The following is a 112,443-nucleotide window of genomic DNA, read 5'->3' as shown; positions in this document are numbered from 1 at the left end:
CATTCAATGGAATTCGCCTACAACAACAGCTTCTAGGCAACTATTGGCATGACACCGTATAAGGCTTTGTATGGAAAACTGTATAGGACTCCATTGTGCTAGGATGAAGTAGTGGAATGTGAATTTTTGGGTCCTAAATTAGTCCAAGTCACCAATGAGGCGGTGCAAAAGATCAAGGCAAGAATGTTCACTACTCAGAGTAGACATGAGTCTAGAATTTGAAGTGGACGACATGGTATTCTTGAAGGTGACCCCAATGAAAGGTGTTCTAAGATTTGGACGCAAACGAAAGTTCAATCCACCTTTTATAGGACCCTTCAAGGTCTTAAATCGGATTGGACCCGTTGCGTATAGATTAACCCTACCACCGCCCCTCTCAGCTGTACATAACGTGTTTCATGTGTCCATACTCCGTAAGTATATGACCAAACCCACACATGTGATAGATTATGAGCCCTTGGAAGTGGCAAAGGATTGAAGTTATGAAGTAAAAACCATGAGGATCTTAGCACTAGAAATAAAAACTCTACGCACCAGAGATATTGCTTTTGTCAAGGTGTTGGGGAAAAATCAGCAAATAGAGAAAGCCACGTGGGAATGAGAGGATGGAACGAGGGAGAAATACCTAGAGCTATTTCTGAATATAAGAATTTTCGAGGACGAAAGACCTTTTTAGAAGTATAATGTAACAAAATATATATATATATATATATATATATATATATATATGTATATTCAAAATTTGCCAAAGATCAGCGTTAATATTGCGAGGATAACCGCCCCACCACCCCCTTAAAGCGTCTCCACTCTCATGCTCTCTATCACCAACTCAGACATTTCTTTCTTTTGTAATATACACACATAGCCGAAAGAATACCATGTGTGACCGCTTCAATCTTGGTGGGATCTACTGAAATTTCATCTTTCGACATCAGGTGTCCTAAAAACGATACTTGTTGTAGTCAAAATTCGCACTTGAAGAATTTGGCGTACAACTTATTCTCTCTCAAAGTGGTTAGGACTTTCGAAGGTGTCGTTGGTGTTTTTGATCCATCTTTTGAGTATACTAGGATGTTGTTTATAAACATGATGACATATGCGTCGTGACACTTTTTGAATACCCGGTTCATTAGCTCTATGAATACCATTGGGGTATTAGTGAGACCAACAACATCACCACAAACTCGTAGTGGTCGTACCTCATTATGAATTTTGTCTTTGGCGCATCCTCTTCTTTAATCTTAATCTGGTGATATTTAACTGAAGATCTATCTTGGAGAATACTGTCGTTTCTCTGAGTTGGTCGAAAAAATCTTCAACACGAGGGAGTGAGGACGTATTCTTTACCTTCCTCTTATTTAACTCTCTACAGTCGATGCACAGACGCATCGAGCCATCCTTCTTCTTAACAAATAGCACCAACAGACCCCAAGGAGATACGCTAGGCGAATGAAGCTGTTGTTCAGTAGATCTTGTAATTGCACATTGAGTTCTTTTAATTCTATTGACACTCTACGGTAAGGGGATTTAGAAATAGGTCCAGTACCCGGCTCAAGTTCTATACCAAAATCCACAGCTCAAAAAGGGGTATCCCTAGTAGATCTTTCGAGAAGACATCTGAAAATTCGTCCACTATGGGTACCATATCCAAGGTCTTCTATTTTCCTTTTACATCTATTGCATTTGCTAATATGGTCCAACCTTCTTGTTGGGTCAGTCTCTTGGCCTTCATTATCGAGACTACTTTAGGGGCAACTCCATTGCATGTACCCTGAGTTTAAAACTAGATCTAGACAACGGTGAGAATACCACCTTCTTGTAACAATGTATATTGGCATGGTTCTCAGCTAACCAATTCACCCTAGTATTACGTTGAAATCTGTGATACTAACAACTATCAAGTTTATGTTCAAGGTTTGTCCCGCTACTATCACATGTCCATCTTTTACTTTATTCTTAACAACTAGGTCTACCCGCAGGGGAACTAAGAGTTAATACATGCAACAAGAATTCTAGTTCAAACCCTACTTGACAAACAAATGGGACATATATAAAGGAATGTGTAGAGCCTGGATTTAAAAAAAAAAAAAAAAAAAGTTAAAGCATAGTGTCCCAAGACTTATAGTGTACCTGTCATCACTGTGTTGGACTTCCCGACGTCCCTATTGGTGGATGCATATGCTCTTGCTTCAGAGCGAGTTTGCATAGGTCTCTCAGCTCCACCTGGTTCTCTTGGTGGATTAACTAGGTTTTCAGTTCCTGGCTATGCAGGAGTATTGAGGTCCCCGTTGATAGTTGGATCAATGTGGAAAGCATCGCTGGAGACAAAGGAATACGAAAAGTTTCATTTTCAGTCTTCAGTTACGGGTGACCCACGCCGCTGCAGCGTCTGCGGCCCAGAAGTGCACGGCCTAACACACGTAGTCCAGCCGGCAAGTACACTCCAAAACATGTCGGCCCAGTCACGCTCGACACAACCTGTACACCCGCGGTTTGACCCGAGTGACGACCCGCCTCATTCCAGTGTCGACTTGGTTCAGCGATGCAATTGGCTCGGCTTGACAGCTCAATTTCGGCTTGACTTGTCGCTTAGACGAGTCGGTATATAAACTTTATACCGTTTCCTAAATTTTTGACCATTCTGAAGCCATTTTTGAACTTATTAGTAATTGAGGTCAACAAGACTCTCGTTTACTCATTTTTAGATAGTTTATTGTTAGGATCGCACAACAACGCACACACTCGATCTAGATGAACACAAAGAAAAGAATGGAGAAAATTGCAAGGAGAATAGAGAGTACATATTCAAAGCTCTACCGGACCAGATATATATATGGTATAGTTTACTATATATAGCTTTACCAGATTTAACCATCTACTATATATAGCTATTTACCATATATAGCTTTACCGGATATAGCTTTACCATATATAGCTTTACTATATATAACTTTACCAAATATAGCTTTACCGGATATAACCGTTGACCAAGCTATAAATAAGTATCAGGCTCCATAGCCTAACAATTCTCTCACTTTGAGACTGATCTAGTCAACCAAGAATTTCACTCTCAAACGACCATGAGCATCTTCACTGCACCATCCCAATTGAGGTTTTGCACAACCTCAATATTCCAACATCAACACATTTTGTCAACATATTTGCTGGATTCTTTGCATCCTCTATCTTCTCAAAACACATCACCATCTTCAACTAACCTCCGAGTGAAATGGCATCGCCTTCTGTGTTTTTAATGATAGACCGGGTTCCTCGCTAACAGCATGAGTCTCAGGAGTTTCTTGAGTATCTGCTACAGCATCACTATGTGAATCTTTTAGCAACTCAACCTCAACTCCCACTTGCTTCACCTCTGGTTTCTCAGCAAGAGTCTCAGGAGTTTCATGAGTATCCGCTACAACATCACTCAGTGAATCTTTGAGCAACTCAACATCAACTCCCACTTGCTTCACCTCTGGTTTCTCAGCAAGAGTCTCAGGAGTTTCATGAGTATCCGCTACAACATCACTCAGTGAATCTTTGAGCAACTCAACATCAACTCCCACTTGCTTCACCTCTGGTTTCTCAGTAAGAGTCTCAGGAGTTTCATGAGTATCCGCTACAACATCACTCTGTGAATCTTTGAGCAACTCAACATCAACTCCCACTTGCTTCACCTCAGGTGTTTCAGCAAGAGTCTTCCGACCCATGCAACCTCCTCTGGAGTTTCAGCGACGCTTCCAGCCGACGCAACCTCCTTTGGAGTTTCAGCGACGCTTCCGGCCGACGCAACCCCCTCTGGAGTTTCAGCGACGCTTCCGGCCGACACAACTCCCTCTGGAGTTTCAGCGACGCTTCCGGGCGACACAACCCCCTTTGGAGTTTCAGCGACGCTTCCGGCCGACACAACCCCCTCTGGAGTTTCAGCGACGCTTCCGGCCGACACAACCCCCTCTGAAGTTTCAGCGACGCTTCCGGCCGACACAACCCCCTCTGGAGTTTCAGCGACGCTTCCGGCCGACACAACCCCCTCTGGAGTTTCAGCGACGCTTCCGGCCAACCCAACCCCCTCTGGAGTTTTAGCGACGCTCCGGCCGACGCAACTTCCTTTGGAGTTTCGCGACGCTTCCAGCCGACACAACCCCCTCTGGAGTTTCAGCGACGCTTCCGGCCAACACAACCCCCTCTGGAGTTTCAGCGACGCTTCCGGCCAACCCAACCCCCTCTGGAGTTTTAGCGACGCTTCTGGCCGACACAACCCCCTCTGGAGTTTCAGCGACGCTTCCGGCCGACCCAACCCCCTCTGGAGTTTCAGCGACGCTTCCGGTCGACACAACCCCCTCTGGAGTTTCAGCGACGCTTCCGGCCGACACAACCCCCTTTGGAGTTTCAGCGACGCTTCCGGCCGACACAACCCCCTCTGGAGTTTCAGCGACGCTTCCGGCCGACCCAACCCCCTCTGGAGTTTTAGCGACGCTTCCGGCCGACGCAACTTCCTCTGGAGTTTCGCGACGCTTCCAACCGACACAACCCCCTCTGGAGTTTCAGCGACGCTTCCGGCCGATGCAACTTCCTCTGGAGTTTCAGCGATGCTTTCGGTACTTTTCTTCAATTCTCTATAGTCTTTGTGAAGCTAACTCGTTTATGTTTGCTCATAACGCAATTCTCACAAGGACTCATAACAATCTCCGCATCAAATACACCTTGTTCATAGCCGACGATTTTTCGTACATATTCGACAGTGTCTTCAACAGACCTGACGTTGTCTTCTCCTTGATAATGTTGAACGCCACGTTTCTGGATAGCGTCAACCGGATCAGCCCCAAGGCTTGTCGATCCTTGAGCTTCCACTGTTCCGTGGTTATGGTATCCGGCTTCACCCCCAACAGAGGTTCGTGAAGATCTTTCTGGTACAGATAATCTTCAATCTGCATTTTTCAGAAACCGAAATCGGATCCATCGAACTTCTCAATTCCAATCTTTGAACTTTCCATCTTCACAGATCGTGGTGAATTTTGCCTTGCTCTAACTTCCGCCTGGCTCTGACTTCCGCCTGGCTTTGACACCGCCTGGCTTTGACACCGCCTGGCTCTGACTTCCGCCTGGCTCTGACACCGCCTGGCTCTGACACCGCCTGGCTCTGACACCGCCTGGCTCTGACTTCCGCCTGGCTCTGACACCGCCTGGCTCTGACTTCCGCCTGGCTCTGACTTCCGCCTGGCTCTGACTTCCGCCTGGCTCTGACTTATGCCTGGCTCTGACTTCCACCTGGCTTTGACTTCCGCCTGGCTCCAACTAGTATCAGAGCTAACGACTGATATCGATCCTAACATTTATGACTTATATTGGAAAGTAATTCTCACGTTTAGCTACACTAAGATATTGATATGTCCTAAGTACGTAGTATGGGTTGATATAGGTGACAGTGAATGTTGAAACATAGCTTTTGAAGTAATTACAGAATAATTACTAACTTCGGCCAAAGGCAACCAAGTGACCTTGTTGTTGAAGTTAGATAATTGGATGACTTAGGATGCTATAGGCTTTGTGACCCTGCATGCACCATCTTATTTTATGTTATGCGTATGTGCTCTATGTATTACATGTGATGCTATGCTATGTATGCATGTGATATCCATTACACTATGTTATGAATAAATTGAAATGCTATGTATGCCATGTAAAGTTTGTGATGGATTATATGATGATTTCCATGTATACATAATGCATATATGTAATATGTCATGGATGAAAGGAAAAAGGGAATGATGTTATTGTTATGCTATGAAGGTAAATCATGGGGATCTCATGCATGTATATGTCATGTGCATCGGGATAATTCTCCATTATGTTATGTTAGTACGGACACGTAACTTCGATATTCATGTTCGTCATGATATCATGGGGCCTTTCCTTTTCTGTGTCGTTTAACGACATGTAACATGTTGTGCACGACATGTCAGGTCAGGAGTACGTCTATGAGCCCGCCTGGTGGATCCATATGTGCGTGCGTGGACCGTGTGTGGGGAAGTATCATACATTCAACCCGGCCCATAACTGGAAAAAGTCCAAGGCCATGTTAAGGTTTTAGAGGATAGGTCTCAATCATGTTATGCATGTGATTGCATTGCTAACCTCAATAGTGGAATGACTTACTGAATATTTCTTAAAATACTTAAGTCACATGCTACTCTTATATTTTTTAGGTAAAGGTATAACGCTAAGTCACATGCTACTCTTATATTTTTGAGGTAAAGGTAAAACGCCTCTACACGAATAGCCGTGAATGCTGAAAATGCCATTAAAGTCAAGATAGGGCAATAACATGCATGGATTTACATTTAATAGTCGATAGGTGGTTTATTTCATTTTTTTATGTTAATAGACTATTATTTCCAATTTCTTGTACAAATTAAATGTGTAAGACTATGACTCCATTTTTAGAGTGTTATTATAAATTTCACATATACTATTTAGAGGTCATAATGTTGTGTTGGGTGTTGTAAGTTCTTATGCGCTTAATTGGCGGAGTTTGGTGTTGTAAGTTCTTATGCGCTTAATTGGCGGAGTTTTAGGTAGCAAAAGACTGGTGGGCTTGTTGGAGGTTTTGGGCATAACGTCGGATCAAGGTAGCTTGCGTGCCAAGCCAATAGGCAAAGGGCCGAAGGAAGCGTGCGCAAAGTCAATCAGGCACCTATCATGTGACCGGTTAGTCCTAAGCAATGTCTTGCACAAAGCGACCCACCTAGAAAAGCTCGCCTTTATGTTAGGAGAAACTAAAATGGACCTTCGATCAGACGCGGGTATTCAATCCCTCCGCCGAGATGTTAAGTGAATTCCTAGGCATTGATGAATGACTGGCCACCTTTTACGTTAAAAGAGCATAAAGTTCGAGTCATAGCTACATGAACCAATACGAATGAGGAATGAGTGTAAGCTTATCTAAAAGATAATAATGGCTGCAAAGCTCAATTAGTAAAGCATGGGCCACTAAACCAATGATTTATACACAGATGTAACTAATTTCCACTAAACCAATGGTCAGTTTCATAGTCGTTTGTTCCAACAGTAGCTACTAACAAAACCATTTAACATTCTGCTTATTTTAAACAAATACAATTAACCCAATTTACAATAAACATATTTTTCACCGTACGGTATAAAAATTTTGCTGATCAAAATCTAAGAGCTGCCAGATCTGTGGAAAAGAGCAAGCCAAAGCCTCTGCATATGATACAAGCCGCACTAACAAACAGCTGCTAGCTTCATTATTCTTATCTCAAGTTTTGTCCAAGAATTGGATTTGAAACCATTAATGCTTGTAGTTCTCTGTTCCTATGTGCACCAGTGTACAAAAGTAATGCTCAAAAGGTGAAGGGGTGCCATTTTTTATGACAAATGAAGCAGTGTGTGTAACGTAACACATATCCACAGACTTCCCCTATGGTCGTATTCTCCAGCCGCGCTTGGCTAATTCATCCCGCACCCGAGTAGCTGCTTCTGCTGTGTCGTTCAGTGGAGGGTAACTCCAGCTCTCCGAGATCTGAAATGTTAAACAGAATATATAAAAGGGGCATCAAACATCCATTAGTCAACATCAGAAGGAATATGAAGCTTTGTCTTAACTAGTTAACTTTTATTTCGCATCAAATAGAAAAGCCACCACATCCAAGATATTCTTTTCAACTTTGTCGCCAAGCAGAGAAGAATGGCCAAATGCTATCAATTATATTGAAAAAGACAAAATCTGTGAGATCTCACATCAACAGATGGGGAACGAAGCATTTCTTATAAGGTTGTAGAAACCTCTCCCTAGTAGACACGTTTAAAAACCGTGAGACTGACGGTGATACGTAACGGACAGAAGCAGACAATATCTACTAACGGTAAGCTTGGGCTATTACAGAATTATACTAGACAAAAGTATCCATCGCTTTCTAGCTCTACAGTGAAAGGAATCTAAAAAAGATATCAAAATTAGGAACTGATACTGAAACATCTTAAGTTTTCCATGGTCCAAGCCTCCAAGGAAAAAGACTGACTCAAACTGAAGAAAATCAAAGTTCTATCCGGGGTATGATAACAAGACAACTGACCTGCCTCAAAAATAGGGAATCTGGAACACTAAAACGTGTAAATGCAAATAGAATCTGATGATAAATTTTCCCAAGTACTGGATAATATAATTAAAGTAGAGACACGTTCGTGTATTAAAAATAGTTCTGCAATCAAGGGGTTTTTAATGAGATTTCTTCATTTATTTCTATGTTCATCTATTATTGTCAATTAAAAAACAGGAAACAGATTAATGTGATCATGGTCTTGATCAAACACGTGGGAATCTAATTAGGTGAGCAGCCCAAGTTGAGCTCAAGAAGAACTTCCAAAGTTGAGCTCAAGAAGAACTTCCAAATAACTAGCCCAACTGCTTGACCTATGGCCCATCGACCCATGCTCGTGTGGCACCCATTAGCTTGGCCAACAAGCCCATCTACACACACACCATATCTACCAAGCATTTAGCCTAGCCCTGCGTGCACACAAGGTCCACCAGGTTGCGTGCATATGTTGGCTCACGAGGTCATCCAATGTCATGGTTATGCTTGTTCAAGGCGTGTTGTTGAGCTAGCTAGAGCCGGAAGACTACACAGTTATGGGTTGAGGGGACCTTTTGCTGACAAAAGGAAACCGATGGCGTGTCCCAAGAGCGAGAGAGCTATGGAAAAAACTAAGACAAGACTGTCACGATACCTTATATAAAACCTTACTTGTTTGTCGTACGGAGAATCAAGGAAAGTTGTTTAACTGCTTGGCTATATAAACCCATAGGAGGCTCCATTCTACCCCTATGCAAGCCTTGTGTTTAGGTTGCATGTTTTGAAGCATTAGATTGATTGGTCACCAAACTTGTGAAGTGTTTTAACTTTGAGATATGAACTAGTTCTCTTATCTCTTTGTCTTTGACCAAAGGTGAATCCGTTAGAACCTTCACCTAGTGTTGATCTAAGCTGATGCAAAGGCGTTGAGGCTTGGGTCTTGTGGATTCAAGGCAAGTTCCTAGTGAACAGTATAACAGATTGTTGGGGAAGTCAATGAGGTGTCAACATGTTTGTCAATGATATCACGTCTTTTAACATCTGCTACTTCTCCCTAATTCTCTCAAAAAATAGAAGAAGACAAAAAAAATATAAGAAGACAAAGACAGTGAAAGAAGGTTCAGGATTATTCTCTTCTCAGCCAGAGCCCTATTTACTCAGGGGCATGAAGGAGTCTTAAAGCAAAGCTAAGGAGCGAAGCAACCGAGTTTACAGTTAGACCAATAGAATAGGTGAAGGAGAGAAGCCCATTTACCTCGTTCCATAAATAAGGCAAGGGAACAGAGGAAAAGAAGAAAGAAGACGACGAAGACAGAGAAGCAATGCAATTGTGAGACTGTAAAGTAAGGGAAAGGAATAACTTGTTTTCCCATGCTAACTTTATGTTCCAAGAATGTGCTTTAAGATTAAGATTAACACTGTTATTGAAATCAATTTCCCTCAGTCATGTGATTACTTACGTTTAAAAATAAATGTAATAAGAACATCAGATTGTGAATTTAATTAAGCAAGACTTAAAAGTTTTATTTAATAACTCAACCAATTATACAAGACCTTTTGATTCCTATTATGTATCTTAAGACATCAGTGTTCCATATTCATAAATCTAGGTTATCAACATCAGCATCAATATATTCCTCGATTTGTCTTAACTGTAAATAGTTTCTTAAAAAAAATCGTTAAGTAGTCCCCCAAAAGATATATCGGTACACCATTTAGAAATGAATAAGCCGTCAACAATATTATATATAACAGAGTATACTTGGATCAACTTACGTAATATGATCTTATATATAACAAGACAAGTCGTAATGAAGTAATATTATACGGCTGACAACTACTCAGTTGAATTGAAGAAGGTGTCTGTAATAGTAGCACAAGACAAACTTTAAGCCAAACAAGATGTAACTGCCCAGGTCCACCCCTAGCAGAACGGTTCTCTTTGGACTTTTCTTTTCGGGTTCCCTCTCAAGATTTTTAAAACGCGTCTGCTAGGGAGAGGTTCTCACACCCTTATAAAGGGTGTTTTGTTCTCTTCCCCAACTAATGTGGGATCTAAGAATCCACCCCCTTCAAGGCCCAGCGTCCTCGCTGGCACTCATTCCTTTCTCCAATCGATGTGGGACCCCCACCAAATCCACCCCTTTCGGGGCCCAACATCCTTGCTGGCACACCGCCTCGTGTCTACCCCCTTCGGGGAACAATCTCCTCGTGGGCACATCGCCCCGTGTCTAATACCATTTGTCATGGCCCAGGCCCACCGCTAGCAAATATCGTCCTCTTTGGGCTTTCCCTTTCGGGCTTCCCCTCAAGGTTTTTAAAACACGTCAGTTAGGGAGAGGTTTCCACACCCTTACAAAGGGTGTTTCGTTCTCCTCCCAACCGATGTGGGATCTAACACAAGAACACTAAGATGAGATAATTTCAGAATATTCGTTCCGTTCTCCATGCTAGCATTTAATTTTGTAACAATGAGTTAATTAGATCACGCATTCAAAGAAGGAAAAAACATCGAGAGACATGTATCAGCGTGGTCACTAAGTATGTGAAGCATCATGGAATTAAAAAAACACTTACATCCTCAGTGCCTGTGAATGGGCGGATGACTCCTCTCTCCTTCAAAGATTTGTGGAACGCTGAATACTTCCACTTACAGCGCTCAGTTCCAATGACATAGACAGGCTTCCTGCAATTATAACACAGGAATTATCAACACACCAAGGTATAAACTGTGACTAAAACACTGAAAAAATGAAAGCAGGGGGATTAATCGTGAGATGGACAATCATACCCAGTACTGCAAACCTCACTTATCATGCTAACCGAATCTGCGGTTACAACAAATGCATCTGCCCAAGCTAAGTGGCCCAAGTGTGGATTTGGCTCTGACGAATATTAATATTGAATTACTGAATTAAATTTGCAAAAATGGCAACAATACTTCAAAACTACAGACGAACTCAATAAACTCATTTCATAGAAAACGAACCTTGTCCGTCCCAGATGTAAACTTTTGGATTATCCCCAAGTTCTTTCACAACAACGTTATATACCTGTCAAGAAAAGAATAACGTATAAGAAAGGTCACAGATGGATATTACTAAGATTTTTGTTCTCAACACTACCTTCTCAGGAGTTCTGTCTGAGAAGGATATTCTGACGCTTCCACAGCTTGCAAGAACACTCAGCAAACCGGTTACCAGCTGCTTTGCAAGATCCACACCATATCGACAGCTACCTGCAGAAATCATATTATAATTCAAAAGCATGTTATCTATTTATTCTCTATTCACATGATCTCACCAACAAAAATGCAGTGAAAATTCTGAGACTTATGACTTGTGTATACAAATTGTAAATTAATTCAAACCCGTGGTTCTACTATTGATCTGGATTGAAATTTGAGAACGTCAATATATCTCCTCTTCTACACTTAGACACTAGAAACTATCGTACTCCTATTTCATTACTTGTATCCAGTAAGCAAAATGAAGAGAAAATAAAGAAAAGAGGGCACAAGGCGCCAGTATAACCCCCTAGGCAATTTTCCCTCGCATATTTAATGAACAAAACGAGAAAAAAAAAAAAAAAACAAAAACAAAATAAACAGATATAAGGCATATGGAAAAAGAAGATAATAGCTATAAATCATGGATGATAAATGTTTCCCGACATTGCCTAAGCAGCACAATTAGAAAGACCACCCTAAATTCTGCATTGACTTCAGCTATTGTTCTGCTTTGTAAACAAATCCCTCAAGATTCCCTACTACCATTCCTAACATTCACAGCCTTGACAAAGCAGGTTAAATGCCAGCACTGTGACTCCCTCCAAAATTACAAACACAAACAGCAAAGCAATGAAGGTTTCTCAACAGTATATGACTTTATTTATTATTATTATTATTATGATCGAAATGAAAGGAGCAAAAGCTCCCAACACCAACTGGTGGATTACATGAGAGATGTAACGCCCCAAATTTTCTTATCCTAATTAGTGACGTCATCCATACACGGCTAGCTATGCCATCTCTGGGTAGTGTTGGATGTGTGGTACTTCTCCACACACGGCCCATGTACGCGCACATAGACTCACCAGGCGGGCCTAGCTTGGTCGGGCACAATGTATTACACGTCAACGGACACCACCGAACAGAAAAGACCCGCATGATATCATGGTGAACATAAATATCAAATTCATACTTTTATGATATAAAGAGGAAGTATCCCGATGAAAATGACATACAAATATACATGAGATCCCATAACTTACATTACATGGCATATTACGTAATATGAAAATACGTTCCAATTCCATAAGCATTTCATAACATAACTCAATCATGCTACATGTACACATGGCAACATTCATCACTATCATGGCAAATAATATTAGCATATCAACCATAATTTTTTATAACATCAACAATCAACATAATCCATGCATCACATAGTCATATCACATAAAATATGGTGCATGCAGGGGCCACAGGGCATGCATCATCATACAACACATAATAAGCTAACTCCAACCGTAAAGTCACTTGCTTGATGGCCTTGGCCGAAGTTACTCACAACAAGCTAATTCCAACGGCTAACTACATCCTATAAGAACCACATAATATATTTAGGAACTTTTCATAACGTATCCTAGTTAAACCGTTAATTATCAAGGTGAACCCCTAACACAATCTTTTTTTTACTATTAAGAGCCATACTGACCTCAGAGGCAAGAACGGCTTTGGAAGGGCCGAAAACCAAGACACTTCCTTACTTCCACTCGATTCTTCCACCGAAATAGAAACCCTAACGTTCCAAGAAACCCTCAAAATACTCGGTGAACCAACCCACTCGATTTCCTTTTAAAAGCTCTCAATTTTCCGTTCTCTCAAACACACTCAGCCAAATTCGGGACAAAAAAATTTCAAGACTGCTGAAAGATCGTGCATAGAGATATAAAAGAGTCTAAAATGTTTTTCATTAAGACAATAATTGTCTTGCCGAAATCACACATATTTTCTGGCGAGAATAAATGTTACAGCATAATATCCTGTCATTTTTTAAATAAAAAATAAAATCTTAAAAATAAAGAAAAATCTAAACCTCCTAAAAAAGACTTTCGTCCTCGAAAGTCTCTATAGCAAGAAAACTCTGGATACTTCTCTCTTATCTCATTGTCTCGTTCCCATGTAGCCTCCTCCATTAGTTGGTTTCTCCACCACACCTTGACAAATGCAATGTTTTTGGTGCGTAGAGTCTTTACCTTGCAAGCCAAAATTCCCAACGATTTTTCCTCATAGCATAAGTCTTCTGCCACACCCAAGGCCTCATAATCTATCACATTGTGTACAGTTGAGAGTAATGGTGGTAGGGCTAACCTATACGCAACGGGTCCATTCCTCTCCAAAATTTCAAAAGGTCCTCTAAATCAAGGACTCAGCTTGCCTTTGCGTCCAAACCTTAAGACACTTTTCATCAGGGCCACTTTCAAGAATACCATGTCGCCCACTTCAAACTCTAGATTCCTCCGTCTTGAGTCCGCATAGCTTTTTTGTCTACTCTGAGCAGTGCACATCCTTTCTCTGATCTTTTGCATCGTCTTATTCGTAACTTGGACCAATTCGGAACCCACAAACTCACACTCCCCTACCTCATCCCAGCACAATGGTGTTCTACACCGTTTTCCATATAACGTGTCGTCTGATAACTATTATTATAAGCAAAATGCAGCTTCGAATCCCAACTACCAACGAAGTCAAGCACACAAGCACGTAACATATCCTCTAAAATTCCAAGTAAAATTCCATGAGATGCACGTAACTTGATTTTTAAGATTTTATTTTTATTTCCAAAAATGACAGGATATTATGCTGTAGCATTTATTCTGGGCGGAAAATATGCGTGATTTCCGGCAAGACAATTATTGCCTCGATGGAAAACGTTTTAAACGCACAACCTTTCAGCAGCCTTGAAACAATTTTCTCCCAAATTTGTCTGAGTGTGTTTGAGAGAACGGAAAATCGAGAGCTTTCGACAGGAAATCGAGTGAATTGGTTCACTGGGTATTTTGAGGGTTTCTCGGAATGTTAGGGTTGCTATTTCGGAGGAAGAATCGAGTGGAAGCAAGGAAGTGACATTGAAACCGTTGTGTGTTCGTCAGAATAGGTGGAGGGTGTTGTGCGTCGGCGGAATCGAGGAGGCAGATCGATTAGGGTTTCGCTGTCTTTCGGGTTAGGAAGACGAAACGTTTGGATTGGGTCAAATACCCACAAACACAGCCTCACGCTCTGCCTCCGATCTCAGCTCAAAGCTCGGACAAAGAATCAGGCCACGTTTCATTGGCAGCCCAATACTCAGCCTACAGACGCGCACCCAACATTCGGCTCCGCACACGTACACAATTCGGCTCGGCTCACACGTGCACGAAGTCGGCTCGACACAATATATTGTATCTAGGTTTTTGGCCCTTCCGAAGCCGTTTCTGCCCTTGTTTTTGCCTCTGAGGTCAGTATGGCTCTTAATAGTCAAAAACAGATTGTGTTAGGGGTTTACCTTGATAATTAACATGAGGTTTAACTAGGATACATTACGAAAAGTTCCTAAATATATTATGTGGTTCTTATAGGACATAGTTAGCCGTTAGAATTAGCTTGTTGTGAGTAGCTTCGGCCAAGTCCATCAAGGCAAGTGACTTTACTGTTGGAGTTAGCTTATTATGTGTTGTATGATGGTGCGTGCCCTGTGGCCCCTGCATGCACCATATTTTATGTGATATGACTGTGTGATGCATGGATTATGTTGACTGTTAGATGTTATGAAAAGTTATGGTTGATATGCTAGTATTATATGCCATGAAAGTGATCAATGTTGCCATGTGTACACGTAGCATGATTGAATTATGTTATGAAATGCCTATGGAATTGGAACGTATTTTCATATTACGTAATATGCCATGTAATGTAAGTTATAGGACCTCATGCATATTTGTATGTCATTTGCATCGAGATACTTCCCCTTTATGTCATAAAAGTATGAATTCGATATTTATGTTCGTCATGATATCATGCGGGCTTTTTCTGTTCTGTGGTGTTCAGCAACGTGTAATATGTTGTGCCCGACCAAGATCGGCCCAAGGGGTACGTATACGAGCCCGTCTGGTGGGTCTATGTGCGCGTACATGGACTGTGTGTAGAGAAGTACTACACATCCAACCCTACCCAGAAAGAAAAGTACCCAAGGTCATGTAAAGTTTACCAAAGTTAGGCCCCACTCATATGTTGCATGTGTTTGCATATCTAACCCCAACAATGGGGTGACTTACTGAGTATTTCATAAAATACTCAAGCCACGTGCTACTTACATTTTTCAGGTAAAGGCAAGGCACCAATGTACGGTTGACGGTGGAGCTAAGGTTACCATGGAAGTTAATGAGATGGCATAGCTAGCAGTTTATGTTTTTATTTGGGTTTTACGTTAAATCGTTGAATATTTATTTTATCTCAATTTTCAGGATTCAGTTACTGGATGTCTTCGTTTCGGAGTTATGTTTAGTTCGGATTTTGAACCTTTATGTAAGACTGGTATTGTTTTCAAGACTATTTATGTTGTATTTTCCGCTTAAAGATTTATGCATGTATAGATGACTTCACTAATTAGGTTAAGAAAATTAGGGCGTTACATGAGGACTTTCAAATTAGAAAAATCAGAGGAAGGAGGATAACGCTGACACAAATACAAAAGAATGAAAAATAAACAAATCCATAAACCTACAAAAAAAGAAGTAAAGGAATCTCTGAAAAGTCTTCATTCCTCTCCCCCAAAGAAACCAAAGGAAAACTTTGTTGAGAACATCAAAAGTGGAGGCAACGAAATCACAGATGCAATCTCGTAAAGCCAAAGACCAACCAAAAGCTTGTAGGATGATGGCTCAATAAGTGGAAGAAAAAGAGCAATGTAGAAAAGGTGACCCAGATATTGAGACTGAGAAACACACATAATACACCAAGAAGGGGAGAGATTCATAGAAGGCATACGCCATTGAAGGTGATCAGCTGATTAATAGCTCCAAGATTGAGCTTCCAAATAAAATTTTAATAATCTTCCTTGGATAAAAATCTGATCAAATCACCCTTTAAAGACTACTCAAATGAGGAACAAGAGAATCCAACAAATGTGTTGGATGGATCAAAATCATTTACGCCCATGCAGCTGTTTCCAAATCATTTACGTTTCGACAAATATATAGATTCCAGGTACTTTTTTAGACTATCCAATGATCACTGACTGTAATTTGAGGTTGAGCAGTTAAGCGAAGGGAGCGAAAACCAAGGAGAGAATCCCACAACTGAGTCGGGATTCATGCCAAAAAGAGGTAGATAAACAATTGTGAGGTAGATAAACAATTGTGAGGTAGATAAACAATTGTCCAAACATCTAGCAACTCTGCTATAAATAAGGTCAGAAGTAGAGCTAATGAAATTGCCCAATCATCTTGTTTTGTCCATACACGTTTAGAGGAAGATTCATCACTTCAATCCTCCTCCATAAGTCAAAGCATCTTGTTGAAGGGTGATTGTCATCAATGGGAGAAAACACATTCATCGTTTACCGATGAAAATCCAATATGATTTGCCATAGAGGGAACATGCAATTGTTGATGATAAACATGAAGCATGGTCTTGTTATTCTTAAAATGATTGATAGTACAACATGTGGTTTAGAGAGGCAAAGATTGATTGACGTATACGAGGTTGATCGTCATGTTGATTGCAACACCGGAGAATGATGAACCTCTTTCATTCCTCCCGACCTTGAGGCTCTTGTAATGGTGGCGTGTGGGGAGGAGGTTCAACAAGGATTGATTGATGTAAACTTGTTTTGTCCATATGTTTACTGGAAGATTCATCAGTTCAATCCATCCTCTCCATAAGAAGTCATAGCATTTATTTTTTTAGTAAGAGATAATTTCATTGATGATTAAAACTCACAAAAGGAATGTAATATCCATGATGTTTACAAAAGACCTTCCCACTCTACAATGAGGGAGGTATAACTCTAGGAAGAAAAAATATTAGACAATTTACACCAAGAGATAGCTTGATAAACAAAATTGTCGAAGAGCTTTGTATAAATCTGTTTTTTCCATAGATATTCTTTGATTTCTTTCTTTCCATTGATTCTAAAAGAAAGTCATGATGAGTTTTTTCCATAGACTTTTTCATTCTTGAAGGATGGTACGATAAGGCCATGTCCAATAAATCCTTTGCCTCCTTAGGAAATGTGATGTCATCCGAAAATATTGAGAATCATTATCTAGAAAGTTTGAGCGTATGTGCATCACATAAATAAGTGCTTTTGTGATTCGCTTTCTTTCTTGTATAATGGACACCAATTTGGAAATAGAGTCATGTCGAGCATTCTTTGTTGAAGATTTTCACTTGTGCTAATGGTTTTATACACTATTTTCCAAAGAAAGAACTTCACTTTTTTAGGTTAATCATAAACATGAAGCATGGCCTTGTTATCCATAAAAGGATTGATAGTACAACGCATGGTTGGAGAGGCAAAGATTTATTGACATATACTAGGCCAATCGTCATGTTGATTGCAACATTGGAGAATGATGAACCCCTTCTATTTCTCCCAACCTTGAGGTTCTTGTAATGTTCGCGTGTGGGGAGGTTCAACAAGGGAATCCATCTTTGATGTATTTCTTTGGAGGTGGTACTTTGTGTGGGAGGAGAGTGGCGACGAGCCTGAGTTAGGTAATCAGAGATCAATCAATAAAAAGAAAACCAACTTTGCTTATTGGATTTTGGTGGAATAAGGCTTCATTGGCAGCAGCCGAAGTGCTGCAGTTGATTTAATTCCACAAAATAGTCATTCTTGTTATTAAGCTTTTCCAACTAGAGGACAATCTTCGGATCTGAATTCTCTCAAGAATTTGTAGGTGCATGGGTCATTGCCTAGGGTGTGGAAGGATGAGGCTAGCCAATTGAGGGGCAAAGAGTGGAACGAAACTCTGGTATGCCAAGTATCTTAGCTCAGCTCCAAATGGTAATGATCATCAAAAGCAATGGCAAAGGTTTTCCTATCAATGGTGATGGACCAGGTGGAGTGATTCCAAGGGAGTGATTTAGTGGTGGAAGTCATGGTGACCGAAAATGTTTAGGTATGGGAGGAAAGGGAAAGAGGGAGAGAGGTGGTATACGAATTATTTGTTTATTTATATCCTTTATTCATGAGTAATATAGGTGTTAAATTTAAAGCATTAGTTGTTCACATAGTGTGAAAAATTATGTTTCTGCAAAATGCAAACTTACCTTTTTGACTCTAGTCTGTTTTTCACACCAGTCGGTGTTAGAGCGAAAAGAAAACCTACCAACACAATTCAGGATTGCATGCTAGTATAAACACTTCAATAAAAGTTCTTATTTTGTTTGATGTTAGACCCTCGGTGCATCTTTTTGTCCAATGCTCTTTCTCCTATGCACAGTGTCTCTGTACTCTCCAGCATGCCAAAAGGTTTTCTCCTTTCAAAACCGTAGTACACAAACTGGTCCAGCGCAAAGAATGACAACAATTTGTCTGCGCGTTTGCACCATCCAAATAAGCTTGCATCATTATCAACCATCCATATTTGAACTGCACGACTATTGGAGGATTCACCGTGCCTTGTCTGAGCAGTCCAGTGGTGTCCTTGTTTGCCACTGATCACATCTGGTCAAAACCATACATCTAACCTAAATGCAACAATGTTTTGGAGTAACATCTGAATTAACTTTCTTTACTGTAGTTGAGATTTCTCAAAATGGGACCATTAATCCCTACAAGCATTCTATCCAAAGAATCGCCATTCAATTAAATGGATGCAACTTTCATGGTAAAATGTTGTATATTCATGGACCATTAGTTCTTCTCTTACTTGTAGTTGATCTTCGCCCCTTTAATGTTTTATTACTTTCAAAATATTGAATACAAGAAGTTCGAAGATTCTGATTTGGAATCCAAAGTTAGTTTGCATAGAATTGGCTCGGATTTATGTTTTTGATGATATCATTGTGGAAGATTCTTTTGATGAGACTCTTCATTTGGGGTACTCAATGAGGAAATATGGTTGTTTCTTCAAGCAACAAGACTATTCTGACAAAATATACAGGGAATGCTTCTCCATTGGGTTTAAAAGATTCTCTGCTCCTCAATAATTGTTATCTTCAGCTTCAGAAAATTCCACCATTTTCAAAAGGTTAAGCTTGTTTGGCAGCTCAGCCAACTAGTAATTTCATTGGGGCAGAAATTGCATAGGACAAAGCTTCTATAGTTTCTTTTTGGTTTTTCCTGATTATTGTGTGGGTTTTTTCCTTTGCCGCCAAATGAAGTTACAAAAAACTTCTCCAAACGGAAATAAGATAGATTAAAGATTAATCCTTGAAATTTGATCTAGTTTTACACCAATAGAAATTCAAAATAAATAATATGCTTGATGATGGTATGGATCTTCCTTGTAGTTGAAAGTTCTAGCATTCCGCTCATTCCAAATTATCCAAATAAGCACCCTGTTGATTTGTAGCTAGATATTCTTCTTGTCCTTCAAACAGGACAGTAATAGACCAACTGAAAACAATGAGGAAACGGGACCAGATACCTGTAACAAAGGGGAAATCGTTGAAGCTAAAGTGTTGAGAAGCTTACTGGTTCCATCAAGGTTAATCATGGTTTTACGAAAGCTTTAGAGCTTCTTGGCCTAAGCATGGATAGGGTATCATTTGGTTTGTGCTTCACATAATAGTTTCGAATTCGCAGAAAGCTTCTTCTTCCAGTTGAATTTCAAAGCTTCAAAGGAGAAACTAGGTTTATTTCCTAGAGATGGTAGCAGCCCTCTTTGCTGATTCCTTCCAGTTACTTTGAGCATTTTCTGCTGTTTGTTGGATACATTTTTAGATGTTTATTTCGTTGTTCTTCAAATGCTTAATTCTCATGTATTTTTTGGGCTTTTCAATTTTGGGTTGATTTTGTCTTTCTTTGTTCCCAATTAGGAACTGGTATCCTTGAACATTTTTTTTCCTTTTAATTCATCAACCAAATTTGTTTCTGTTCAAACATATACATATAATATTTCTCAAACCTAGTTAGTCTTTGAAATGTTTTCCAAAAAAATGCATAATTAATATAATGTCAATGACCGACCAAAATTCAGTCAAAGACATACCAACTGCTGAATCTACTCATGCAGCATAATACAAAAACAATCATTCAGCCTGCTATATAGACACTCGTACACTAGGGCTAATAATATAACTTTCGCAATAGCAAATAAACAAGGAATAATAATTTTTATAGGAAAGTAATAATTGTAAACAAGGTATAGTTGATGTTTTAAAAACAAAGAGAATGAGGAATAACGGAAAATTTGATTGAACAAGTATGACGGCCCAATATTAAGAAAAACTCACTTGTAGGCCCTCCAATGTTGACCACCAATAAGGGTTTTGGAAGAGGAGCAAATGCATCATGCCATGCACTAGCTGCACTACGTAATGTAGCAAAATCAATCCGATGCAGGGCTCCAACAGTCAAGACCTAATTTTTGAAAATTTTAGAACAGACTGATTTTGTTAATGGAGAGAAGGGAGCATGACATTATAAGCCTAAACATTGATTTTGAAAAAAAATAAGAGATATTTATGGTCAGCACACTTACCACATGCTGATCTGGAGGTTCGCGTGGAGTTATCCACTTCCTTATAAATCGAGGAACTTGCTCTTGTGCTTGAGGAGTTAAAGGATAATAATCATGATGAGGGGTAATGACCATGTCAAACCGATTCAAATGCAACCTTGGATGTTGAATCTGACCCCAAAAGAAAAAATATAAAAAATATATATAAGAACTCAAAACTTAATTCTGGCCTTACAAAGATATCCATGAATAAAAATACACAAAAATAATAAAAGAGAAACTTGTGCACTACATTAAAAACTATGCAAACTTTGAAGTTTTTTCAATCTGGACATATTCAATAATGCGAGAGTGTGCTTCTACAAATTTGTAATAGCACAAAGCACAACTTTTATTATGATACAAATAGGAAGCGATGCAAAAAAAAAAAAAAAAAAAAAAAAAAAAAAAAAAAAAAAAAAACCCATAAGAGATAATGAAACTCAATAAACCAAGAAGTCGTGTTGTGTCAAAAAACTGAATTATAAAAGAAAATTGAATTAAAAGAACACCAAGAAATCGTGTTGTGTCAAAAGTACAAAAAAAATTGAAATCTAAAAGACTTATATCTTCAAAAGTTTATCATTCTTTGGGCTTGGAAGAAGGTCATTGCTAGCATTTATGGAGTGTCCCCCAAGGTTGGATGACTATTGACTTCAAGAAGAAGAAAGGAGATACACTGTGAGCTGATATTGCAAATAAGTACCTCCTCCTTTGAGCATTTTGCATGATTTTTAAAGCTGGTTGTGGTAAAAACTATTGATTCTGAGACGACATTTGGATTGAGATCTCCCTATGAAGACTTGCTTCCCGAGTATTTAAGTTGTCTCTTGCAAAATGTAAGCTTTAGTTGCTGACTGTTGAGATGATAGTAACCAAACCTAGAATTGGGGCTTGAGAAGAGGGCTCTTTGGAGAATTACATAGTAAGGTGGCCCTAGTGGAAAAGTTGAGCTCAGTGCAGATGGGAGAGGCATAAAATCGTATTTTGTGGCACTTGAAGGCTCCAGTATACTCTTGTAAGTCTGCTTTTTAGAGTCTTGCGTCTGAAACCTCTAAGGTCAATTTATCCCTGACTGGGACAGTTTAAAAGCATACAAACCCCACTTTTGGTCTTTGGCCCGTAGGAGTTTAAATACCGATGACAGAATCCAAAGGAAATTAGAAGGTGGTCTTTGTCACCTGCAAGTTGTAGAATGTGCTTGAAAGAGGCAGAAGACATTGATCACCTCTTCCTCCATTGCAATTTTGCTTATAGGTCATAGAACTTCTCAGCTGAAAGTTTAGGATTATCGTTTTGTATACCTAAGAAAATTGATGACTGTTCAATGAAAGGTTTTCTTGTGTGGAATTTGAAAAGGAAAGCTAAGGCGATGGGTAGTTGCATCTTTAGAGCTATTTTGTGGCACATTTGGAAGAATAGGAACGGTAGATACTTTGACGATAAGTCTTCTAACTCTTATAGTTTTATGACTTTTTGTAATCTTGTACAAAATATGGTGTCTTGGTAGGTATCTGTACACAAGAAATTCTTTTGTAAATGACCTCTTGACAATTATTAGCGATTGGAAGACTCACTCTATAGCTTTGTTTGGGGGGTTCCCTCTACCCCACCCTTAGGTTGTTTATGTTCTTTTGGAATATAATCTTTTGAATATTATTATCGAAAAAAAAAATTATCTTTCTTGTCCTTCCAGAATGTGCCACAAAAGTGCTCTGGTTGCAGGGTTCCACAAAACCTTTGCTTTGCCCCTAAAAATCCATGCATTTAAGTCTTTTATAAGCCAGTCATCCATTTTCCAAGACAGGTACGCGATACCCCCATTTTACCACAAATAAAGTGTCAAAGTTTTAGGCGTAAATGGGCAGTGTAAAAACAGATGACCTAGTGATTCTTTGTCTCTTAAACACGATCTACAGGTAGACATGAAAAGAGCCCAAGAGAAAACTTCCATTACAGCTTATCATCAGTATTGAAGCTTCTGTAAGCCATAGACCAGAGAAACATTTTACATTCTTTGGGCTTCTGCCGTTCCAAATCAACTTTATCAGCAAAATACGGTCAGTTAAATAGGTTAAAGAAAGCTGATTTTTCTGTATAAATGCCTGATCCCAAAATCTGATGTTAAAACCATTGCCAACTTGAAAATTGAGAGCCTCATTAATGACATCTTACATTTTACTATGCTTTCCAACATTTCCTGTTATTATGTTCAGTTTCCTTCCAATTGTCTCCATTCAATTCAAGCCCACAATTGATCTTCCATCGAGCTTCTTCCTTTTTCACAAGCGCTGGCAATCCATCCCAAATAAACATTCCATACAAACAGTTCAAATGGTTGCTTCTTGTGGGTCCTCCTTGCTCAAGGCTCGTTCCACTAGAGACTTGAATATTAATAACTGAGGCTTGATCGAGTAACACCTACCCACCGGAGGTCACGTATTCAAATCTTTGTGTGAGCTTGATAGAAAAAACCCTTCATATCTCCAAAGTTTGGGCCTAAAGGCTGGCACAAACTTTGGTAACTTAGGCTCGGTCCAACTTCTCATTAGTTTCTTTTTGCCAGTTCACAAGTAACAAATGAACTCCACGAAACACTCCAACACAAGTGCTCCCACCTCCCCAGAAAAACATATGCATGCGTATGCATGTGAAAAACATTTGTTCAGTCTTTGGAGAACCAAATATCTAGTTTTGTTCCAATAAAATCCAAAAGCTCCGAGCATTCACAAGCTGTTTGACCATTTCTCTATCTTCAACCATCGCACCTACAATCATCTTATATACTAATAAAGCCGCCCTTTTTTCAGACACAAGTCTCTTCAGTTATGCCCATTGGCGTCTTTTTTCTTCTTTCTTTCTTTCTTTCTTTCTTTCTTTCTTTCTTTCTTTCTTCTTCTTTTTTTTTTTTTTTTTTTTCCCTTCTGGCTCCTAAGATTTTTGAGGGAAGACCCTTATTCACCTCAAACTAAATTTTAATACAAGCTTTGCTCCTCGCCAAAAGGTAAGAAAATGAAGGAACAATACTAAATTACAGGCAACAATATTCACCAAGAATCAAGAGTATAAATACCTAGAGGACTAAGTCACATTTCTCTAGTGACTGTAATGTACATCTTGGGAAAAGCATTCTACTAGCTAACTGAGTTTTTTAGGCGGGTCCCACTTGGTTATATGTTTTCAAGAAGAAGTTGAAATAAAGGCTTTGTATGATTAAGACTCCTTGCACTAACAGAGGGGGCGACAAAAAGCTCCTTTCAAACTTCTAAAGCCATCAAACAAAGACCAAAAAAAAAAAAAACATGTAGAAAAAAGAGTCATTGACTTAACCCATGCTAACAATAACAAACGTCATACAAAAGATTTAAGAGCAGAAAGGCCTTAACCTAGAAAGGGAAAAACTTAAAATAGTTATTGTTCAACTTCACCATGATACATGGCTCCATGTTGTGGAGCTTACTTCAAAGCCACTTGCCAAAAGACCCACACCTATCTCTAACAAATGTGAAGCAATCCAAAGTTGTGGAGGTTCCTAGTCCTAATGTATCTTCATAAACATACATAACAAGGCCTTCTGATGTTTAGACCACACCTCCACTTGAACTTCCACAAGAAACAAAGAGTAAATGCCAACTCTTCTTCACAATCAATACTCAATAACCTAGCTTCATACTTGTCAACACAATTAGGCATCGCCCTAACGGCTAGAAAATTATCCACACTCTCACATAACTAAAGAGCAAGAACTTTGTACCAATCATCATGGAAATATCTCCTAACAATCCTATCAAGACTCTCAACAAATATAATGTCATACAAAGTTCAGCCTTCAATTACATGCACAAACTCCTCGATAATAGAATAATCTTAACTACCAACCTCCAAAGCATGAGAACATGAAACAAGAGCAAGGGGTGATTGACAAAAAAAAGGGGGCAAAATTTCAAATAAAGAAGAAACTTGATTCCCCCTTTAAAGACACACAGAGAGAGAGAATAATAGGTTTTTCCTCATGTGAAAAAACTTTTAACACAATTACAGTACTTTCAAGTTTACTTAATAAGCTCTTTCTCTAATGTTCCAATGCAAGGGCAATGTACATAATTTCACACAAAAAGAATAAACTCCTCCTCTAAGAAGGTTAGTCAAAAGTCTTCTCTCCCTCTCACTTAAGGCTACTGTTGCTAAAAAGCCTAAAATGGTTAAGTTGAAGGATTGCCAAGAAAACTGTCCGGCATCTCATGCCAAGAAACTTTTCATCCCAATCAATTCACCCCTACTAGGATGACATTCCCCTTATTGCCATTATCATCCATCTTCATAATTTATTGTTTTTAATGGAGAATCCAACTTCAGATAAGATAAATAAAAGAAACAACATGAGATTTACACACAATAGAGCCCAGATTAAGAAAGCTGGAAAATACTGACAAAAATAATCTCAAAAAGATGGGGAAAAAAAGGATAATTATGAAAGGTTTTAGTCAAAAACATCCAAAGGGAGCAATTGAAACGTGTCAAACTCCAAACCTCCTTGCAGGACTCCTCTAGAAACCCTGTTTCTCCTCTCCAACTAAATACTCGATAGAATTGCAAAAAGAAGTAGCTTGTGAAAGAACTTTTCAACTTCCATAATGGTCATCAAACATATCCCTTAGCCAAATACAAGTAACATATGAAATAGAACAAAGAAAGATAGTTATCATACTTGCACCACAAAAACATTCTCTTTTGCCATGCGTCTGATGGAACTTGCAATAGTTATGGTATCCCTACCAGATGCAACCACCAATAACGGTCCATCCCTGGAAATATACAAGCACACATCATAAATCAAGTCCAATAATCAAATTTCCCATAAAAATATTCCGGAAACGAATTTACTTTTCATAAGTCTCCTTAGCCATCGATACAATATGCTTCAAGTCAGCTTCTAAAATGCAGGACAAGCCCATGCTTCCACCATTTTCTGAAGATAGAGGCACAAGTTTTGTCCTTTTGGATCGCAACAAAATCCGAGTGTAAACACCTATCTGGATCATGATATAATCTAATCGTTTGTGAAGAGAAACGGGAAGCCAGTGGAGCCATTCATTTATTCCTCCTCTAGGCCTCGTAACCCGCTGCATTTGAGGGGAACACGTATAAGATAAGAATTGTTAGTCTCGGGATTTCACTATACAAGCCTTCAAATACTTCAAAAAAAAGGTCATGAGCAGTTCTAGTTTTAGGATTTACTAAGGATATCAAACCTGGAAATACAGAAGTTGTTTCTTACTATTAGATTAACATAACAACCAGTCCCATATGCAAAGTAACGCAGTGCACTTAACAACAACAAAAAAGAAAAAACGACGCATTCCACAAGCAATACATAGAGCTTCAATTAAACAGTTAACTTCAATAACTTCAATTACAAAAACAACTAGACCACTTCCAACCCTCGAAAAAGATGAATTCGCAGAACTTACATAGAGCACATGCTTGTCAGCCAGGCCAAGCGCCTGAACCAAACCGATACACTGATTCTCAGAACCGGAAGACCCATTACCGATGACAATCGCCCGCCTAATAACGCCATAAACCCCGCCTTCAAATATATCTGCCTTAACCATGGTAGGGCTCGGTGGCTCCGGCAGCCGTATCGGCCTCATCGATCACAATAGGATTATTTCAATGAATCCACAAAATCTTGCAAGCAAATATCAACTTTGGAAGAACAAATGTAAAGAGGAAATCGAAATTGAGATGAAATTCGGAAGGAAGAGAAGAAAAAAACTTGCGCAATACTTCAGAACAACGACGGCGAGAGTTCTCCCTTCGACTAGGCTTGCGTGTGTCTTACTTTTCTTCCCGCATTAGGATTTTTTTTTTTTTTTTTTTTTTCCTTTGTTTCTTGAAAAATTACACTTCTGGCCCAAATAGTTTTTATGTTTAGAAAATTGACCCACATTTTACAATTAATTTTAAACATGCCCGTTATTGGAATGGGATAGAAGATTATATTGACTTTCATTATTTTATTTATTCATTAATTATTAAGTTGTTTTTTCCTTTTATTAATTACTTAAAAATTTTAATTACTTTTTTTTTTCTTTTGCTGTTTTTCTTAAATTTAAAAATTACTTCAGCAAATTTTATGTTCTCCATTAATTTTATATTTTGTTTTTTTATTGTATATTGAAATAATTTTATCAACCAATAATAATTTACAATAAAATCGTGAATTAAATTATAGAAAATGTTTCTGGTATCTTCAAATGATAAAATATCGTTAATACTCTCGACCTTTAAACAAAGACGACCGAGTTTTAGATTAATATCATTTACTAATCTCCTGCCACTTGAACATTCTTTCGCCGTAATTGTTTGGGGTATTCACGTGTTGGGGTGGGTTAGAAAAATATTTTGGACCGAGAATTTTGGTTAGTTGAGTTGACTACTTAAATAACCCAAATAGATTTTAGGGCCCAACACAATTTAATTAAAATTATACTTATCCCTGATAAAAATTATATTAATAACTAAAATTTCATGAAGTTCAAATATCAAATATTTAAATGTGACAACCTAACACTAGCACATTGATTACAAATTATTGTGTGATGTCCCACATTGGTGGGGAGGAGAACAAAACATCTTTATAAGGGTGTGGAAACCTTTTCCTAGCATATGGCGTTTTAAAGCCTTGAGGGGAAACCCAAAACGGAAAACCCATAGAGAACAATATCTGCTAGCTGTGGATCTGGGGGCATCACAAATGGTATCAGAGCCAGAAATCGGACGATGTGTCAGCCTTCTCGCTGTTCCCCGAAGGGTGGTAGACACAAGGCGGTGTGCCAGTAAGGACACTGCGCCCCAAAGAGAGGTGGATTTGGTGGCGGTCCCACATTGATTGGAGAAAGGAACGAGTGCCAGTGAGGACGGTGGGTCACGAAAGAGGGTGGATTGTGATGTCCCACATTGGTTGGGGAGGAGAACAAAAGACCCTTTATAAGGGTGTGGAAACCTTCCCAACGTCCTCGAAGTGGGGTAGATTGTGATGTCCCACATTGAACAAAACACCTTTTTAACCAGGGGTGGATTGTGATATCCCACATTGGTTGGGGAGGAGAACAAAACACCTTTGGTTGGGGAGGAGAACAAAACACCATTTATAAAGGTTTGGGGAGGAGAACAAAACACTCTTTATATGAGTGTGAAAACCTTCCCAGCGTCCTCGAAGTGGGGTAGATTGTGATGTCCTACATTGAACAAAACACCTTTTTAACCTTCCCCCAGTGGGGAAGCCCGAAAGGGCCCAAAGAGGACAATATCGGCTAGCGGTGGATCTGGGACGTTACACATCAAATATTTCTAATGTTTTTAAAAGTATGATGTGGTTGGAAAAACGAATTTTCAATTTTATCAAAACTTAACTTAACCAAAAAAATATATATATATATAATCCAACCAAACTTTGTGTGGTTTTGGTTGGGTACTCTAGATTAGCTAGACGAGTCAAATGAACATCCCAAATAAAAATGAATAAGAGCCAATGCAGAAAGAATGTTGTATGTATCTAATGCAAGACCCATCGAAAAGCTAAGACTACGACATGAAGGAAGACAAATCAGTGCATTCAATTTTTGTTTCGTCATCGCCCTCTCGTGCACCCACGACTAAGATACTCACACAGCAGCTTCTCGTTTTTAGGTCGGGATCCACAGAAGAGACTAATTCTAAAGGTTCTCGAAAACAATTGGACGAAAGAGGGTGACGTATTCATTGATCACAAAGCTTGGAGGGCAAGATTAGCCATCATTTTAGCAAGAGGAAGAGGGCATTTAGTAAGAATATCAAGCTTAGACATAGGAGAAGCATGTCCAAAGAGTAACAATCCCAACATACCCAACTCCCTAATAGACAACCTTGAAGACAAAAAGCCCTCCCAATAAAACCCTTCCAAATCAAAAAACGCATCAAAAAACCTCCTCAACCCATCCAAATCAAGCCGCACCAACGTCTCCATCCCAAAGCAATAAAACTCCCTCACACGTCTCCTCTCCGCCGGCCACACCCCCTCCCAAACCCTCCCCTGCAGCGCCCTCCCTCTGATCATCCTCCCGCCGCTGCCTAGCCCCTCCGCCGCCCTTCTCGCAACCCCTGGCGCCGCTGCCATTCCCAAAACCACCGAGTACCCACTTGCCGGATGCACCATCCCTGCAACCCCACCTGCCGCCACCACCGCCTGAGGCATCTTCGGTAGAGAACCCCCCATCGGAATCACGCACTTCTCCTCTTCTAAGATTCTCTTCACCTTTATCCCTAAGTGCCGCAGTCTGGCTGCCATCCTCCTCTTCACCACCGCGTACGGCAGCGCTGGGCGGCCGACGAGGGAGGTCTCTTCCAGGAAGATTAGATTGGAATCGAATGGCATTGCGTAGAGGAATGTTGGGGATTTTTTGTTGTCTTGTCTCAGGTATGGCTCGTTCCCTAAATGGGTGTCTCTCCAATCCATTAGAACCATCTTGTTTAGATCGAATGGGTGCTGTTCGACTTCCGCTAGAATTCCATGGGCGATTTGAAAGCCGCAGTTTCTTGGCTTCGAATTTGAATACTCTGTGAATCTGCTTGCGAACCCACTTGCGTCGATCACCAGATTTGCTTTGATTTCAGTTCCATCGTCGCAAGCCACTGATGATTCGAATTCTTGATGCTTAATTTCCCACACTTTGGCCTTATGGAACTTTACTCCTTTTGTTGCGCATTCTTCCATTAATTTCATCTTAAGTTTCTTCCTGCTCACCTGCGTTGAAAACCAATGAATAAAAGGGTATATATTGTGGAGGATAATTTAGGGAATGAGTAAAGATTACATTTACACAAAGTCACGAGAGCTAATATTATACTATGTGAAGGGTCGTGATTTCTAATATGGTATCTGAGTCATGGCTAAAAATATGGTATCTGAGTCATGCCTTTTTAGCCATGTCAGAATTCTCAAGTGTTGAACAAAAGGTGTACTTTGTTCGAAGACTACAGAGAAGAAGTCGAGTCTTGATTAAGAAGAGGCTATTTGAGGGCTCTATAGGCCTTAGGGGAGTCTCAACAAAGGGTGTACTTTGTTCGAGGACTCTAGAGAAGTAGTCGAGCCTCGAGGACTCGAAAGGAGGAGTCGAGCCTCGGTTAAAGGGAGGTTGTTCGAGGGCTCCATAGGTCTTTGTTCGAGAACTCCAGGAAATGAGTCAAACCTCGATTAAGGGGAGGCTATTCGTGAGCTCCACAGGCCTCAGGGGAGGCTCAACAAAGGGTGTACTTTGTTCGAGGACTCTAAAGAAGGAGTCGAGCCTTGAGGACTCGAAAGGAGGAGTCGAGCCTTGATTAAGGGGAGGCTATTCGAGGGCTCCATAAGCCTCAGGGGAGGCTCAACAAAGGGTGTAATTTGTTCGAGGACTCTGGAGAAGGAGTCGAGCCTTGATTTAGGGAAGGTTGTTCGAGGGCTCCGCTCTGTAATGTACTTTGTTTGAAGAGATGATTGTAGGGAGGGGGTCCTATATCGGCCAAATTAAGAAATGGTCATGGGAAGAAAACTCAAATCAAAGTCACGAGAGCTTATACCCAAATTAAGTCGAGAATATTAAGCTTAAATCATCGGGTTGAAGGGTAAGCACCTGAGCGTAGGGGCGGTCCAGAAACTTGACTTTCTCGTCATTTAAATACACGGAAGCCATGGGCCAAGTCTTGTGGAAGCAATCCTGGAAACCCAAAGCCTGAAACTCATCCACCCAAACGCCGTAGTTATTGGGCCAAGGAGAAAGCGGGGAAGGGTCAACGCAGCAGACCTTGATTCCGTAGGCGGAGAGCTGCTCAGCGAGGCGGAGGCCGGCGGGGCCGGCGCCAACGACCACCACATCAAAGCGGCGGGGGCGATCGGAGTAGGGATGAAACAGGGGAAGATCGAACTTGAGGGGCTGGGGTTTGGACTCGGGTTTAAGGTCAAGAAAGTTGCCGAATTTGCGGAGGGTGCAGTGGGGTTGGAAGTGGGTTCTGAATGGCGAGTGAATTGGGGAAGAGGGTATGTGGGGAAGGGAGAATGGTGAAAGAAGGGCTTGGGAAATCGCCATTGAAATGGAATTTGGAAGCTTTGGGAAGCTTTTCAGGGTATTATAATGGCGGAAATTTGTAGACAAATGGAATCCAGAAGTGGCACAACGGAAAAGATCCCCTTTCGTATAATGTGTTTTTTTTAACCTTAAAATATATAATGAAAATTTTAAACTAAAAAAAGTTAAGATAATTTTTATCTCTATTAACAGTAAATTTTTTTTTTTTAATTTTTTTTAAATAAAAGTTAAGGATAATAATGCTATTTTAAAATTTTTCATGGGTATTATTTTAAATATGGTACTAATTATAAGAGCTAAGGGTAAAAAAAATACCTAAAAAAAATTAGGGTAAGAACATTTTTTAATTTTTTTTGAAGTGGTATTTTGATATGGAAATCAACCCAATGGAAAGTATAGAGCGGATTACTTTGATGATCAATATCAAGAGTAAAGAAAATTCGTTTTTAAACTAGGTTTGATCAATACTCGTTTTTAAACTATATTTGATCAATACCACTTGAATGACTCTAGCATGCAAGTTCTAAACACGAGGATTTGCAAAGAAAAAATTTAGCCTAAAATAGAAATTTTATTTTTAATTCCAAAATCTGATGTCTAATCCGAGGAAAAAAAAAAGTTTTATATAGCATTTACAAACTTAACCTATGTGATACATAACTCCCAAATTAAATGGGCTACTAACCGAGAAATACACATAACCTCCATATTAAAATGGCTAGTTAAGGGTGAAATATGGTAACCTATTGGATTACCATATAACCTTACCTCCTATATTTAAAACTAGACAAACAAATAGTTAAACTATAATTAAATAATGCAATTAATAAAATGTGCTTATTAGTCATCCTTGGACTAGTTTCCTAAATTTAGTTGAGTTTATTAAATGCAACTTAAAGTTCATTTAATTCATCTCTTTTTTGAAGTTCAATTTTGCACAACATATAAGGGAAGTCTCCAACGTCTTCTAGAATTTCCTTTGATGAGCTCACCATTGCTTGAATATAACTGTATAAGGTTTATTGTAGCTCCTTAACTCTCGTCCTTGTAATTGGACCTTGAGGTATGGAAATTCCTTGGTCGTGGTTCATATCATATTTTTAGATAAAATACGAAGTGTTTAATATTCTTTAACTTAAAAAAAAAAAAAAAAAAAAAAAAAAAAAGTAAGTTTAGTATAGAGATGAAATCATTAATTTTTGTCATTTCTTTTTTTAGTATAACATTTATATCTCGGTGTCTTATTATTTTTGTATGCATGTACTATTGTTCAATCTAGGCACATAATAGTGGTAGCAAGAACATGAAAAAATTGCACATTTAAGGCACTTGATGGATTTAATTAAGCACTTGTCTACCAAATTTCCTTTTCAAATTCTCTAACTCTAGTTCTTTTACTAACTAGAGTTTTGCTAACTAGGGTTACTTAACCAACAACGATAGTAAATATAGGTTAAGAGTTAGATAGAGTAGTTAACTGTGGAAAGTGTTAGGATCGCTCAACAATGCACACAATCGATCTAGATGAACACAAAGAACATGATAGAGAAAATGCAAGGAGAACACTGACTAAAGGATTTTAGATGAACACAAAGAAAGAGAAAATGGAAGGAGAACTTTAGCTAAATGATTTGTATTGATGACTTCAAATATGTATACTAAGAGAGAATATATAGAATATAAAAAGTACTGTTCAACTTACTATAGATTTACTAGATATAACCATCTACTATATATAACTATCTATTTACAATTTATGACAATTTACCTTATATCATTTTACTATGTATAATCGACTAAGCTATAAATAACAAACAGACTCAACAGAAGCTATTATATGGTTGGTTTTTATTGTTAATAGCTCGGTTGTTTATCCTTATCGACCTCTAACTTATATGCACAAACTTCTAAGAGCTATTTGTATGATCCGATAATCTGATTAACTCATATCATCCAATCAAACTATAAAAGTTGGGTTGAGTTGGGTTACATTTATTATGATTTGGGTTAGATTGAATTTTTAAAAAATTAAAAGATTTGGGCCTGTTCGCGAGTTAACATTTTTTATTCTGTCCAAAATCCAACCATCTAAAAATAGGGTTATAAACCAATCTAACCTTACATTACTTTTGATGAATATTGAGGATATTTGACATTTATGATGCGTTGTGACTAATAAATATTTGATATTCGAATTTTATGAGATTTTAGTTATTAATATAATGTATCGTCGATGAATACAAGTTTTAAATAATTAAAAAAAAAAAAACAATAAAGGTTGTTTTTTACTTACAAGTCATCTTAAAAAACATTCGGAGTCTCGTTATGTCCCATAACTCAATAATAAAGTTTATTTAATGATTTTTTGAAAAAACATGAATAACTCTAAAATCTCGATCAATAATTCAAAAATTTCAACTACAATTCATGAGTTTTGATAAAAAAAAATTGGTCGAGATTCATGAGTTTTGGCTGAAATTTTGGTCGAAATTCATCGAAACTCACTGAAATTGATCGGGATTCAAATATTTTTTTTCAATTTTAAATCCTTACCTCTCAAAACCTAAATCACACTGATTAATCAAAAATAAAAAATAAAAAATAAAAAATAAAAATCAACAAAATAACTCCCAAACAATAAAAATTTATTGTTTTTTTGAGTTAAATATCAATTTGTATGATAATAAGGGTGAAAACGTAATTTCACATAAAGAGAGTCATTTTTACAATAACCCGTCTTTTCTTCAACATTTGAGGCAAAGTTACAGTTAACCTAGTGTACTGAGTACTTGGAAACCAAAAATGGAGGCCATAGAAGAGGACCAGAGCGCCAAAATGGATCCTCCTTGTTCCCCTTCCGGCTGCAATCCTCCAGAGCCCCCCCTCTCGAAGAATGCAAGGAAGAAGCTACTGAAACAACAGCGTTACGAAGCGAAGAAAGCGGAGAAGAAAGCTCAGGAAAAAGAGCAGAAGAAGAAAGATATTGAGCGCAAACGGAAGGAATGGGAGGAGACACTGGCGAGTGTTACGGAGGAGGAGAGAGCCAAGCTGATCGAGTCTAGGAAAAGCCTGAGGAAGGAGAGGATGGGGAAGAGGTCGGAGGAGAAGGAGAAGAAGATTGAGAGGCTCAACAGGGCTAAAGATTGTGGTCAGAAGATTGTCATCGACCTTGAATTTTCTGACCTCATGACCCCCTCGGAGATTCACAGTCTTGTTCAGCAGGTTTGTTCTCTTGTTACTCACTTCATTTGGTTGATTACCTATTATTTGTGGTGGTGCGAATACTGGATTGTTTTCTTATATTTTAGAGGTTTGGTAAATGTTTCTTCTAGTAGATGGAATGTAGAGCATCTTAGAGATGAAATTGATTGTTTCTTAGAAGACCATACATTTGAGATGAAGGGCTTCTTCTATGAGGTCCCTTAAGAAGTGAAATTGAATGTGTTCTAGGAATACCATAGATTTGGGAGGTGCTTGAAACGTAGTTTCTAAACCAAATAGTTTGAGAAGGAAAGCGTTGGCAGACTCAAATCTAGTTTTAGTAGTTGATCAAGTGACGATTGATTGTTTCTTGGAAGACAATCAAATGCCGCCTGAGTCAACACAAACGCATGACTTGAAGTGCTCCTCTACCTTTTCTTTATTTTTCTTTCCCACTTTTTTAGAACAATTGATCATTTTTGGTTTCTTGCAAGTAGCAAAAGATCCTTTCAGTATCCAAAAAAGATGCAGCTACATTGGATTCTCCCTAAATCTCTTGTGTTGCAGTTAAGTGCATCAAACTACCCACCATTTGGTTATAAAGTGTGTCGTTCACCTTCTTTCTTCTTTCCTTCACGGTCTTGATTTAGTTCCAAGCCAGACTCAGTTCGAGTATGCATAGGATTGTACTTTGTTTGAAAAGCATTTAAAATTTCTTGCAACAAACCTTTGAAACTGTAAAGATTTTTTTGTACTATTTGGGAGGAAAAGAAAAGGCCTGTGGCTGTTTGTAATATTTCAATACCAAGGAAATAATACATACTTCAAGATCACATCATTTCTAGTATTCGTAAGATCATCTACGTACTAACAAACAATGAGTTCATTGCCTCCATCTCCAGGTTTGTGAAAAGGTTATGCTCATAGTGATATTTCCTGAAAGCTTTCTTTAAGAAATAAATACCAACAATACTACACGAAAGCTCTTGGAGGATTTTTTAGTCTATTACTTCTTAGAAACTTATATGCAATAGCTCATCTCCAATTTTTTAACGTAGTGTGATGATTTCACCTGGTTTGAAAGTTGGTATGCTCATCTCCAATCTTTTAACATAGTGATGATTTCAGTTGGTTAATGTCTTTTATCCTTAAATATGCATTCCACCTAGTGAAGCTCCCGCAAAATTTCCTTAGTGTTGGATAAATTTCCCACACATTTTGACAATGAATGAAAGTTGTGTATGTAACATCTATCACGTGGGATATTGCATATTTTGATTTGAAAAATACTTGGCTTGCCTACACACCAGCTGCTGACGGTAGGATACCCTACTGCCTTTCTATTATGGTGTATTTTTAGTGGCTCAAAAAAGTTTAGTGGAGTCTACTTATCTATTAAATGCAATAGAAAGAGACAATAAAAATGATCTATATTAGAAATTAGTTGGATATTTTAATGACTAGTATGTAGGCAGTATTGTTCTTTCAATCCATCTCCCACAAGGAGGAGTAGCTTGAGCTTCTACCATGGGATCCTTATCCTTCATTTCCAACATTAGAATTTATATATATATATACAAACAACACTTTCTTCATGTCATTGATAAGATGTAATTACAAAAGAAGGCAAACTATGTGCCGAAGAGGGTATAATTTACACCAAGAGAAAGCAATAGGTATAATTTACACTAGTACAACTTCTTAACCTTGTTTCACCTTTGTTTTCTTCAAGCCTTACAAATGATGAAAATGAGGTTTGAGTCTCTTTTCCCCAAAACTGAATTCTCCAAAAAAATTTAATGAATTTTATGAGTGAATATTACTCATCCTTGATATATTTTTTTAAACAAAGTCCGCTCTCGCTCCAAGACCCAGAATTTGCTCACATAAAGAACTTTTCTTTGTAAGCTCACCTGTAGATTTGAAAACGTGATCTTTGGGTAGGTGTTATTCATCCTTGATGTCGACTTATCCCCTGGTCTAGTAATGTCACATTTTTCCAGCTGAAGGAGATTGACGTGTGAGATTTTTGATATGTACCCCTCTATTGGTATTGTGATTTTCCTTCACTTCCTCTAATTGAACCAAATGACCTGGTTTGTAGGACTTGCTGTCTACACTGCTTTCCTTGGGTAACCCTTTATGATATAATGGAAGGGCTCCCAACCTTCCCTCCCCCTCCTACAAGAATCAAGAGTGTATTTTTCCATTGCCATCATTTTTTAAGAATTCATGCTGAAGCATCCTGTCAGATATATTCTCCACTCAACAAAATAATCATTACTCGAAATTCTTAGAATAATTTGGAATTAGATTGTACTGAATCTATAGCGGTAGCTTTGGAACAATAACTCAACAACTATATGGATACCTGGTTGATAGAGAGTGACAAGAACCATTGTTTTCTCATTCAAGCCTTGGATAGCACTCTCCATACCTACTGGCCACCACGATCTTAAATCAATCAAATGCTTGACTAATCCCACCCTCTCGAAACTCAAAACCATAGAGAACCATTGGAAAGGGGGGACAAGATAATGAAAAAGAACAGGGGAGTGCATCATAGGAGTCGCTCTTTTCAAAATTTAACTTTCCACGTGTTTAATAAAATCATTAGTTTGTAGGTTTAAATTTTGCTTTGAATCATATGATTATACAAGATTCCTGTTGGGAGACAATGACTTTATATTGCACCTAAATACTCGGTACTTCTACTAATGTCTGGGATGAGCTCTATTTAATTAGATTAGACTAAGATGCCACATTTTTTGATACTCTTATTTACTCATATATAATTCAAGATTCAGAAATAGAAACTGTCAAAGCATGACACATATTACTTAGCTTTTCCTACGTTAATTGTCATGCTAAGACATTTTTGAAACACTTCATCATCCCTATTCTACATCATTCCAAAGCTGGTTTATTTTCTTCACATTAAGTTATGGTTAGGATCCTGCCAAATAATAGTATCTTTTTTTCAATTTACAAATGATTCACACTTCTGACCAATTACTGAGCATGTTTTATCCTCATGCAGTCGTTCTTTATTTTGATTTTTAATGCACGATTAATTTTGCAAGAATGATTCTATAATCTCCTGGAAACTGCAAGGTTTTTGAGTATCTTTATTGGGTAAAAACCTGCAGATAATGTATTGTTATGCAGTGAATGGAAGATGTCCTTCTCCTGGTCATCTCTGGTTGACTGGGTGTAATGGAGAAATGGAAACCCAACTGCAAAGGCTTCCAGGATTTGACAAATGGATCATTGAGAAGGAACATAGATCATACATAGATGCTTTGCAAGACCAGAAGGAAAATTTGGTCTATCTCACAGCTGATTCAGAAACTGTGCTTGATGACCTCGATCTAAAGAAAATATATATCATTGGTGGGTTAGTTGATCGCAACAGATGGAAAGGGATTACCATGAAGAAAGCACAAGAACAGGGAATTCAAACAGCAAAACTTCCAATAGGAAGTTACTTGAAGATGTCTAGCTCTCAGGTATACTTTGGTCTTCACATGCATATCGTTTTTATCCGCATTTCATAGACTAAATTCTTTCATGCTAGACTTATAAAATGGCAGATTTAGAATACATGTGTGCTCCCTACTTTCTTCTAATTTTTATATTTTTATTATGAGAAATTGAGCTTCTATTGAGAAAATGAAATAATATAATGGGCATATAAGAAAAAGAATATACTCATGTCAGTCATGCGTTCCGAACGTGTTCGACATTGGTTCTCCTCCTATATTAGTGTAGCCTGCTTCATATACTCCAACCAAATAAAACAAGACCTAGCTGATCATTACAAAAAACCCTAACGATGGAAGCCCACAAAGAGACATTGAATCTAGCAACATTCCAAATCTCTTCCCAAGATCTTTTAACATCTTTGAAACTTTTGCCATTCCTCTTTGACCAAATACCCCATGAAATAGGAAAAAAACATAAAACTAGCTAGTCAAAGGACATCATAAAACAACAATCATGGGTACGTGCCAATTATATAGTAAATGACTCCAAAAACAGATCCGAATAGACTAAGCAAATCGACTATTCCAAAGAACATGGTTGTGATTCTCGGACGCTTAACACAAGATGCAAAGATGGTAAAGATGTGGGAACATGACGTAAAGAGGCTTATCTCTCGTGATCCCAACCAACAATTAATGAGAGTACTACCAAGGGATGTATTGGGAAAATTAGTGGGATGGTATTTTAGTGGTCTCTTGGTTATAAATATGGGGAGTTGGGCATGTTATAGAGGGCAATGATTTTAGGTATTGTCCTGTGTGTGACTTTGGGAGGGAGGGACACAGTGTAATAGCCTAAGCCCACCGTTAGCAGATATTATCATTTTTGGATTTTTCCTTCTAGGCTCCCCGTCAAAGTTTTAAAACGCATTTGCTAGGGAGAGTTATACACACCACCTTTATAAGAAATGCTCCGTTCCCCTCTCCAATGGAATGAAAAACAAATGGGAGATGAGACATCAACCCGTCACAATGATGAAGAAGTCCCAACCAAATCTATAAGCATAGGTTTTTGAGATTACCTACTTACAAAATCACGAACTGGCCTCGTATAATTTAGTAATTGTTCTCTTACAATATGTTGGACGTTTTCAATTTCATTTCCAGGTCCTTACTGTGAATCAAGTCCTAGAGATTCTACTCAAGTACATAGAAACGAGAGATTGGAAGGCTTCTTTCTTCCAAGTCGTTCCTCAAAGAAAAAGATGTGAAGCTGAATGTAACAGTGACCATGCAGTAGATGGGGAAGAAAATGGAGATAGAGATGATGAGCAAGAGACTAAGAAGACCAAGTGCGATGAAGGTATCTTCCAGTAACCATACTACTCTGTAATGGCTTTAACCAATTGTGAGACTTCCTACCTACCTATATTTTTGGTACTCTTATTTCTAAGTTAAAAGGATTCTGATTTTTCATTGTTTACCATTTTCAGTTTATGATTGAGAAGGAAGCAGTACAAATAAAATTTTGGAAAAAAAAAAAAAAAAAAAAAAAACGCATTTATACCCGTAAACTTTGTTCAGCTTCAAATCAATAATTTAGTTATAAACTATCAACTTTCATAAATGAATCAATTTATTTCATTCGACGGTAGTTTATAATTATTTTTTCTTGATTCTACTTCAAATAAACTCAAAATTAATTAATAAAATTATTTTTGCCTTGAAAACTTATGAGATAAGCCTATTATTTAGCATAATAGAAGAATGGGAGAAAAATGGAGAACTTTATATATTAATGATATTACGTTAATTTACGCATAGAATAACATATTCACGATTTAAAATAGAACATTAATTACCGGTGTGTCTGAATTGATTTAGAAAAACAAACAAATATACGAAGAAATAAAAACTTAATTGAGCGATGTCAATAGCTGCTTCCATAGCATAGTGGTATTGCGTTCGCTTCGTAAGCGAAAGGTCGCGAGTTCGATCCTCGCTGGGAGCTTTTTTTTCTTTAATCAAATATTTGAGAAATTTCAAAAAAATAAATAAATAAAAAGAAAATGTAGCTATTATTGATATGGACAGTCGCTTCCATAGCATAGTGGTATTGCGTTCGCTTCGTAAGCGAAAGGCCGCGAGTTCGATCCTCGCTGGGAGCTTTTTCTTTAATCAAATATTTTCCGAGAAATTTATGACACAAAAAAATAAATAAAGAAAGAAATAATCAATAGCCAATATTAGCATCAACAGCTGCTTCCGTAGCATAGTGGTATTGCGTTCGCTTCGTAAGCGAAAGGTCGCGAGTTCGATCCTCGCTGGGAGCTTGAGCTATTTTCTTTCATCCAATATTTTCCGAGAAATTTATGACAAAAAGATAAATAAATAAAGAGAGAAGTAGTATCAATTATTAATATCAGCAGCCGCTTCCATAGCATAGTGGTATTGCGTTCGCTTCGTAAGTGAAAGGTCGCGAGTTCGATCCTCGCTGGGAGCTTTCTTCCTTTATCAAATATTTGCGAAATTTATGACACAAAAAAAAAGAACAAATAAATAAAGAGGGAATTGCTAGTCATTATTTTAATATCAACAGACGCGCTTCCATAGCATAGTGGCATTGCGTTCGCTTCGTAAGCGAAAGGTCGCGAGTTCGATCCTCGCTGGGAGCTTTTTCCATTTTCAAATACTTGCGAAATTACACAAAATAAATAAATAATAAATAAACAGAGAGTTGGTAGCCATTATTAATATCAACAGCCGCTTCCATAGCATAGTGGTATTGCATTCGCTTCGTAAGCGAAAGGTCGCGAGTTCGATCCTCGCTGGGAGCATTTTTCATTATCAAATATTTGCGAAATTACACAAAAAAATAAAAAATAAATAAACAGAGAGTTGGTAGCCATTATTAATATCCGCAGCCGCTTCCATAGCATAGTGGTATTGCGTTCGCTTCGTAAGCGAAAGGTCGTGAGTTCAATCCTCGCTGGGAGCATTTTTTATTATCAATTCGAAATTTATGACACAAAAAAATAAATAAATAAAAACAGAAGTAGTAGTCATTATTGCCATCAACAGTCGCTTCCATAGCATAGCGGTATTGCGTTCGCTTCATAAGCGAAAGGTCGCGAGTTCGATCCTCTCTTGGAGCTTTTTCCATTTTCAAATATTTGCGAAATTACACAAAAAAAATAAAAAGAAATAAACAGAGAATTGGTAGCCATTATTATTATCAACAGCCGCTTCCATAGCATAGTGGTATTGCGTTCGCTTCGTAAGCGAAAGGTCGCGAGTTCGATCCTCGCTGGGAGCATTTTTCATTATCAAATATTTTCGAAATTTATGACACAAAAAATAAAAGTAATTTGTTAACCATTATTGATTTCAAGTGCTGCTTCCATAGCATAGTGGTATTGCGTTCGCTTCGTAAGCGAAAGGCCGCGAGTTCGATCCTCGCTGGGAGCTTATTTTTTAATAAACGATGAAAGTTGATGTCATAATTGTTGTGTAAAAATTAGAATATAAATATAATTATACAGAATATTAAAATGATCCTTACTATTTATTTATATATTAATCCTATAGAAGTATAATCATACCATAAATTTTAGTAAAAATAAATAAATGTATTTTTTTAATAAATATTTAGTATAATTAGATTTCAGAAATCAAACGTGTATACGGTGGAATAATTATATTAAATAAGATAGTATACTATAAAATTATATAAAATTTCTTTGATTTAATTTTTATTCATTAATACGTATTTATAAAAAATATGCCTTAAATTTTAAAGTATGTTTTAATTTAAAGTTTTTGAGTTTACTTAAAGGATCAATATTAATAATTATTATCAAATAAATAATTTTGATAAAATTATAAATAATTATTACGATAATTAAATTGAAAAATTAATTATAAATATAATTTTTTTTAAAATTAAATATAATTAATTTATTTCCCTCCTTCCCTGATAAAAAAAAAATTATTAAATTTATTAGAGTGTTTTACATTTTTTAATAGAAATTATTCATTAATTTTTTTTGAAATATATATATATATATATATATATATATATATAAGATAAAAAAAAAAATGACTACAAAAATCTAATGGGCACGAAAATAAATGAAAATTTTTGTAGGGATAGAAATTGAAATAGAAGCTCATATTTTTCAATTTGTGTTTATGTCTCAAGCAATTTCTATAACCGAGCCTTAAACGTCTAACGATAAGTTCACTAACCAATAAGTTTAATTCTACTCTTTCTGTGATCCTTGTAGTTAACCGTAACTTAGGTTCAACCCTAGTAGAGTCATATTTTACCAATAACCTTCCAAACATATAAGAATTGATGTTAGATTCATTAATTACATTACGAACACTCGATTAACCCTAAAACTAACTCCAAATAGTAAGAAAAACTCTTGAACGAGTTAAGACAAAAATTAAGAAGGCACGAGGTCTCATGGTGAATGCTTTTGTAGTGAACCCTACATGCCACAATGATTGAAAAAAAAAAAAACAACGAATACCCGACCAATGAATTGTGAGACTGTGCTCCCACACCCTCACGGACACGATGACAGTGAAGATCTGTAACCATGAAAATGAAAGAAAAAGAAATCACTACATATGTCACTGCATATGCTGAAATATAGCTATTGAAATCGATCGTGTTTGACAGTGTTTCGATGAAGAAACCACCTCGAGAATGAAGTGAAAACTTCAATTAATCGAAAAAAATGGACGATTGTTTGATTTTAAATTATTAAAAGTAACATTATCTTAAAATCTTTAAAAGATACTAATAAAAAATTTAACTAGTTTCAATAAATGGAATAAAAGAAGAACAAGAAAACAGTATAAGAATTAAACGGTTCTTAAATTGATCATAATAGATACTCTCTGAATTTCATCGTTTTGGGTTTAATCAGAAGGTTTCAGAATTCCGCTGTTTATTTTTCCATTTCAATCACGAACGCACGCTTCTTTTATCCGCACCCCCTAAAAAACCCATCCAATTTGCTCATTTTTTTACTGAAATTTCCAGTTTCTTCTTCAAGCGGGATCCCTAATCAATGGTGCCCTTCAGCTGGGGCACTTAATTTCAGCCATATATGCCAGTCTCTGTTGAATAAACACTTGCCCAGTAGTTCGGAATCTTCGTTTGATTTCCGAAATCAAATGGGTCGCTCTCGGGGAAATTTTCAGTCCGACGAGGATCCGTCTCAGAGGTTAACAATTTTTCTCCCTTTCTCTGTGTATTTTCTTCCTCTCAATCAGAACGTTTGCTGATTCGAGGTTTTACTGAAGTTTATGAAGATACCCTTTGTGTGTTCGATTGAGTCTTGCAATTTTCATAATGGGGGAAGACATTTGAGTGCATAATCAGGGTGGCATACCAGTTTTGTTGGCTTACTTTAGTGGTTTTCTACTGTACTAACTACAATTTGGGTGGTTTGTTCAATTTTTGGAAGTTGGTTTCTCATTAATGTCAATGTCTGCTACTTATTTGCTGTGAAATTTTGATGCCAGACTTGTTATTTTTGGTAATTATAGATTCATTATATGTCGTGTTCTGTTCTTTGGTTCAACATTTTGGTGATGTCTTTATCAGTTTTTGACTGGAAGATGTCTTAAATCCGATCATCTGTTCGCGTTATTGTGTAATATTTCATGTGTTTATGCTTCAAAGATACCTATGTTCATTTTTTTAATTTGAACATTCATTCTTGATGCTGCAGATCTAGGAGAAAAAGGAATTCTTCTAGTGGAGATAATTTGGAATCTACAACACCAGGTTGTTTTCTACTTTGATTAATTGTTTTCGAAACTAGTTGTTATGCTCATTCTTCCTGAACCGTTCTACGTTCCGTTCGAGATCTACAAGTCGAGAGCTGTTATTTAAATATATCGTGTGCTCTTGTTTTGAACTACTTATTTGTCTCACATTTTTTTCTCTCCTTAACTTATTTGGGAGAAAGGTCAAGGGCCAGCTGAAGGCAAAAAAGCCTTATACCACTGCAATTATTGCATTAAAGACATTACAGGGAAAATTCGCATCAAATGTGCCATGTGCCCTGACTTCGACCTTTGTATAGAATGTTTTTCGGTTGGAGCTGAGGTGAAACCTCATAAAAGCAATCACCCATACAAGGTTATGGTTAGTAGCGCCCCCAATGGATTGTATTTTCTCTTAGATCTGATTTTCTTTTAAAGCGAGGTAGTTCAATTCGAGACGAATATTTTTGGATGTCTTCTCTATTTCATAAGTACCTCTGGTTTTCCCTCCGGATAGAATTACGTCTCAAGTGGAAATGAATGATTCATTAAAGCGTTACAGTTTCTGCTGAATTCGATTTGAACCCGATATGCATATTCTTTCGTTGAACGTGTCTTCATCTTGACAGGATAATTTATTTTTTCCACTCATTTGCCCAGACTGGAATGCAGATGACGAAATATTACTTTTAGAGGTATGTTATTTTCTACCAATGTCCTTTCGCCTGTATGTTCTTCTTTTGCCCTGAATATTCACATTTCATAATGTAGGGGATTGAGATGTATGGCTTCTGGAATTGGACAGAAGTTGCTGAGCATGTGGGAACGAAGAGTAAAGAACAATGCATAGAACATTATTCAAGTGTATATATGAACTCCCCGTATTTTCCTCTACCGGTACGATATTCTCAACAATTTTGATTCTCCTAGAACCTTGGTTCTTCCAAGTAACTTTTGGATTGTTCTCAGGACATGTCGCATGTCGTTGGAAAAAATAGAAAGGAGCTCCTTGCTATGGCTAAAGGGCATGGTGAAGACAAGAAAGGTTAGTGAGACATTCATCTTTATGTTACGAGGTACATCGGCAATCCACTTGGCGAGGGACATCCTGTCACACTATGACATGTAGATAAATCTTGCAAGAACTATAATTTTGTCAAAAAAAAAAAAAAAAGAAAAAGAGAAGTATTCATTAGGTCTTATTATGTAACAGCTCAAGCCCACCGCTAGCAAATATTGTCCTCTTTGGGCTTTTTCTTTTAGGCTTCCCTTTAAGGTTTTTTTAAAACGTGTCTGCTAGGGAGAGGTTTTCACACCCTTATAATGAATTCTTCATTCTCCTCCCCAACCAATGTGGGATCTCACAATCCACCCTCTTCGGGGTCCAGCATCCTTGCTGGCATTCGTTCCCTTCTCCAATCGATGTGGGACTCTCCAATCCACCCTCTTTCGGGACCCAGCATCCTTGTTGGCACACCGCCTTGTGTCCACCCCCGTTCGGTGCTCAATCTCCTCACTGACACATCGCCCGGTGTCTGGCTCTGATACTATTTGTAACAACCCAAGCCCACTGCTAGCAAATATTGTTCTCTTTGGGTTTCCCTCAAAGTTTTAAAACGCGTCTGCTAGAGAGAGGTTTCTACACCCTTATAAAGAATGCTTCGTTATTCTCCCCAACCGATGCGGGATCTCACATATTATCTAGAGATGCTGTGACATATAAATTTGTCTTGGATGATAAGTTAATTTTGTGGGAAACGGTTTATTTAATAGATTGTGTTAGGTCGTGAGTTTTCCTAGGAAAAACTGACCAATGTTTCTTTTGCTTCTCGAGAAACAAGCTCTAGCCTCACGAGTTGAAGGAATAATTGTTAACTAATGCAAAATTTCTTATATCTCTATTATTATGCTTTATTCCAGATGATTCTGGTATTGCTTTGATGATGCAGCTTATGATTAATGTGTTATAATGCTGCAGGATTTTCAACGCTTGGAGAGCTTAATTTGAAGGAAGAGCCCCCGTATTCGCCTTCAAGAGTAAAGTATATCAACCTTGCCATTGAATGACTTTTCTCTTTTTTCTTCATTTCCCTACCTTCGCATTAATATTTCCTTTTATTCTCAGAGTTGAAGATATACATAAAGTAGATCCTTCTGGCCGTTTATCATCAAGCTCTACATCAGGTGAGGTGTACATGTCTATTGTTGTTGATCGACTGTGAATGAATATCGTGTTTAATGGACAAGGTGATCATTGGATACTTTGCATGTTCATTTTATTGTAGAAGAAGGTAGCTTCAATACGGCCGCTGCCATTGCCAACAAGAAAGCATCATCTGCAAATCAAGTTAAAGATAGCCTCGTTAAAGTGGAAGGTGGTGCAGATAAATTCTTGAGATTGCAATTGTGTATCTTTCTAATCGATCTTAAACCTTATCCTTTTACTGGAAGCTTGTGTAGCTATTCATAATCGATTTTCATTTTAGTGCATACGAGCTCTCGAAATCTCCAGCCAAGGCTTTCTTTCTATATTGTTCTTTTAGATGGGAGTCATAAGAATACTATTAGGAATCACGGATCTTCACAATAGTATGATATTGTCCACTTTGAGCATAAGCTCTCATGGCTTTACTTTGGGCTTCCCCAAAAGACCTCATGCCAATGGAGATGTATTCCTTACTTATAAACCCATGATTATTCCCTAAATTAGCCAATGTGGGACTCCCTCCCAACGATCGTCAACAAATACGTTGTTCATACACGAAGGGATGGACAACGTAGATTATTTAGTCTTTCTTTTTGCTCGACATTGTGTGTTCTCTGGGTTGTGTTGTCTAGTTAAAGTTTCACAGGTTTCATATTGTGTGCCCCCTGGAGCCTTATTATTGTTTCTGGATAACAACCTTTAGCCAGAGTATGTCATTATGAATCTTAGTTTGATTAGAGGACATATTCTTCCCTTCCCGACTCTCTCTTTCAGCGGACGATCATATGGATTCAATGGGAAGGCGATAATATAGTCACACCCTTATTTTATATTTCTTCAAATACTTGCATGCTCTTTTTAGAGGACCTGGATGTTGAAGCTAAATTTGTATGATGATATAATGGCAGATTCTCAAACAGACCGGGGCTTTAATGGGAAGAAACCTAATGTTCCAGCAACTAAGGGTCCTTTATTAGAGCTGAGTGGTTACAATGAAAAGAGACAGGAGTTTGATCCAGAATATGATAATGACGCTGAGCAGCTGCTAGCGGAGATGGAATTTAAGGATGCTGACGGTGAGGACGAGCGTGAGCTGAAAATGAGAGTGTTGCGTTTATACTCAAAAAGGTAAAAATTTGTAACCTTTTTGTTGGCTTTACATGTTAGCAAAAACATCCATCAAAACTTCTTTACCTTTCCATTGTTTCTTTGGTTTTTACTCTCTAAATCTTACATAGTGATATAACTATCCTGCAGGCTGGATGAGAGGAAGCGGAGAAAAGATTTTATATTACAAAGAAATTTACTTTATCCAAGTTCTTTTGAAAAGGAATTATCAGCTGAAGAGAGGGCGATATGTCGTCAATATGATGTCTTCATGCGCTTCCATTCAAAGGAAGAACACGAGGAATTGCTTCAAACAATTGTTGCAGAGCATCGGACCTTGAAACGAATTCAAGAACTTAAGGTTTTAAAACTCGATTTTCATCATGCAGATTTACGTTAGATTCTTGTTTTCTTATTCTTTTTACCAATGTTGTATGCTGCCAATATCGTGTAACTCGTCTGATAATTCATTCAGTTCTCTGCATACTTTTGATGTGCTATATTTACAAATGATTATACAGGAAGCTAGAGTGGCTGGATGTCGTACACCGAGCGAGGCAGAGATCTTTCTCAATAAGAAAAGGAAAAGAGAATCTGAAGGAGCTGATCATAGAGTGAAAGAAAGTAATCTTACAGGCGCTGGAAGTCGGGGCAATTCAATCATGTTCACTCCATCCGAGTCTGCTGGGAAGGATTCAAATTCACGACCAGCAGTGCAGGCTCTTTCTGGCTCTGTCAACGACTTCGATATGTTTGGTGCAGATTTTCTTTCTGAAGCTGTAAGTGCAATCTCCCACTTACTAAACGAACATCTTAGAGCTTTTTTTATTCACATTTTTCTTGATTTGAGATCCCAATTACTGTGAAAACCATTCTTTAAGAAACAACCCTGTAGGCATTAGTGTAAATGCACCATTAGTCTTTTCATTGGTCTTATGAGAACAACAATCTCAACTATCTACTTGAGTCTATCCCAGGGAAATCTCAGTGCCTTCCCTTGGAACTAAGCTGCTACACTGCTTTATTTCTGTAGCTCCACAACCAAGTCTTCACTAGATTAAGAGAACTCTTTGGTAATCAAATGGAACTAGAAACCTTGGTGAATAAGAGTGTAATCTCAACTAAGCTGCCAATTCTATTCAATTTTGGACAGCTTTCAGCTTTTATTAGCCAGCTCCCTTTTGACAGCTTTTTCGAACTAATGTTTGTGAGATGTACTGTTATTATCATATTCATCGACTCTGAACCTTTGTTTAGAACTCAAAGATATCGATGTACAACCTATAGAACAGATCCTATTCAAGTACAGTTGTATCAACTACTCTGAATCATTCACGTACGTTTGTATACCACAAACTGAAAGATTCATGTATTAGCATAAAGAAATGCACAATTTTCTTTTTCCTTTAACAGAAATTGTAACAGCTCAAGTTCACCGCTAGCAGATACTGTCCTCTTTGGGCTTTCCTTTTCGAGCTTCCCCTCAAGGCTTTTAAAACGCGTCTGTTAGGGAGAGGTTTCCACACCCTTATAAAGAATGCTTCGTTCCCCTCTCCAATCGATGCGGGATCTCACAATCCACCTCTCTTCGGGGCTAAGCGTCCTCGCTGGCGGCGTGCCAGCAAGGATGCTAAGCACCGAAGGGGGGTGAATTGTGGATCCCACATCGATTAGAGAGAGAGAAACAAAACATTCTTTGTAAGGGTGTGGAAACCTCTCCCTAGCAGACGTGTTTCAAAAACCTTGAGGGGAAGCCCCAAAGGAAAAAGCCCAAAAAGGACAATATTTGCTAGCGGTGGGCTTGGACTATTACAAAAACTCACCAAAACAGTAATCCATCTTAGAAAACAGCAGACTTGTCGTACTTTATGTCTTCTTGGTGTTTCGATGAAGTGTTTTACTGTTGGATTGGCAGGAAAAAAGCCTATGCAGTGAAATCAGAGTAACTCCACCCCTTTACCTAAAGATGGAAGAAGTTCTATCAGTAGAGATTTTCAATGGGAATGTAACCAAGAAATCTGATGCCCATCGCTTATTCAAGATTGATCCAACCAAAATCGACAGGATCTATGAGATGCTCATCAAAAAGGGTATTGCTCATCCTTGATATTCTTCATTTTCTTCTTGTAGCTTAATTCTTACCCCTCGATGAAATGGAAGAACAGTTAGAAGTAGGAGCAACTCACCACTATTTATACCGTAATATCAATAACTTGTGTTATATATATTAAAGCTTTAAACTCTTTATTACTCATTCAACACCCATTTGAATAAACTCCACAAACAAATGGCCAAGAATGTATGTCCAAATTAACATTATTAGCATGGATAAATCTCTCTTATCATTTTGTGGAATTCAATGAAGCCATTATAAGGCTCTGCTGCTTTTATAATCATTACTAACTATTGACAAGTGTCAAGAAATTTCATCTAAGTCTTGAGGAAACAGACACCATAGAGGGACCAAATCATACTTCCATCTCAAATTTCTATATGTTACATATTTTTGTTGCCCTCTTCTCCTCAACAATTTGTGAGATGAAAATTAGATATTTATGGAAGGTTTGTCCTAGGGTTCCAAAAATTGAGTTCTAGAGTTGTATTAGATTGGCCTTCAGGTTCCTCGGGTTGGAGGTATGTATTTAACATGCCTCGTTTGTCAAAGTAGTAGTCGAGGACGAGCATGGTTGTAGCTTGGCCTCAGGTTTTAGCCACTTTCTAGTATGATAGTCCCCAAATTTACCCAATCTCGAATATGCTCGTTTGGTCCAAAATGACTCTATAACATTATCTCACTCTTCAATTTGGGTTCATGGCTGAACTTGGCTCAACTTGGGAGTATTTCCCTTTACTATACTTTCTTACATGTGTGTTTTTTAGTAACCAAAATTTGCACTCTTATAGCCCATCGCAAGATCCATCTCGAACAACCAACTTTCGAGCGTGCTTTCTTTATCCTTATATGAACTATATGTTGTGTAGTCACTTTTTGCAACGAGTATAAACATATCAAATTTTGTCCATCTATGATTTAAGGTGAGCCCTAAACATAAGCCACACCGAAAATATTAAACAGAATTTTTTGAGGTCTAACTAGGTTTCACGTGCACATCGAGCATAAGAGCATAATTAAACAATGTTTAGTGCAAAATTTAAGTCGTAATCATCTTTGACAATGAGGTCTTTTGTTATTTGGGGTTGGGGTGGGTCCTTTACCATGAGCTCTACTACAAAATATTGGCTAAGTTGTCCTTGTGTTCAACCTATTTTTATGTTTTCATCCTCTAGACTTGAAGAAAGGTTAGCATGCTTGCTATGGACTTGGACATGTTGCCTATCTTTTGCTATGGACTTGACATGTGACTTTGGTCTAACTTCGGGTGGTGCCTAAATTTGGAAATTTTGTCTTTTGCTAACCAATTCGATCCATGATTTGACCATTTAATCTTCATATATGTGTTGTTTCAAACATTATTATCATAGAATTATATAGGGGATTTTTGTTTGAGATCAGAGTTATGATAATACATTTTTAGGTATTATATGTCACGGTCATGTTTGTCGAAGGCGTATTACCTGTAATCGCATGTTGGATGTCCTGACCATACTTATACAGGACATGTTAATTATGACCACATGCCTGTTCTAAACCCTTTTACCTGCTCTCATGTTAGATAGACTTTTACTAGTTTATGTTGTGTTAATACAAGGGGTATGACCGGTCAACAAAATCATGTCTACACCCGCCAAGGCTAAAATGCCCCAAAATGTACTAAAGAGGGATGTGACTAGTTGTCAATTCTTCCTACACTGGTTATATGTTATCGAACCTATTGTTGTTGCTACTCGCTTTTAGCTTATAACATTACTTTTTTTTCTCAAACGTGACCCGAGGCTCAAGCATACATCGATATTGTCCGTGAAGTTCGAATTTCACACGTCTGACTTGTTTGCTAAATTAAAAAAAATGTCGCACAATTGTTATTCTACTGCAAGAATGCAATGGTAATGCATTCCATGGATGAGAGAGTGTCTTTCCTTCCTGATGGGTAGAATTACTCTAGTAACTTGATATAGACCTTACCACATTGGCTTAAGCACTCCTATAGTCAAATCTCGAGCATTCCAACAACATACAAAAGGAAAGAACAGACACACCAACAGGTACGCTCACAAATCGTAACTCTTGCTACACTTACGAAACATCTTAATTGATTCAAGCATTAGAGTGTGCATCACAAGTTCTTACATTGATACTTCAGTCATTCGTTTTGCAGGTAGCTTCATCTCTTTTCTTCACTGAATTCACGCAGAATCACCGTACTTAAAAAGGTAGTTTATCTTTACTGAACCGTTACAAAAGTCGAGGATTAATTTTCATTTCCAAAAAGAAAAAGATGAAGGAAAGGAAATGATTGATTTCGGCAATCAAATAAAGCAAGGATTGTGACGTTTAGAGTGAGGCAATAATGGTAAGGTCTTTCATGGGATCCGACGAGAAGAAAAGGATGGAACACTTTGAGCCTCAAAACCAAATAATAACCCTAATCTCCATTTCTTCATAACTCCACGTGTCCCCTTCTCCTTTATCCCTCCATCCCTTAATTTCATCACTTTCATGGACAAACCCCAGAACCTTCCACCCTCCATTTCCCCCTCTCTCTCTCTCCTCCTTTTTGTCTCAACTCCCTCATCACTTTCTCTCTCCCCCAAAATACCCTTCTCTTCTCATGCCCTCCCTCATGTCCTCAAGGTCATTTCAGTCATTTCCCCACTTGAAATCAGCTCGTTTTCATGGGCATGGAAGAGCTACAAGGACCACTATAAAAGAAACAGAACATGGCAGCTCTGTGTACTTACTTAACCCAAATCCCCCAAAAATCTCTCGTTTTCAAGAGAAAAGCTCTCATTTTTGTGATTCCCTTTCAAAATGGAGAAAAGGGTTGATGCCATAAACATGGATTCATATGAAAGTTTGGATCTTGATAGAACATCATCAACAAGCAATAATGTTGAGAGGTTGAAAAGGATGGTGAAGTTCATAGTGTCAATTTGTGTGTTTTCTTTGGTTTTGGCATTCTTTTTTTCCTTCTTCTCTCTCTTCCCTCATTCATTTACTGTCTATTTCTCCACTTTCCTCTTCTCTCTCCTCAACCATGGCATGGAGAGAAAGTTCATGTTCTTGATCTGTAATGGAATCCTGTTTCTTCTTGCCACTTCCTCTGTTCTTCAAGATTCTTCTCCTTCTTCTTCTTCCTCCTCTTTTGGGTATTATTCATTTTCCCATTCTGTTGATCATGATCAATTTGAACATGATCTTGTGGCTGATGCCTCTGATGGGTATGATTCTGATGAATCAGAAGAACAAGAACATGAAGAAGAACATGAAGAAGAACATGAACAAGAAGATGAAGAAGATGATGAAGATGATGAAGATGAAGGGTGTTTTACAGAGGAGGTTGAAGAAGAAGAAGAAGAAGAAGAGGAGGAAGAAGAAGGAAAAAGGAGGGATTTAGAGGTGGTGGTGAGTACAGAAGAATTGAACAAGAAAATAGAAGAGTTTATAAGGAAAATGAAGGAGGAAATGAGGATTGAAGCAGCTCAAACTCAGCAGCTCATTGCAGTGTAATCGATAATGTTTTTATAACAGAAGCTTTTTGATGTTTTTAATGTTTGTGTGTTTTGTGTTTTTAATAAAAATGTTTAGATTCTGGAATTATTGAACAAATTTGGAGTGAATTTACTGCTCAAACAATCATAAAACATACTTAATCATCACCGTCTCGACGGTGCAACAGCGCCTCGATATGATTATCTCTTGTTGACCGATTATAACAAGATCCCAACTCTAATAGAAACGAGTAGTAAGCTCTCTTTTATTCTATTGCTTGTAATACTATACCTATCGAAGTTGACGAACATTTTTCTAACTTTAGACTCGGTATGCTGTTTGATTGAACTCGTCGGTTTCGCATCTATTGAAAGTAGGTTATCGTTGTTACAATTAAGATAATTAATCCGATGCCGAGTAAAATTAGGGAGGTGTTAATCAATTGTTAGTTGAATAAACACACTACCTTTTGTATTTTGTTCTTATTAAGAGGTATATTTATCATTTTATGTGATATTTTTTATTTTAACGAGACGAAAAAATGGAATTAGATGTGAAACTCTATTTTTTATCGAAAAAAATTGTCTATAAAGTATAAAAGTCGTCATAGTAAAATAAACTTTCAACCATTGAGAAAATAGAGACACTACAAACCGACAACATTGGCGATAGTTTATTTATTTATTTTCCCTAAAAATGACTATAAATATAAATTTTTTTTCAGGAATATTCCACATAAATATTTCATTGATGTAATACTAAATAGTTTATTTATTTATTTATTTTTAATTTTTTTTTTAAGGAAATAAAAAAAATTAAGTATTAATTAATGAATGGTGAATATTTTTCTAAAAAATTTAGGATCCATTTGTTGTGCAAATTTAGATTATATGTGTTTCTTACTTTAAATTCAATAAATAAAATTAATTTAATGAAATCTAGCTGAAGGATTTTTTTTTTTTTTTTTTTTTTTTTTTTTTTTTAATTTAATTTGGAAAATATCATTCTTTATGTTTTTAGTATTTTAATATTCCAAATGTATTTTTTAAAATTAAAATAAATTCAAATTTGTTTAATTCAATTCAATTTAGTTTTTTTTTTTTTTTTTTTTGGGAGAACTCATAACTAAACCAATTTATAAAATTTTCATATATTTGAATTTAATCCGATTCGAATAAGTTCATAATTCAATCTATAAGAGTTCGGTTCGTCGGGTCATTGAGATTTTTTGAACCTTCCTAATTGATCGAGACCTATGCTTTCATAAAAATTAGATGTTTGAATATCCGTTAATAAGAAAAAAAAAAAAAAACAACTTAACTTAAAAAGACTAATTGAGTTGGGTTAATGGGTCGTCAAATTTTTCAAACATCCCTAATGGATCCACACTTTTTTTTTTTAATAAAAAATTAGATGTTTGTGTTGAATGATAAAAGTCCCACCTCCGCTAGTTTAGGGAATGATCATGGGTTTATAATCGAGGAATACTCTCTCTATTGGAACGAGGTCTTTTGGGGAAGCCAAAAGGAAAGCCATGAGAGCTTATGCTCAAAGTGGACAATATCATACTGAGGGGGGACGTGTTGGATGATGAAAGTCTCACGTCCCCTAATTTAGAGAATGATCTTTCTTTTGGGGAAGCCCAAAATAAAACTACGAGAGCTTATACTCAAAGTGGACAATATCATACCGTTGTGGAGAGTCGTGTTCAAAACTTATACTCAAAGTGGACAATATCATACCATTGTGGAAGAAAGCCCAAAACAAAACCACGAGAGCTTATACTCAAAGTGGACAATATCATACCATTGTGGAGAGTCGTGTTCAGAGCTTATACTCAAAGTGGACAATATCATATCATTGTGGAGAGTCGTGTTTAGAGCTTATACTCAAAGTGGACAATATCATATCATTGTGGAGAGTCGTGTTTAGAGCTTATACTCAAAGTGGACAATAACTACCATTGTGGGAGTCGTATTCATCTTACCATTCGAATATACACCGGTAATGAATGGTCAAGAAAGATAACTTTAATCAACATTGGAAAAGCAAAATGAAGTACTTAAAGGATTGTACTTTAAACAGCATCAATAAAGGGGAAGAACACACAGTAAACCCAGCGAGCGAAATTGTTGGGATCTTTTGGTTCGACAATTACAACACAAATTACTATGATTCCTTCTTCCATTATCATTCATTCATCCGACAATTACTTTTCCCGATTTGTCTTCTTCCACTTCCTTCAATCCCCTAAACCCTAAAAATCCACCTCTCAAATCCCATCGTGTGGCTGCAAATCCGCGCCTGTTTTTGTCCTTCTTTTCTTCCGTGCATTTCCGGATTCAAATCATGTGCATCTTCTTGATCTCTCTCTTTAATGGGTCCCCTGTTCGATTCTGTAATGCAATCATGGAATTTCTTGAAGATTAGTGTTCTTCGCTTTGATCCTTCCAGTTCTCCCCGAAGTGATCGTTCATGCAGCGGATTGATGTCGTGTAAGTTTTCTGATGCTTTGTGCTAATAGCTACTGTTTCTTGTTTGTAATCGGACTTGGCCTTATTATTGTGATGTGTCGTTGTCAACTAGTGGGGGTTGCGGGGAAATGGTGGCTTGTTCATGGCGAGTGGTAAGGATTTAGGCATGTGGAAGGCAGAGAGTGACTGTTCAGTTTCTTGACTCTTAATTTGTTCTGCTCTGAATAAAGGATGAAAGACAATTTTTCTGGTCTAAATTGTTGCTGTGCTTATCATGGAGTAAACTCTTCTCTTACCTTAGTGATTCAACAGGTTAAACAATTATGTTTATCATGATTTTGCATGAACTTTTGCTAATTTTCAGGGGAAAATCATTAAGTTAACTGGGAATTCCATGTTACTGTGTATACAAATTCATCAGCCTTCTCAATCATTATCTTGTTGTTGTTGTTGGAACTCTTATCTTGACCGTGGTTGAGATGTGTCACGGTCATGCTTGTTCAAGGTTGTTGCCCATGGTCGCATCCTTGTTACGTGCCACAACCCTTACCTTGTATCACTTTATCGCTTTCCTTTACTGCTTTCGTGATGTATAATTTCCTTCTTGTCTTTTCTAAGTGTACGACGTTTCAGCAGAATCATGTCTACGTCGGGTAGACATGAAATTGCTACAGGGAGATACGACCGGTCGTCAACTCCTCCCACCTAATTGAAATCACTTACCTCACATACTCACATCTTGAAGTAGCAGAGCTTGATAATGAATAAGTGAGTAGTAAGGTAAAGCCTGATTTCCCTTCATATTTCTCTTATCCATGAATTCTACTGGACTTCTTTCCCATTACCCTTGTCTTAACAATGACTAATACTGCTTTGATTCAATACTTGCATAAGAATTTCTCCCATTCTTGACACTTTTAAGAAGTTTGACATTGTTCAATCAGGATGTTTAACTGAAGCTGATTTAGTAACTTCATAGTCGTCGCCTTAATATCACCGACTCTTATTGGACCATAACTCTTGTAGAGCATCGGACGTGATAATCCCTACTCCTTATTTTTTCCTCTCGCTTGGTAGATTGAAACTAATTGTTACCAATCTAGATTAGTAATATTATATCAACATTGTTTCTTAGATTGTTATTGCATATTTGATGAAGCAGATAGCATAAACATGGAACAGTTTCCTTCAGTTTGATTGATTCTCTTCTTATCCATTCAAACTATATAAACCATGAGTTCAACAAGGTCGATGGACGAAACTTGAGCAGGCCTCTTTCCTGTCAGTCTATAGATAAGAATCCAATGTATAAAACTTGAAAACTTTTCACAGTGGACCATAAATTTCATGTTCATGGTTAACTTTAAAGTGACATTGATTCCAAATATCCTTACCCAACCCATTTGGATTCAGACACAAAATGTGAAGAAGTGGATGCGTGAGATAACATTCAATTTACAAACGGTGAGATCCCACGTCGGTTGGAGAGAGGAATGAAGCATTCTTTATAAGGGTGTGGAAACCTCTCCCTAGTAACCGTGTCTTAAAACCGTGAGACCGACGGCGATACGTAATGGGCCAAAGTGGACAATATCTACTAGTGGTGGGCTTGGGCTGTTATAAATGGTATCAGAGCCAAACACCGAGCGGTGTGCCAGCGAGGACGCTGAACCCCTAAGGGGGGTGTATTGTGAGATCCCACCTTGGTTGGAGAGGGAAACGAAGCATTGCTTATTAGGGTGTGGAAACCTCTCCCAAGTAGACGTGTTTTAAACAGTGAGGCTGACGACGATACATAATGGGCCAAAGCGGACAATATCTACTAGCGGTAGGCTTAGGCTGTTACAAATGATATCAAAGGCATACACCAGGAAGTGTGCAGTGAGGACGCTGGACTCGCAATGGGGGTGGATTGTGAGATCCCACATCGTTTGGAGAGGAGAACGAAGCATTCCTTATAAGGGTGTGGAAACCTCTCCCTAGTAGACGCGTTTTAAAATTGTGAGGCTGACGCGATAAGTAACGGGCCAAAGCGGACAATATCTGCTAGCAGTGAGCTAGGGCTGTTATACAGACCATTTTGGCATTGAGCATACATGTGTTCATCACACTGAATCCGATGGTAGCTGGAATATACAAATCGAACATACAGACAATTTTTTATTCTTTGTTGATTTTGTTTGTGACAAAGAATCTGTTACCGGTACTTATTGTGGTTTTTGCCATATTCAGGTCGTCCTGCAACATAATCTAGGATCCCTTCACCTGCTGCTCTTACACCATGAATTTCGGTTCCAACTTGGAAACCACCTCGAAAGGCGGCGATCATTCCGACCAAGAGTGCAGCTGTTGAGGCAAAGAGAGGCCAAAAGAATGCTAGAAACAATGACAGAACCACTGAAACTGCTGGTACAACAGTTATTTGGTCTTTGTTTTGGAGAACCTTTGTTTGAACGTCCATGGAGATTGAGAAACAGAAACAGAGAGGAATGGCTATGAGTGATGATGATGCTTTACTGCAAAACATTGTATTGCTCATGAGTTTCAAGACTTGGCTCATCAGCTTCTTATTTTGAATATAATCTGTTATTGTGAAAATACTGAAATACCCTTGTACAGTCGGTAGATATTTTTGTTGGGGAGTTGAAGGAGAGGGGGAGACAGGGGTTAATGAGTCAATAAGACAGGGAACAACTGGAAACGTGGGGACAAGGATGCTTGATCAGATTGTTGTCTGTTTGCTTGATTGGTCGGTTGCCTTGTCCCTTCAGAGAAGTAATCACTTTATTTCCATATGGATTGCTGGGTATTATTGAGGAAAAGAATGACATCTTTTCTCTTCTTGTGTATATCTAATCCTTTGCTCAATCAAAGAACAATTTAGAGTAATAAACAGTATGATTATTCTGCTTTTGAATTGTAAATCAAGAAGGATTGGCATTAATAATGGGTTTTTGATTGATTCTAAGTGTCACAATCGTCCTTAGCCATAGTCCTTAGCCATATTTTGAGGAGAAGGTTTAGCCCTGTTTTGTAGCCCTATTTTGAGGAGAAAGTTAAGCCCTGTTTTGTAGCCCTATTTTGAAGAGAAGGTGGTAGGGAACGGGGCAAACAGATTTTGAAAAAGTGTTTGAAAGCAAGATTGAAAGAAAGATTGAAAACAATATTATATGACTATAAGTACAAGGCAACAATAGCTTAAATAACATGTAACTTTTTAAATAAGGAGAATTTGACAATTAGTCAAATAATATTATATGACTATAAGTACAAGGCAACAACAGCTTATAACTTTTCAAATAGGGAGAATTTGACAATTAGTCAAATAATATTATATGACTACAAGGCAACAACAGCTTGCAACAACAGCTTAAATAGCATGTAACTTTTCAAATAGGGAGAATTTGACCATTAGTCAATCTCCTGCATTTTGAGGCGATTCATGTCTGGCATACCTAGGCGTAATTTCATCGAATGGTCATATAAAATTTAAGTGGAAGGAGTTGGTGCCCCTTTTACATTCCTGGCGCCCCTTTTACGAGGTGAATTTTCAAATCCCTTCTAGTTTGTTCTACCGTGTTCTAAAAAGTACCCCAAAAAAACCTCTCAAAATTGAGTTTTGCAACCCAAAAAAAAGTTTGTATTAGTAATTTCTCTCCTTTCTTTTCCTTTCTTTCTGCGCTGGTAGTTTTGCCTTTGTAAGATCATTTGCTTGCCAGATTCCTACAAATGAAGCTTCAACTTTCAACTTAATCTCCATTATCTCTGTAAAGCTACACAAGTTTCCCTCTAAGACTCCATTCAAAAACCCTTTTCTTCTGAGATCACAGACAACGTCGGTCGCCATTTTCGACACTCTCTACGGGGGCTTGTGTAGCCGAACAATCTATGACGAGATTGCAACTTCTTTGCATTTTCCAACAGCAACTTAAACTGTTCCTTAGTTACCACAATCTTCACCTTCCTCGCTCCCGCTCCATCCGAGTACGCTATCTTCGAGGAAACCAGCAGTTTTTCGAGCTCTTTCAGGCATGGAACAACATCTCGAACCTCCCCAACTTGGAGGCTGGTTCTTGTTGAAGAAGAAAAATCATGGAGAAGACGGTCATTACAGCATTCGATGGCCGAATCGACTGTTGTAGCCAAATCAGTGGCTTTTTCGATACCTCGGAGCTTCTTCTGTGGCGACCGAACACAAGGCAAGACAATGAAGTTTCCCATTTGTTAATGAATGGCTAAGAAAGGGATGTCTGATGAGCATATATAGCAGTTTCCAATTTGTTAACGTGCCAGCCATTACACTGCTTCTCCATGACCTGTGTGAATATAATAATATACACAGCCAACGACTTCAATTGGGAAGACAGTACCATGTTATGAGCACTACCACAGTGTTCAGACTGGAAAATTATAAACAATACCCAAGGATCAAAGTCAATGGCTTTGACATTTTGTTTTAGAATTGCTTTGCACAAACAAAGTCAAATAAGAGATTAGCCGTAATGTCTCATTGTAACCGCTAACCGATATTGTCTTCTTTGGGCGTTCCCTTTCGGGATTTCCCTCAAGATTTTTAAAACGCACCTGCTAAGGAGAGGTTTTACACCCTTATAAAGAATGCTTAGTTCTCTTTCCCAATCGATGTGGGATCTCACAATCCACCCCCTTTCGAGGCCTAGCGTCCTCGCTAGCACTCGTTCCCCTCTCCAATCGATGTGGGATCTCACACTCACATAGGTCAAATGACTTGCTATTCTTTTTTTTCCTTTTTTTCCTGAAAAGAAAGTGATATTCTTCAAGAACATTTGAATTTTTTAAACTCAATCTAACAACATACAAGTTATTAGGAAGCAGTCTAAGACTGAATGAACCATTCTAGTTCCAACATAGGTTCCTCCAGATGCAGCTGTTAACACTACAGAAAGGGAAAAAGACAGACCAAATATGGTAACTTATAGATGCATCTCAAGACTTGAAACAGAAAACTAAGAAATTAGCAAGTTTATATGGATTGTTACCTTAATAGCAGGTTTTCGAGAGTCCATTTCGAGCGTCACAACTAAGTAGTCCATGGCCATTCATTGTGAGATAGTCTTCTCCATCTCTTCAGTATCCTCCGAACTTCCACCTTTCCCAATGGCAGTTCCACTTCTTCAAACCTACTGTTCATCTTCTTTCCTCTTGACATCTCCAGGACAAAGCTCGAGGACTCGAGCCTAATTCGTTAATATCTTCAACTCTATGAGAGGCCTGGATTCTTCTAATTCTAAAAGAAATATCTAAGCCATGCTCCATTCCACTCGTTACATATCCCCTACCCTCGTTGTTCAGAATTTTATCATCCAAGCATATTTGAACTTGATCGTTCACCTTGCATTTCTATCACCTCCTTTTAGCTAGCGGTGGGCTTGGGCTATTACAAATAGTATCAGAACCAGCCACTGGGCGATGTGCCACCGAGGAGATTGAGCCTCAAAGGGGGTGGACACAAGGCAGTGTGCTAGCGAGGAGGCTGAGTCCCGGAGGGGGTAGACACGAGACAGTGTGCCAGTAAAGAAGCTGGGCCCCAAAGGGGTGGTGGATTGAGGGATCCCACATTAATTGGAGAAAGGAACGAGTGCCAGTGAGGACACTGGGCCCCGAAGGGGGAAGGTTTGTGAGATCCTACATTGATTGGAGAGGAGAACGAAACATTTTTTATAAGGGTGTGGAAACCTCTCCCTAGTAGACGCGTTTTAAAAACCCTAAGCAAAAGCCCGAAGGGGAAAGTCTAAAAAGGACAATATTTGCAGCGATGAGCTTAGGCTGTTACATTTCAGGTGTCGACTAATACACAAAACTAATCTTGGACGGACTAGAAAGGATGTACGTTGAGAGTGCTAACCAAGGACAAAAATATACCGTAAACAGTTAGCAGTAAGCAAGAAAGCAGAGAGTTCGAATATCCATCTGACATTCATATGAACTATATACCCTACAATAAAAGAACAAAGATAGCAGAATTCTTCATTGCATCCTCCAACATTAAGTTCTCTTTCAAGAAATATATGGCCGATTCAAAGAAAGAAGAAAAAAGGGTTTAAATCAAAAGATATCACCACAAATATTATGGGACCTTTCAGAACAACCTATGCTGCCACTAATTCAGGTGAACCTCTAGACTCCAACCATGATTTTGCTGCCACTTTAGTCGTCAAAAACCAACCAACCTTTTCTGGAGCCTCATGGAATGGAGCATTTAGTTCCTTGAGATGCGATTCAAAGACGCTCGACAAACCCTTATCGGAATATTTGTGTTTTCCATGTCCAGTATTTATTCCAAGTAATGGTGGAAGTTCCTCCCCGGATTTCAGTTCCTTTGTTAAGTCATTTATCCAAACGTGTAATGCAGTGAGAGCAGCCCCAAGAGAAAGACCCTTAAGATATAGAGACCACTGAGTTGGAGACCTGGACTGCAAATCTGTATATATCTGAACCGAAAGTCCCAAATCCAGCAGCTCACATGCCTTATCCAAAAGATCTAAATTTACACACAGATCAATCAAGCAATTGCAGTAGGCTTTCCTCACATCGTCGCTTACAACACTAAAGAGTTCCGAGGCTTCAGTTCTGAAATCTCCTTCCATGTCCTTCTCCCCTAGCAAGAGTTTCACCACGAAACCGAGTTTTGGATTAGCTCTCTCGACACAATCTATTAGCTTACTAAGTTCATGTTTCGGCGTCTGGGTAATTACATTGAGAAGACAGCCACAGAATCGGTCGTCTGGAGTTAATCCCAACTCTAGCAATCGATCAAATGTCCTCACTACATCATCAACACGTTTGGCTTTCCCATAACACTGGATTAATGATGTCAAGACAAAGATATTAGGGTCGAAACCGGCTTCCATCATCTCGTTCAACATTTCTTCCGCCTCTGATACGTTTCCACTGCAGGAATATATGGTGATCATGGAAGAAAAAGTCCAACTGTCAGGTGAGCAAGTCCCAGAACTCTTCATATCTTCAAAAACTTCAATAGCCTCATTAACGTAGCCAACATCGGCACACATAGCTAAAAGCGTATTGTAGAGAATTACATTCAACTGCAGTCCCTTTTCCTTCATCTCCTTGTACACAAGCATGCCATCCTCAGCATATCTGGCTCTTGCATAGGCACGTAAAAGAGAAGCATAAGTTGCCCAACTTGGTGAAAATCCATTCTTAGTCATCTCTTTGTAAATTGTCTTGATCTGCCAGGGTCTTTTAGCCCTACCCATAGCAGCCAGCAAGCTGTTATATATAGCCAAGTTCGGCTTGATGCCTACAGCCTTCATTTCTTCATACACATTCAAGCATCCATCATAGTTCCCAGCCACTCCATGAATTTTGATCATCGTCGAGAATGTCGAAAGATCGATACGCCAGTTTTCTGTTCTTGCACGGTCATACAAGCTGAAAGCCATGTCCACATTACCAGCACGTCCATAGGCATCAATCATCCCAGAGTAGGTGATATCATCAGGATTACAGTCAAAACTTGGCATCATCTCAAACCACTCAACAGCCTTATTTGGCAATGAACAAAACCTAGCACAACTAATAATTGTAGAAAATGTCACATTATCAGGCTTAACTCCTCTCTCAAGCATTTCGTCGAACAGTTTCTCTGCACCCTCAAAATCTCTGCATTTCCTAAACACCTTCAATGTCACATTATAAAAAACCGCTTGTTTACTTGATTTCAACACATCCTGAAAGTACCGAAGCACAAGCAACGCAGTTTGGGAATTCGACATGTTATTCAGCACTCCAATAGCGTCCTGCTCTAAAATTTTACTATCTATCCTCTTCAAGACATCAGCAACATCATCCTCACAAGGATTACAAGAGTCCAAAGACTCCGATATTTTCTTAAGAGAAGCATACCTGGCTTCGTACGATTGCTTCCGAAGCTTCGAAGCTCTGGGGCTACTGGGATTGACCCAAACGGAGGTTTTCGACGAGGACCCGGATTTCCCATCTGGGAATTTCGAGATTTCATCATCAGAGGGGCTTGAATTCCGGGTTTCTTGAGGAGCGTATTCCTGTGGCGACACATTGGTAATTTGGAGGAATGGTTTTGAGTGATAAGGTATGGGATTGAGCTTGAAAACGCGAGAGGAGGACTTGCAGAGAGTGGTTTTATAGTGAAAAGTGAGGGAATTATGGTCGGTGGAGAAGGTGGAGGGAAAATGGGAGAGCTGGAACGCCATCCCGGTGACTGTGCGGCACTCTCCGGTAAGTTCTTCTGGGCTCCCGGTTGAGTGGCTCCGTCCGCCTTATCGGCTTCACGCCTTTACATATCACTGGGTCTAATTTTCATCCTATTTTGGACTTTTTTCGCTGTTTGCTTATTGGTCCTCAGATTTGTAAATACTTTTCGTTTTAGTCCCTCAAATTTTTATTTTATTTTATTTTTGACATTTTCTATTCTAAATTCTCAAAACTAAAAAAAAATATTTTAAACTTATTTTTCGATACTCTCTTGCTCGTGTTCTTCAATTCTCGAGTCTCTAACATTACCTGCTTCATCAAGGTTTGAATGTTTGCTAAATCCACCACGCCTAAATAGTGGTGAGAGTTCTCTTATTTATAATCATTTACAGAATACAGAAATATGGTAAATTACAAATAATATGAAAATAGCGATAAAATGAAAGAATAATAAATGGATACAATATATTTGCCTTTGATAAAAGGGCAAATATGGTAACCCGTAATGTGCCTTATAATGAACGGTCAACTATCCTTAACACCCCCCGCAAGCTGAGCGTCGGATTTGAACGAACGTGAAGCTTGGATCTGAAAAATTCAAAGAGAGGTCGAGAAATACTCTTTGTGAAGATGTCAGCAACTTGGAGATGAGAGGGTACATATTGTGTGCGAAGTTTGCCAGCGATAACAAGTTCTCGAAGAAAATGATAATCTAGTTCAACATGTTTGGCCCGCTTGTGAGAAACGGGATTAGAGCTAAAAAAAAATAGCACTTTTGTTGTCACATAAGAGTACGGGCTGCTGTGAAATAGGGACCTTGAGGTCATGCAAAAGATGCGTAACCCAAAGAAGTTCAGCAGCAGTTGTGGCAAGAGCACGATACTCAGATTCACAGCTGGAGTCTGAGACAGTAGGTTGCTTTTTGGCACTCCAAGGTAAATAGAATAGCCGGATGTAGAACGACGAGTGTCGGGACAACCAGCCCAGTCAGCATCCGAATAAGCGACTAGCGTACTAGGAACAGTGGATGGACGAAAGGTAAGACCAAAGTGGAGTGTTCCTTTGACATAGCGAAGAATACGTTTGACAGCAAGAAAGTGATCTGCAGTAGGGGCATGCAAGAATTGACTGACAGAATTGACAGCATAGGCAATATCTGGACGCGTAATAGTCAAGTACTGAAGGGCGCCAACAAGAGATCTATAGAGAGTAGGATCAGAGAAAGGAGAACCATCAGCAGTTAGGTGTTGAGAAACAACCATGGGAGTGTGAACTGGTTTGCTATCGAGCAACTGAGCACGAGTAAGAATATCTTGAGCATATTTTAACTGACTAATAAAGAGACCATCAGGAGTGGGTGAAGCTTCAAGACCAAGAAAGTAACTGAGAGAACCCAAATCTTTGGTAGCAAACTCAGAATGAAGCTTGCGAGTAAAGCTGTCAATAAGAGATGAGTTGTTGCTGGTAACAATAATGTCATCATCATAAAGAAGCAAATAGATAAGGTTAGATTGCTGATTAAAGAAAAAAAGGGACGTGTCAGCGCGACTGCAAGAAAACCCAAGTGTGAGAAGAAATGAGCTAAAACGCTGAAACCAAGCACGAGGAGCTTGCTTTAAGCCATAGAGAGCTTTCTTTAATAGACAAACATGAGTGAGAAATCGATGATCAATATACCCAGGAGGTTGTTCTATATGAACACGTTCAATAAGAGTTCCATTGAGAAAAGCATTCTTGACATCAAGTTGTCGAAGAGGCCATTTATTTGTGACTGCAATAGAAAGCACAACACGGACAGTGGTAGCTTTGACAACCGGACTGAAAGTGTCAGTGTAGTCAAGACCAGGAACCTGAGTATAACCTTTAGCAACAAGACGAGCCTTGAAACGCTCGACGGATCCATCAGGCAAATATTTAATACGAAACACCCATTTAGAGCCCACGATGTTGGTGTTGGCAAGGCGAGGAACCAAAGTCCAAGTATCATTTTGTTGTAACGCTCGAATTTCTTCATCAATGGTAGCCACCCAAGCAGGATTCTTAGCTGCAGATTTGAATCCTTTTGGCTCAGTGGATGCAAGAAGAGCAGAAAGAAATCCAAATGAGCCCAAAATACCAAGATTTGCTGGATGACGAGTCTTGAATATACCAGCTTTGGCTCGTGTGATCATAGGATGAGTGCCCAAAGAAGAGAAATCAACAGGAGGTTCAATAGAGGTCGAATAAGAAGTCGAGGGTGGCAAAGTGGAACCTGCAAGAGAAGTATCAACCTGCACAGACTCATCTATAAGGTCAGAACAAATATCACACGGGGATGAACTGGATCGAGGAATGTGCGGTGATGAAGTGGTAGGGGGGGATGAATCAATATGATGAAGATGTGGTTCCAAGAAATTTGAAATAGGAATAGAGGAAAGAGGTGTGGGTAATGGGTAGGGATGCACCATTTCCTACGATCACAGAGTTCTTACCCGTGTAATTTTTAGACTGATCCAGAATAGATGGGTCGGTAGTCATATGGGCCGAAGCTCCAGTGTCCAGAAACCAATCAGCAGCATCGGGTCCAGCAATAGAACATGACGTGTTAAAGGCTTCAGCAAGGTGACATGAGAAGAATCAGGTCGAACATACCGTTGGTTGCAGCGCTCAGCATAATGGCTGTAACGACCCGGGAAATAAAGAAAATATATATATATATATATATATATATATATATATATATATATATATATATATATATATATATTAATAAATAAATAAAGGAAAACGAGAAAACGAAAAAAAAAAAAAAAAAAAAAAAACTCAGTCGCCGGAAAACCCGCGAGTTTTCCGGCGACCGCCGAGTTTCGCGGAACCCACGCGAAACAACGGTCACAGCACGCCCACCCTCAGCCCACAACACCCAGCATCTTCAGAACACCTGCAAAGGGAGAAAAGAGAGAAAATTTCGAGAGAGAGAGAGATTTCGGACAAACGTCGGCGAGTGTCCAGTTTCTCCGATGAGCCCTCAAACCACCCTCAAACCGACACAAAACGACCTGTTACCACCATAAGAGGGATCCCTAACGAAAGCACAATAACTCAGGGTGCGTTTTGTGTTATTTCGTAAGCGTCGTCGTCGGTAACCGAGGTCGAAAAATTAGGTTTCTTAATCGATTATTAGATCTGTGGCTTTAGGAGCTTTTAGGCCGCAAAACTCCCAGAAAGAAAAGAAGGACGACGAACAAAGAGGAAAAGGGAAGGAAGAGGACCGAAATCGGCAACGGAAACGCCGCGGGAAGGAGAGAGAAAGCTCACCGGAAAATTGGCCAAAGTCGGGTAAGGAAGACGAGATCCACGGATCCAGGTCAACCCAAACCCAGAACCCGGGAGAGCAAGCCCGTTCCTCCCTTGGCCTCTGCCTTCGGCCCAGCCCAACTACAGCGGCCCAAACCTCAAACCGGCCCAGAAGCTACGGTTCAGTTGAACCAACCTAGACTAGACCCACGGTCCAATTGAGCCGGCCTGCAAACCAAACACTTGCGGCCCAGCCCAGTAAGCCGAGGCCCAACGATTAGTCTTGGCCCAGTAGCCTTCCACAGCCCACGACCCGAACCACGACCCGAACCGGACTACGACCCGCGCTTCGACCCGACACTACCGCCCGACGTGGCTTTCTCTGCTGCTGCCACGTGTCACACAGCGGCGCAGGCAGTCCCTCGGCTCGGCTCGGCGCAAACAGCTCGGGCTCCCTTCGGTGACGCTCCAGCGGCTCCTCCGACGGCTCCAGCGGCTGTTCGGCTCGGCTCACCTGTTTTCAGCCCGGTTTCCACTGTTTCGACCCTCCCGGATCTGTTTTCGGCCCCGATTAAGGTATCCGAGGCCGTTTTAGAGCCGTATTTCACATTTATTAAATTATAGGTAAATTAATTGTGAAATACTAACGGAAAGTGGTGAACGGTGTGATAGAAAACAAACCCCGACGACGTAGGAAGCAGCTCTCACGGAACGGGAGCTTATGTTTAGCTATTTAGGGAGTACTTCGGCCAAGGCCAACCAAGTAAGTGGCCTTACTATAGGATAGGCTAAATAATTGTATGAGTTATGATGATGTGTGGATTATGATGCTTGATGATATGTGCGGTATATACATATTTTGTTGAGTGACGCTTGATATGTTTGACGCACGTTGTGGCATTATGATGAGCATGATGATTGCATGATTTTTACCTTAATATGATGATGTTTTCCATATTGAGCATGCTAGATGATGATGAGTGCCATATTGCATCATGTCGTTAGATCGACGTAGGACACAACCCTAAGAGCATGAAAATGATATTAATATAATTATCCACGAGTATGCGTTACCTAGAGTAACAAAGAGATGAGACTAGAGGGTTGTGTCAGAAGAGACATTACGATGGATTTAGAGGGACCTCATGCATTTTGTATGTTCATAAGCATAGGGCTACTTCCCCTAGAGATGATGAGTGCGGACGCGCACCTTATGATGAGCGCGAATGCGCACAGGTGCGAAAGCACACAGATGAGGGTGTTCATGAGGCGCATGACACTATGGGGTTCCGCTGACCTCCGGACGTCGCTACAGATTAACTTGACCAGAGGGTCCAGGGGGTGTGCGAGCGCCCTGGGGACTCACACTCGCACGTGTGAGTCGTGTGTAGGGAAGTACTACACATCCAATTTGTCCGAGACTGGAGGCCACGCCTAAGATGATTAGAGATAGGTCCCTAAATCATGATTGCATGTGTTTGCATTTGCATGGCCCTTATAGCGGGGCCACTTACTGAGTATTCTTTGAAATACTCAGGCCGTGTGCCACATCATTTTTCAGGTAAAGGCAAGGCGCACTTGTACGGAGGACGGCGGCATCGCGAGCAGAGACTGTGGCACGTGCATAGGGTAGATTCATATTTAAATTTCTAGTCTTAAGTTAGAATAGGTTGTTTTGCATTTCATTGTTTTAAATTATTTTGTATTTGTTTTTGTTTTCTCTAAATTTCAGTATTTCATATTTAAACACGTAAGACCATGGCTGTGTTTTCCAGAGAAGAAGTTGTTTTAAACGTTTTTTGAAGTTTACGTTATCAACTATGTTCATGTAAGAGTTGTATTTCCGCATTATAGATGAGCATGAGACGTTAGTAGCGACTCTGAGTATGTGGAAATTTAGGGTCGTTACAATGGCCCTGTTTGCGGCATATTTGGCAGTGAGGTGGTCGACGACCCTGACTTGAGTGGGTTCGTTCTCGATTAGAAGAGTTGTTTTTTTGAGAATAAGAACGACCTCGCTGGTTGGTAAAGGAAGCAGGGTGGCTTCCATGGGTGCGACCACGATTAGTGGCTGTGGATGCTGTAGGAGTGGTGTCAGAGGACTCAAGGGAGCGCTGGAACAACTCAAAACTTTCAGCTTTAGAGACTAAATCTGCAAAACAGGGGATAGGCGTGAGAGCCATCTGAACAGTAGAAAAAGCTGAACATTCGGTGCCGAGTCCACAAAGGAACCAGTGCACTTTATCAATGTCCTCGACGGGTCTACCAATGACATGAAGTTGGTCACAAATTTTTTTGAAGGCACGGGCATACTCAGCAACAGGTTTGGTGCCATGTTTCATCAACTGCAAGTCATCCTTGAGTCTCAGTTCACGAGCTTTCAACTGATGGTTGAACGTAGTTTCCAACGCAAGCCAAACATCACGTGCAGTAGAGAGACCAACGACAACAGCCATGGCTTCCTCAGTGAGAGAGGAGAGCAGGAGACAGAGAAGTCGTTGATCGGCTGCTCTCCATGCCAAATATTTGGGGTTGAGTGTTGAGGAGGTTTCTGGTTCAAAGCGAGGTGGTGGAACTATAGTTCCATCAACATAGCCCAGCATGTCTTGACTCTCAAGGAGAGGGAGAAGTTGGCTTTTCCAGAGAAGATAATTGGAGGAAGAAAAGTTTGATGGTGATCATATGGATTAGAGTATTGAAAGGAAGAAGATGATAAGAAGATTCGGAAGCCATAGAGAAGAAAGGATCAGGGTTGTTAAACCGAAAGGACTCTGATACCATGTGAATGTTTGCTGAATCCACCACGGATTCACGCCTAAATGGTGGTGAGAGTTCTCTTATTTATAATCATTTACAGAATACAGAAATATGGTAAATTACAAATAATATGGAAATAGCAATAAAAGGAAAGAATAATAAATGAATACAATATATTTGCCTTTAATAAAAGCGCAAATATGGTAACCCATCATGTAAGGCAAATATCTAGATATTTGCCTTATAATGAACGGTCAACTATACTTAACACAAGGTATATAAGTTATATCATGAAAACAATAAAAAAAATATGGAATAATAAAAAAACTTTAAGGCTTAAATGTTTTAATAAAGGTTTTACGTGTGAGAACCTTAATAACTCGGGACTGACGACGATATGTGTTCATCACAATAGCTACAAGTACGGTATCGAGTGAGTTGAATTGGAATTGGAAGTACCTAACAAAACGAAAATATTTGACACCATATGACTTGAAGCAAAATCTTAGGTCATGTTAGATGAGAATGTAAACCAACTCCACAAAATGATACGTTTTCTTAATTATAATTTAATTTATTTTCAAATTCTAAAATATGTTTAATGAACTTTTTTGTTTTATTTTTAATTTAATTACACGGTGTATGTTTTAAATTAATTGGTTGATTGAATCCGTTAATTTTAATTATTTTTTAATATAAATGTTATATTAAATTATTTTTTAATAGAATTAATATAATTTTCTAATTAGCTTATATTTTTCATATATTTAAATATCATAGTCATATAATATTATATATTAAAATATATTATTTCACATATGACATATATTCTGGTAGCTTTAATAAATATAATCTTAGGGTTGAAACATATGTGTATGACATACAATTTCTTTGTTGAAACATATGTCAAGTATCGTTCGACCTTCCACTATATATAATATATATTACTCTTTAGAAGTTTGATTTTTTTGCCGGTTCTGACTAGTTTTCCTCTTTTGACTCAATTTGGAGCCTACTTGAGAAGTTTTGGAGAACTCGAACTTGGAGAAACCGAAAAACTGAGCCTCCACATATCTCAAATATTGTCCGTAACTATTCAAACATTTCCTTAAAAAATACTTACTAGGATCGAATAGGACTAGGACTAAATAAGTTTGAGCATGGATTAGTGTAGGAATACAAGCACTAATGCACCGGATCCCATCAGAACTCCGCAGTTAAGCGCCCAAAGAGGACAATATCTGCTAGCGGTGGATCTGGGCTGTTACAAATGGTATCAGAGCCGGACACCGAACGATGTGCCAGCCTTCTCGTTGTTCCCCGAAGGGGGGTAGATACGAGGCGGTGTGCCAGTAAAGACGCTGGGCCCCAAAGGGGGTGGATTTGGGGTTGGTCCCACATCGATTGGAGGAAGGAAAGAGTGCCAGCCAGAACGTTGGGCCCCGAAGGGGGGTGGATTATGATGTCCCATATTGGTCATTTATAAGGGTGTAGAAACCTTCCCCTAGTGACGCGTTTTAAAGCCTTGAGGGAAAGCCCAAAGAGGACAATATCTGCTAGCGGTAGATCTAGGTCGTTACAGAAGTACCTAAAAATGATGAATTGGACCTAGTAATATGAAATTTCAAACGATTTTGTACCTATATATTATTTAAGAGCTTCCGCTCTTTTGATTGAGACTTTTATTGATTTGTTCGGATTCTTGGAAATCTAACCCGTATGATTATGCTTTATCATAACTTGTGTGCTTGATAATGAACAGAAATACATGATTTTTATTGCTAGAAAGCATGTTAGGTGTTTAGGCCTTCTCATATGCCTATGTATGGATGAGGGTTGAAATACCATGTGATCTTGATGATGATGTATGAGTATGATAGTGAAACTTAGTCAAATAGTTACTATACTTTGGTCCAAGAGCCACATTAAGGTCATTGGGGGTAATATGGGTTGACTAATACTACGTGGGGGCAATTAAAGCGCAACCCAAGTCGTGAACTTGCCTCAAATGGTGAGGGTTTACCTAGTACAAAGAGATGTGAAATCACCCATCTAGAACCCGTGACATCGTAGAGGATGCTATCGAGGGAGCTCCAATTTCGCCTAGTGCTAAGCCTGTCTTGCACTATTGAGGGAGCACCAGTTTCACTTAGTGCTAAGTCTGTCTTGCACTATTGAGGGAGCCTAAAATGACACTAATTAAGGAGCTTGTCAAATACCATTGAGGGAGTACTCGCTAGCACTTAGTAGTGGATATTATGGAGCTTGTTTGGAGCCTGTAGAGTGACTACTAATAGAGAATTTTGTCGATAGAGACATAATCCATATTTGTTAAAGGTCGAGAAAGTGTTCGTTCAAATCTCCAAGAATGGTTTTGAAGAGTGAAGTAGGTCAAGTTTGACAGAACCACTAATAATAAACTAGTATGTTATTTTCGGTGATGGAGCCTGCTGTTTATTTATAGCTTGGTCAACGGTTATATCCGGTAAAGTTATATTTGGTAAAGCTATATATAGTAAATAGCTATATATAGTAGATGGTTAAATTTGGTAAAGCTATATATAGTAAATAACTATATATAGTAGATGGTTAAATCTGGTAAAGCTATATATAGTAAGTTGAACTATATATATATCCTGTCCGACAGAGCTTTGAATGTAACTTTCTATTCTCTGTATTCTCTCTTACTGTACATACTTGAAGTTATCAATATATAAATCTTTTTAGCCAGAGTTCTCCTTGCAATTTCTCTATCCTGTTTTTTGTACTCATCTAGATCGAGTGTGTGCATTGTTGTGCGATCCTAACAACTGGTATCAGAGCTAGGCGAAATTCACCACGATCTGTGAAGATGGAAAGTTCAAAGATTGGAATTGAGAAGTTCGATGGATCCGATTTCGGTTTCTGAAAGATGCAGATTGAAGATTATCTGTACTAGAAAGATCTTCACGAACCTCTATTGGGGGTGAAGCCGGATACCATGACCACGGAGCAGTGGAAGCTCAAGGATCGAAAAGCCTTAGGGATGATCCGGTTGACGCTATCCAGAAACGTGGCGTTTAACATCAATAAGGAGAAGACAACGTCAGATCTGATGAAGGCGCTGTCGAATATGTACGAAAAACCGTCGGCTATGAACAAGGTATATTTGATGTGGAGATTGTTCAATCTACAGATGTCTGAAGGTGGACCTGTTGCTGATCATATAAATGAATTCAATATGATCATAAGTCAACTGAGTTTGGTGGAAATTAATTTCGAAGATGAAATTAAAGCGTTGATTTTGATGTCATCCTTACCCGAGTCATGGGATACTGTTGTTGCCGCAATCAGCAGTTCCCGAGGATTTGATAAACTGAAGTTTGGTGAAATTCGAGATGTAGTTCTCAGCGAAAGTATTCGCAAACGGGAAACTGGAGATTCATCAAGCAATGCTCTCAGTGTTGATCGAAGGGGAAGAAGTAAATCAAAGAGCTCAAACAAACATGGACGATCAAAATCAAAGAACCGAGAAAAATCTCCAAATAGACCAAACGTAACGTGTTGGAATTGTGAAGAAAAAGGTCACTTTCGAACAGGTTGTACAAGACTAAAGAGGAAGCAGAATCACAAATCTGGAGATGATGATGCTATAAATTCAACAGAAGACATTGGGGATGCTCTAATTCTCAGCGTGGACAGTTCGATTGAATCCTGGATTTTGGATTCAGGTGCATCTTTTCATTCGTCTCCAAATAAAGAGTTGTTCCGAAATTTCAAGTCTGGAAATTTCGAGAAGGTGTATCTTGCCGACAACAAAGATTTGAAGATTAAAGGAAAAGGAGATGTCTGCATAAAAACTCTGGCAGGAAATCAGTGGACATTAAAGGATGTCAGATATATTCCTGGTCTTAGAAAGAACCTGATCTCTATTGGTCAGTTGGACAGCACAGGTTATGCAACAAAGTTAGGGAAGAGTTCGTGGAAGATTATGAAAGGTGCTACGGTGGTAGCACGTGGCTCAAAATCTGGAACCTTATACACACTGCAGGGTGTATGAACATAGCTGCTGTTGCTGAGAGTGCTTCAAATTCAAGTCTACGGCATAATAGACTTGAACATATGAGCGCGAAAGGAATGAAGAGGCTGGCTGCGAAAGGAGTTTCAGAAGGTTTGAAATCTGTTGATGTGGGTCGTTGTGAGAACTACGTTATGAGCAAGCAGAAACGAGTTAGCTTCACAAGGACTGCCAGAGAATTGAAGAAAGTGCGGTTAGAAATGGAACCATATGTGGAGCAAGGTTCGACGAAGCAAGTGGGAGTTGAACTTGAGTTGCAGGAAAACTCACTTAGTGATGTTGTAGCAGATACTCATGAAATTCCTGAGACTACTGCTGAGGAACCAGATGTGGAGCAAGGTTCCAAGACCACGAAGCAAGTGGGAGTTGAGCTTGAGTTGCAGGGAAACTCACCTAGTGATCTTGTAGCAGATACTCAAGAAACTCCTAAGACTACTGCTGAGGAACCAGATGTGGAGCAAGGTTCTAAGACAACAAAGCAAGTGGGAGTTGAGGTTGAGTTGCGGAGAAAATCACCTAGTGATCTTGTAGCAGATACTCAACAAACTCCTGTACTATCAGAGTACCAGATATGTATGTACCTTCATTACACTATTTGTTGCTGATGAAAGGGAACCAGAGCCCTTTGATGAGGCCCTACAGTTGAAGGATACAACCAAGTAGGAGCAAGCCATGGATGATGGGACGTTTAGGCTTCAAAAATGCTTTGTACTGAGGCTGAGTACGTGGCAATAGTTGAAGCTGGAAAGAAGACGATATGGATGACTGACTATCTGGAAGAATGGGCAAGAAGTAGCACAAAGATATTCTTTATAGAGATAGTCAGAGTGTCATACAGTTGGCGAAGGAACCCGGTCTATTATTTAAAGAGAAAACACAGAAGACAATACCATTTCACTTGCAAGTTAGTGAAAGATGGTGATGTGTTTGGAGAAGATAGAGGGTGCAAAGAATCCAGCAAACATATTGACAAAATGTGTTGATGTTGGAATATTGAGGTTGTGCAAAGCCTCAATTGATATGGTGCCATGAAGACCCTCATGGTCGTTTGAAAATGAAATTCTTGGTTGACTAGATCAGTCTCCGAGTGGGAGTTATGGAGCCTGCTTATTTACAGCTCGGTCAACGGTTATATCCGGTAAAACTATATTTGGTAAAGCTATATATGGTAAATAGCTATATATAGCAGATGGTTAAATCTGGTAAAGCTACATATAGTAAACTGAATTATATATATATCCTGTCCGAACTTTCTATTCTCTGTATTCTCTCCTCTGTACATACTTGAAGTCATCAATATATAAATCCTTTTAGCCAGAGTTTTCATTGCAATTTCTCTATCCTGTTTTTTGTGTTCATCTAGATCGAGTGTGTGCGTTGTTATGCGATCCTAACATGTTATTTTCTCTAACTCTATCGTATTTATTTTGAAATTATTACAGTGATTGTTCCAATTTATTATATTTTTTAAAATTAATTTTTCATACTTTATATCCCTATCAATTTTAATTGTTTGTAAAAAACATTGATAATTTTTCATTAAAATATACTTAAAAGATTATAACCCTAATCACCTCGTTAGCTTGATTTTAGTAGAAATAACTTTTAATAATTTTTAATTTTTTTTAATAAATAGATAACCTTTTTGTAAAACTTTTTCAATTATAACCTCCAATAATTATCAAATAATATTCTTAAATTTATTTATTAAAAAATGTTATTATTATTATGATTATTATTATTATTGAAGGATTGATAATTGGTTTGCTAAAAAATAATTTAGTGGCCTTTATCTTTTTCAATAATTTATAAAGTATGACTATGATCCAATAATAATATTTTTTTAATTAAATAATCATTTAGTGCCTTTTACATTGACATGCACTTATTATTAATAACTCTTTTTATTTTGTAAAGATTTCGTTCCATTATTTATTCTTTATTTATATTAACGACCCTTACTTTATCTAATTTATCTAAATATAATTATTGATATATTATTTTTGTAATTTTACAGATATCATCCATATATCTAGATAATTTTATATATCGATATAATTAAAAAAAATTAAAATAACTTTATCGTACGTTTTGAATAAAAATCGTTAATACTTTTCAAAAATACCCTTAAACTTTCAAAATATTTCAAAAATACCCTTTAAGTTTTTAAAAATTTCATTAATACCCTTACACCTTTTTAAAATCTCCAAAAATACATTAAGAAAATTTTAATGTTTCAAAAAGTTTGAAGATAATTTAAATTCTAGTGTTAATTCCACATTTTTTAAACATAATAATAAACCCTAAATCCTATTTTCTCGAAAACAAAAAAGGTGAAAAAATTATGTCCCGACGAATCACAGGTAGAGACATGATACTATATCGAGTCAATAGTATTTTATAGTTAGTTGATTGAACAGTTGCTCGTACATCCACTAAAAAATATTTATTATTAACATAAAAAATCGGATGGAAAATTATTATTTAATTATTGATTAAATTGCTTAAAAAAAGTTTCCTTTATATATATTTTTAAAATCATAATAATAATTATTTTAATTAAGTGGGAAAGTATTACGTCCACAAACCAAATAAAGATAGCTAAACAATAATTAGTATAACGAATTAAATATATTTTTAATAGGTGACGTATAAAAACTTATATAAGATTTAATAATTTCAAGAAAGTGTGTACGTTCATCTATTATTTATTAAAATATAAATTAATGAATTAAGTGTTAAATTAAAATTTGTTCTAATAAATTTAATAAATTTTAGAGTATTTTTAAATAATATAAAATTTTTTGGAGTATTTTTATTTATTTAACTTAATAAAATTAATGAGAAACATTTTATTAATTTAAAGATTAATTGTTACGAAACTGAGTAAGATCTTATCTATTCTGTTAGGTCCAAAATTTATTTACATTAGTCGTAAATAATATCTCATTTTTACTGTACTTTTATATACGCTCATCTCTTTTGGATCCATCTCGCTAATACTCACTAATGATTAGCTTCTTCTTTGTATTTGGATCACGAGGATTTGATTCGTCAATACTTTCTACCATATGATAATTTTCTTTGGTCGTATCACGATTTAATTTACCACGTCTTTCATTCTCTTATTATTATTTAATTAAATGATTTTCTCTTTTTAGTCTCTTTCCCTCTTTTGTCTTTTTCTCTCTCAGTGATGGATGGATTACGACAAATATTTCACATCCATTCCATTTCTTCATTATTTGTTATTATGTTCGTTTAGGGTATCAATTTCAATGTATGCATAAGTGAATCACACTTGTCTTTACAGATTAGGATGTAACAACTCAAACTCATCGCTAGTTAATATTGTTCGCATTAACCCGTTATGTATCACTATCAACTTCATAATTTTAAAACGCATCTAGTAGGGAGAAGTTTTCACACCCTTATAAGAAATGTTTTGTTCCGCTCTCCAATGAACGTGGATATTATTAGGGCGGAAGGAACGTTTGTGCTTTTAATCAGCTGCCACGTGGGCCATCCCTCATTATTCTATTTTATTACAATATTTAATACTATATATTCAATTTATCTTTGACTTTTTTTTTTCTTCTCTTAAATAAATATTTTTATTAAATTTTAAACTAATTTAGTATTAAAATTTAAATACGCCTTTCTTTTTATTTGTTTTCTTTTTCTAAAATAATTACGCTTAATTAATATATATATATATATATATTAAGAAATCGTTAATAATTCATTTTGAAAAATACCCTTAAATTTTAATTAGATTTAAAAAAATACGCTTGAACTTTAAAAATGATTAAACAAATATTAATGGAATTTTACACTTTGTCTCGAAAATACCTTTAAACTTTTTAAAAAAATACATTTATTGGATACACACCATTAATAATTTATTTAGAAAAATAACTTTAAAAAATGCTCATATTTTAAAAAATGAGTTTAATTTTAAAAAAAAAAATTAAACGTCAGTGAACTTCCAACCGATAATATTAGTATTTCAAATTTTTTAGTATTCTATATCATTAAATTTTAAGGGAAAATGATTTATGAGAGATAGATAGACAGTTTTTGTCCATATATTTACAATAAGATTAAATTTTTTTTTTTTATAAAGATAAAAACTGTTAATACTATTCTTAAAAGTTGGTTAGTACTTGTACGAACGGTATAATTAAAAACTTATTATTTTTTTTAAAGCGTTTCAAAAGTTTACGAACCAAACTTATAATATAAATTCATCAAAACTTATATCTGAAGTCACTCCTAGAAATCACAAATTCACGAACCAAACAACCGTCCATTTTCTTTTTTTTAATATAATGGAATCTAAACTCAAATCATAGAAATCCAAGAAGAAAATGGTCCATAAAGGTCGCTTAAATTACAAGTTTTTTTTAGTTTCTTTCGATTAGTTGGTTAATAATGAGCAAGATGCGACACAAACGGATGGAAAGGTGAGTGGGACAAATCGAAGTTGAAAGTTGAAGCACATGGTTGTCGATAGAAGCAAATTTTAAAACTTCTATATCCATAAAAATGACCCGATCTTAACTTTTTTTTTATAAATAAATATTTTGTATCTTTTAAATCAACCGAAATTATTAATAAAATTTTTATTGATCAGTTCCTAAAACATTTATTTACTTAGTTTTAAATATTTAATTAAAATTAATCACTCTATTTTAAAAGTAATTTACTCAATCTAATTCAATTTACGTGTTGAATGGATGAAGTGAGCATAAGCTCTCATGGCTTAAGGTTTCACGAACTTTCATCTACCAACACCTCCCCGTAATCGAGGCTCGACTCCTTCTCTTTTGGGAGTTCTTAGTTCAACCTTTGAGGATTCTATTAGCATAGCTAAGTTTAGGGCATGACTCTGATACCATATTAGATGAACACGACTCGATATGATATTGTCCACTATGAGCACAATCTCTGATGATTTTGCTTTGTGGTTCTTGGGGACGTGTGATTTTTATCAAATTTTTAAATATTTTTAATAAGTTTTATAATGAAGGGATATTAATTACACAAACCCTAAAATACCAAATCTGACAATTCTAACGATATGGTTACGCGTTTGGATCTCAATCTTTCCTCTAACTACAATCGCCATTACCAATCTTTCTTTCTCTCTCTCTCCTCTGATTCAGATGCCATTTGGGTCTAATTCATAGCCCTTCCTTTTCATTTCCTCCTTTTTCCCCTCTGTTTTTCTCTGTTTTTTAGTGCTGCAGCCGACGGTTTTCCAAAACAGAGCATCCAGGAACTCATCCATGGCGGACGCCAAGGTCATTTCTCTCTGTTTTTGAATTTCTTGTCTCTGTTTTGCTTATTCTGAGTGACTTTAATTGTTTGTGCAGAAGACTGTGGTTATGTTGCTTAAAGTGGATTTGCAGTGTGATCGATGCTACAAGAAAGTGAAGAAAGTTCTCTGCAAATTTCCTCGTCAGTTCTTTCTCCATTTCTACTGTTCTTCTGTTCTTTACTCTGTTTTTCCAAATTGATTTTGATTATTTGAACGCCAGAAATTCGAGACCAGATTTATGATGAGAAACAGAATCTTGTGATTATCAAAGTGGTTTGTTGTAATCCTGAGAAGCTTCGAGATAAAATTTGTTGTAAGGGCTGTGGTGTTATTAAGAGCATTGAAATCAAGCCCGCCGATCCTCCTCCGCCCAAAAAGCCCGATCCTCCTCCGCCCAAAAAAGCCGATCCTCCTCCGCCGGCTAAGCCTGACCCTCCTCCCCCTAAAAAAGCCGACCCACCACCGCCCAAGGCCGACCCTCCGCCACCGAAAAAGGCCGACCCACCACCACCACCGAAAAAGGCCGACCCACCACCACCGAAAAAGGCCGACCCACCACCACCCAAGGCCGACCCTCCGCCACCCAAAAAGGCCGACCCTCCGCCACCCAAAAAGGCCGACCCTCCGCCACCCAAGGCCGACCCACCGCCTCCGAAAAAGGTAGACCCTCTGCCGCCGGCTCAACCCGAACCGTTCCCGGTTAACATATGCGTGCCGGTTCCCGGATACCCACCGGCTTACCCGATTGGGATGTGCTGTAGTCAGTGCTATGAAGGGCAGGGTGGGGGCCCATGTTACAGTGGGTTTGGTAGGCCCGGCCCATGTTGCGATGGGTGCGCTTCTGGAAGGCCCATTTACGACAGTTACGGCGGAGGGAGGCCCTGTTATGTTAGCCACTGTGAATACCTCAACGAAGAAAATGCATCCGGGTGCAGTGTTATGTGAGATACGTGGCAGCTTGTGAATGGTGGTGATTAATGCTCATGTGCCTCTCATGGTCATGATAATAAGGAAGTTGGAGATGAATTGCATTACAACTTACAAGGCACTTAATGTTAAATGTTGGTTATTGGGTTTTGTATAATAATTCAAGTTCTTGTCAAATATAAGTGTTGGGATTTATGATCAATTTAATTTTAATAAAGTGAATTATCATCGAGTCAGCTCGTTAGGTTGACTCCCAAGTGTTCGGATCGATTTAACTGTAACTAAGTTCAACTTCCGTCATTTCTTTAATAATAAATAAGTTAAATTTGATTTGGTTCTTCGATTTACCAAATTGAAAATTGAAAAAAAAAATACACTTAATAATACGAAATAAGGTGTTTTAATCGTGGCATACAAATTCATGGTGTTTTATGGTACTGATGACCACGAGAGTTACAACAATGATCATTATGGTATAGATGACCACGAGAGTTACAACCTTTCAATTAACTAAGACTTTATTTTTAAATCTATAAATAATATGTGGTTGAGATCTATAAAGACGAGACCGGGCGATTATTTGCTCGAGAAAGGTAGGAAAATAAGTGAAAAAAAAGTGATAAAGTATCTAATGCCCTCGAGTGACACTTCTAGGCAAAAGCCATTTTGTAGGACTGCGTGCCCACTAAAAAAACCCCACAAATTCACATGCATGCGCCTACAAAGTGGTTCCATTTGTAAGCTCCAATAATGAAGCGCCGATAATCCCACAACAACTATTTGAACCAATTAACTCGTAAGGACGATAGTTGTTAGGATTGCACAACAACGCACACACTCGATCTAGATGAACACCAAAGAACAGGATAGAGAAAATGCAAGGAGAACTCTGACTAAAGAATTTATATTGATGATTTCAAGTATGTACCGTAAGAGAGAATCCAGAAAGTACTTGAAATCATCAATATAAATCCTTTAGCCAGAGTTCTCCTTGCATTTTCTCTGTCTGTTCTTTGGTGTTCATCTAGATCGAGTGTGTGCGTTGTTGTGCGATCTTAACAACTGGTATCAAAGTTAGGCGGAAGTCACCACGATCTGTGAAGATGGAAAGTTCAAAGATTGGAATTGAGAAGTTCGATGGATCCGATTTCAGTTTCTAGAAGATGCAAATTGAAGATTATCTGTACCAGAAAGATCTTCACGAACCCCTGTTGGGAGTGATGCCGAATACCATGACCACGTAGCAGTGGAAGCTCAAGGATCGAAAAGTCTTAGGGATGATCCAGTTGACGCTAAACAGAAACGTGGCGTTTAACATCATCAAGGAGAAGACAACGTCAGATCTGATGAAGGCACTGTCGAATATGTACGAAAAACCGTCGGCTATGAACGAGTGTGTGCGTTGTTGTGCGATCCTAACAGATAGTTTGGTCTAGTTTAGCTGAAAAACTATATTGAACCAATTAGTTTTTGCAAAAGAAGAATCGAACAAATGTTTAATAGGTAAAGGAGTTGATCAATTCAATTATTATTAATTTTAGGACTTATTAAGCTTATAAATCTGAAGGGAAAAAAAAAGTTCGGGACGATAAGAGTTCGTGGAGAGAATTGATGGAAAAGAGAAGTGTGCGACAGATACTACTGCAATGGCTAGTAGAACACGCTCACCAATACCCTCCTACTTTTTAAAAACTTTAAAAACCACCTTTATACTAAGAATAAAGGATTAGAGATTATCAAGTTTTGTCGTTGTTCTTCAATGAAAGTTCATCATGAGCTCTCTCGTCCCCGTTTTTGACTTAATCTATCATTCTTAGTTTGTTGCTGAATTAGGGTTCTTCTTATTCTTCCCTCAGCTATTGACTTTTCGGTTTTCCCCTTTAGTGGCTTTTCTTTTTAAGAAATCTTTTCCGTTTTATGTTGTGTCTTTCTTCCCATATATGGCTGAGGAGGGATAACTCGTCCAACTAAGAAGCTTCTAATTGGGTTGTCAATGATCCATTGGCTTGCTGATTTGGATTAAAATTTTCATGTCATCCCCGAAAAATTTGCTTCCCGAAATGCTACAGCATTAGGGTCAACAATTTATATAGACATATCATTACCAACACGGTTGTTTCCAGATTTGCTACATCATCCTGGTTCAGCATAAAACCTTTAATTTAAATTATTCAAGAACCTAAAAACGATAAAAATCAACCCCGAAAAGTTTTAGAATGAATTAACTTGATGATCAAGATCAAAAATAAAGAAAACTCAGTGATTCAAACTCGTCTATAAGATAGTTTGATCAAAACTACTTGAGTGACTCTAACATGCAAATCTAAACACAAGAATATACAAAGAAACAAACTCATGACTTAAGAAGCATAATATGTAACTTTTATGTTAATATCCAAAATCTTCGTACTAAACCAACCACATAAATGATTATTTATAACCTTGAAATTTAATTTAGTATTTGTAATTTAAAACTTATAATAATTTAATATCCATGTAACGACTCAGATCACCAGCAAATCCACCCTCCTTTGGGGTCATTTATAACGACCCAGATCCACCGCTAGCAGATATTGTCCTCTTTGGGCTTTCCCTTTCGAGCTTCCCCTCAAGACTTTAAAACGCGTCTGCTAGGGGAAAGTTTCCACACCCTTATGAAGGGTGATTTGTTCTCCTCCCCAACCAATGTGGGACATCACAATCCATCCTAAAAAACTATTCATAACATAAATATAATATTTGTAGGTAGAAAATTTAAATAATAGGGTCAAAATTATTATGATGAAGAATTAAATTATTATTTTCGATTTCAAATTAATCATCCAAAATGATATAAAAGGGTTTGGAGAATGGAAGAATCTAAAATAGAAGTGTTTGTGCTCTACCATTCATAGTGGTAGTCAACAACATGGAGTGAAAAATGCACTTCTTCTCTTTGGTTCCCAAATGGAGAGAGAGACCGGGCCACCATTCTAGATGCCTCGATTATTATTCATTTCACCTTGTACGACACGACAAGAGTGAACAGTACCAATTGTTTTATAATGTAATAGTTGGTTGAGATTTTTTATGATAACGAACAGATAATAGTAATTTATCTTGATTTGGTACTTGGAAGAATCAACATGGATATAGATGATTACGAGAGGACGGATTCGACAGTTATTTGTTTGAGAAGAGAACTAATGTTATCCAAGATGATACAGGTGGGAAAAAAATAGGCCACATGTTGTAACGCCCCATAATCAAGATTTGAATAAGGATTCGACACTTGGTTACCTCGACATTCCTCTACGACATTGACATTGTAAAGTTACTTACTTTTGGGTTCTAAGAGTGAAAACTATCCCCACCGACTAACGTGGAATCTTTCAACATGTTTTTATCCTTACTCACATGTTGTTCTCACGTTTGCTCTAAGAAAAAGCACGATTAATTTTGGAGTTCATGTGATTGAGGTACTGAAAAACAAGGTACACTTTATCAGTATAGATAGTAACTTTCACGTACAACTTTTATTCGAGAGTCGTGATCAAAACTAGATGAGCTCAAAGGGGTGGCATGCCACCAAAAGCCCCACAAATTCTTAAGCATGCGCCTATAAAGTGGCTCAACTGTTGAGCTCTAAAGACACATAAAGGTCGGGTAACGATGAAAACGATCATAATCCTACAAGAACTTGTATGACCTTACAAAGACAAGTCCAATTTTTCGAGTATATAAGAGGACCACGCGAGCAATTGCTTCCAACTTAATGATTAGAGAATTGAAAAAATTCTCAAAGCGTCAGGATGTGAACTTTAAAGTCTCTTGGTCGAGTGAACAAGTAAAAGTTAAATTTCTTCCATCATTGAACGTAAGAACTCAACAAAGATTTATTTTAGAACAATTTCTAAATTAAAAGGTTAAAACGAGACTTTTCAAAATCTAGAATATAACTAAAATGTACATTAACTATAACTGAACGGAATTGGAATATACTCGTTCTAAGAAATCACTTAGAATCATAGGACTTTGGAGATCATATAGAAAGATTTGACGTTGTAACATTATGTGGGTTGGATATATAGTTGACATGTGATATGTCTCATTCAACCCAAACTTGGTGCATTGGTACCACGGTTATTCCGTTATATGTATGTCCAAAAGAATACGAACATCAAATCTTGGGTGCGTTTTGATGAGCGGTCTAAAAATAGAAATTTGAAGAATAAAGAGTCAATGAACGCTAAGTTGTATAAATTTCTACTTTGAATTTCATGGAATTAAATCCTAAACTTCTATAGTATTGCAACTTTTATCGTCTTCCCAATAATTTCAATAGCTAGAAATCTTTATATATAGCATCAAACGAGCACTTAATATCTTTTGTCGCAATAAAAATGTATGTATATAAAACATATATGTTTATACGTACGTATATGTATATGTATATGTATATGTATATATATATATAGAATACATATATATGTATAGAAACATAGTTGGGTGCAAACCAGCTATTGATGACTTTTAAACTTGATCTCGTGGGTTCATGTAGGCTTTAATTTAGCTATTATGTGACTTTTGTGATAATAAAATGATGTGACTTTTGTCTTATTATATATATAAAAAGTGAGGTTGTATTGATATCATAACTATTTTTCTTAATTTATTTGCATTTTTTGAATTAACCAAGTAAATTTTATTGGAATTTGAATATAAAAGTAATCAATAAGATGTTTAATAAAATAGAATTATATATATATATATATATATATATATATATATATATATATATATATATATATATATATATATATATATATATATATATATATATATAACCCTCCAAGACTACAAGATTGTGCCCGAGTCTCTAATAAGTCTAACCCATGGACCATGGTAAAATTTAGAGAATTGATTGAAATTGATGTCAGGGTTCATATAGGTTGACTTGAATACAAAAGACAAAATCGAACTTTCTTAAGGATAAATTAGGGACATTAGTCTAAGCTAATTAGGTAAGTGGTCTTACTATCGACATGGTTATATTTGATGTTGACGCGTGCCCCCGTGGTTCTGCACGTGTCATGTATATTGATATGTGTGAATTGTTTGTGGATCGATATGCTTATGATATATTATGTATATGTTATGATATGTGAATTATATGATAATACTTACGGTATGATGTGTTTAATGATATGTTTGAGATAGGATATGAGAAGGAGGCTAAAAACGTAATGTAACGATAGAAGTAAAATATGTTCATGAAACGTTAAGGTTATGTTGCATATCGAAGTGTTATGGATATGAGAGATTGATAACAGAATACGATTAGGTTTTGAGTAGAAAGGAATATGATTGTAATAGATTGATAGAACGATAGCATTAGGATAATGAAAATGGAAAAATATTGGGACTTCATGCATTATGTGTGCTCATGCATTAGGGGATACCCCCATTCCATCACGAGGGTACGGACGCGTACACCACTAGGCAGATGAAGTATCATTATGTTTCACATAATACTGTCGTGATGGTTACTAATTCTAATGGGTGTTCGGCATAGGGAGCTACTAGAGCAGGCTCGCCCGACAAGAAAAGGAGCCCATACTTGCATGTATAGGGTGAGTGTAGAGGGTACACATCCAAGCTACCGATTAGGATAGTGTCGTAGAAAAAGAGACTAATTTGATAGGTCCCATCATTGCATTCGCATGTTCTTACATTTAACCCCAATAGTGGAGTCACTTACCGAGTATTTCTTAAGATACTCAAAGCAGGTGCTACCTCTATTTCAGGTTGAGGCAAAACATTTCTATACGACTGACGACGGCATTACAACTCGAGACCATGACACATGCATACGGTAGTTGTATTATTTTCTTAGACTGGGCTAGAATATGATGTTTTTAGTTTAAACGTTTATTTATTTTATTTAGTTTTTTGTTGTGTTATTTTTAAAAAATGTTTTCAAAACACGTAAGTTCATGACTGTGTTTTAAACGGAAAGTTATGTTTTATGAAAGTTTAAATGAAGTATTTCCGCATTCAATGTTAATGATATGTATACACTAGCAACCTTAAATGAAGTAGATAATTTCGGATCGTTACATTATGTCTGTTGCCAATTTTCTATATGAAAACAAATAACGATTCACGTCTATTGCATGAATAAATGTATACCTAAAATGCGATTCTCCAAAAAGACTAGAAATCATATTTGCTAAAAATCCTAATAGTGTACATTGGTTATGATTGGTTGGAAAAAAATCTTTTGGATAAACTCGAAATCTTGGATTGGTTAAGTTGGGACTCGAGCAACCCATGTATATTTCATAACCAACCGAACCCAACCTTCTTAATATCAAACATATACAAGTCAGCTCCTATCACTAATATTAATTCCAAATGCTAAATATTCTTAATTTTTTAAAAATTGGTCGAGTTGGGTTCAGTTATAACTCTATTTTCGAGTTGGCTTGGTTGGTCGAGTCATGTTAATCGACAAATTTTACCAAATTTTCGATTTTCGAAAAATTCAACCCGTCCAAATAAAAAAAAAAAAATATGAACACCTCCCCTCTTAATTTAAAAAATATATAAAAAAAAAAAACAAAGAACAAAAAAACAAAAATTGGTATAAAAAAGTAGCTTTGAATTTTCCAAGCTGTAATTTGTTTTTTCTATATTTTTGAATAATGAGTTGTTTTTTTATTTATTTTATTTTTCTCTTTAAACTCAAAATGCATTAAAAAAAACAACTATGGCTTTCAAAATTAAAATGAAGAATGTTTTATATTAAAACAAAAAAATAAAAGTCATCACATATTATATTTTATATTAACTGCTAAAAACGACAAAAAAATAATAATAATAATAAAAAATAATTTGGACAGAATACTGTTTTTAATTTTTTTTTTTTAATTTTTTTTTAATCGAATTTCTATTTTTAAGTGTAGGTGGTGACTTGGGTCAACGACTGGTCAACTCACACCTTGTAGGGCCTACTGTTTTGGAATTTTTTAAAGAAAAATAAAAAAATAAGTTTGTTGGAATTGGAAATAAAGACTCTGTGGGACCATAAATTATTATTATTATTTATTTTTTTATTTTACCCTAAATTTTTCACTTTTTTTAATATCTTTTTATTTTTAAAAATTCCATAATATCTTTAAACTCTAGAAAAAAAAAAATAAAAAAATATTTTATCTCAAAAATACACCCATAAACTTTCAAATAAATGTTAATTATCCTTAAAAAAAATATTTAAAATTTTTTAAAGTTCTTATTTAAATAATGTTTATGATAATTTCAGAGTTTAGAGATACTAATCTTTTTTTAAATATTAAAGATTTCAAAAATTAATAATAAAAATATTTTTATTTCTTAAAAAATATTTAAAGACATTTTTGAAACTTGTTTTATAAATTTAAAACCTAATAAATGTATTTATAAAAGGTATTTATTATATTTGAATATATTTTTTTTGTATTTATTCTACACTTTTTTAGTATTTTAATAAAAAAAAAACTAAACATAGTAAATGCATTTATTAGGATTCCTTTTTAAAAGTAAAGCAATTAATTCATTTAAAAATAAAAAAGAACGACACGTCACCAATTCCAAATAACAGTACAGATTTCATTACCTTACAACAACATACCTTTTTATCTCCTTTATGAGAAAAAGTCAACTAATTAATGAAATAATGCCACGTGGACTCCACCGGATCCGTCTTTTACGCACAAAACACATTCCAAACACGAGGCTCATGTCGACCTGGCAAACACCTTGTTGGATTTTAACGGCAACGTTTCCTCAATGATTACGGTCGAACGGTAATAATATGAGATTGATGGACGGCGTCAAAACGACGTTGGGATTTACGTCAGCTAAAGTGGTGACAGCGTGTACTTGATGTGACAGGTGAAATGGAAGGCGCGTGTGGAGGCGAGTTGGCAGATGATGTAAACGAGAGAGCGCGTGGGGAACGCCACTCTCTGTGTGTTATTCTCACGCAATTAAATGGATGGTAATGTTTTTTCTTTTTATTTTCTTTTATTTATTTTCGTATAAAAACGTGTAGGGTTATTGGAAAATGGTAATCTATAAAATTCTAGGTTTTTTTTATTTATTTATTTTTTATTTCAAAATATTTTGAACCAATTTAAAATTTCGGGTTTGTTGAGTTAGTGACCCGAACAGCTCGAATCGAGCTCACAACCCCACTCAGCTCAACCTTTATTTTCGAGTTGGGTTGATCTACCGTCTATATTGTTTTCGAATAGGGTATGACCTGGTTCGATTGTAACTCTATTTTTAGGTTAGTCAAATTATATAACTAAAAAATGTCAACCCTCGAACCGATTTGAGTTAACCCTAACTAACTAGGGTTAGGTAGTCTAGATTGGTCGGGTACCCCTCCGAATCTTGGGATAAATTTTAATGATAGTGGAGCGTTATGGTCCATGGCATTGGACGAAAGATTTTGTTCCTCTAGGTTATTTTTGAGCATTTATTTATTCATATTCTTCTTTTCAATTGTAACTCTTTGTTCATATGAAAAAGCACCTAAACTTTTCAATATTCCACACAACGGACTGTTCGAGAATTTGTCAGTTTTATGTAAAGTATGATATTTAAATAATAATAATTTAAAAAGAATTTAAATGAAATATTCCAAATATTATAAAATGGAAACTGAAAATGACGATAAACCGTTTCTATCATTATATTAACGATAAAATTTTATCGATTTTATACTTTACGTTATTTTATAAGTAATTAAACACATAGAATTAACGAATTAAAGATTAAAATGGTAATATTTTTAAAGTTTGAATTATTTGAGGAATTAATTTGATGCTCTAATTTAATAACAAAATATCTAAATTTAATAAAATAATAATAATAATAAAGAAGGCTAGCAATTGGAATAAAATTAATTCATCCAATCACTCAAACTTTAAAAAATATTACCGTTTTAATCTTGAATTGAAATTAATGTATTTTAGTAAAATTATTTAATTATTATAATTTATGCATTAATTTAATTTATTACCTTAAATTTTAGATTAGTTGAGTTGACGACTGATTTGAAGAACGAGAAGAAAGTTCACAAGTCCATAGAACCCAATCCGACCCAACTCTCCTAGGTTGGATTGAGTTGTTCGGTTATTTTTCTTTTTTTAATTATTTTAAAAAAATCATATTTATCTACCATAGACGTTGATACAAATACAAATTATAAATTAATTTCAATTCTGAAGTTTAAAATTTCAAATTTGTTTAATATTAATATCTAAATTTTAAGCCGTTTACTTTGGTCTCGGTACTTTCAAGTTATTCCATTTTGACCCTTACAATATTTAAATGTTTTTTTTTCAATCTCTTGACTATTTATTTTTTTTAAATACATTATTAGTCAAACTTGTTAGTATATTTACTGACTTGCTATTTAAAGAAAAGATATAAAAAAAATGTTATTTATTTGATAATTTACAGACTAAAATAAATATTTTGAGCATAAAAAAAAATTTATTTTGATCCATTGACTATTGAACTATATTTAAGTCCACAGTCCAATTATATAATTTTATGAATTTTAGCTCTTATAATTTATATTTAATTTTAATTCGGTAACGTTAATTTTCTTGTATTTTTATAATTAAAAATCTGACCCACTCTATCCAATTTTAGTTGGATTAAATTTAAATAAATAAAAATTTTATGAACTAAGTTATTTTATAAAGATTGGATTGAATCGAACTAACTAGATTTTTAGTTATTTTTTAATTTGGATTCACGTTGGAAATTTTAATTAAATATATATTTTATGAACTAATATTTTATTTTTATTAAAAAATAAAAATTTAAATAAATAAATTAGAGAACTAATTGATTGTTTATTTAATAAAAGTTATTTAGTTTGAAAATTTTAAAACCCTAAACTAGAAATAGAGATGATTGGTTGAGCATAACCCATTAATAAAAATCCATAAATATCATATTAAAATAAAAATCTAAAATAATAATTAAGAAAAATATTTAAGAAATGGGAAAAAATCCAAAAATTAATTATAAATATTGAACATTATCACTGACATTTCTCTATCACCCCCTTGACTTCCCTACTCTGTTTCTTCTTCTTCTTCTTCCTCCTTCAGTTCCCTTTCTCTCTCTTCCTCTCATTACAGAGAGATAAGAGAGAGAAACAAAAAAAAAAACACAGACCCAATAACTCCTGCCTTAGATTCCATTCACGAAACCCACTAACTCTTCCTCCTCTGTTCTGTTCTGTTCTGTTTCTCTCTGTTTTTTTCAATGTTCTCGAACTCCCCGCCGCACCCAGATTCCTCCGCCGCTGCGGATAAGTCCAATGGCAGCGCCGAGCTGCCTTCTGAGGAACGGTGTTCGGTGGAGGAGGTGGCTCTGGTCGTGCCGGAAACTGACGACCCGTCTCTTCCGGTGATGACTTTTCGGTCATGGGTTCTTGGTCTTGTTTCTTGTTGCCTTCTCATTTTCCTCAACACTTTCTTCACTTACCGTTCTCAGCCACTCGCCATCTCCGCCATTCTTATGCAGATCGCTGTTCTCCCAATTGGCCGATTCATGGCCTCCACTCTCCCAAACAGGGAGTTTCGTTTTTTCCGATGGAAGTTTAGTCTCAATCCTGGCCCTTTCAATATGAAGGAGCATGTTATTATCACCATTTTTGCTAACTGTGGCATCTCCTATGGCGGCGGCGACGCCTATTCCATCGGCGCTATTACTGTCATGAAAGCTTATTATAAACAGAGCTTGAATTTCTTCTTAGCCCTTCTCATCGTCTTAACTACCCAGGTTTGCATCTTTATGAATGAAAAGGGGCTAATTCAAAAGTTTTGTCCTTTGAATATCGATTTAAGTCAAAAATAATGAACACCCATCTTCTAAAACATCCAGATTGATAAGATCAGGACCCTTTTCTCACATTCCCCTGTTTTGAATCTTTTTCTCTTTGGCTGTTCTTCAGATTTTGGGATATGGATGGGCTGGAATGCTGAGAAGGTACCTGGTAGATCCGGTTGAAATGTGGTGGCCTGCAAATCTCGCACAGGTTTCTCTGTTTAGGTACCCTTTCTTAATCCCTTTTCCAAATTTGGAGCTCAGAGGCTTAGCAGCTTTTAACTCTGACATGCTCTGTTTTCTTTGCCTTGCTCTGTTTTTTTCCCCCTGTTTTAGAGCTCTTCATGAGAGGGAAGACAAATCAAAAGGGATGACAAGGATGAAATTCTTCTTGATCTTCATGGGAGCCAGCTTTGTGTACTACGTTTTTCCAGGTTACTTGTTACAAATCTTGTCATTCTTCTCGTGGGTTTGTTGGGTTTGGCCTCGTAGCATCACGGCTCAGCAAATTGGGTCGAGCCAAAGTGGACTTGGGCTCGGTGCTTTCACCTTCGATTGGGCTGGGATTTCAGCCTACCATGGAAGCCCACTGGTGTCGCCATGGTCCTCAATTCTAAACGTGGGTGTTGGGTTTGTTATGTTCATTTATATCATCCTCCCTGTTTGCTACTGGAAGTTCAACACCTTCGACGCCCGCAAATTTCCCATTTTCTCTAATCAGCTCTTCACCAGAACAGGCCATAAATATGATACTACGAAGGTTTTAACCCCCAAATTTGACCTCAATATTGCTGCTTATAATAACTATTCGAAGCTGTATCTTAGCCCCCTGTTTGCCCTCTCCATTGGATCTGGGTTTGCCAGGTTCACTGCTACTCTAACCCATGTCGCCTTGTTTCATGGACGGTATGCTTTTCTTTCACTTTTTCTTGCTTTTTCATGTTATCTTGCTTTCCACTTTCAATATTTTATTTCGTTCTGCCATACTTTGTTGTTTTAGGTCTAGTTTAGTTTAGTTTATGAACTTTTCTATATGTTATTTTATGATTGTGGTGTTTGTTTGTCTTTTTAACTTGAAAACACTTTATCTTGTGATTGTATGCTTACTTTATAAGTACTCAAGCCCACCGCTAGTAGATATTGTCATCTTTCGGGCTTTCCCTCATAGTTTATAAATGTCTTTGCTAAGAAGAGGTTTCCGAACTCTTATATAGAATGCTCCATTCTCCCCCCAACCGAAGTGAGATCTCATAATCCGCCTTTCTTTAGGGCCTAGTTTCTTTGCTGGCACTCATTCCCTCCTTCCAATTGATGTGTGACCTTTCAATCCACCCTGTTCAGGGCCTAGTGTCCTTGCTGGCACACCATCTTCGAGGCTTAGTCTTCTTATTGGCACATCACTCGGTGTCTGACTCTAATACCATATGTAACGGCCCAAGCCCATCACTAGCAGATACTATTCTCTTTGGGCTTTCCCTCAAAGTTTTTAAAACACGCAGAGGTTTCCACACCCTTCTAAAGAATGCTTCATTCTCCTCTACAATAAGGGATCTCACAGTACTTATGAAGTGATAATGTTTGATGTGTTTATTGAATTAAGACTAGACTTTGCCCGAAATGTATTTCTAATTCTTTCAAAAGCTGCAATATTACTTCGTGTCAAATCAACCCATGTTTGTTCTCACATCAAATTGGGTTTAATCACTATTAGAGATTAGAGATCAAATACATATATCACTATAGTTATAAACCAAGTTTAAGATTGTGCACTTTTAATGATCTAGGGACATATGGAAGCAGAGCAGGGAAGCAATCAAGAATGCTAAACTAGACATCCATGCCAAGTTGATGCAAAACTACAAACAAGTGCCAGAATGGTGGTTCTTGATCCTATTATTTGGTAGCACTGTGATATCTCTTCTGATGTCGATTGTGTGGAAGGATATCGTGCAGCTGCCGTGGTGGGGCATGCTATTTGCCTTCGCTATGGCTTGGATTGTCACCCTCCCAATCGGGGTCATTCAAGCGACAACCAACCAGGTAATCAAACGGGAATTAGTAGTAGTAGCACTCGCTCGTCTTTGTTTACGTTCTAAAACAAAAGACTTATATCTATATGGAATGTTATGCAGCAACCTGGATATGATATCATAGCACAGTTCATCATTGGTTATATTCTCCCTGGAAAACCAATAGCAAATCTACTTTTCAAGATCTATGGAAGAATCAGCACAGTTCATGCTCTTTCTTTCTTATCTGATCTTAAACTTGGCCATTACATGAAAATCCCACCAAGATGCATGTACATTACCCAGGTGATCTTTTAGCAAACTTCAATGTTTCTTTTGAGAGTTTATGATCTTTTGACTGATTCGTGTTTTCTCAGTTAGTCGGGACACTCGTTGCCGGGACGATTAACCTCGCCGTTGCTTGGTGGATGTTAGACAATATAGAGAACATCTGTGATACTGAGGCTCTCCAACCTGATAGTCCATGGACGTGTCCGAAATACCGAGTGACGTTTGATGCATCTGTTATCTGGGGACTAATAGGACCGAGGCGATTGTTTGGACCGGGCGGGTTGTATCGAAACTTGGTGTGGCTATTCTTGATTGGAGCTGTTCTTCCGGTTCCCATTTGGGCATTGAGTAAAGCTTTCCCTGAAAAGAAATGGATTGCATTGATAAACATACCAGTTATATCCTATGGCTTTGCAGGGATGCCACCAGCAACACCTACAAACATAGCTAGTTGGCTCGTCACTGGTACCATTTTCAACTACTTCGTCTTCCGATACCATAAGCGATGGTGGCAAAAGTACAACTACGTCCTCTCGGCCGCGCTCGACGCAGGGACAGCGTTCATGGGCGTGCTGCTTTTCATTGTGCTGCAGAATGGGGGACATAACTTGAGGTGGTGGGGATCACAACCTGATCATTGTCCTTTGGCTAAGTGTCCAACTGCTCCCGGGATCGTCGTTAAAGGATGTCCAGTGTTTTAGCTAGATCGTCGAGGCCCGGGACGATGAAACTGATAGCCATTATGTTTTAGAGAGTTAGGTTCGGGTTCTTGCTTTGCTTGTGTTGTTTGTAAATGCTAGTTTGAAGTGATTTGGGTAGGGTTTATATTATGACATCATATTAACTACAAGTTGTGTTATAATATCTTTTAGTGTGACAATGGAGAGAGCGAAGCATAAAATAAAATGCTCGTAAAGTTCGCTTCAAGAGACTCGAGCACCGACTGGCTGATGTAAAATTTTGAAAACACATAATAATTTAAATTTTTTTAAAAAACATACGTGCATTTAATAATTATCAATTCAAACAAGCCACTTAGTTTAAGTTAGGCAAGTTCACAAGAACATTTAAAGTACGACATGACCTACAAAATACTAACATTAAATGACATGGTGCAAAATAATGGATTTATAAAAAGCGTAAAGATCAGTGAGACCAAAACACTTATTTAGCCTGACCCATATAGTCTCGTAGCTTGTGTACGTTCTCGCCTCAACCGGCTCCATCTAGACACCATCTGAAAAGAATTAAAGTAGCATGGATTATAAAAAAAATACTCGGGACGTAGTTTGCTTTTAGTTCTGTACTTGTACTTAAGTTTATTCTCATTAAATCATTCATTGTTCATCCGGTGTCTTATTCATACTTACGAGTTTGTTCCTAAGTTAGCTTTTCTAGGCTATTTCCTAGGTTTCCTCAGTTCAGCTAAGCTCGACTTAGGGTCATGGTACGAAAGTTATAAGTTCTCTTTCTTAGCCCTATATGAGCCATCATTTCTAAGGGTTCGTTCTTGCTACTCTAAGGTAGTTATCTTGGTTAGATGGTTCTAAGGTTTTAAGTTATCTTAGTTAGATGTTCTACTAGTCCCTTTATCATTATCATCATATTCATAGACCAATATCTCATAGGTCTTCGAGGCACGACTCCGAGGTCAATTCCAACCCATAGTTCTCATCATACCTTTATGGTTCTAGTACGGTTTTAGTTGACATCGCCCTAATAGGCTTCATAATATTATAATCATAAAAGGAGGTTGTGACCCTCAATGTTGCAAACACTCATCTACCTATTTGGTCCTTACTCAATCATGATTAGGGAGTGGTTGGAGACCCCCTAACCACACCCACAAGACGCTCATTAGGTTATCTCACAAGGTTCATGCATTTTAGAGCTCAATCCTAGTTCTACCAACTAATAAACATAATAAAATGTTATATAAACCTTTGACAGTCGAGTCATGTTCATGACTAAGAGTTGGTTAGCAAATTCCTAATAGTCCCTTAACAACAATATCATCATACATGTATGAACATATCACTATAAGGGACATAATATAGTGATCTAAACATGGTTATCTAGTCATACTTTCAATTTCGTATAATTACGAGTTCATTCCATCATTATCATAAAAATCGAGCATCATAACAGTTCAACTGTTTATTTTTAATCAAATCAACTTATTTCAGTTCTAAAATTTAATAAGCTCGTCTTAATCTAAAGTCTTGAGGTTCTACTTACTTGGTATGATCGACACTTTTTCGATATGTTCAGGTCCTCTTAGAACTCCAAGCTTCTTTCCATGAACGTGTAGCAATAAGAATCACCCAATTTCATTTATCATATGAGTGATGAATCATTAGAAGAAGTCTTAAGCAAACCCACAAAAATTTGCTTCCAATACGGAGTGTAGTTCTCCTATTTTCGTGTTCTGTAGCTCAAATCGACCCAATCACTACCAAACATAGGCCCTCACAAACCTTACCCCATAGAATCGAGCAAAGTCATATGGGGGTAACTTACAAATCCATGAAGAAACTCACACCGATAACCATGGGTCTAGCAAATCCATTTCGGCAACTCTTTCTTCACGATTCGAATACAAAATTCGGATAAACCAACAAAAAATGCTAGAACTAGATTACATTTTAAGATCAAAGATCTAGAAGTAAGATTTGAAATCTTATTCTACGTTGGGTCACTCCACAATCGAACTTGATCTACACTTGATTGAATGACTCGCAATCTACCACAATTGTTTGAAACTTAGAAATGACATTTGGAATGATGAAAGTGAGAACTCAATTTCATAAATAAAAGATCTCATTTTTTACGTGTCAATTTGTGGGTATTTACCGTGTACACAAAAGAACTCTCACTCTTCAAAGGTAGTAAAAAAGAAGTTATGGCCATTTTGACAGGTAACTTCCCACCTTTTACCCAGGACAAGAACTTATAGAATTAAATAATAAATAAAGTTTTTAAAAAAACTTATCAATCGATCCCATCCTTCTCTAAATGGTAGCTTGTAACAAATGAAATGGAGGTTGAATTGAGCCTATCCAATTTTGTAGATGAAGAATGAACGCCTGTTGAATCTTTTTGGCATTGGATAGTGTAATAGATTTAGTTGGAACATTTGGAACACCATGATTCTTATCACTTTGCTCTACATTTCTCAAGTCTTTTTGAAAGACTAGAGGCTCATAGTCTATGACGTGCATATCTTGTAAGGACTTGTCCTTTGATTTGCATGAGTGAAAATTATTTTTGTAGCTAATTTAATATGGCTTTTGTGCCGATCCTTTATACAACTTTATGGTCTCTCCATCACTTGGAAGGTGAAAGGTTGTGCTAAATCTTCAATGAGTATCCAATGCCTTTTATAAACTTTTCTATAATTTCAACGGGAAATGGGTATCTTGGTCTGATACTATAAACACAGGCTCACCATGTAACTTGATTATCTCCTCTAGGTACAATCGCGCCCACTTATCTATCAAATAGGTAGTCTTTCTTAAAATGAAGTGTGCCGACTTTGTCAGCCTATCAATGATGACTGAGATTAACGTGAAGCATTTTCTTGTCGTTGGAAACCCCAAGATAAAGTCCATGACCACATCTTTGTACTTTCGATGTGAAATGCTAAGAGGTTACATTAATTTTGAGGGTTTATGCATTGGTGCTTTAACTTGTTGACTGAACGAACACTTATTCATGTATTCTGCTACGTCCCTCATCATACCGTACGACCAATAGTAGGTCTTCAGATCCTAATACATCTTGGTACTACTTGGATGCATTGTGTAGAACAAGTTGTGAGGCTCTGGTAACAACACCCTTTTCAGTTCATCGTTGACTGGAACATATAACCTGACGTTCTAGAGAAGACTGTCATATGAGGTCAATGAAAACTCTCATGTGTGAGCGAATCATAAACTTCGCCCAGGATCATCTTCCTATGTTGCTATGATTTGTTGCCTCAGAGTCGGTTGGATGATCAAATGGGCCTACCTTGTCACTGCTCCTCTGACCATCAATTCTATCTCGACCCTCTCCTTGTTAGCCTATATCTCAACCTGCCTCGTGTCAGTGTCGATGTGGGCCATTTCTTGCTTAGGCATTCGACGGCTACATTCACCGTTCCTAGGTGGTAGAGAATGTCCATATCGTAGTCCTCGACTAACTTCAATCACCTCATGTTCCTCATGTTCAACTCTTTATTCATGATCAAATACTTGAGGATCTTGTGATGTATATAGATTTATATCTTCTCTCCATACAAGTAATGCCTCTAGATCTTGAGGTCAAAGACCACTACAACCAACTCCAAGTCATAAGTTGGTAGTTATTCTCGTATTTTTTCAACTATTGGGAGGCATAGGCAACCATCATCTCGTTCTACATTGGTACACATTCTAGTCCCTTCCTCGACACACCACTATGCATAATGAATTTCTCAGTCCCATCCGATATAGTAAGCATTGGCGTCGTTACCAGTCTCCATGCTCAGTCTCATATAAAACGACTGTTCCTTCTATGTCAACTGGGTCAGGGCGACTATAATCCTAGAGAAATCCTATATGAACCAATAGTAGTAGCCTACTAGTCTCATAAAGCTTCGTACCTCGATCACTATAGTCGGACGAGACTATTCCATTATTGCATTAACCTTAGTTAGGTCCACTACCATTCCTTCTTTCGACACCATGAAGCTCAAGGAAATTACCTTTTGGAGCCAGAACTCGCATGTAACGGCCCAAGGCCACCAATAACAGATATTGTCCTCCTTGGGCTTTCTCTTATGGGTTTCCGCTCAAGGTTTTTAAAACGTGTCTACTAAGAAGAGGTTTCCACACACTAATAAAGAGTGTTCCGTTCTCCTCCCCAACCGATGTGGGATCTTACACGACATTTTGAAAACTTTCATACCATTCAATCACCTCCTGGAGTAAAAAAATTGATACCACATGGCCGGCTACAGTAGAATTTTTCTAATTCTCTCGTTTATATTAATATTTATTTAATCCAAATTCTTTTTATTCTACATTCAAAATTTTGGTTATTAAAATTGTATGCTTCAAGCCAAGCAAACTTATCTCACCCTAAACCCTAGAGGTGGGTACACCTCATTGGTATATACATTAAATTTCAATTATTTTAAGTCTTTTTTAGAGGATCACTTTTATTCGAACGTGGTGTCCATTTATTTATGTTCGACTCCTTTATTCTACATACAAATCAGAGCTAAAGTATAAAAGTCGGAAGTGGTAAAGTATCTAATTCCCCCTAATTCTCCGCTGTGGCGGAAGTTCAAGGCAAAAGCCATTTGGTAGAACTGGGTGCCCACCAAAAGCCCCACAAATTCTCTAGCATGCGCCTACAAAGTGGTTCAACTTCTTAGCTCTAAACACACAAAGGTCTTGTAATGTTGAAAACACTCATATTCCACAAGAACTTGTACGATCTCTCTCATCAGGTAAGCTCACAAAGAATAGTCCAATTTTCCAAGTATCTAAGAGGACCTAAGGCCACCACAACAATTGCTTCAACTTAATGATTAGAGCATTGAAAAAATTCTCAAAATGTCGGAATGAGAACTTAAAAGTCTCTTGCTCGAGTGTACAAGTAAATGAAATTCATCATAAAGTTCACGAGAGTTAAATTTCATCATCATTTAGCTTAAAAACTTAACAAAATCTAGAGCTTAACTGAAACGTACATTAAACATGACTGAACGGTAATTGGAGTATACTCGTTCTAAAAAATCACTTAGAATCATTTCACTTTAGAGATCATATACAAAGATCTGACATTGTAACATTGTGTGAGTTTGGATATATAGTTGATATATATCTCTCATTCAAGCCAAACTTGGTGTGTCAGCACGGCTATGCCCTTCTACATATGTCGAAAAGAATACGAACATCAAATCTTGGGTTTGCCTATCAAAGTGGCAATGTATTCTTACTGGAAAATTCCCCGCACATCTTATTGAATTTCTTTTATATATTTTTATTATTTTGAGTTTCTTTTATATATTTAAAATTTTTCTTCTAACTATAAAAAAAATCCTGAATATTTCATATTATTTTTTTATATGAATAAATTAATAAACAACTCTTGGTTCACCTTATACTACGGTTGTACATTCAACTCGACAACCCGAACTATAAGGGTTGGGTTGGGTTGGGTTGGATTAATTTTTCGGGTTGGTTTGGGTCCATTTTTGTGAACCCGAACTGACTCATGGGACAAAACCCTTGGGTTGACCCGAGCTAAATAAAAATATAACGATAGGACTAAGATATGTTCATAAAACAATATGACTTTGATATGTATAAGAACAATAAAACTACGACAAGTTTAGGAAACGATATGGCTACGATAAACATATGGAACGAAATGACTATGAAGTGTTTACGAAATGATACGACTATGATATGATATGAGAATGATATGATATATGTTATGGTACAATATGCTTGATGATTAATATATTTGTGATATGATATGTTGAAGGCATGCGTGAGATATGTTATGTGACTGTTATGATATATGATATGATATGATATATGCATGATGTGGATTGTTATGTCTGAAAGCATGAAAACGTTATGATATGGTATATGTGTCACATGATTGATATGATATGATTGACATGCAAAATGATGAGCTAGCATGAAATACAATCCCGGCGTACACAAGAAAGACATGATCCACGATATGAGAAATGATATGATATGAAGGAAAACGCCAGCGGTGTTGTATTAAATGATAATGAAAATGAAAAAATGTTGAGACTTCATGCATTATTGTGTGTTGATGCATCGGGGGATACCCCTTCTCATTCACGATAGTACGGACGCGTACGCTACAAAACAAGGGAACAATTATTATATTTATCATAATGCTATCGTAATGGTTGCTATTCCTAACGAGTGTGTAACGACCCTAAATTTGCACATATCTAGAGTCGCCACTAACGTCTCATGCTCATCCCTAATGCAGAATAAAAATCTAAGCATGCTCATCTTTATTAGCGGAAAAATTTAAAAACTTCAGAATACATTAAAACATTGGAAAACACTGCCGGACTTACGTGTTTCAAATATCGTGCTGGAGTTCAAAAAGATAAAATAAAACGATTACAAATTAATTAATATAAATGAATGAAATGCAAACGCCCTATCCTAACCAAGACTAGGAATAAAATATGCAACTATCCTATGCACACGCCACAGTCTCTGATCACGATGCCACCGTCAACCGTACATGGGAGCCTTGCCTTTACCTGAAAAACAATATGGCACACGGCCTGAGTATTTCGAAGAAATACTCAGTAAGTGACCCCACTATAGGGGCCATGCTAATGCAAACACATGCAATCATGAATAGGGACCTATCTCTAATCATCTTTGGGGTGGCCTCCAGTCTCGGACAAATTGGATGTGTAGTACTTCCCTACACACGACTCACACGTGCGAGTGTGAGTCCCCAGGGCGCTCGCACACCCCCTGGACCCTCTGGTCAAGCTAATCTGTAGCGACGTCCGGAGGTCAGCGGAACCCCATAGTGTCATGCGCCTCATGAACACCCTCATCTGTGTGCTTTCACACCTGTGCGCATTCGCGCTCATCATAAGGTGCGCGTCCGCACTCATCATCTCTAGGGGAAGTAGCCCTATGCTTATGAACATACAAAATGCATGAGGTCCCTCTAAATCCATCGTAATGTCTCTTCTGACACAACCCTCTAGTCTCATCTCTTTGTTACTCTAGGTAATGCATATCGTGGATATTTATATTAATATCATTTTCATGCTCTTAGGGTTGTGTCCTACGTCGATCTAACGACATGATGCAATATGGCACTCATCATCATCTAGCATGCTCAATATGGAAAACATCATCATATTAAGGTAAAAATCATGCAATCATCATGCTCATCATAATGCCACAACGTGCGTCAAACATATTAAGCGTCACTCAACAAAATATGTATAAACTGGCACATATCATCAAGCATCATACAATCTATTTAGCCTATCCTATAGTAAGGCCACTTACTTGGTTGGCCTCGGCCGAAGTACTCCCTAAATAGCTAAACGTAAGCTCCCGTTCCGTGAGAGCTGCTTCCTACTTCGCTGGGTTTGTTTCCTATCACGCCGTTCACCACTTTCCGTTAGTATTTCACAATTAATTTACCTATAATTTAATAAATGTGAAGTACGGCTCTAAAACGGCCTCGGATACCTTAATCGAGGCCGAAAACAGATTCGGGAGGGTCGAAACAGTGGAAACCGGACTGAAAACAGGTGAGCCGAGCCGAACAGCCTCTGGAGCCGCCGGAGGAGCCGCCGGAGCGTCACCGGAGGGAGCCCGAGCCGTTTGCACCGAGCCGAGCCGAGGACTGCCGCGCCGCTGTGTGACACGTGGCAGTAGCAGAGAAAGCCACGTCGGGCGGTAGTGTCGGGTCGAAGCGCGGGTCGGAGTCCGGTTCGGGTCGTGGTTCGGGTCGCGGGCTGTGGAAGGCTACTGGGCCAAGGCTAAACGTTGGGCCTCGGCTTACTGGGCTGGGCCGCAAGTGTTTGGTTTGCAGGCCGGCTCAATTGGACCGTGGGTCTAGTCTGGGTTGGTTCAACTGAACCGTAGCTTCTGAGCCGGTTTGAGGTTTGGGCCGCTGTAGTTGGGCTGGGCCGAAGGCAGAGGCCAAGGGAGGAACGGGCTGGCTCTCCCGGGTTCTGGGTACGGGTTGACCCGGATCCGTGGATCTCGTCTTCCTTACCCGACTTTGGCCGATTTTCCGGCGAGCTTTCTCTCTCCTTCCCGCGGCGTTTCCGTTGCCGATTTCGGTCCTCTTCCTTCCCTTTTCCTCTTTGTTCGTCGTTCTTCTTTCCTTTTTGGGAGTTTTGCGGCCTAAAAGCTCCTAAAAGCCATAGATCTAAGAATCGATTTTCCGACCTCGGTTACCGACGACGACGCTTACGAAATAACACAAAGCGCACCCTGAGTTATTGTGCTTTCGTTAGGGATCTCTCTTACGGTAGTAACAGGTCGTTTGGTGTCGGTTTAAGGGTGGTTTGAGGGCTCGTCGGAGAAACTGGACACTCGCCGACGTTTGTCTGAACTCTCTCTCTCTCTCTCGAAATTTTCTCTCCTTTCTCCCTTTGCAGGCGTTCTGAAGATGCTGGGCTGAGGGTGGGCGTGCTGTGGCCGTTGTTTCGCGTGGGTTCCGCGAAACTCGGCGGTCGCCGGAAAACTCGCGGGTTTTCCGGCGACTGAGTTTCTTTTTTTTTTTTTTTTTTTTTTTTTCGTTTTCATTTATTTATTTATTTATTATAAATATATATATATATATATATTAATAATATATATATATATATACATATATATATATATATATATATATATATATATATATATATATATATATATTTTTTTTTTTCTTTCTTTCCGGGTCGTTACAGAGTGTCTGACATCAACAGCTACCAGAGAATTCTCTCCCGACTAGAAAGGGGCCCAGGAGGTATGCGAACTGACTTGTTGGTCCATACTCGCACGTGGGGAGAGTGTGTAGGAAAATTAAGTACACATCCAATTGTTTGTTAAGGTAGCTGCCGTAGGAAAATAGACTGTGTGGACTGTGTATAGGAAAATTAAGTACACATCCAATTATCTGTTAGGATAGCTACCGTAGCAAAATAGACTAGTACGATTGGTCCCATTCATGATTGTATGTGTTTGCATTTAACCTTAATAGTTGGGTTGTTTGGTGAGTATTTCTTAAAATACTCAAGTCACGTGCTACTTCTATTTCAAGTAAAGGCAAGACATCTATGTACGACTAACAACGACATCGTAATTCGAGACCATGACACATACATAGGGTATTTGCATTTATTTTCTTAGAATTAGGTTAGAATAGGATATTTTTAATTTAAATGTTTATTTATTTAATTTAGTTTAATGTTATGTCATTTTAAAGATGTTTTTTCAAACATGTATGTCCATGGCTGTGTTTTAACGTGAAATTTATGTCTTATGAAGAAGCTTAAACATTTATTTCCGCATAGAAATTATTACGCTATGATGACAGTAGCAACTCTAGATAAGTAGAAATCTAGGGTTGTTATACATCGTCCCTCTTCGTGATTCATAATGTATTTCACATGTCCATGCTTTGCAAGTACTTGACCGACCCGACACACATTACAGATTAGTAAGTAAGAAAGTGAGTATGAAGTCAGCTTTGAAAACCGAACAAAGCTCTAGATCAAAACTTTGGCAACCTAGCCATCCAAACCTTGGTTGTTGAGTCCACACCAGTGATGCTAGCGGCCTAGACTTCTCCAGCCACACTGCAATTGCCAAACCAACCCAACGATCAATGCAATCCAGCCTAGATGTACCTCCAACCTAGTAGCTACCCATCGTCTGTAAACTAAACTGACCTAACCCATAATCCGATGTTGTGGGCCAAATATAGGTTGAATTGAACTTCAACAAGCAGATTAAAACTTGTACAAACAATAATTAGCAACTTTGACTTAGACCAACCAAGTAAGTGGCTTTATTGTTCGACGCCTATAGACTTGGTTTGATAATTTGTATTTTGTATGAAAAACATGTACATTGTGGCCCTGGTACGTGTCATATTTTTATGATGTTATGTTATGTATGATTATGCTATGTTATGTATGATTATGCTATGTTATGAAATTACGATATGATATGAATGTTATATGATGTATGTACTTCCAAATGTTACACCATGTGTATTATGTTAACATGTTCACATCATGCCTATGAGACATGGATAAATCATGTGTGTTAACCATTAAAGATATGTCTAGTATATATATGCATGTCTCAACGATATCTCATGCATTTTGTATGTCATGTGAATCAGAATACTTCATTCATTATGATTAGTACGGATGCGTACACCATGATACTATACGTGTTCCTTTCCCTCTGTGGCTTCCAACAACGTGAATGTGCGCTAACCCGTAGTTAGGCCCAGAGGTACATAAACAAGCCTGTTGGTGGGTCCATGTGCACATACCTGGACCGTGTATATAGAAGTACTATACATTCAACCTTGTCTTGATTAGAAAGTTGAGACTAAGGAAAAATTTTAAGAAAAGATAGGTCCTACCAGGATTGTATTTCCCAACTCCAACACTGGGGATAATTACTGAGTATTGAATAATTACTGAGTATTAGATACTCAAGCCACGTGTTACTTATTTTTCAGGTAAAGTTAAGACACTCATATACGAATTATTGTATCTTTGTGGAAGCCATAGATACAAAGTCACGACAGCCACATTTGGGCTTAATGTTGTAGCCCTTAAGTTGGATTAGGACGTTAACATTATTTGAAGACTTTTGTTATTTCGATTTCGCTGTTTATTAACATCATTGTTGTTTCAAATGAATTTTTATAAACATTTAATTCTATGACAATGTTTTAATAAATCGTTGTAAAGGATTTCCGCACTTGGTAGTCAAGATATGCATGGAGTAGCTGTTGGGTTTTATGTCCTAAAACTCATAGTTTGTAAACAAAAACATATTCTATTTTCAATAAAGTTATTATTGTTGTTTATTAAGTAAAGATTGTTATTGAATAAAGTAAACTTTACGATCATTAATCTAAATCCAATAAACTAAGAACACCCTAGCTATAGTATGATTACTTGAACTATATGTAGAGACATAAGAGTGGATCAAGTTCAAGTATATAGTCAAAATGATCTATAGTATAAGGATAAGGCTGAGTACCTTATTCTGGGGACACTATGGATGCGGCCCACTTTTGTATATGATATAAACAACGCGATCACTAAATTGTACACGTGGAGACATGTGAGGGCGTCCTATGCAATGAGTATTGCATAAGATCGAACCATGAAGAAAACCACTCTCACTTATAATGTCGTTTACTGTTGAGACTGATTTTCTTTTCATTCGATGACCTAGGTAACTCCATCTTAATCCTGAGCTAACCATGAACTCCTGTTTATTCGGAATTATCCTTAGATTTGCATGGGTGAGAGTGGCTCTAGTTCGCCGACTCAATAGGCCTCCCATTTCAGGGGTAAGACTGGGTGAATGGCTGGGGACGTGGGGTGCAAGATGGAATTCACTCCTACCCACTTTTAGGGATAGAAGAGAGGTAGTTTCCTTAAGCACTGACTCCAGGTCTTGAACAAGGGGCCCCACCCTCTCATTGGCCTGAGAGGGATTCGATTTACTGGTTGGACCACAAACCAATTTTTCATTAGAGGATCAGTGAGACATAAGGAACAAGAAGTAACTTTAGTGGTAAAACGGTAAATTGACCCAGCTCTAGTTACAAACAACCTGTGAAGGATCGACTTACTAATCATGGTTATATGAAATGGACAGAAATATATCTATAGTGAGGGGAGTGCAACTACTAGGATAGAGTGGAGTGTCCTAGTAGTTAACGATTGGTGGTTAACAAGGTTAATGAGTTTAACCGGTTAATCTTGGATCGTTGGAGCCCATGATCTATAGGTCCATTAGGTCCCTCTACTAACTCATATCGGACTAAACCAAAGAACAGTGTGACGAGTGAGTTCGAAGTGTTCGAATTCAAATTAGGGAATATGCGCTACATATATACGATATATTTAACCGCATTTTTGTTTTATTTACGAATTAAACAAAAAGAGAGAATATGAGATATTTAAATAAGATTTAAATATCTTAATCAATTATGTGTCGGAATTGATTGGGATTGGCATTTGAATTAATATTAAATATTAATTAAATAGTTTAATTAATCATTTAATGTTACTTTAATTTGAAATTCATTATTCAAATTAATTGTTGAATTAAAATGAAGAAAGTCAAAATGTTGACTTCTTTTAATGGAAAAAATCTATGTTAGTGGAATTTTGAGGTGTCAAAATTTGGTTAACTCAAACATGCATGCTTGCCACATAATCCGAAACATTTGAGTGGAATTTTGAGTGTCAAAATTTGGTGATCTCAAATTTGCATGAACATGCAAACATGACTCTATAAATAGAGTGATCATGGTACTTGAAAGGTCTTCCTTGGTGAAAAACCTTGAGAAAAACCTCTCACAAACACTCTCTTCATATATACAAAATCCCTCCCAAGTTTAGTCACTCACCGGATTCCACAATCCCGTTCTAAGGCTGGAGGATAGTGGAGAAGACACTAGTGGTGGTTCGAAACCGGTACATGAGGAAAAAGAAATTTGAACTACAAAAGGTTAGTATTCAAACTCATTAAGTTTTAATACTTATGAACATGCTAGTTATTTATAATGGATGTTCTAAAAGTGCCTAAGATCCAAATTGCTTCCGCATGTGTTATATTAACACCATCAGTAGCAACCTTATTTACGTGGGTTGTAACATTATATTAAATATTTGCTCATGAAATATTATTGGCTTTTATTAGAATATTTTACCACTTTTATTAGAAAGTATATTGAAAAATGACAATTATCTACTAAAAAGTCTTTAAAACGAATTTCTCACTACAATCATCACAAAAATAAATGGAACATTTCCCGGTGATAGAAATTAAAATAGGACTAGGGTGTGGGAAGACTTCCCTAACCCTATCTTGTCTTGTAAACATCTCTAAGTGAGTCCAAAAAATGTCTCAAGTTGATTTTTTATTTTTTTATTTTTATAGAAAATGTGATATTATTAGAAATATTTTGTTTTTTTCAATGGGCTTAGAAGAAACTTCTTAAATTTATGTAAGGCATGTTTTGATCATTTAATGTACATTTTATTTATGTTATTCTATTTTAAAATACACCTTGGGTTCATAATTTACCTTAAAATTATAAAATTAATTTTATTTGTAATGACCATTAATTATTTTAGATTTATTATATATATTACCCTCTCATATGACTAATTTTGTTGTTTTATTGATTTTTACACATATACTTTAATTATTTATCTTATTGAAAATCTAATAAATTATATTTCAAAAAATAATTTACTAAGACAACTTAATCCCAATTATCTATATATATATATATATAAAAGTTGATCGTATAACTTTTTTTAATTCAAAGACATATATCTTATTCAATAAAATTATACTTGTATTAAGTTTTAAACCATACATAACGTAATATAAAAAAGATAGAAAATAGAAAGACACGTCTTTAATAAGAAGCAAGAAGTCTAGTTGGGGACGTCAAAGAAGTTGATAAGGTTGTTCTTGTTGTTGAGGTCAGTATACACAAGGGTGCCATAGGTTCGGCTATTAGTCCCCTCAAGAGCTGTTAATCGAAGGTTATAGTTGGTCCCGGCCACAATTTGCATTTCTCCGCTAATCACTTTTTGAAACTGAAGTTGAGTTTTTGCTTGTTTATTGTGTTCATTCACTGCGAACTCACCTAAGCTCTGAATCTCTAGTTCATCTATATTTTTTATTGGTTTGTAGCTGCCAGCCAAATCTAAACGTTGGGTTGCCACCGCGAGCGACGATAGCGATAGGACGTAGAGGAGAAGGGAAGCCACGAAGAAAAGAGCCTTAGCCATGATAATAAAGTTTGAAGATGAGGAAGAGTATTTGATGGTTTGTATAAGAGAAGGTTGGTGGGTATTTATAGGAATGGAAAAATGCATGAATGGAGAGGAAATTACCATTTTTTTAAAATAGTTAATTCATATTCTTTTTATAGTTTACTAATAAAATTTAATTCTATAAGCCCTTAGAACATATAAAAAATAAAAAATAAAAGAATATTTATGTCCTACTTGGCATAAATCAAATAAGATAATCCATTAAGGTAGATGAGTTGTTTTCTTGAGGACTAATTTCAGGAGTTGAGCAATGGCGTCCCACCCTCTCATTGGCTCAAGAGGGACTTGGTTTATGATTGGATCATAAACCAATTGTTCATTAGAGAATCAGTGGTACTTAGGATGAAAGATGTAATTACAGGGGTAAAACGGACTTTTGACCCAGCTATAATTATGAACAACTCGTGAAAGATCAACTTGCTTGTAATGATTATATCAATGGACATCTTAGACTTAGGTTAGAATAAGATGTTTTTAATTTAAATGTTTATTTATTTGATTTAGTTTATGGTTATGTCGTTTTAAAGAAGTTCTCGAACATGTAAGTCCATGGCTATGTTTTAACATGAAATTTATGTCTTATGAAGAAGTTTAAACGTTTATTACACATCGTCTAGGGTCATTACATACAAATGATTAAGCTATGATGATGGTAGCGACCTAGATAAGTAGAAATCTAGGGTCATTACACATCGTCCCCCTTCGTGATGCATAATATATTCCATGTGTCCATGCTTCGCAAGTACTTGAATGACCCAAAACACATTATAGATTATAAACCTTCACATCTCTCAACCCCTCGACCGGCCCCTCATTTTCTTCATCACGGCTCATTCCTCTCTCTACTTCTCCATCTCCTTCTCCCTACCATCCTTCACCAATTTGGAAACTAAGAAGAAAGAAGAAGGATCTGAATAAAGCTCTCGATCATAACTACACCACATTTGGCTGTTGAGTCCACACACTAGCGATGCCCACGACCTAGACTGCTCCAGCCACACTGCTGTCACGAACCGATTTTTCAAGGCTTCGAAAAAAAAAAAACGAATCATGACTAAAAAGATGAAAATCGAAAAACAAATAAAATTAAAAGAAAATGAAATAGAAGGTAAAAATGGGGCAAAATTTAGAACAACAAAAGGAAATCAAGGACACCAAAATTAAATATAAAATCAAGTCAAATGTTACAAATGAGAATTACAAATATAAAATTAAATACAAAAGACTCCAAATATGAAAACGGACGAAGGACTCTAAAAGACCGACAAGGGACTGACGCTTCGGAACGACACCCCTCTGTAACAGTGCAGTTCTCGAATACCTCCCCGTATCGACTGGTACCTGAGAAAAAAAAAATGGAGAAAGGGGTGAGTATAAAAATATACTCAGTAACCAACCTACTTGTAGGCTCTTTTCGCATCCTTATCATAGTAGGTATACACGATCTTATCTCTGGGTTCTAGTGAGTGCGAATCACGCTACAACTCTCTTTTCTGTATCTTAGGAGGCTTGTCCATCTTATGCAGTGAAATGATCAGTGTCCTAAGGTGAGGCGCGACCTCATAAGTAAATCTGAGGGGATCGTATGGCTGGATCTGAATACGTGACTCTCTCTGAACATCGTCCGTGGAGGTTAGCTGACAACCCTCACATGGGACCATACATCCACTAAATTCGGGGTGCGACCCCCTGTGTGCCGGTCAGCTACTAAGTCATCCTACGTGGCTCCACATCCCCCGCTAAGGGACAGGTTTATACGGCCCAGGAGTCCTGTTCAGAAGACTGCTTAGCTATCACCACTAGGTCTGGGCACCTATCACACTTCCCTATCTGGATCTGCCAAGCTCCACGATCTCCGTATCGGAGCTCTTTCTCGACGGTACGGTATCAGAGCAGAGAGGCAAATGGAGGTTCTGATGACACTATCCACACTGCTCAACTCTAGCGGGCTACCTACAGTTACCGTGGTGACCTACTATTCTTTCTAGGGTGAAACTTGGTGGCTTAGACTTGGATTCATGCATTTCTAGGATTCTCATGCGAGGTCTCACAAATCTATCAGGTTTCGAATTCTGGGCTCTGGATCCGCAGGTAATCGTTTCGTGGGTCTAAATGCACGGTATTCTAGAGGTTCCCCAATCTAGGGTCTCGTCTAGCCTACTTAGTCACAAGCACCCTAATCTAAGCTCACAATTTTTTCCTATTCATCAAGAAAGATAACACAAGCAATCATCATGCATAGGAGTTAACACGCTGCAGTTCATGCAATATTAACAAACATGCTCAACGAGAAGATAACGTCCATCTTCACCCCAAGTGCAGATTTCACAAGTTTCCCATCCTTCTCATGCATACATACATTATCAGAATCTCAATCTAAACAGATTACATAATCATTCATATCTAGAAGTCATAGATTTCCTTATTTATTTTGTTTTCATGGTTTCCATACTAATATGCTAGGTTCCGCTAGCTAAGTTTATGGGTATGATAACATGCATGCTTATTCCAAGCGGTTCCTACAAGTAGTACTCGTGGGAATCCAAATGGCTACTTACTTGGTTGACGCGTGCCTTTCCAAGCTCGAATCATTTGCCGGAAAAGATTCCAAAAATTCTAGAATTTCCTTGATAGGTCCTAATACACATAAAAATAGGATCAAAGTTAAAATCGAAGCGAAAAACAAGCAAATGGAGGTCGAATGGAGGGAAAAAGGTCACTCACGCGCCTACACGCGCGACTGACGCGCTTTGGAGGGTGCACTACGCGCGGCTTTCTACACGCGCGTGTCCATGCACAGTCGCGGGCTAGCAGCCGGTTCGCTTGGTTTGGACTTAGGTCGACCTGGTTGCGCGCGCCTGATGCGCTTCTCTAGCCCGCGGTTGCCACGTGTCGGTCTTGTCGCGCTCCTCCGTACGCCGGCCGATACGTGGCGGCGATGCCTCCTCTCTCCTCGTACGTTTTTCCAAATTTTCCCGAAACGTGAGTTTTGGCGTTTTCGATCCATTTTCTTTCGATTTTAATATCTTCCAATCCGTAACCCGAATCAACAAGTTCTCTTCACGAATATTGTAGATCTCATATTCTATTTCTACAATATATTTTTCTTTTATGTTTTTTGGTAATCATAGGTCTTATTATTTGAGTTCAAATTTGGAGAAAAACGAGTTCTTACCGAGAATCGCATTTTCTTGAATTTCCGATTTTCGTCCAGAAACTTCAAGAAACTTTGTCCGTTCTTAGATTTTCTTGCCGAAATGAGTGGATCCACCACCCAAACTCCTTTTCCCTCACCAAGAGAAGTATTGCTTTAAAGTTTCTTGCCTTGGATTCGATCTCCAACGGCGATTTGTCATCTCTACTCTTCCTCTCTCCCAAACCCTAACTTCTTCTCTCCCAAACCCTAATTTTCTTTCTTTTTCTTCTAGGAGCATAAACAACTAGACCGCTTAGGTAAGAGTAGGGGCAAAATGACCCTTTTGCCCCTATGTTGTTATTATTATTATTTTTTTATTTATCTAAAAATTCGGGTATTACACTACAATTGCCAAACCAGCCCTACAATCTGTGCAATCCAACGTAGATGCACCTCAAACCCAGTAGCTACACATTGCTAGTAACCAAAACTGACCCGACCCGTAATCCCATGTTGTGGGCAAAACATAGGTTGAATTGAACTTCCATGAGCAGATTAAGACTTGTACCAACTTTGACTTGGGTAAGTAAGTGGTTCTACTATTGGACGTCCATGGGCTTGGTTTGATGATTTGTATGTTGTATGAATGACAAGTACATTTTGGCCCTTGTAGGTGTCATATTTTTATTACAAAGTCGGTATGATTATGCTATGTTATGAAATTTTGTTATGATATAAATATTATATGATGTACGTACTTCCAAATGTTACACCATGTGTATTATGTTAACATGTTCACATCATGCCTATGAGACATTGATAAATCATGTGTGTTAATCATTAAAGATATGTCTAGTATATGTATACATGTATCATAGGGATGCCATGTCACCAAAAAAAAAAAAAAAATGGGAGGTATGAGTTGCATTTTAAGTATGTACCATGATTTGAAACTATGAAATCTCATGCATTTTGTATGTCATGTGCATCAAGATACTTCATTCATGATGATTAGTACGGATGCATACACCATGATATTATACATGTTCCTTTTCCTTTGTGGCTTCAAGCAGCGTGAATGTGCGCTAACCCGTAGTTAGGCCCATAGGTACATAAACGAGCGTGTTGGTGGGTCCATGTGCACATACGTGGGCCGTGTGTAGAGAAGTACTATACATTCAACCTTGTCTTGATTAGAAAGTTGAGACTAAGGAAAAATTTTATGAAAAGATAGGGCTTACCATGATTGCATTTCCCACCTCCAACACTGGGGATAATTACTGAGTATTGGATAATTACTGAGTATTAGATACTCAAGCCACGTGTTACTTATTTTTCAGGTAAAGTTAAGACACTCATATACGAATTATTGTATCTTTGTGGAAGCCATGGATACAAAGTCACGACAGTCACATTTGGGCTTAATGTTGTACCCCTTAAGTTGGATTAGGACGTTAACATTATTTGAAAACTTTTGTTATTTTGATTTCGCTGCTTATTAACATCATTGTTGTTTCAAATGAATTTTTATAAACATTTAATTCTATGACAATATAAATCGTTGTAAAGGATTTCCGCATTAGGCAGTCAAGACATGCATATAGTAGCAACCTTATTTACGTAGGTTGTAACATTATATTAAATGTTTGTTCATGAAATATTATTGGAATGACTTTTATTAGAAAGTATATTGAAAAATTACAATTATCTACTAAAAAGTCTTTAAAACGAATTTCTCACGAGAATCATCAAAAAAATAAATGAACATTTCACAATGATAGAAATTAAAATAGGACACATATATGGGAAGACTTCCCTAACCCTATCCTGCCTTGTAAACATTTTGGAGTCCAAAAGTCTCAAATTAATTTTTTTTTTTTTAAAATTTGATATTATTTACAATAATTTTTCATTAGAAATATTTTGATTTTTCAACTAGGCATAGAAGGAAACTCCTTAAATTTTTTTCTTTAATATTTAATTTTCATTATAATTATGTAACGAATGTTTTGATCATTTAAATTTTGTATTATTTATTTTTTTTAAGTTATTCTATTTTAACATGCATGTTGAGTTCATGATTTACCTTAAAATTATGAAATTAATTTTATTTGTGATGACATTAATTATTTTTTATTTATTATATGTATGTACCC

At 37.5% G+C, this 112,443-nt stretch overlaps 8 protein-coding genes, 1 long non-coding RNA gene and 10 other non-coding genes across 23 annotated transcripts; 16 read left to right on the top strand and 3 right to left on the bottom strand.

The window, feature by feature from the left end:
- Positions 1-6,969: 6,969 nt before the first annotated feature.
- ELM1 (fission ELM1-like protein (DUF1022)) lies at positions 6,970-26,681 on the bottom strand. Its single transcript, XM_023664942.2, has 10 exons — positions 26,282-26,681; positions 25,695-25,933; positions 25,519-25,615; positions 20,793-20,942; positions 20,545-20,671; positions 11,219-11,331; positions 11,083-11,146; positions 10,885-10,978; positions 10,671-10,779; positions 6,970-7,540 (listed from the first exon to the last, which is right to left on the bottom strand). Exons 1-10 carry the CDS (start codon positions 26,462-26,464, stop codon positions 7,439-7,441), a joined length of 1,278 nt encoding a protein of 425 aa, XP_023520710.1. The 5' UTR covers positions 26,465-26,681; the 3' UTR covers positions 6,970-7,438.
- A 1,870-nt stretch (positions 26,682-28,551) lies between these two features.
- On the bottom strand, positions 28,552-30,990 carry LOC111784091 (capsanthin/capsorubin synthase, chromoplastic-like). The gene is made up of 2 exons (XM_023664918.2): positions 30,464-30,990; positions 28,552-29,598 (listed from the first exon to the last, which is right to left on the bottom strand). Exons 1-2 carry the CDS (start codon positions 30,914-30,916, stop codon positions 28,582-28,584), a joined length of 1,470 nt encoding a protein of 489 aa, XP_023520686.2. The 5' UTR covers positions 30,917-30,990; the 3' UTR covers positions 28,552-28,581.
- A 2,685-nt stretch (positions 30,991-33,675) lies between these two features.
- LOC111784115 (tRNA (guanine(9)-N1)-methyltransferase-like protein) lies at positions 33,676-39,088 on the top strand. Its single transcript, XM_023664946.2, has 3 exons — positions 33,676-34,138; positions 37,267-37,626; positions 38,770-39,088. The coding sequence occupies exons 1-3, from the start codon at positions 33,719-33,721 to the stop codon at positions 38,977-38,979; spliced, it is 990 nt and encodes a 329-aa protein (XP_023520714.2). The 5' UTR covers positions 33,676-33,718; the 3' UTR covers positions 38,980-39,088.
- Positions 39,089-39,541: 453 nt separating this feature from the next.
- On the top strand, positions 39,542-39,613 carry TRNAT-CGU (transfer RNA threonine (anticodon CGU)). The gene has a single exon. It is a non-coding gene; the product is annotated as a tRNA-Thr (tRNA).
- An 85-nt stretch (positions 39,614-39,698) lies between these two features.
- On the top strand, positions 39,699-39,770 carry TRNAT-CGU (transfer RNA threonine (anticodon CGU)). Its single transcript has one exon. It is a non-coding gene; the product is annotated as a tRNA-Thr (tRNA).
- A 93-nt stretch (positions 39,771-39,863) lies between these two features.
- On the top strand, positions 39,864-39,935 carry TRNAT-CGU (transfer RNA threonine (anticodon CGU)). The gene has a single exon. It is a non-coding gene; the product is annotated as a tRNA-Thr (tRNA).
- Positions 39,936-40,033: 98 nt separating this feature from the next.
- On the top strand, positions 40,034-40,105 carry TRNAT-CGU (transfer RNA threonine (anticodon CGU)). The gene has a single exon. It is a non-coding gene; the product is annotated as a tRNA-Thr (tRNA).
- Positions 40,106-40,205: 100 nt separating this feature from the next.
- TRNAT-CGU (transfer RNA threonine (anticodon CGU)) lies at positions 40,206-40,277 on the top strand. The gene has a single exon. It is a non-coding gene; the product is annotated as a tRNA-Thr (tRNA).
- Positions 40,278-40,367: 90 nt separating this feature from the next.
- Positions 40,368-40,439, top strand: TRNAT-CGU (transfer RNA threonine (anticodon CGU)). Its single transcript has one exon. It is a non-coding gene; the product is annotated as a tRNA-Thr (tRNA).
- An 89-nt stretch (positions 40,440-40,528) lies between these two features.
- TRNAT-CGU (transfer RNA threonine (anticodon CGU)) lies at positions 40,529-40,600 on the top strand. Its single transcript has one exon. It is a non-coding gene; the product is annotated as a tRNA-Thr (tRNA).
- An 85-nt stretch (positions 40,601-40,685) lies between these two features.
- On the top strand, positions 40,686-40,757 carry TRNAM-CAU (transfer RNA methionine (anticodon CAU)). Its single transcript has one exon. It is a non-coding gene; the product is annotated as a tRNA-Met (tRNA).
- An 89-nt stretch (positions 40,758-40,846) lies between these two features.
- Positions 40,847-40,918, top strand: TRNAT-CGU (transfer RNA threonine (anticodon CGU)). The gene has a single exon. It is a non-coding gene; the product is annotated as a tRNA-Thr (tRNA).
- An 80-nt stretch (positions 40,919-40,998) lies between these two features.
- Positions 40,999-41,070, top strand: TRNAT-CGU (transfer RNA threonine (anticodon CGU)). Its single transcript has one exon. It is a non-coding gene; the product is annotated as a tRNA-Thr (tRNA).
- Positions 41,071-42,510: 1,440 nt separating this feature from the next.
- On the top strand, positions 42,511-49,000 carry ADA2B (ADA2 2B). 2 transcript variants are annotated; one of them, XM_023664940.2, is made up of 13 exons: positions 42,511-42,842; positions 43,353-43,408; positions 43,593-43,771; positions 44,019-44,084; positions 44,161-44,286; positions 44,359-44,434; positions 45,368-45,431; positions 45,515-45,573; positions 45,678-45,764; positions 46,504-46,723; positions 46,853-47,063; positions 47,224-47,481; positions 48,618-49,000. In XM_023664940.2, exons 1-13 carry the CDS (start codon positions 42,793-42,795, stop codon positions 48,807-48,809), a joined length of 1,644 nt encoding a protein of 547 aa, XP_023520708.2. In that variant the 5' UTR covers positions 42,511-42,792; the 3' UTR covers positions 48,810-49,000. The 2 variants fall into 2 exon arrangements, with proteins under 2 accessions (XP_023520708.2, XP_023520707.2); XM_023664939.2 differs by having other exon boundaries at positions 42,512-42,842; positions 45,675-45,764.
- Positions 49,001-51,069: 2,069 nt separating this feature from the next.
- LOC147786411 (uncharacterized) lies at positions 51,070-52,430 on the top strand. The gene has a single exon (XM_087120456.1). It carries the CDS (start codon positions 51,633-51,635, stop codon positions 52,329-52,331), a length of 699 nt encoding a protein of 232 aa, XP_086976582.1. The 5' UTR covers positions 51,070-51,632; the 3' UTR covers positions 52,332-52,430.
- A 1,950-nt stretch (positions 52,431-54,380) lies between these two features.
- Positions 54,381-57,698, top strand: LOC111784097 (uncharacterized). 3 transcript variants are annotated; one of them, XR_015414632.1, is made up of 4 exons: positions 54,381-54,808; positions 54,900-55,099; positions 55,424-55,567; positions 57,020-57,698. It is a non-coding gene; the product is annotated as an uncharacterized LOC111784097 (long non-coding RNA). The 3 variants fall into 3 exon arrangements; XR_015414633.1 differs by lacking the exon at positions 54,900-55,099 and having other exon boundaries at positions 54,390-54,808; positions 55,406-55,567; XR_015414631.1 differs by lacking the exon at positions 54,900-55,099 and having other exon boundaries at positions 54,395-54,808.
- A 3,022-nt stretch (positions 57,699-60,720) lies between these two features.
- On the bottom strand, positions 60,721-63,120 carry SVR7 (pentatricopeptide (PPR) repeat-containing protein). The gene has a single exon (XM_023664938.2). The coding sequence runs from the start codon at positions 63,019-63,021 to the stop codon at positions 60,916-60,918; it is 2,106 nt and encodes a 701-aa protein (XP_023520706.2). The 5' UTR covers positions 63,022-63,120; the 3' UTR covers positions 60,721-60,915.
- A 15,072-nt stretch (positions 63,121-78,192) lies between these two features.
- On the top strand, positions 78,193-79,630 carry LOC111784093 (Heavy metal transport/detoxification superfamily protein). Of its 2 annotated transcripts, none has more exons than XM_023664920.2 (3): positions 78,193-78,418; positions 78,494-78,575; positions 78,656-79,630. In XM_023664920.2, the coding sequence occupies exons 1-3, from the start codon at positions 78,404-78,406 to the stop codon at positions 79,378-79,380; spliced, it is 822 nt and encodes a 273-aa protein (XP_023520688.2). In that variant the 5' UTR covers positions 78,193-78,403; the 3' UTR covers positions 79,381-79,630. The 2 variants fall into 2 exon arrangements, with proteins under 2 accessions (XP_023520688.2, XP_023520687.2); XM_023664919.2 differs by having other exon boundaries at positions 78,195-78,418; positions 78,491-78,575.
- A 9,830-nt stretch (positions 79,631-89,460) lies between these two features.
- On the top strand, positions 89,461-93,464 carry LOC111784101 (oligopeptide transporter 3). Its single transcript, XM_023664927.2, has 6 exons — positions 89,461-90,192; positions 90,365-90,462; positions 90,574-91,143; positions 92,022-92,277; positions 92,370-92,552; positions 92,624-93,464. The coding sequence occupies exons 1-6, from the start codon at positions 89,674-89,676 to the stop codon at positions 93,236-93,238; spliced, it is 2,241 nt and encodes a 746-aa protein (XP_023520695.2). The 5' UTR covers positions 89,461-89,673; the 3' UTR covers positions 93,239-93,464.
- The last annotated feature ends 18,979 nt before the right edge of the window (positions 93,465-112,443 follow it).

This window comes from Cucurbita pepo, chromosome 20 (assembly GCF_057944985.1).
Source record: "Cucurbita pepo subsp. pepo isolate OVF chromosome 20, ASM5794498v1, whole genome shotgun sequence".
Lineage (NCBI taxonomy): Eukaryota > Viridiplantae > Streptophyta > Magnoliopsida > Cucurbitales > Cucurbitaceae > Cucurbita > Cucurbita pepo.
This window is presented reverse-complemented; position numbering and strand designations above follow the sequence as displayed.

Coding starts and splice junctions, on each gene's coding strand:
- LOC111784101 (XM_023664927.2), top strand. CDS start 89,674: ATGTTCTCGAACTCCCCGCCGCACCCAGATTCCTCCGCCGCTGCGGAT. Junction 92,278..92,369: donor TTCAAGCGACAACCAACCAG/GTAATCAAACGG, acceptor AATGTTATGCAG/CAACCTGGATATGATATCAT. Junction 92,553..92,623: donor GATGCATGTACATTACCCAG/GTGATCTTTTAG, acceptor GTGTTTTCTCAG/TTAGTCGGGACACTCGTTGC.
- LOC111784093 (XM_023664919.2), top strand. Junction 78,576..78,655: donor AGTTCTCTGCAAATTTCCTC/GTCAGTTCTTTC, acceptor TTTGAACGCCAG/AAATTCGAGACCAGATTTAT.
- LOC111784091 (XM_023664918.2), bottom strand. CDS start 30,916: ATGGCGATTTCCCAAGCCCTTCTTTCACCATTCTCCCTTCCCCACATA. Junction 29,599..30,463: donor TGGACCGCCCCTACGCTCAG/GTGCTTACCCTT, acceptor TTTTCAACGCAG/GTGAGCAGGAAGAAACTTAA.
- SVR7 (XM_023664938.2), bottom strand. CDS start 63,021: ATGGCGTTCCAGCTCTCCCATTTTCCCTCCACCTTCTCCACCGACCAT.
- ELM1 (XM_023664942.2), bottom strand. CDS start 26,464: ATGAGGCCGATACGGCTGCCGGAGCCACCGAGCCCTACCATGGTTAAG. Junction 20,943..25,518: donor AGAATGTTTTTGTGGTGCAA/GTATGATAACTA, acceptor TTTTGGGGTCAG/ATTCAACATCCAAGGTTGCA. Junction 10,780..10,884: donor AGTGAGGTTTGCAGTACTGG/GTATGATTGTCC, acceptor TTATAATTGCAG/GAAGCCTGTCTATGTCATTG.
- ADA2B (XM_023664939.2), top strand. CDS start 42,793: ATGGGTCGCTCTCGGGGAAATTTTCAGTCCGACGAGGATCCGTCTCAG. Junction 45,574..45,674: donor ATCATCAAGCTCTACATCAG/GTGAGGTGTACA, acceptor ATTTTATTGTAG/AAGAAGGTAGCTTCAATACG. Junction 47,064..47,223: donor AACGAATTCAAGAACTTAAG/GTTTTAAAACTC, acceptor ATGATTATACAG/GAAGCTAGAGTGGCTGGATG.
- LOC147786411 (XM_087120456.1), top strand. CDS start 51,633: ATGGAGAAAAGGGTTGATGCCATAAACATGGATTCATATGAAAGTTTG.
- LOC111784115 (XM_023664946.2), top strand. CDS start 33,719: ATGGAGGCCATAGAAGAGGACCAGAGCGCCAAAATGGATCCTCCTTGT. Junction 34,139..37,266: donor TTCACAGTCTTGTTCAGCAG/GTTTGTTCTCTT, acceptor AAAAACCTGCAG/ATAATGTATTGTTATGCAGT. Junction 37,627..38,769: donor TGAAGATGTCTAGCTCTCAG/GTATACTTTGGT, acceptor TTTCATTTCCAG/GTCCTTACTGTGAATCAAGT.